The sequence below is a fragment of the Heptranchias perlo genome, unplaced genomic scaffold (genome assembly GCF_035084215.1).
Source record: "Heptranchias perlo isolate sHepPer1 unplaced genomic scaffold, sHepPer1.hap1 HAP1_SCAFFOLD_50, whole genome shotgun sequence".
Taxonomy (NCBI): Eukaryota; Metazoa; Chordata; class Chondrichthyes; order Hexanchiformes; family Hexanchidae; genus Heptranchias; species Heptranchias perlo.
Window position 1 is genome coordinate 4,187,868 of NW_027139516.1, and position 144,179 is coordinate 4,332,046.

Genomic DNA, 144,179 nt, shown 5'->3' on the forward strand with positions numbered 1-144,179 from the left:
TCCGTTGTTTTGTCCAAGCTGCCACCGTGCTGGTCGTGTGTAAATACACATAAATAACAGATATTATGTGTATAAGTATTTGTTGTTGCACGAGTAGTTGTTGTGGTGGCGGTCTAAATATAAAGACTGCAACTCTAGGATCCATCTGGGGTGCCTATTGCCTCCCCTACAGGGGACTGACAGAGTCCTCCCACAGAGGGGGCCAACCGAGACCTCCCCCAGAGGGGATTGATCGAGGCCTCCCGCAGAGGGCACCGACCGATGTCTCCTCAAGAGGGGCCCGACCATGGTTTCCCCCACAGAAGACCGAATGAGGACTCCCCCAGTGGGGACCGATCGGGGCCTCCTCCACAGGCTGCACCCAAACAGGGCCCCCGTGAGTTCGGTTTGTTTATTGCCCCGGGGTTTAATTTCCTCTCTGGGCCCTGGTTTTGGGGCCTCGGTTTAACATGTTCCTGTTCGATTGTGGCCTTTGTCTAGAAGTGAATGATGCCAAAAATTGCTCCCTGAACTGTCTGAAATCTCCCAGTTCAGATTGGATGAGTTCACCTCACCGACCATTAATTAGGATCCCCACAAGATACTGAATGAATGGATTAACACTTTCTTACCAAATCTTCAAAGAAGAAGGAGTCAGACAGCAAATCAAGCACAGCAGTGATTTATTAACTTGGAATTCATAATTATCATTATTTAACCATTGAGTATCCCAATAAGAATTACATATAAACAGTTGTGGACAGGGTCACCGAACAATGATAATAATAATTAATTAATATGCAGATAATTAACACAATGAAAAACCGATTGTAAAAGCAGTTGAGAGTGTCACTGTAATTCAGCATTGGCTGGATCACCGATTATCACATTATAGTTTAGATCAGTGTCTGACACGACGACGGATTGGTGAGATTAATTTCGGATTCACTATTCAGATATCTGACAATTTAACCCCATTCGATCGCCAGATTAGGCAACAGATCAGTGAATAAATTCACCTCGGGCATTAGAGCAAAACGGGCGATAGCAAATTGGCAGCTCTTTTTCCAGTCTGACTGATTTTATTTTCCATTGATTGTTGCTTTCACCGATGAGATGCGAAACCAGAGCTCACTCTGTCTGTTTCAGTGGACGGAACAGATCCTGGAACAATAACACAAGAGATGGGGAGTCCCTGGTGTTCCGATCAACATTGAACCAATGTTGACTCGGTATCCCACTGCAGCCCAGTCTGAGCCCCACCCTGGGCCCTTCCTGTCTGTACATTGACCCAGTGTCCCACTGCAGCCCAGACTGAGCCCCACCCTGGGCACTTCCTGTCTCCACATTGATACAGTGTCCCACTGCAGCCCAGACGGAGCCCGACCCGGGGCAATTCCTGTCTGTACATTGACCCAGTGTCCCACTGCAGCCAAGACTGAGCACCACCGTGGGCCCTTCCTGTCTGTACATTGATCAAGTGTCCCGCTGCAGCCGAGACTGAGCCCCACCCTGGGCCTTCCATTCTGTATATTGACCCAGTGCCCCGCTGGGGACCAGACTGAGCCCCACACTTGGCCCTTCCTGTCTGTACATTGAGCCAGTGTCCCACTGCAGCCCAGACTGAGCCCTACCCTGGGCCCTTCCTGTCTTTACATTGACCAGTGTCCCACTGCAGCCCAGACTGAGCCCCATCCTGGGCCCTTCCTGTCTGTACATTGACCCAGTGTCCCACTGCAGCCCAGACTGAGCCCCACCCTGGGCCCTTCCTGTCTGCACATTGACCCAGTGTCCCACTGCAGCCCAGACTGAGCACCACCCTGGGCCCTTCCTGTCTGTACATTGACCCAGTGTCCCACTGCAGCCCAGACTGAGCCCCACCCTGGGCCCTTCCTGTCTGTACATTGACCCAGTGTCCCACTGCAGCCCAGACTCAGCCCCACCCTGGGCCCTTCCTGTCTGTACATTGACCCAGTGTCCCACTGCAGCCCAGACTCAGCCCCACCCTGGGCCCTTCCTGTCTGTACATTGACCCAGTGTCTCACTGCAGCCCAGACTGAGCCCCACTCTGGGCCCTTCCTGTCTGTACATTGACCCAGTGTCCCACTGCAGCCCAGACTGAGCCCCACCCTGGGCCCTTCCTGTCTGTACATTGACCCAGTGTCCCACTGCAGCCCAGACTGAGCCCCACCCTGGGTCCTTCCTGTCTGTGCATTGACCCAGTATCCCACTGCAGCCCAGACTGAGCCCCACACTGGGCCCTTCCTGTCTGTACATTGACCCAGTGTCCCACTGCAGCCCAGACTGAGCCCCACCCTGGGCCCTTCCTGTCTGTACATTGACCCAGTGTCCCACTGCAGCCCAGACTGAGCCCCACCCTGGGCCCTTCCTGTCTGTACATTTACCCAGTGCCCCATTGGTGACCATCCAGCCCCGGATATCCGGCAGAATCAGCGCTGGGGGACCGGGTGACTGAGTCTCGTGACCCTGTCGCTGGGCCTCTGACGTCACAATGGGAGACGACGCTCGCTCAGCTCGAGCTGGAAACCGTTGAAGGGGCCGTTCGGATTTAAACCTGGAGCGCGGCCGGTTAAAGGGGAGGGACAGAGAATCGGCCAAAAATGTTCATATCATGAGACCAGAAATGGTTATAAATTGGAATGTTCATATAATGAGACCAGGAATGGTAATAAATTGAAATGTTCATATCATGAGACCAGGAATGGTTATAAATTGAAATGTTCATATCATGAGACCAGGAATGGTTACAAATTGAAATGTTCACACTCCCACTCTCAGTCCGCGTCTGGATTCCCGCAGCGACTCCAGGTGTCTCTTTCCGTTTGAACTGAATTGATTCTCCACTAGACTGAAACAGATTAAAGATTAAACAGGAAATAAACAGATTGAACAATAGTGTAAATAACAGGGAGACTGGGGTTAACATTTCAATAAAAATTACAGACAAATATTACCCACAAAAGGGACTGAATCCCATTGATATTTTATTTGTTAGATTGAACATTAGCACAAACACTCACCAGATCCACTCCAGACTCCTGCGGGTCAGTATGAGGGAGCGGAGAGCGGGGACAGATCGGTCTGTGAAGGAGTTTGATCCCAGGGACAGACCCGTCAGTGACCGGTTTGTACTGAGAGCGGAGACGAGATCCTCGGTACAAGAATCTGTGAGACCGACACCATCCAGACTGGGGATCAGAGAGAGAGAAATCACAGGAATCAGGGTAAATCCCCAGTGTTTATTAATAACACTATTACTGTTACTAATAATAATGTACAGTGTTTATTAATAACACTATTACTGATACTAATAATAATGTACAGTGTTTATTAATCACACTATTACTGACACTAATAATAATGTACAGTGTTTATTAAAAACACTATTACTGATGATAATAATAATGTACAGTGTCAGACATCCAGTTATTATAATCACAATCTCACACAGTCTGGTACTTACTCCAGTTCCTGTATTTTACAGTCCGGATTCCTCAGAAGCGCAGACAGTAATTTCACTCCTGAATCTCCCAGTCCATTGAAATTCAGATCCAGGACCGTCAATGACCGGTTTGTCCTGAGAGCGGAGACGAGATGCTCGGTGCAAGAATCTGTGAGGTCGTTATTCCATAACCTGGAGATCAGAGAAAGTCAGAGGAGAGAGACAGAGGCAAGCAGAGATAACAGGAATCAGAGTAAATTCCCAGTATTGATTTGTATTATTATTACTAAAACTTACATTAATATACCGTGTTAGACATCCGGTTATTGAAAGCACAACCTCACACAGTCTGATACTTACCACAGTTCCTGTATTTTACAGTTCGGGTTCCTCAGAGCCGCAGACAGTAGTTTCACTCCTGAATCTCCCAGTTTGTTGCTCCCCAGTCTAAACACAAACAGACAGTGAGAAACACATTGAATTCAATCCCCGATCTGACACAATTTCTCTCTGATATTACAGGAAACACAAAAATCTTCAGGAAATTAATAACCAGATGTCCCTGTCACTGACAATGAATTTCGCTCTGTTCAATGCCACATATATTCAGGGACTATCAGTAAATGCATTTATTCAATAACGTGCTGTCTGTGTGGAGCCTTTAAATGTCCCTCAGTCCGGTCTCATTCCCCGATGATCAGAATTACCCTCCTGGAGATCAGTGACCGGTCCCGTCAGGTTTGTGAAAACTTGTCTCATTTTTGCTGCTTCTTAAATCCCAGATTTTATGGGAATGGGGCGATTTCCCTGAATTAAATGATAAAGCGGCGATTACCTGTACATTATGCAGTATTTTATTAATCTGTATAATATCTCGGAGTGAGTTATATTGTGAAAAGGCGCTAACGGCTGCTGTAAAATGCGTCCCACAGGACTTTATGTATCAAGGAGAGTTTATTCTGTCCTGTTACAAGTTTTAAATGTCCCTGTACTCCTAGTTTATAGGGGAGGGGAGTCTCTCTCTTTATTCCCATTAAACTGGCTCTACATTTATTTCAGGTGGAACGGGCCCGACCGTTTTTGGGGAATTTTCTGAAGTTCCCTCCCCGAGCAGGACATCACGCACAAGGGGACAGATTATGGGAAATTCCCGGGTTCACTGCCCCTGGTTCACCCAGGAGCCTCCGGCTGTGTGTGAAGCCCCACCGCTGCCCAGTGTGTATTTGTTCTGCTGGGCTAATATACCACAACCCGTTCGATTTCAACCTTTTTACCGGCATATTTTAGTTCCCAAATCCACTGAAGTGTCGGCCTGGATTAATGAGCGAGGGGCCTGAATCCACGACCTTCTGACTCAGAGGCACGAGTGCTGCCAGCTGGGTGAAGAGATGGTGGATGTATTGGAGAGTGTGAAGGGCTGTGTCATTGATGAGTTAAGATAACGTACCGCCGTCCTGCGGGGAAAGCTCAGCTCGCCCACTGGCGGTTGACTGCCCGAAAGCTGTGTTTTGCTCTTTGTTACTGAATGTTCGGTGTTTCTGGTTCCCTCTCCTACACACGTTGACAGTCCGGGGACAGTCACTTGTCCCCACACCTCGGTAAGAGGGTGGGATGCTCCGACACACAGACTGCTGCAGTTACTGTCGGTCTACGTGAAAGCAACAGTGAGAAGGAGTCTCTTCAATGGACGTATCTCAGGCAGTGAGAAAAACTACAATAAATTTTATTTATTGCAATTCAATTGTCAGACTCCTCCAGTGACCTGTATTTACTGATCCGATAAAGACTGTAAAATCCCGACTTGTTCACAAGGATCCATTTTAGATTCTCGAGTCCTTAGGAAATTACTAACCGATCCTCTTATCATTTGTCATATTTGTGTTGAATCTGCTTCTCTCTGGTTTATCTGAACTGTTTGTTTCCCTTCATTACGGAGCAACAATATAATTCGTGACTGTTCTACAATTGGTCTAACAGTTAGAGACAAATGAACAGTTACCTCAACACCTGGCATTTGTGCAGTGCGGGTCCCAGCCGCTGGAGTCCTTCATACCGAATGGAGCAGTTCTCCAGATTGAGGTGTTTTATAGTATCGCAGAGTCCAATGACATGAGACAGCACCGCACAGTCAATCGGGGTCAGTCGCAATTCACTCAATGTAAGTGTTTCCACAGATCCCACTGTGACCCGAGCCAGTGTTTGATTCTGAGACTCAAACAGGTAGTGGAATGTGTTCAGGAGGTCCGTTTTACGAGTTTCTCTCCCTATGTTTCCAATCTCTCCTTCAACCTTTTCCTTCACCCAGTCAATCACTCCACAAATTGTGTGATGAAGAAATGGACCCAGAAACTCCTCCAGGGGCCGAGCTGACCGTGAGGAGGAGAGACCAACAAAAAAACGGAGAAATATCTCAAATCTCCCATCTTCCTTGCTGTGGGCTTCACTGAGGAGTTTCCCGATGTCCCCTGGATCTGGAGTCAGGAATTGGGCGAGTGCGGCTACAAACTCTTGGATGGTGAGGTGCGGGAATGTGTAAACCATACTCTGGGCAGAATCATCTCTCTCCAAAAGTTCCACCATGAACCCAGACAGGAACTGGGAAGGTTGCAGATTGTTCTTGATCAAATCTCCATTTCTAAACACAATCTTCTTCTCGGAGACTCCAGTGAAGGCCATCTCACCGATCTTCAGTAACACATCACGGGGGGATTCAATCTCTCGGCCATGGTTTTTCAGAATGTTGTAAATATAGTAGGAATATAGTTGGGTGATGGTCTTGGGAACTCGCTGCTGTTTCCTGTCTCTTTGTGTGAAGAAGGGACCCAGTGACAGACCGAGGATCCAGCAGTAGGAAGGGTTGTAACACATGGTGTACAGGATCTCGTTCTCCTCCACATGTTTGAAAACAGCTGCTGCCACCGCCTGATCTTCAAAAAACTTGTTGAAATATTCCTTCCGTTCTTCACCAACAAATCCCAGGATTTCAGCCCAGACACTGATCTCAGCCTTTTCCAATAAATGTAATGCAGTGGGGCGGCTGGTCACGAGCACTGAACATCCTGGGAGCAGCTGGTGCTGTATTAAACTGTACACAATGTCAGACACTTCACACCAGTCTTCAGGATCTGTGCACATGTACTGAGGTTCTGTATTTCTCCGATTGTCAGCAAAATCGATACTGTCCTTGAATTCATCTAAACCATCGAATATAAACAGTAATCCTACTGGGGTCTTCCAGAGCTCTCCCAGAATATTCCCAAAGTAAGGATACATATCCAGTATCAGATTCCTCAGGTTTATTCTACAGTTAATAGCGTTCAAATCCCGGAATTTAAAACTGAAAACAAATTGAAAGTGTGGGTATATTTTCCCAGTGGCCCAGTCATAAACAATCTTTTGTACCATTGTTGTTTTTCCAATCCCCGCGACTCCGCTCACTGCTGCTGAACTCCCAGAACTGGATCGCTGGAAGAAACTCTTCATTTTCTGGAACAAACTGCCTCTCTGAGAAAAACTGCTCTGGAACAATTGATCTGTTCGGATTTTTTCCAGTTCTCTCCGGAGATGTTTCCCTCTCCACTCTTCATGGTCTCGGCCTCTTGCCAGCAGTTCATGTTCTACAAGTGTCCGATCTCGAACAGTAGAAATGACCGTTAGCTCAGTGTATAGAGTGACCAGCTGGAAAATCTTAACCTTCTCCTTTATTAGGATCGTGTTCACTCTCAGTGTTTCAGTTTGGACCCGGAGTGTTTCCTTGTGTTTCTGTTGAACATCTTCAATGAGAACAGACAGAAAGTGGTTCTCAATGTTATTTATTTTGAAAAAAGTAACAACTTCTCATTATCACTTTACTCGTCAGTGTCATTTCGTCAGTCCTTGGGCAAGTTATCTTGATTATTGTGGGCACTGGGAGAGAGACAGACTGTGAATGGACAGAAGTCCCACTGTTATTGTATCAGGTCTAGGGCAGGTTATCTGGGATACTGTGTGTACTGAACAGACTGAAATGGGCAGAAATCTATTGTTTAACCTCAGTTGTGGGGAAGCTTTTAGAAACGATAATCCGGGACAAAATTAGTATTCAATTTATTAAGTGTGGATTAGTTAAGCAAAGCCAGCACCGATTGTTAAAGGTAAATCGTGTTTAACTATCTTGATTGAGTTTTTAAATGAGGTGACAGATTGCGTTGAGGAGTGCAATACGATTGATGTTGATATGGACTTTCAAAAGGCGTTTTATAAAGTGTCGCAAAATAGGCTTATTAGCAAATTTGAAAGCCATGGAATAAAAGGGGCAGTGGCAGCATGGATACGAAATTGGCTCAGTGACAGGAAACAGAGAGTCGTGGTGAACGGTTGTTTTTTGGACTGGAGGAAGGTTTACATTGGTGTTCCCCAAGAGTCGGTACTCGGACCACTGCTTGTTTTGCTATATATTTATGACTTGGATCTGGGTGACGCAAAACGTGAAAGTGCAGTAAACAGTGAGGAGGATAGTGATAGACTTCAATAGGACATAGACAGGCTGGTGGAATGGGCGGACATATGCAGATACAATTTAACGCAGAGAAGTGCGAAGTGAAACATTTTGGCAGGAAGAATGAGGAGAGGCAATATAAACTAAATGGTATCATTCTAAAGGGGGTGTAGGAACAGAGAGACCTGGGGGTGTATGTTCACAAATTTTTGAAGGTGACAGGACAAGTTGAGAAAGCAGTTTAAAAAGCATACGGGATACTTGGCTTGAAAAATAGATGCATAGACGACAAAAACAAGGAAGTGATGATGAAGCTTTATAATTCCCTGGTTTGGCCACAACTGGAGTACTGCGTCCAATTCTGGGCACCGCACTTTACGAAGGATGTGAAGGCCTTAGAGATGATGCAGAAAAGATTTATTCGAATCGCTCCAGGGATGAGGAACTTCAGTTACGTGGATAGACTGGAGAAGCCGGGGTTGTTCCACTTGGAGCAGAGAAGATTGAGAGGAGATTTGATAGAAGTTTTCAAATCCATGAAGGGTTTAGGTCAAGTAAATAAGGAGAAACTGTTCCCATTGATCGGACGGTCGAGAACCACAGGACACAGATTGAAAGTGATTCGCAAAAGAACCAATGGCGACAGGAGAATAAACTTTTTTTAAGTAGCGAGTAGTTATGGTCTGGACTGCTTTCTCTGAAAGGGTTTGTGGAAGCAGATTCAATCGTGGCTTTCGAAAAGGAATTCGATAAATACTTGAAGGAAAAGTTTTGCAGGGCTACGGGGAAATAGCAGGGGAATGTGGCGAACTCGGTAGCTCTTGCAAAGAGCCGGCAGGGGCTCGATGGGCTGAACGGACTTCTTCTGTGCTGTAAAAATTTTATGATTCTAATGTATCAGACCGTGGGCAGGTTATCTGGGGTATTGTGGGCACTGCGAGAGGGAGAGTCTGTGAATGGACAGAAGTTCCACTGTTATTGGAACGGACCTCGGGCAGGTTATCTGGGATATTGTGGGCACTGGGAGAGGGACAGAATGTAAATGGACAGAAGTCCCACTGTTATTGTATCAGACCTCTGGCAGGTTATCTGTGATATTGTGGGCACTCGGAGAGGGACAGACTGAGAATGGACAGAAGTTCCACTGTTATTGTATCAGATCGCGGGCAGGTTATCTGGGGTGTTGTGGGCACTGGGAGAGGAACAGACTGTGAATGGACAGAAGTTCCACTGTTATTGTATCAGACCTCGGGCAGTTTATCTGGGATATTGTGGGCACTGGGAGAGGGACAGACTGTGAATGAACAGAAGTTTCAATGTTATTGTATCAGACCTATACTTCTTTAGTCACCTGATCACAGGTAAATATTACTGACATTCTGAAGGTACAGGGGGGATTAAGAAAGACAATTTAAGGTATTAGGAGTTTAGGTTGAGGGAATGGTGAGAGGGTTTGATGTATCTTGTTAGTGTAAGAGACTTCGGTATTGAATCATTTCAACGTAATTCACAACTTTAATGCAGGAAAAAGGCTCACACTCACGAAAATAATTAGAGACGGAGAAAATTTAAAGTCGGAAATAAGAAGAGAAATCAGGGTAATTTTCTCACTGAAGGGTCAGAGAGCGGGGAACCAGTTACCAGGGAAACACACTGAAGGGGCAGTGTAAGTGGGGTTAAAAGACAATTGAACGTGTTTCTGTGGATACACTGAGAGGAGGAGTAGGTGGGGCCATCTCTCAAAAAGAGGCAGGCTTATTTGGGCCAAATGGCCTTTTCCTGTCTCTAATCATTCTCCCGTTATATTGTATTTCAGAAATTGTGAACAATTTTTCAGCAGCTTTGCACCTATATTTAATGTGTTTTTATAACAGTCCTTTCATAGAATTAGAATTAGAACTACTGCCCACATCACTCAGTGTAATGTTAGAGCAGAAAACATTCACAGCTCATATCAACTGTTCTCCCAATAATTATACTCTGTTGTTTCATTTTGGTCTGAATTTCCTACAATGCAGGATTGGGAAATTACAAATCTGTTTCCATCAGTCATTCCATTGGGTCTAAAAAGACCCTGAGTTAAATGACTATTCTTTGAGTGGAATAAGTTCTCTCTTTCACTGCCATCAGTCATTCCATTGGGTCTAAAAAGACCCCGAGTTAAAGGACTATTCTTTGAGTAGAATAAGTTCTCTCTTTCACTGCCATTAGTCATTCCATTGGGTCTAAAAAGACCCCGAGTTAAAGGACTATTCTTTGAGTAGAATAAGTTCTCTCTTTCACTGCCATTAGGAAGCCAGCCCAGAACTTCCGAATTACCCTGAATATTGTCTTTCCCTCACATTTCTCCACGGATTAATGATCTATTGTGTGAACATCTGAACATCTTCTCAGATCAGATCGAACACCGAAGTCTCATTCTGTGCTGTGTAATGAAAATGTTTTAATATTTTGCATTTCTCCACCTCTTTCCCTACCGTTGATGGTGGGCCAGATTTCTAGAGTAGTCGGTAAACCTTAAAGTCTGGCTTAAGGCACTGCTCATTAATTCTGAGCCCAGAGCTTCTATGTGCCTCATAGGAGTTGTGTATGGGGATTCACGGTGTATCAGGATCCTACCAGGTGTGTATGGGGATTCACAGTGTATCAGGATCATGCCAGGTTTGTATGGGTATTCACAGTGTATCTGAATCCTGCCAGGTGTGTGGGGATTTAACAAGTGCTGGCGATCATCAGCTGGATTAAGTGAAATAATGCAACCTCCGCATATTCCTAACGAGGTTTCATTTCTGTACCCTCCACCCTTTGAATTTCTGATTCCCAGATTCTGACAATCCCTAAATAAAAGTCTACAGTCAAACATTCTGATTCTCAGAAGTGAAATAAATGGTTTGAAATCTCCATTTCATCACTTACCTTTCAGCTGACTGGGTATTTCAGTTAAACCTCGTCCGATGTTCATATAATCAAATGGATCAGGACCTGTTTAAATCAATGAGCTTTCATGAAATCAGATCTGTGTAATATTAAAGTAAATTCTGGAGTTTTTCAATCCGAAATTGAATTCAGTGTCTGATTTTACCGTACCAAGTTCCTGCATCTCTTTCAGTATTTTGTCCAACTTTGGTACCGCATGGTGCATTTTCACAAAGGATTCCCACATCACCCTTCGGGCCCGCGAGCCTTTCTCCATCACCAGATTTAGGAGAAGTTTGGAACTGTCAGCTCTATTTCCCTTCTCCACGAGATCAACGACTTTCTGTAAAGAATAATAATTAATATATTGGTCTCTCCTTTTCCCAACCCCACTGAAACTGTTTCCTTTTTTTTCAGTCCACAGAAAAGTTATACCCGAAGCGTTCCTCTATCCTTTGTGCAAGCACTCACCGATCCACTGGGTATTTTCCTCTCATCGTATCATTGTTTCAGATTTACTGTATTTTCAGTTTGATCCATTTATTTCCTATTTGGCATGTTTCTGTTCTGTAACATTGTTTGATTCTAAGATCTGATATCCTGTTATTTCCCTGATGTTTAAATAATCCAAACTCATTCTGTTTCCAGCCCACTTACCCGATGTTCCTGTCCACTGAAATGCCTCTCGTATGTTAACAACGAGCTGACTCCGTCCACCCCTTCTTCAATCGCCTGTTCTAGTCTGTCCCGGTAGAATTTCGTCAACTGGAACAGATGATAGTCGTCGCACTTTGTCAGGAACTCAGTGATTGCAGTGTTCGGATCTGTGAGCAAAAATGGAGAAAACTAAACACATTATCGACTTTCTATCCAGGCGGTTACATTTCCTCTTATAACAAACGGCTGAAGCCTCCTGTGAGCCACATTATCAAACACCTTCTGAAAACCCAGAGACACCGCATGTGATACATTCCATCGACCTATATAGTCACCTCTCAACAAAGCTGCATCAGATTTGTCAAATACGGCTTGTCTGCAGCGAATCATTTCCAGCCTCCCCTGATCATCCCTTGTATCTCTAAATGTTCACGAATTCGACCTGGAATTACAGATTCTAGGAGTTTGCCCACTACTGACGGAGACTAATTGGTCTCCAGTTACCCGTTGACCCTCTCTCCCTATTTTAGCAGAGACATTACTTGGGCTCCTTCAGTCCACCTGGATATTTTTGATAACAAGCGAGGATTGAGAAATTGGGGTCAGAATCCCTCCTATCGCCTCTTTGACTTCCTTTAACAGCCTCGGATGTGTTATCTCTGGGGCCAGTGATTTATCCACCTCGGCGATGTTTCTCAGATCCAAATCCTTCTCTTTACCTCTCTGTTCTCCTTTTGGAATATCCTGGAAACCTACCTCTTTGACCAAGCTTTCCGTCACCAGTTCTAATATCTCCTTATTTGACTCTGTGTCAAATTTTGTTTGATAATCGCTCCTGTGAGGCCCCTTGGGTAGATTTACTATATTAAAGGCGCTATATAAATGCAAGTTGTTATTGTTCTAGCTCTGTCATAGAAGCTTTATTAATACTGGCGACCAGAGGTATTTTTCTTTCTCCTCAAAATGTGATAACCAAGAACGTTTTGTTCTGAGTCCTGTGAAAACTCAGGCCCTGTCTTGCAGATACTAGATCACATCTCTCATGATTCTGATTTTCCAAATGTGTTTGGAGTGATTTGTATATTTAGAGATAAAATTCAACCATAACTCCGATTTTTTGGAATGTTGACCCGTTTCCGTTTATTGTGTTTTTTTAATACCAAGTGACTTTATCTCTCAATACTTCAAAACCACCTTCCTTTTTACCTGCCAATAACTTTTCATTATTTCATAAATCTTCTGTTCCTGCTCCAACAGTTTTATGAATTCCGTTCTCTCATCTCAGACCCGGATATTTCCCACCCTCCAGATTATCAGCTGAAACCCTCCCGCTGCTCCATTCACCCAGTCTGTAAAACCATTGTTGTTCGATTCAGACCGTGACCGTCCCTTCCCTTCTCCCTGAACTCACCCTCGTGCCCCGAGACCGTGAACCCTTCCCTCCTGCTCCATTCACCCAGTCTGTAAAACCAATGGTGGTCGGTTCATATCGTGTCCGCCCCTTCCCTTCTCCCTAAACTCACTCTATTCGCCAAGACCGTGAACCCTTCCCTCCTGCTCCATTCACCCAGTCTGTAAAACCATTGTTGGTCAGTTCATATCGTGTCCGTCACTTCCCTTCTCCCTAAACTCACTCTATTCGCCAAGACCGTGAACTCTTCCCTCCTGCTCCATTCACCCAGTCTGTAAAACCATTGTTCTTGATCGGTTCAGATCGGGACCTGCTCAGGGCTGCAGAAGAGCCTTTCTATTCCCTGACTATGGAATATCCCATCACTATCACTCTCCTATTCCTGTGTCCCACCTGCCTCTCACCCCCGCCCCACTCGGGGTGTCCCCCTGCTCCCTGGCCTCACACTGTTACTCAGGAAGACCATCCTCTGAGTCACTGTCTCTGTCCACCTTACAGTCCCCGCCATCAGGTATCAATTGGACAGTTCCAGTACTCAGGAGATCCCTACACCTGTGACTGCACTATGCCTCTAGATGGTCACTCACTTCCCTCTATCTACACGGTATCTGTACTGTTACATCTTCCTGTGTGAACTGCAGGTTCTTGCTCCTGATCTGGACCCTTTGTCAGGACGGAAATTTTATTGTGAAGAATTTTCTGAACCTACCTGTGTACATTCTCATTCTTGTTGAAGATGTTGGAACTTCTCCCCTGTTTGAACCTTCAGCCATGGTGGTGACAGACGTTCCCAGATTCTGATGCCCTGTAATAAATATAATATAAATAGGAGGGTTAGACGGAAATATTAAAATAAGCAGGAGAGCATTGCCTTGTTAAACATGATTCCAAGTCTCTCCTCCCCCATCAGCACAACAGCTGTTCGCTCTGGGATCGAGCATTTCCCGAGTGTTATGATCAACGCTCCACATCAGGTGTGACATGGACAGCTGCCCAGTGAAGTCCAGTGAGTCCCGCTGATCTCCACAACCCAGTTCCAGACGGGAACCCATCGGCAGAGACTCTGAACTGGGAGCGTCCCTTGGTAAGATTTACTCACACAGTACAGGCCAGAACCAGCCTTATTCCTGAGGCAGTGAATATTCTGGAGGGAAATCTGGAGCGGGGTGATCATTGATGGATTAAATGACCCTTCACTCGGTTTAACACAGTCTGAGGCAATTGTGTTATTTTTATTCACAAATTGTGTTGAATATTTTTGATTTGTTGAGTTTCGTCATTAAATTCAGATACTTTATGAATATGATATCTATCCTCATACACAATATATAGCTGGGTGGGATTCCTCTGGTGCCTTTGGGCAGTGAAAGTGTCCGTGTGTTCATGGAGAGGTGTCCTGGTTGGTGTTTCTACTGGAATATATTTACCACATCCCCATGGTGTCAGCACCTGACAATCACTGGAGGAGGTGAGGAGATTTACCACTGTTCTAATATTAACACTAATGAGCACTGTGTGAGGTGAGGAGATTTACCACTGTTCTAATATTAACACTAATGAGCACTGTAGGAGGTGAGGAGATTTACCACTGTTCTAATATTAACACTAATGAGCACTGTAGGAGGTGAGGAGATTTACCACTGTTCTAATATTAACACTAATGAGCACTGTGTGAGGTGAGGAGATTTACCACTGTTCTAATATTAACACTAATGAAAACTGTAGGAAGTCAGGAGATTTACCACTGTTCTAACATTAACACTAATAAGCACTGTTGGAGGTGAGGAGATTTACCACTGTTCTAACATTAACACTAATAAGCACTGTAGGAGGTGAGGAGATTTACCACTGTTCTAACATTAACACTAATGAGCACTGTTGGAGGTGAGGAGATTTACCACTGTTCTAATATTAACACTAATGTATAATGTTATGAATCGTGTAACTTTAAACATTCAGGTGATGCACAATATTTATTTAGAGAATGTCGTTCTGGGTTTTACAGTCTCAATGTTCAAGTGGTGGATTTGATTGTTTTTATATAATCACGTTTGTGACTGGCAGTTGTATGTGTGTCTCACGAATGTGCTCCCAATCAAACTATCAGTCCCAGTGCCATTTCCTTTCCCCACTGTGGAAATGTAAAAATGATTAAATCTCGGATCAGTAATTTCTCCAAACTATATTTGAAGTTATTCTCCGGCATTAATTTATAACCAAGTTTGAGACTTTGTAAAATTCAATTCCTGCTGTTTCACTCACACTGACACTAGTATAATAAACACACAACAGCAACAACTTGCATCACCACAGAGCCTTTAACATCGAAAAAACATCCCAAGGCGCTTCACAGATGCCGAATCAGACAGAAAATGGCCAAAATTTTGGTCAAAGAAGTGAGTTTTAGGATGGTCTTTATTGTGACACCGCACACAAAATAATCAAATGGAAGAAATTTTACAAATCTTTATTAAAATTTAAGATCTACATATCATTTTATCACCAAATTATATCGAAATGGTAATCATTTAATTCAACTGTAATTTTGAAATTCAGAAATAGATTTACTGATGGGAAATAACATTAAGTAAAACCCAGTAAGATGATTGATTTTGATAGTTGGATCTGAAATATATTTGAATTCGGTAACACTGTCTGGTACTACCTTAACACACAGCGTAATATCGATATTATGAGGGCTATCAAGGTGGGTTCATTCCGATTTGATGCTGGGGGCGGGGAGACACTGTTTTTCTGCTGGGCTCTGCCTCGGACTGGAGCCACTTCTTCGATCAAACCCCTTCACTCCAAAACACACACAAGATTCATCAGTGACTGTGTGTTTTGAGATAGAAACTGATCTCACTTCACATTTCATTGCACGGCCTCATGCTGGATAATTGTACTCGGTGATCAGACTCTCCCAGTCTCATTCTCACCATTTCGCCCCTTAACTTGTAACCTTTGTGGACCGTCAACAGGACCAGTGTTTATCTGAGTAAGTGAGACTTTCTCTTACCTTTCTCCCCAGTCCATCTATGGAAGCTCTTTGAATCGGAAGGGTTCTCTCTGGTTGCTGCTCTCACAATCCTGTGCTGATTCACCTGCTGTTGTTCCTCAGTCTACAATCCCTGTTTACTTCCAGCTGTGGGCTTTTCTCAATCACTCCGTCATTCACCGGGAGATCTAATAATGGCAGGGCAGAAAATGAGACAAACATTGACTGTGTGAAGGAGAATGTAATCTGCACTTTCCCTCTAATGTTGAATTAAAATAATAGTAATTGAAACTTAAACAATTGAACAACAAATATTTGATTGAATAAACACACTGTTTGAGGAACTCTGTTCCCACATTCCATGTCTCTTTCCCACCCCGACCACAATATGTGATCGTTTCATTCTCCAGCCCTAGTTAGAGGCAATTCCTTCTCCATGTCCCGCCCCTGGTTTTAGGATCACATTTGCTATGTGTGAATCAGTGACCATTCCTTTATATTTTCTGGCTGAACTCCATCCAGGGGCGAGACCCCCAGTTTCCAAGTGTATTTTAGTAGCATCATCGACAAACAGGGAGAGTTGATGGGACAATATCCTCAGGGATATGGTTCTACCCACAGAAGGCAGCTGTACTGCCCCAACACCGTGACTGGGAAGTGTGACTATTACAGTGAGTTCACTTCACTGAATATTTACAAAACATAACATAACATGGGACTGATTTATCACAGAAAGAAGAGATTTCCCCTGCTGTGAGTGTTACTGTTTGGACACTGCGATGAGTATAAGTCCTATTAACAACTGTGGACCGGGTTTCTAACCGTCTTGAATTGACAGTTCCTGACTCAGAGGCTGGATGTGTCTCCAGTTAGCTGCAAATTCCAAAGTTCTGGCACGTGGGGGTGGGGAAGCAACGTTTGTAACTACAAGTGAGACATTTTAATAACAATATTTAACAGTCAAATAGGTATTAACTGTAATAACAACACCTCAGTGTGGGAATGTGGTGGGAACTTTGACCATATTTAAGAGAACAAGAGAAAATAGAAGCTCTCAGCAATTAACTTGTTTCTATTTTGCTATAAATGGTCATTGATGTACAGAACTGGACGATAGATTACAACTCATTCTCATGCCTGTAATAAAATATCTCTGATTAGATAAAATCACGATCAGTAACGAAATGATTTGAAGTAGAATGTGTGAACAAATATGGCCCATTCTTAGTTTTAGGATAAATCAAATCACTATCCCCAAAAATATCAATAGTTGAATGCGTAATTGGAATTGAAAGATTTATTGGGGCCACTGTCCAAACACAATGGATATGATCGAAGGACTCACACTTCAGGGAGGGCACAGTGTCACCAATGATGACATTGTACCGTGTCTGATACAACGGGGCGGGGAGGGCACTTTGTCACCACAGGATGGCATTGTACCTTGTCTCGAACAAGGGGGCGGGGAGGGCACTTTGTCACCACAGGATGGCAGTGTACCGTGTATGGCACAATGGGGCGGGGAGGGCACCGTGTCACCACAGGATGGCAGTTTACCGTTCCTTACACAATGGGCGGGGCAGGCACTCTCGGGTACCGACCCCAAAAGATGGCAATGTACCATTTGAGATATGGAGGAGGCGTGGGTATATCAGTCAGTGATTCTTTGTGTGTTTGATAGAGAGAGATAGGGGAAGTGAACTCGTGTCTATTTCAGTGAGTGAATCTTAATGTTTGTGTGTACATGAGAGAGAGGGAGAGTGAAACAGATTTTATCAGTGAGCAACTGAGGATTGTATGAGTATGAGAGAGAGACAATGGATGCCTCTGCCTAACTGTGAGACTCTGAATGTGTGTTTATGTGATGGAGCCAGATACATTGTGCATCAGTGAACAACTGAGTGGGTGTGTGTGTGTGTGAGAGAGACAGAGAGAGAGAGAGAGAGAGAGACAGAGGATGTGTCTGTATATCTGAGTGACTCTGAGCAGGTATGTGCATACGTGACGGAGGGAGACACACTGTGTATCAATGTGGGACTGACTGAGTGTTTGTGTATGTGAGAGGCAGAGAGAGAGAGAGAGAGAAAATGGCTCTGTATATCTGAGTGAGTTTGTGTGTGTGAGAGGGAGACAGAGTATGCCTCTGTATATTAGCGAGTGACTGAGTATCTGTGTGTATTTTCTGTTGGGGGAGAAGCGGCAGGATGATGAAATCTAACCTTTAACCATCAACCACTTCTAAAATCGTACACGGACTGGTATTTAACAAGTTAAATTGCCAGAAGACACATGTCCATATCAAACGTTCAATCAGACGCAGCAAGGGCAGACCACATGCAAAGTGCAAAAGCGTCTTGTTCTTATAGATTAAAAGGTTGAGGAAGTGAGTTCACACAAACGGAAACCGTTCGCCTCTGTCTCTGCAAGTTTCAGCATGTTGCTGTTACTTTCTGTCATTCAGAGGCAGACATTTTGAGACCCACTCAGTTCCCCCTTCAGTTTAATGTTTACCAAAAGGTTTATTCAATTCCACTGTGTTTTGATTAAAGTCGCTCTGGGTTTCAATTCGACCCTATCATCCAACTGAGAATAATGGGGTCACCCGTATTTGGTGTTGATTGATTCTCTGCATTAGGTTTTATCTTTAATTCTGATCACCATCTGGTTTCCACCCAGAACCGTGTGTGTGACGAGAGAAAGAGGAGAGATCTGCACTAAATGCAGACATGTGTTTCCTTCGATATAATCCCCCACTCTCATCATTCTCAGTCACTCACCCAATTCGTCCATTGAAAAGACTGAAGCGACATGTGATCTGGTCCACACGGGCCCTGTCGCCAGTCAGGACTTGATACTCGGGGATCAGGCTGATCTCCCCACCTTGCTCTCCCTGTCCCCAGTGAAGACTCTGGTACTCGTAGATTCGGCTGATCTACCCGCCTTGCTCTCCCTGTCCCCAGTGAAGACTCTGGTACTCGTGGATTCGGCTGATCTACCCGCCTTGCTCTCCCTGTCCCCAGTCAGGACTCTGGTACTCGGGGATTCGGCTGATCTCCCCGCCTTGCTCTCCCTGTCCCCAGTGAAGACTCTGGTACTCGTGGATTCGGCTGATCTCCCCGCCTTGCTCTTCCTGTCCCCAGTCAGGACTCTGATACTCGTGGATTCGGCTGATCTCCCCGCCTTGCTCTTCCTGTCCCCAGTCAGGACTCTGGTACTCGGGGATTCGGCTGATCTCCCCGCCTTGCTCTCCCTGTCCCCGGTCAGGACTCTGATACTCGGGGATTCGGCTGATCTCCCAGCCTTGCTCTGCCTGTCCCCAGTCAGGACTCTGGTACTCGGGGATTCGGTTGATCTCTCCGCCTTGCTCTCCCTGTCCCCAGTCAGGACTCTGGTACTCGGCTGATCTCCCCGCCTTGCTCTCCCCGTCCCCAGTCAGGACTCTGGTACTCGGGGATTCGGCTGATCTCCCCGCCTTGCTCTCCCCTGGACACAATCTGAGTGGAGCCCTCCAGGAAGTGTCAGCGCACATCAACCTCGCTGTCACCTCTTCCGCTAAATGTTACTGACATATAAAGATCATGTGGGGCATAACCCGAAACCTCGCGTTGCCTTTACTCTTCCTACCAGCTGATTCAAGTGGGTTTGATGCGAGTTAAGTTTCGTATTAAGTGCTCAAATTATGTAAATGCTTCGATTTCCAATCCCCCCATTGATTTCAAGCAGACAGCTCAGAAGGAGGCCATTCGGCCCCTGCTGTCCGTGCTGGCTCTTTGAAAGAGGTATCCATTTAATCCCACTCCCCTGCACTTTCGCAATGGTCCTGCAACCTTTCTCCTTTACAAGTGATTAACCAATTCCATTTTGAAAGTTACTAAACAAATTTGTTCACCGCGAGCGAATGGACAGTCGGAGCATCAGTTATACACAGAGGCATTGGGGCAGATTTTAAACACGAATCTGCTTCCACAACCCTATCAGGCATTCGGTTCCAGATCAGAACAACTCGGTGCGTAAAGAAAATTCTACTCATCTCCCCCTGGCTTTTTTCCCAATTCTCATCAATCTGCGTCCTCTGGTTACCGACCCTCCTGCCAGTGGAAAGAGTTTCTCCCGATCTACCCTATCAAAACTCCACTATTAAATCTCCCCTTTACCTGCTCTAAGACGAACAAACCGAGCTTTGAAGTCCCTCGGGCCAGACGCAGAAAATTGCAGGATATTCGCTGGAAGTTAATGTCATTTAAGTCAATGCAAGCAGCTCAGGAATGTGGGAAATCTGAACAGTCAGTATTTTACATAGAAACAGGAAACAAGTTGTACTGTTTAAAGTAAGGGGCTCTCTGTCATTCTCCCTCTCCCCCTAACCCCGCCCATCATTGATGAAAGTAAGGGGCTCTCTGTCATTCTCCCTCTCCCCCTCGCCCACCCATCACTGATTAAAGTAAGGGGTTCTCTGTCATTCTCCCTCTCCCACCCATCACTGATTGTAGTAAGGGGCTCTCTGTCATTCTCCCTCTCCCCCCAACCCCACCCATCACTGATTAAAGTAAGGGACTCTCTGTCATTCTCCCTCTCCCACCCATCACTGATTAAAGTATGGGACTCTCTGTCATTCTACCTCTCCCCCCAACCCCACCCATCACTGATTAAAGTAAGGGGCTCTCTCTCATTCTCCAACTCCCCCCATAGATTTTGTACCTATTGGATCAAACCCGATTGACAAGTCCGTCCCCGTCATCCCCAACCGTCTCATCCCCCGGGGACCTTCCGGGCCGGGGTATGCGCACTGCACACTCGGCACAAATGAATGCCTCCCCCACAGACACAGCCCTCTCTCACTTCATTGACCGACCGCAGAAAGTGTCACGTGCCTCCAGATTTTTATACCCTTCCGGCCGTTTCAACGACTCAGCGCCTGCCCGGATGCAGCGCTCTTGCGTGATGTCAGCAATCCGGCGGGGTCGCGACCTGACTGATGGAAGAGTCCAGGGGACTGGAGACGATCAGCTGGTCCCCATCCACCGCCATCATCTCAATCCACCGCCATCCTCCCCCTGGAGAGGATCAACTGGTCCCCATCCACCGCCATCATCTCAATCCACTGCCCTCCTCCCCCTGGAGAGGATCAACCGGTCCCCATCCACCGCCATCATCACAGTCCACCGCCATCCTCCCCCTGGAGAAGATCAACCGGTCGCCATCCACCGCCATCATCTCAATCCACCGCCATCCTCCCCCTGGAGAGGATCAGCCAGTCCCCATCCACCACCATCATCTCAATCCACCGCCATCCTCCCCCTGGAGAAGATCAACAGTTCCCCATCCACCGCCATCATCTCAATCCATCGCCACCTCCCCCTGGAGAGGATCAACCGGTCCCCATCCACCGTCATCATCTCAATCCAACGCCATTGTCTCAATCCACCGCCATCCTCCCCCTGGAGAGGATCAACCAGTCCCCATCCACCGCCATCATCTCAATCCACCGCCATCCTCCCCCTGGAGAGGATCAACCGGTCCCCATCCAACGCCATCATCTCAATCCACCGGCATCCTCCCCCTGGAGTGGATCAACCGGTCCCCATCCACCGCCATCATCTCAATCCACCGCCATCCTCCCCCTGGAGAGGATCAACCGGTCCCCATCCACCGCCATCATCTCAATCCACCGCCATCCTCCCCCTGGAGAGGATCAACCGGTCCCCATTCACCGCCATCATCTCAGTCCACCGCCATCCTCCCCCTGGAGAGGATCAACCGGTCCCCATCCACCGCCATCATCTCAATCCACCGCCATCCTCCCCCTGGAGAAGATCAACCGGTCCCCATCCACCGCCATCATCTAAATCCACCGCCATCCTCCCCCTGGAGAAGATCAACCGGTCCCCATCCACCGCCATCATCTCAATCCACCGCCATCCTCCCCCTGGAGAAGATCAACCGGTCCCCATCCACAGCCATCATCTCAGTCCACCGCCATCCTCCCCCTGGAGAAGATCAACCGGTCGCCATCCACCGCCATCATCTCAATCCACCGCCATCCTCCCCCTGGAGAGGATCAGCCAGTCCCCATCCACCACCATCATCTCAATCCACCGCCATCCTCTCCCTGGAGAGGATCAACCGGTCCCCATCCATCGCCATCATCTCAATCCACTGCCCTCCTCCCCCGGATATGAGTGTGAATCAGACGGTTAATCAGACTCATCCATTCCTTTTTCCACCTCCAGTCTCCACTATTCCAATACTCTCCTGCCCGGCCTCCCATCTTCCACCCTCCATAAACATCTGAAACTCTACTGCCCGTATCTGAACTCACACCAAGTCCCATTCACCCTTCACCCCCTGTGCTCACTGATCTACATTGGCTCAAGTCCGGGAACGCCTCCATTTAAAAATTCTTATCCTGGTTTTCAAATCCCGACATGACCCTCGCCCCTCTCCCTCTCTCTGCAACCTCCTCCAGCCCTCCAACCTTCCGAGATCTCTGCACTCCTCCAATTCTGGCCTCTTGCCGATCCCCAGATTTCCATCACTCCACCATTGGCGGCCGTGCCTTCACCTGCCTGGACTCCAAGCTCTGGAATTCCCTCCCTAAACCTCTCCACCTCTCTCTCTCCCCTCCTTTAAGACGCTCCTTAAAACCTACCTCATTGACCGAGCACTGGATGGGCTCTGACCGGAGCTCTGTACAGCTGTAACATAACTTCCTCCACTTTATATTCCATCCCTTGAGATAAAGGCCAACACTCCATTAGCCTTTTAGATAACTTCTTGTACCTGCCCACTGGGATTTAGAGATGTGTGTACTTGGAGCCGTAAATTTCTGTGCTCATCCACAGTTCCCACACTCTTCCCATTCAGGAAATATTCCGATTTGTCTTTTTCTGATCAAAGTGGATGACGTCACACTTGCCCACATTAAACACCATCTCCCACAGTTTTCCTCACTCACTCACTCTGTCTGTGTCCCTGGTTTCCAGTTTCCCCAATAGGGTCAGATTCTGTTTTCAGTACAAAGTAACAGGTAATCAAATCTACCCTTTTATTCGGTATATCGAGGTGATATGGAGTTGAGGTACAGATCAGCTACGATATAATAGAGTGGCGGAACAGGCTCGAGGGGCTGGATGGACCCTCCTGTTCCCATGTAACGGGCTCGAGGGGCTGGACGGCCCCCTCCTGTTCCTGTGCACTGTTTATTGGGTGGGGTGTGAAACAAACGGGTAATGACACAGTGTCACACACTTTGCGGAAGGCAATGAACCATGTGAGAGAGACAGTGAGAGAGGATGCCTCTGTATATCAGTGTGTGTGTGAGAGAGGATGCCTCTGTATATCAGTGAGTGTGTGAGAGAGAGGATGCCTCTGTATATCAGTGAGTGTGTGTGTGAGAGAGGATGCCTCTGTATATCAGTGAGTGTGTGAGAGAGAGGATGCCTCTGTATATCAGTGAGTGTGTGAGAGAGAGGATGCCTCTGTATATCAGTGAGTGTGTGAGAGAGAGGATGCCTCTGTATATCAGTGAGTGTGAGAGAGAGGATGCCTCTGTATATCAGTGAGTGTGTGAGAGAGAGGATGCCTCTGTATATCAGTGAGTGTGTGAGAGAGAGGCTGCCTCTGTATATCAGTGAGTGTGTGAGAGAGAGGATGCCCCTGTATGTCAGTGAGTGTGTGAGAGAGATGGGATGCCCCTGTATATCAGTGAGTGTGTGAGAGAGATGGGATGCCCCTGTATATCAGTGAGTGTGTGTGAGAGAGAGGATGCCCCTATGTTTCAGTGAGTGAGTGTGAGAGAGAGAGGATGCCCCTGTCTATCAGTGAGTGTGTGTGAGAGAGAGAGGATGCCCCTGCCTATCAGTGAGTGTGTGTGTGAGAGAGAGAGGATGCCCCTGTCTATCAGTGAGTGTGTGTGAGAGAGAGAGGATGCTCCTGTCTATCAGTGAGTGTGTGTGAGAGAGAGATGATGCCCCTGTATATCAGTGAGTTACTCTGAGTGAGTGTGAGAGAGAGACGCTGTCTCTGTGTTTCAGTTAATGACTCTGAGTGAGTGTGTGTGAGAGAGAGGATGCCCCTGTATATCAGTGAGTGATTCTGAGTGAGTGAGAGAGAGAGAGGATGCCCCTGTATATCAGTGAGTGATTCTGAGTGAGTGAATGTGAGAGAGGATTCCTCTGTTTTTCAGTGAATGACTCTGAATGAGTGTGAGAGAGAGAGGATGCCTCTGTATATCAGTGAGTGAGTGTGTGTGAGAGAGGATGCCCCTGTATATCAGTGAGTGATTCTGAGTGTGTGTGAGGGGGAGGATGCCTCTATACATCAGTGAGTGAGTGTGAGAGAGAGAGAGAGGAAGACTCTGTATATCACTGAGTGACTCTGAGTGAGTGTGTGAGAGAGAGGATGCCTCTGCACATCATTGAGTGGCTGTGAGCGAGGATGCCTCTGTTTTTCAGTGAGTGACTCTGAGTAAGTGTGAGTGTGAGAGGATGCCCCTGTATATCAGTGAGTGTGTGTGTGAGCGAGGATGCCCCTGTATATCGCTGAGTGAGTGTGTGAGCGAGGATGCCCCTGTATATCAGTGAGTGACTCTGAGTGAGTGAGTGAGAGAGAGAGAGGATGCCTCTGTATATCAGTGAGTGTGTGTGTGAGAGAGGATGCCTCTGTTTTTCAGTGAGTGACTCTGAGTGAGTGTGTGTGTGAGAGAGAGGATGCTCCTATATATCAGTGAGTGTGTGTGTGAGAGAGAGGATGCCCCTGTATATCAGTGAGTGTGTGTGTGAGAGAGAGGATGCCCCTCTATATCAGTGAGTGTGTGTGAGAGAGAGGATGTCCCTGTATATCAGTGAGTGACTTTGAGTGTGTGTGTGTGTGTGTGTGTGTGTGTGTGTGTGTGTGTGTGTGAGATGATGTCTCTGTACATCAGTGAGTGACTCTGAGTGAGTGTGTGAGAGAGAGGATGCCTCTGTATATCAGTGAGTGACTCTGAGTGTGTGGGAGAGAGGATGCCTCTGTATATCAGTGAGTGAGTGTGTGAGAGAGAGGATGTCTCTGTATATCAGTGAGAGACTCTGAGTATCCGTGTGTATTTTGTGTTGGGGACAAGCGGCAGGATGATGAAACCCGACCTTTAACTATCAACAACTTGGAAAATCCTACACAGACTGGGACTGAACAAGTTAAATTGCCAGAAGACACGTGTCCATATCACAGGTTGGATCAGACTCAGCGAGTGGTGTCTCCGTGCAAAGTGCAGAAAGCTCTTCCTCATATCAGCCCAAAGTTTGAGGAAGTGAGTTCCCACAAACGGAAACCGTTCGCTTCTGTCTCTGCAAGTTTCAGCATTTTGCTGTTACTTTGTGTCACTCAGGGGCAGACATTTTGAGACCCACTCAGTTCCCCCTTCAGTTTGATTTTTTTACCAGAAGGTTTATTCAATCCCTGTGTTTTTTAATTAAAGGAGCACTGGGTTTCAATTCAACCCTAACATCCATCTGAGAATAATGGGGTCACCCGCATTTGGTGTTGATTAATTCTCTGCATTAGGTTTTATCTTTAATTCTCATCACCATCTGGTTTCCACCCAGAATCTCATTTCCGTTCCCTGAGCTTGCTGACAACTTACAGCCGCCAAGTGGAAAAAAGTGCTTTGAACTTTGTGTCTCTGCACTTATACTTGTTTTGCATAGAACATATTATAACCCTGCCATTTCTCAACAACGGTATTACTTATGATGATCACTTTGTAATATGAAAGTTACATGACACGCCAGACATGTTCATTAATCTAAAGGGCCTGCTTCTCACTGATGTTTTGAAATCACACATTAAAACACAGTCCTCTATTTACACTGCTAAGTAAAATTAAATATATTTATTAATCGATAAACGGATGGTTAGAATAATCCTTTTAAGATTAATATGCGTCGATAATCTGTATCTGTCTTCACAGCAGAAGACACTAAAAGCATACCGGAAATAGTGGGGAACAAAGAGGCAAATGAGAGTGAGGAACTGAAAACAATTAATATCAGTGGAGAAAAAGTACTGAGAAACTAATGGGACTGAAGCTGATAAATCCCCTGGACATGATGGTCGACATCCGAGGGTTCTAGAAGAGGTGGCTGCAGAGAGAGTGGATGCATTGGTTATGATCTTCCAAAATTCCCTCGATTCTCGAGCGGTCCCAGCGGATCGGAAGGTAGCAAATGTAACCCCGCTATTAAAGAAAGGAGGGAGAGAAAAAACAGGGAACGACAGGCCAGTTAGCCTGACATCAGTCATCAGGAAAATGCTGAAATCCATTAAGGCAGTGGTAACACGGCACTTAGAAAATCATAATATGATTAGGAAGAGTAAACATGGTTTTATGAAAGTAAATTTGTTCAACACGATTTTCCTAAGAGTTCTTTGAAGATATAACTGGCAGGGTAGATAAAGGGGAACCAGTGGATGTAGTATACTTGGATTTCCAAAAGTCATTCGATAAGGTGTCACATAAAAGGTTGTTACTTAAGTTAAGGGGGTTGGGGTTAATAAATTGGCATGGACAGAGGGTTGGTTAATGGACAGAAAACAGAGAGTCGGGATAAACGGGCCATTTTCAGGTTGGCAGGTTGTAACAAGTGGGGTGCTGCAGGGATCGGTGCTTGGCCCTCAGCTATTAACAATCTATATTAGTGTTACGTGGATCGAATGGAGAAGCTGGGGTTGTTCTCCTTAGAACAGAGACGGTGGAGAGGAGATCTGATTGAGGTATTCAAAATCATGGAGGGACTATACAGATAGAGAGAATCTGTTCCCATTGGCGGAAGGGTCAAGAATCAGAGGACATCGATTTAAAGTGATTGGCAAAAGAACCAAAAGCGACATGAGGAAAAACCTTTTTACGCAGTGAGTGGTTATGATCTGGAATGCACTGCCCGAGGGGGTGGTGGAAGCAGATTCAATCATGGCCTTCAAAAGGGAATTGGATAAACGCTTGAAGGGAAAAAAAAAATTCGGCCGACGGGGATAGGGCGGGGGAGTGGGACTAGCTGGATTGCTCTTGCATGGAGCCGGTGCAGAGTCGACCGGCCGAATGGCCTCCTTCCGTGTTGTAACCATTCTATGATTTTATGAATTGGAGGAAGGGACCGAGTGTAATGTCTCCAAGTTTGATACAAAGGGTAGGTGGGAAAGTAAGCTGTGAAGAGGACACAAAGAGTCTGTAAGGAAATAATGTGGGGAAATGTGAGGTCATTCACTTTAGTAGGAAGAATAGAAAAAGAGAATATTTTTTAAATGATGAGAAACTATTGAATGTTGGTTTTCAGAGAGATTTGGGCGTCCTCGTTCCATGGTCTGAATACATAGAAACGAGTTTACACTGAATGTTTCATGCTCTGAATATATCGATAGGAGTTTTACACTGAATATTTCATGGTCTGAATATATAGATAGGAGTTTACACTGAATGTTTCATGGTCTGAATATATCGATAGGAGTTTACACTGAATGTTTCATGGTCTGAATATATAGATAGGAGTTTACACTGAATGTTTCATGGACTGAATATATAGATAGGAGCTTACACTGAATGTTTCATGGTCTGAATATATCGATAGGAGTTTACACTGAATGTTTCATGGTCTGAATATATCGATAGGAGTTTACACTGAATGTTTCAAGAACTGAATATATAGATAGGAGTTTACACTGAATGTTTCATGGACTGAATATATAGATAGGAGCTTACACTGAATGTTTCATGGTCTGAATATATCGATAGGAGTTTACACTGAATGTTTCATGGACTGAATATATAGATCGGAGTTCACACTGAATGTTTCATGATCTGAATATATAGATAGGAGTTCACACTGAATGTTTCGTGGACTGAATATATAGATAGGAGTTTACACTGAATGTTTCATGGTCTGAATATATCGATAGGAGTTTACATTGATTGTTTCATGATCTGAATATATAGAGAGGAGTTTACACTGAATGTTTCATGGTCTGAATATATAGAGACGAGTTTACACTGAACGTTTCATGGTCTTTCGGATATAAATTGGAACCAACGCCTCTTGTACTGAGATCTGACAGATTGTTACCCTGGCAATAGAGGAAATCACTCAACGAAAATAACTGAAACGGAAATAACAAAAACCACCTTCGTGTTGGGAGTTTAGTTCAGATGAAGATTAACCCTGAACAGTCAGACACTTTTTCTAACCATGAAGCTGCGATTCCAATAACGGATTTTTTACACCACAAGACCTGATACTGGGGATTCAGTGAATTCACCATCAGTTTGAGCTCGACAGAACATTAAGCAGCACCGCATCTACAGAAGGACATCGATAAAACAGTCACATTATTAAAAACAGACCCCGTCTGCTCTGAAAATCTGGTTGTCTTAATCACTGCAAACCTGTAACTGTTAGCAGTGACCATTTAAATTACTGCCACAATACTGAATTCGATGGCGAAACATCTGGTCGTCACATTCTTTATACATCTGGAATGTAACAAAATTTGGATAAACGACATTTCTGCAAACTCCAGTTAGTGTTTAAAGGGCTGAAAGACAGTGTTTATATTTTCTGCTAAAAGCAGATTCCCATGACAAGAATATAAGAAATCGCAGCAGGAGTAGGCCATACGGCCCCTCAAGCCTGCTCCACCATTCAATAAGGTCATGGCTGATCTTCAATCGCATCTCCACTTTCCCGCCCGATTCCCATTTCCGTTGATTCCCCTCGAGTCCAAAAATCTGTCGAACTCAGCCTTGAATATATTCAATGACTCAGCATCCACAGCCCTCTGGGGTAGAGAATTCCAAAGATTCACAACCCTGTGAGTGAAGAAATTCCTCCTCATCTCAGTCCTAAATGGCCGATCCCTTATCCTGAGACTACACTCCTTCGTTCTAGATTCTCCGGCCACGGGAAGCAGCCTCTCGGCATCTACCCTGTCAAGCCCCCTCAGAATCATATGTTTCAATGAGATCACCTTTCATTCTTCTAAACTCCAGAGAGTATAGGCCCATTCTACTCAATCTCGCCTCATAGGACAGCCCTGTCATCCCAGGAGTCAATCTCGTGAAACTTCATTGCACTCCAGCTGAGACAAGTATACCCTTCCTTAGATAAGGAGACCAAAACTGTACACAGTACTCCAGGTGTGGTCTCGCCAAAGCCCTATACAATTGCAGCAAGACTTTCTTATTCTTGTACTCCAACCCCCTTACAATAATCAGCTGATTGTGTTGAAAGAGCAGGGAAATGAATCTGGATTCTATGGGGAAATACATTGCTCTCAGTTTAATAAAAAGAACCCTCGGCCGAGGCCGGGAGCTGGATCAGGTGATCACCCAGAACATTATTCTGATACAAAACACAAAATAATCAATTGGAAGAAATTTTACAAATCACTATTTTAAAAAAAGTAAGATTTACGTCTTATTTTATCACCAGTTTATATTTAAATTATCATTTAATTCAACTGCAATTGTGAAATCCAGGTATAGATTTACTGATGGGAAATAACATTATGTAAAACCCAGTATCCAGTTCAGAATTGTAAGATGATTGATTTTGATAGTTGGATATGAAATATATTTGAATTCAGTAACACTGTCTGGTACTACATTAACACATAATGTAATATCGATATTATGTGGACCACAAAGGTGGGTTCTTTCTGACATGGTGCTGGGGGCGGGGAGACACTGTATATCTGCTGGGCTCTGCCTCAGACTGGAGTCACCTCTTCGATCAAACCCTTTCACTCTAAAACACACACAAGATTAATTTGTGACTGTGTGATGAAGCACAGAATGCATTGTGAACCGAGTGGGAACTTGAGAATTTGGAAAGAGGGGGACTCTGTTCAAGTAGCGGGTGAATTGAAATTAAAAATTTAGTTTAAAATTTAACACAGAACTTTAAAACTTTAGAAGAAACTGCAAGTTCGGTAACAGTTAACAGAAACTGTGATTTAGTGGCAGTTAACGGTCAATCAGCTGTAGGTGATTGTCTGAATAGAGGGTAATTACTGTGAACTGAAAGTTAACTGAGCAGTTGTAAGTGCTGTTCTCAAAAGGTTTATAAAGTAGAAGGTTAACTGCTGAAGCACAGAGTGTATTGTGGACTGAGTGGGAAATTGAGGAGGGGGGAAGGCCAGTGCACAGAGAGGAAGTGCTCTGAGATACCTGAAATAAAAGCATAGGTTAATCGGGATAAGTGAATTAATAATAGAGCATCTATTGGGAGTTTAGATAAAAAAAGATTTCTAAATATAATGGAGGGGCAGCAGAGACCCATTGCCTGTAATTTCTGTGCCATGTGGGAACTTCAGGACTTTTCATGTTTTCTGGAGGGCCACGTGTGCAGGAAATGCCTCTAGTTGCTCGTGCTCAAGCTGAGGGTTTCTCAGCTTGAGGGGCAGCTGGACTCACTGCAGAGCATAAGGAAGGCTGAAGGTTTCCTGGATCGTACGTTCCAGGAGGTGGTCACCACACATCCACAGAGAGTTCGGGATAGCAAGTGGGTGGCCATCCGAAAGGGTAGGAATAGGCAGGCAGTGCAGGAATCTGCTGGGTGTGAGCCACTCTCAAACCAGTATTAATACCAGTGAGGGTAATAATACCTCGAAGGAGTGCAGTCCTGAGCCTGGCGCAATGGGGCAATGGACTGCACGGGAGGGTGGGGGGCACAGTGAAGTGTAGAAATTCAGTAGTCATCGGGAATTTGATAGTCAGGGGGACACACAGGCGTTTCTGTGACCGCTGACATGAGTCCTGCCAGGGTAAAGGACATCACAGAGAGGGTGCAGAACAGTCTGAGGAGGGAAGGGGAACAGCCAGAATTTGTGGTCCATTTGGGAACCAACGACACAGGAAAGGAAAGGGATGAGTCCGGCGGCTCGAGTTTCAGGAGCTCGGGAGGAAGTTAAAAAGCAGGACCTCAACGTTAGTAATCTCTGGATTACTCCCAGTGCCACGTGCTAGTGAGTATAGGAATAGGAAGATAAGGCAGGTTATTGTGTGGCTGGAGACATGGTGCAAGAGGGAGGGCGCCAGATTGTTGGGGCATTGGGACCAGTTTTGGGGCAGGAGGGACCAGTTCAAGATGGACGGGTTGCATCTCAAAAGAGCTGGGACTAATGTCCTCGCAGGGAGATTCCCTAGTACTGTCGGCGGGGTGGGGGGGGGGGGGGTGGTGAAACTAATTTGGCAGGGGGATGGGCATCAGGATGTAGCATTAGAAAGGAGGAACAAGGTGCACATAGGATTGGGAGAGACAGATAGCACTAGAATAAGAAATAGTACAGGATTAGGGGGATCAGACTAAGAGAGAATACGAGAAGGTCTACGATAGGTTTACAGTGCATGTGTGTAAATGCATGAAGCGTGGTAAATAAGGTTGGTGAGCTGCAGGCGCAAATAGCCACATGGAACATGATGTCATGGCGATAAGAGAGACCTGGCTCAAAAAACGGCAGGATTGGGTGCTAAATATTCCTGGATACAATGTGTTCATGAAAGATAGGGAAGGAAAAATGGAGGGGGGTGGTGGAAGTATTGGTTCAGGAGAATATTGCAGTGCTGGAGAGAGAGGATGTCCTGGAGGGGTCAAGGACAGAATCTATTTGGATTGAGTGAAGAGACAATAGAAGCGCCATTACACTACTGGGTGTATTCTATAGGCCACCAACTAGTAGGAAGGATACAGAAGAGCAAATTTGCAGGGAAATTACAGAGTGGTTGAAGAACTATAGAGTAGTGATTATCGGGGACTTCGACTATCCTAATATAGACTGGGTGAGTAATAGTGTAAATGGCAAAGAGGGGGAGGAATTTCTGAAGTGTGTTTGAGAAAACTTTCTTGATCAGTATGCTTCTGGCCCAGAGGAAGGAGGCATACTGGTTCTGGGGAATGAGGTGGAGCAAGTGTCAGTGGGGGAGCATTCAGGAAATAGTGATCATAGTATCATAACATTTAGATTCGTTATAGAAAAAGACAAAGAACAATCTAAAGTAAAAATACTTAATTGGAGGAGGGCCAATTTCAGTGGGTTGAGATCAGATCTGGCCCGGGTAAATTGGAATCAAAGATTGACAGGCAAAACTGTAATCGAACAATGGGTGGCCTTTAAAGAGGAGATGGTTCAAGTACATTCCCACGAGGGCAACAAAAGCCAGCGCTCCCTGGATGACGAAAGAGATAGAGAGTAAGATGAAGCAGAAAAAGCGGGTGTATGACATATGTCAGGTTGATAATACAAGTGAGAATCAGGCTGAATTGCAAATGTTACACCCTTGTTCAAAAAAGCGTAAGGATAAACCTGGCAACTACAGGCCAGTCAACCTCGGTGGTGGGGAAGCTTTTCGAAACGATAATTCGGGAAAAAATTATCGTCACTTTGACAAGTGTAGATTAGTTAAGGAAAGCCAGCACGGATTTGTTAAAGGCAAATTGTCTTTAACTAACATGATTGAGTTTCTTGATGAGGTAACAAAGAGGGTTGATGGAATCATAGAAATTTACAGCACAGAAGGAGGCCATTCAGCCCTTCGTGTCCTTGCCAGCCGAAAAAGAGCCATCCGGCTCTTGGTCCGTAGCCCTGTAGGTTAAGGCACTTCAAGTGCACATCCAAGCACCTTTTTAAATGAGTTGAGGGCTTCTACCTCTGCCACCCTTTCAGGCAGTGAGTTCCAGACCCCCACCACCCTCTGGATGAAAAAAGTTCTCCTCAGCTCCCCTCTAATCCTTCTACCAATTACTTCAAATCTATGCCCCCTGGTTATTGACTCCCCTGTTAAGGGAAATAGGTCCTTCCTATCCACTCATAATTTTTTTACACCTCAATTAAATCTCCTGTCGGTCTCCTCTGTTCCAAAGAAAATAACACCGGCCTATGCAACCTATAGCTTTGATTCTCCAGTCCTGGCAATGCCGTCGTAAATCTCCTCTGTACCCTCTCTAGTGCAATCAACATCTTTCCTGTGATGTAGTGACCAAAACTGTACACAGTACTCAAGCTATGGCCTAACCAATGTTTTATACATTTCTAGCATAACCTCCCTGCTCTTAAATTCTCTGCCTTGGTTAATAAAGGAAAGTATCCTGTTTGCCTTCTTAACCACCTTATCTATCTGACCTGTTACCTTCAGGGATCTATGGGCATGCACTCCAAGTTTCCTCTACACCTCTCAGTATCTTCCCATTTATTGTGTGCTCCCTTGCCTTATTTGATCTCCCCAAATGCATTACCTCACACTTCTCCGGATTGAATTCCATTTGCCACCTTTCTGCCCACCTGAGCAGTCCATTGATATCTTCCTGCAATTTACAGTTCTCCTCCTCACCATCAACTACATGGCCAATTTTTGTATCATCTGCAAACTTCTTAATCATGCTCCCTACATTTAATTCGAAATCCTCGATATATACCACAAAAAGCAAGGGAACTAGTACTGAGCCCTGCGGAACCCCACTGGAAACAGCCTTCTAGTCACAAAAACACCGGTCGACCATTACCCCTTGCTTCCTGCCACCGAGCCAATTTTCGACCCAACTTGCCACTTTCCCTTGGATCCGATGGGCTTTTACTTTCCTGACCAGTCTGCCATGTGGGACCTTGTCAAAAGCCTTGCTAAAATCCATGTAGACTACATCAAATGCGCTACGTTCATCGATCTTTCTTGTTACCGCCTCAAAAAATTCAATCAAGTTAGTCAGACACGACCTTCCCTTAAATCCATGCTGACTCTCCTTGATTAATCCGTGCTTTTCTAAATGATGATTAATGCTGTCCCTCAGAATTGATTCCAATAATTTGCCCACCACCAAGATTAGGCTGACTGGCTTGTAATTACTCGGTCTATCCCTTTCTCCCTTTTTAAACAATGGTACAACATTTCAGTCCGCCATTCCTCCAGCACCACGCATGTAGCCAGAGAGGATTGGAAAATGATTGTCAGAGCCTCCGCTATTTCCTTCCTTCGCCGGGCCTGGCGATCTATCTAATTTCAAAGTTGCGAATCCCTTTAATATTTCCCCCCACACTATGTTTACCCCATCCAATATTTCACACTCCTCCTCCTTAACTACAATCTCTGCATCGTCCCCCTCTTTTGTGAAGACAGATGCAAAGTATTCATTAAGAACCATATCCACATTTTCCATCTCCACACAAAGGTTACCTTTTTGGTCTCTAATAGGCCCTACTCTTTCCTTAGTTACCATTTTGCTCTTTATGTATTTATAAAACACCTTTGGGTTTTCCTTGATTTTACTTGCCAATATTCTTTCATACCCTCTCTTTGTTTCCCTAATTTCCTTTTTTATTTCACCCCTGCACTTTTGATACTCCTCTCGGCTTTCTGCAGTATTGAGCTTTCGGCTTTCTGCAGTATTGAGCTTCCCTTTTTTGCTTTATCCTAACCTGTATGATCCTTGACACCCAGGGGGCTCTAGATTTGTGAGTGCCACCCTTTTTTATGTGGGAACGTATTTGCTCTGAACCCTCACTATCTCCTCCTTGAATGCCTCCCATTGCTCTGACTCTGATTTACCTTGAAGTAACTGTTTCCAGTCCACTTTTGCTAAATCACTTCTCAGCTTAGTAAAATTGGTTTTCCCCCAATTGAAAACTTGTACTCCTATTCTATCTTTGTCCTTTTCCATAACTGCTCTTAATCTAACTGAGTTATGAGGAAGGCAATGCAGTTGATGTTTTGTATCTGGACTTTCAAAAGGTGTTTGATAAAATGCCACATCATAGGCTTATCAGCAAAATTGAAGCCCATGGAATAAAAGGGGCAGTGGCAGCATGGATAGGAAATTGGCGAAGTGACAGGAAACAGAGAGTAGTGGTGAACGGTTGTTTTTCGGACTGGAAGAAGATATACAGTGGTGTTCCCCAGGGTCGGTGCTGGGACAACTGCTTTTCTTGATACATATTAATGACTTGGACTTGGGTGTTCAGGGTACAATTTCAAAATTTGCAGATGACACAAAACTTGGAAGTGTAGTAAACAGTGAGGAGGATAGTGATAGACTTCAAGAGGATATAAACAGGCTGGTGGAATGGGCGGACGCATAACAGATGAAATTTAATGCAGAGAAGTGCGAAGTGATATATTTTGGCAGGAAGAACGAGGAGAGGCAATATAAACTAACTGGTACAATTCTAACACGGGTGCAGGAACACATCAGGGGGTATATGTGCACAAATCTTTGGTGGCAGGACAGGTTGAGAAAGTGGTTAAAAAAGCAAATGGAATCCTGGGCTTTCATCACAAATGACATCCTCTATGACTGTGACCGTGGTAAACTATCTCTCCTCATCCTTCTCGACCTGTCAACAACCTTTGACACGCTGACCCCACCATCCTCCTCCAATGCCCCTCCTCCATCGTCCAGCTGGTTGGGACTGCGCTTATCTGGTTCCATTCTTATCTATCCTGTCGTAGCCAGAGAATCACCTGCAATGGCTGCTCTTCCCGCTCTCGCACCGTTAACTCTGGAGTCCCCCGAGGATCTATCATTGACCCCATCTCTATCCTCATCTACATACTGCCCCTCAGCAACATCATCCGAAAACACGTCAGATTACTCATGTACACTGACGACACCCAGTTCTACCTCACCACCACCTCCCTCAACACCTCCACTGTCTCTCATTTGTCACATTGCTTGTCCACAGTACTAGATGATCAAAAATTTGCTCCAACTAAATATTGGGAAGACTGAAGCCCTTGTCTTTGGTCCCCGCTGCAAACTCCATTCCTTAGCCACCGACTCCATATCTCTCTCTGGCCACTGTCTGAGGATGAACCAGACCGTTCACAACCTTGGCGACCTGAGATGAGTTTCTGACCACATTTCTGCTCCATCACCAAGACCGCCCACTTCCACCTCTGTAACATCGCCCGTCTCTGCCCCGGCTCAGCTCATCTGCTGCTGAAACCCTAGTCCATGCATTTGTTACCTCCAGGCTCCACTATTCCAATACTCTCCTGCCCGGCCTCCCATTTTCCAGCCTCATCAGCTCATCCAAAACTCTGTTGCCCGTATCGGAACTCGCACCAATTCCCGTTCACCCATCACCCCCTGTGCTCACTGACCTACATTGGCTTCCGGTCCGGGAATGCCTCGATTTTAAAATTCTTATCCTTGTTTTCAAATCCCTCCATGACCCTCGCCCCTCCCTATCTCTGTAACTTCCTCCAGCCCTACAACCAATGTTCCCTCTATTTTTTTTGGCCATGTGCGGAATGAATTTGGGTTTGTGCACCGATATAAAGGCCGTGTGCACCACCGTAAAAAAAAATCACAACTTTGAATACAAATCTTTTTAGAAAACATTATTCAGGGTATGTAACAAACAGATCAATTTACAAAATAATGGATAATTCTAACAATTTAATGTTATATTGGCTGATACATTTATATAATTTATGAAAAGGGTTTAAGTTGCATTCGGATTGAGCAGACCAGTCTCATTATATTTTAAAAATCAGATGGGAACGATTCCAATCAGCATTTTTTTTGAATCAGCTTAATGACTCTGATTCAAACAGAAATAAATTGTTTGCCATCAGAATTTTTTAATTGAGTTAGAAATACAAAACAGCTGTCAAATCAGTCAGTGTGAATTTGGAGAGGGGCAACAGTTTAATTAAAGATTTCCGCCCCGCCCCATTGAATCCTCAGCAGGGTTTGAACAAATATTGCATTACAGTTGTACATCTTGCAGGTCTCATTTATTCTGGCTGCCTCTGTGTAAGGCAGGGAGCAGTTTGTTCATGAGGAACCTGAACTGAGGGAGGCAACAGACAAAGATAAAAAGTGACAATCCTTGGGGCAACTGATGACTTTTGGATAGTGATTGTATAAAACAATTTAAATCAACTTCATTGTTTTGTTTACAATGTACCAATGTGATTGGAAACTATATTTTAGCACAATCGTAGAAGGATCTTTAATAACAGATGATCTGTCAGAATAACTTAATTTGTAAATATGAAATATGGAAATCGATAAACAATTATTACAATATGCCGGGTAATTTGGGTTCATTTGTAGTTTACTTCAGAAGCTAACGTTGAATAGGATGGTGACAAAAACTGTTAATTGCACTAATCGGAGACTCCCTCCAATGTTATTTGCTACCAATGCCTTAAATGTCTTTGTCTTGAGACTAAAATAATAGTTCTCCACAATTCGCACTGGAGGTGAAAAGCTTTCATTTAATTGAACACATCTCCTCATTATATCTTTACTGAATCCTCGTGTGCTCAAGTTTTCTGATTGGAAACTCAAGTCAGTTATATAATGAAGGGACGAAAATATGTGTATTTATTTATCCAATATACACATGTTTACACTTTAGTCAAGTTAGTATATAATTTTACAATATCTATAAATTTTTACATTTTTTCTTCTATATCTATAAACTTTAACACTATTTCTTCGATGTATATAAACTTTTACACGATTTCTTCTATATCCATACATTTTTACACTATTTCTTCGACATGCATAAACTTTTACACTATTCCGTCTATATCTCTAAACTTTTAGACTATTTCTGCTTTATCTCTAAACTTTTACACTATTTCTTCTATATCTATAAACTTTTACAAAATTTCTTCAATATCTATAAACTTTTAAGCTATTTCTTCTATATCTAAACTTTTGCACTATTTCTTCTCTATCCATCTAAACTTTTACATATATCTATTGATCTATATCTATCTCTCCATCGGACTGTACACTATTTGTGGAGACCGGTCTCTGAGCAGCTGTACCACTGACCCACACCAGACGCCGACATCTGCAGTCCAACACTCCCGTCCGACCTAACTTGAACTCCCGCCCTTGCGACAAATTGATTGGTAGCTGACGTCACCTCAGCAGCATCCCCACCAGAGAGCACTGGTTTGGTTAGCAGACGGAATGATGATATGCGTGGCAAACAACAAACTGATGCGCAGCCGCGCCCACCGCAGTTAAGGTGGAATCGTGCCTGCAACCCTCCGAGATCTCTGCGCTATTCCAATTCTGGCCTCTTGCCTATCCCCCGATTTCCATCACTCCACCATTGGCGGCCGTGCCTTCAGCTGCCTGGACCCCAAGCTCTGGAATTCCGTCCCTAAACCTCTCCACCTCCCTCTCCTCATTTAAGATGCTCCTTAAAACCTACCTCATCGACCAGGATTTTGGTCATTTGTCCCAATATATCCTTATCACAATATTGTGAAATTTTGTTTGATAATCGCTCCTTGGGACATTTTACTATGTTAGAGGTGATATATTAATGCATGTTCTTGTTCTAAATAGAGGCATAGAGTACAAAAGCATGGAAGATATGTTGAACGTTTAAAAACATTGGTTTGACCACAACTGGAGTACTGTGTCTAGTTCTGGCCATTCGACTTCAGGAAAGATGTGAAGGCCTGAGAGAGGGTGCAGAAAAGATTTACGAGAATGATTCCACGAATGAGGGACTTCAGTTACGTGGATAAGTTGGAGAAGCTGGCGTTACCCCACTTCCCCCCCACGCCCGGCCCCGTTACCCCACTTCCCCCCGACGCCCCCCTCTCCCCCCACCACGCCCGCTTTCACCCACCACGCCCTGTCCCGGTACCCCACTCCCAACCCACGCCCTGTCCCATTAGCCCACTCCCCCACCACGCCCCCCTCCCCCCACCACGCCCCTCTCTCCCCCACAACGTCCTGCCCCGTTACCCATCTCACCCCACCACGCCCCCTCTCCCCCACCACGCCCTGTCCCGTTACCCCTCACACCCACCACGCCCTGTCCCGTTACCTCACTCCCCCCACGCCCAGTCACGTTACACCACTCCCCCCACCACGCCGCCCTTTCCCCCACCACGCCCTGTCCCGTTACACCACACCCCCCCACGCACGGTCCCGTTACCCCACTCCCCCCCACGCCCGGTCCAGTTACCCCTCTCCCCCGCACGCCCTGTCCCGTTACCCCACTCCCCCCACGCCCTGTCCAGTTACCGCACTCCCCCCACGCCCTGTCCCGTAACCCCACTACCCCCCACGCCCAGTCCCGTTACCACACTCCCCACCCACGCCCAGTCCCATTAGCCCACTACCCCACCACGCCCCCTCTCCCCCACCACGCCCTCCTCTCCCCCACCACGCCCTGTCCCGTTAACCATCTCACCCCACCACGCCCTGTCCCGTTACCCCACTCACCCCATGCCCTGTCCCGTTACCCCACTCCCCCCACGCCCAGTCACGTTACACCACTCCCCCCACCACGCCCCCCTCTCCCCCACCACGCCCTGTCCCGTTACACCACCCCCCCCCCATGCACGGTCCCGTTACCCCACTCCCCCCCTACGCCCGGTCCCGTTACACCACTCTCCCCCACGCCCGGTCCAGTTACCCCTCTCCCCCGCACGCCCTGTCCCGTTACCCCACTCCCCCCGCCCTGTCACGTTACCCCACTCCCCCCACGCCCTGTCCCGTTACCCCACTCACCCCCCAAGCCCTGTCCCGTTACCCCACTCCCCCCACGCCCTGTCCCGTTACCGCACTCCACCCCACGCCCTGTCCCGTTACCCCTCCCCTTCACCACGACCCCTTCCCGCACCACGCCCTGTCCCGTTACCCCACTCCCCCACCACGTCCCCCTCTCCCCCCACCACGCCCTGTCCCTTTACCCCTCTCCCCCACCACGCCCCCTCTCCGCCCACCACGCCCCCTCTCCCCCCACCACAGCCCTCGGTCACGTTATTAACGTGTAAGGAATCTTACAACACCAGGTTATAGTCCAACAGTTTTATTTGAAAAGCACAAGCTTTCGGAGGCTTTCTCCTTCGTTAGGTGAGTTTGGGATTCCACGGAAGGTGCCGCATTTATATTCAGAGAACAATGCCAGGTGATTACAGATAATCTTTCCAACTGCCCGTTGTCAAGGCAATCAGACAGACAGACATTACATACAGGACGACTGAATATACAAACGGTCCGAACCCAAAGACAGACAGAGAGAGAGAGCGAAACATCCGAAAGGAAGTGAAAGACAGAGAATGACCCGTTGTACTAAAAACAGAAAACTTTTTTTTCGCTGGTGGGGTTACGTGTAGCGTGACATGAACCCAAGATCCCGATTGAGGCCGTCCTCATGGGTGCGGAACTTGGCTATCAATTTCTGCTCGACGATTTTGCGTTGTCGTGTGTCTCGAAGGCCGCCTTGGAGAACACTTACCCGAAGATCGGAGGCTGAATGTCCCTGACTGCTGAAGTGTTCCTCGACTGGGAGGGAACCCTCCTGTCTGGCGATTGTTGCGCCGTGTCGTTCATCCGTTGTCGCAGTGCCTGCATGGTCTCGCCAATGTACCATGCTCTGGGGCATCCTTTCCTGAAAGCTTGTGATCTGATATAAAACTGTTGGACTATAACCTGGTGTTGTAAGACTCCTGACATTTCACCACCCCAGTCCATCACCAGCATCTCCACGTCATCTTTATTCACGGGACGGGGCTGTGTTGTGCGCAGGCGCACTGCCTCTTACGGGCGGAGTTTGCTCCGTGCGATCACTGGCGGCCATTTTGTGATCGCGGCCGGCCCGGGTGGAGGGTCGGGCGGGGAGCCGTGATGGCGGCGGCAGAGGATCGGATACAAGCCGTGGAACAGCAGTTCCAGGTCTTGGAGCGGCGGTTCCGGACCATGGTGGAGCGGCAGAAGGCGGCGGTGAAGAGGGGCGGCGGTGAGCAGTGGTTCCAGACCGTGGAGGGGTGGTTGCAGGTGGCGGAGGAGCGGTTCCGAGAAGCGGAGCGGGCCCAGGCCGAGGAGGAGCAGCGGTTCCAGGTCATGATCGGCGATGATGAGGATTGGTTCTTGGATGATGAGGTTTGGTTCTTGGACGATGGGGATTGGTTCCAGGTCTTTCCGAATTTGTACTCGTTCGTGAAGGAGAGGCGGTTCCAGCCCAGGATGCCCAAAGTGGCGGTGATGATGGGCGGCGATGAGGAGCGGAGGGTCCGGGCCAGGGGGCTGATCTCCAGATCGCTGAATCGAAGGCCGCGCGGCATGTGGTTGAATAAAGTGGCAGGTTGGTGCTGCAGGACGGGGAGTGGTCAGTACTGAGAGTGAGGGTGATGAAGCGGGTCAGTTCAGAGAGTGAGGGTGATGGAGCGGGTCAGGACTGAGAGTGAGGGTGATGGAGCGGATCAGCACTGAGAGTGAGGGTGATGGAGCGGGTCAGGACTGAGAGTGAGGGTGATGGAGCGGATCAGCACTGAGAGTGAGGGTGATGGAGCGGGTCAGCACTGAGAGTGAGGGTGATGGAGCGGATCAGCACTGAGAGTGAGGGTGATGGAGCGGGTCAGGACTGAGAGTGAGGGTGATGGAGCGGATCAGCACTGAGATTGAGGGTGATGGAGCGGGTCAGCACTGAGAGTGAGGGTGATGGAGCGGGTCAGGACTGAGAGTGAGGATGAACGAGCGGGTCAGGACAGAGAGTGAGGGTGATGGAGCGGGTCAGTACTGAGAGTGAGGGTGATGGATCGGGTCAGCTCAGAGAGTGAGGGTGATGGAGCGGGACAGTACTGAGAGTGGGGGTTATGGAACGGGTCAGTACTGAGAGTGAGGGTGAAGGAGCGGGTCAGTACTGAGAGTGAGGTTGATGGAGCGGGTCAGTCCTGAGAGTGAGGGTCATGGAGCGGGTGAGTACTGAGAGTGAGGTTGATGGAGCAGGTCACTGCTGAGAGTGAGTGTGATGGAGCTGGTCAGTACTGAGAGTGAGGGTGATGGAGCGGGTCAGGACAGAGGGTGAGGATGATGGAGCGGGTCAGCACTGAGAGTGAGGGTGATGGAGCGGGTCAGCACGATGAGTGAGGGTGGTGGAGCGGGTCAGTACTGAGATTGAGGGTGATGGAGCGGGTCAGCACTGTGAGTGAGGGTGACGGAGCGGGTTAGTACTGAGAGTGAGGGTGATGGAGCGGGTCAGTACTGAGAGTGAGGGTGATGGAGCGGGTCAGTGCTGAGAGTGAAGTTGATGGAGCGGGTCAGTACTGAGAGTGAGGGTGATGGAGCGGGTCAGTACTGAGAGTGAGGGTGATAGAGCGGGTCAGTACTGAGAGTGAGTGTGATGGAGCGGGTCAGTACTGAGAGTGAGGGTGATTAAGCGGGTCAGTACTGAGAGTGAGGGTGATGGAGCCGATCAGTACTGAAAGTGTGGGTGATGGAGCGGGTCAGCAGTGAGAGTGAGGTTGATAGAGCGGGTCAGTGCTGAGAGTCAGTGTGATGGAGCGGGTCAGTTCTGAGAGTGAGGTTGATGGAGCGGGTCAGTACTGAGAGTGAGCGTGATGGAGCGGGTCAGTACATAGATTGAGGGTGATGGAGCGGGTCAGTACTGAGAGTGAGGGTGTTGGAGCGGGTCAGTACTGAGAGTGAGGGTGATGGAGCGGGTCAGTGCTGAGAGTGAGTGTGATGGAGCGGGTCAGTGCTGAGAGTGAGGGTGATGGAGCGGGTAAGTACTGAGAGTGAGGTTGATGGAGCGGGTCAGTACAGAGGGTGAGGGTGATGGAGCGGGTCAGCACTGAGAGTGAGGGTGATGGAGCGGGTCAGCACGATGAGTGAGGGTGATGGAGCGGGTCAGTACTGAGATTGAGGATGATGGAGCGGGTCAGCACTGTGAGTGAGGGTGATGGAGCGGGTTTGTACTGAGAGTGTGGGTGATGGAGCGGGTCAGTACTGAGAGAGAGGTTGATGGAGCGGATCAGTACTGAGAGTGAGGGTGCTGGAGCGGGTTAGTACATAGAGTGAGGGTGATGAGGCGGGTCAGTACTGAGAGTGAGCGTGATGGTGAGGGTCAGTACTGAGAGTGAGGGTTATGGAGCCGGTCAGCACTGAGAGTGCGGGTGATGATGAGGGACAGTACTGAGAGTGAGGTTGATGGAGCCGGATAGTACTGAGAGTGTGGGTGATGGAGCGGGTCAGTACTGAGAGTGGGGGTGATGGAGCAGGTCAGTACTGAGAGTGAGGGTGATGGAGCGGGTCAGTACTGAGAGTGAGGGTGGTGGAGCTGGTCAGCACTGAGAATGTGGTTGATGGAGCGGGTCAGCACTGAGAGTGAGGGTGATGGAGCGGGTCAGTACTGAGAGTGAGGGTGATGGAGCGGGTCAGTACAGAGGGTGAGGATGATGGAGCGGGTCAGCACTGAGAGTGAGGTTGATGGAGCGGGTCAGCACGATGAGTGAGGGTGATGGTGCGGGTCAGTACTGAGATTGAGGGTGATGGAGCGGGTCAGCACTGTGAGTGAGGGTGACAGAGCGGGTCAGTGCTGAGAGTGAGGTTGATGGAGCGGGTCAGTGCTGAGAGTGAAGGTGATGGAGCGGGTCAGTACTGAGAGTGAGTGTGATGGAGCGGGTCAGTACTGAGAGTGAGGGTGATAGAGCGGGTCAGTACTGAGAGTGAGGGTGATGGAGCGTGTCAGTACTGAGAGTGAGGGTGATTAAGCGGGTCAGTACTGAGAGTGAGGGTGATGGAGCGGGTCAGTACTGAGAGAGAGGTTGATGGAGCGGATCAGTACTGAGAGTCAGAGTGATGGTGCGGGTCAGTACTGAGAGTGAGGGTGATGGAGCGTTCAGTACAGAGAGTGAGGGTGATGGAGCGTGTCAGTACTGAGAGTGAGGTTGATGGAGCGGGTCAGTACTGAGAGTGAGGTTGATGGAGCGGGTCCGCACTGAGAGTGAGGGTGAAGGAGCGGGTGATTGCTGAGAGTGTGTGTGATGGTGTGGGTCAGTACTGAGAGTGAGGGTGATGGAGCGGGTCAGTACAGAGGGTGAGGATGATGGAGCGGGTCAGCACTGAGAGTGAGGTTGATGGAGCGGGTCAGCACGATGAGTGAGGGTGATGGTGCGGGTCAGTACTGAGATTGAGGGTGATGGAGCGGGTCAGCACTGTGAGTGAGGGTGACAGAGCGGGTCAGTACTGAGAGTGAGGGTGGTGGAGCTGGTCAGTGCTGAGAGTGAGGTTGATGGAGCGGGTCAGTGCTGAGAGTGAAGGTGATGGAGCGGGTCAGTACTGAGAGTGAGTGTGATGGAGCGGGTTAGTACTGAGAGTGAGGGTGATAGAGCGGGTCAGTACTGAGAGTGAGGGTGATGGATCGTGTCAGTACTGAGAGTGAGGGTGATTAAGCGGGTCAGTACTGAGAGTGAGGGTGATGGAGAGGGTCAGTACTGAGAGAGAGGTTGATGGAGCGGATCAGTACTGAGAGTGAGGTTGATGTAGGGGTTCAGTACTGAGAGTGAGGGTGATGGAGTGGGTCAGTACTGAGAGTGAGGGTGATGAAGCGGGTCAGTACTGAGAGTGAGCGTGATGGTGAGGGTCAGTACTGAGAGTGAGGGTGATGGAGCGGTTCACTACTGAGAGTGAGGGTGATGGAGAGGGTCAGTAGTGAGAGTGAGGGTGATGGAGCCGATCAGTACTGAAAGTGAGGGTGATGGAGCGGGTCAGCAGTGAGAGTGAGGGTGATGGAGCGGGTCAGTGCTGAGAGTCAGTATGATGGAGCGGGTCAGTTCTGAGAGTGAGGTTGATGGAGCGGGTCAGTGCTGAGAGTGAGGGTGATGGAGCGGGTCAGTCCTTCGAGTGAGGGTGATGGAGCGGGTCAGTGCTGAGAGTGAGTGTGATGGAGCGGATCAGTGCTGAGAGTGAGGGTGATGGAGCGGGTAAGTGCTGAGAGTGAGGTTGATGGAGCGGGTCAGTACAGAGGGTGAGGGTGATGGAGCGGGTCAGCACTGAGAGTGAGGGTGATGGAGCGGGTCAGCACGATGAGTGAGGATGATGGAGCGGGTCAGTACTGAGATTGAGGATGATGGAGCGGGTCAGTACTGAGAGTGAGGGTGATGGAGCGTTCAGTACAGAGAGTGAGGGTGATGGAGCGTGTCAGTACTGAGAGTGAGGTTGATGGAGCGGGTCAGTACTGAGAGTGAGGTTGATGGAGCGGGTCCGCACTGAGAGTGAGGTTGAAGGAGCGGGTGATTGCTGAGAGTGTGTGTGATGGTGTGGGTCAGTACTGAGAGTGAGGGTGATGGAGCGGGTCAGTACAGAGGGTGAGGGTGATGGAGCGGGTCAGATCTGAGAGTGAGGGTGATGGAGCGGGTCAGTACTGAGAGTGAGGGTGATGTCGCGGGTCAGTACTGAGAGTGAAGGTGCTGGAGCGGGTCAATACTGAGAGAGAGGGTGATGGAGCGGGTCAGTACTGAGAGTGAGGGTGATGGAGTGGGTCAGTACTGAGAGTGAGGTTGTTGGAGCGGGTCAGTACTGAGAGCGAGGGTGATGGAGCGGGTCAGTTCTGAGAGTGAGGGTGATGGAGCGGGTCAGTGCTGAGAGTGAGGGTGATGCAGCGTGTCAGTACTGAGAGTGAGGGTGATGGTGAGGGTCACTACTGAGAGTGAGGGTGATGGAGCCGGTCAGTACTGAGAGTGAGGGTGATGAAGCGGGTCAGGTCTGAGAGTGAGGGTGATGGAGCGGGTCAGTGCTGAGAGTGTGGGTGATGGAGCGGGTCAGTAATGAGAGAGAGGTTGATGGAGCGGATCAGTACTGAGAGTAAGGTTGCTGTAGGGGTTCAGTACTGAGAGTGAGGGTGATGAAGCGGGTCAGTACTGAGAGTGAGCGTGATGGTGAGGGTCAGTACTGAGAGTGAGGGTTATGGAGCCGGTCAGTACTGAGAGTGCGGGTGATGATGAGGGACAGTACTGAGAGTGAGGGTGATGGAGCCGGATAGTACTGAGAGTGTGGGTGATGGAGCGGGTCAGTACTGAGAGTGGGGGTGATGGAGCAGGCCAGTGCTGAGAATGAGGGTGATGGAGCGGGTCAGTACTGAGATTGAGGGTGGTGGAGATGGTCAGCACTGAGAGTGTGGTTGATGGAGCGGGTCAGTACTGAGAGTGATGGTGATGGAGCGGGTCAGTACTGAGAGTGAGGGTGATGGAGCGTGTCAGTACTGAGAGTGAGGGTGATGGTGAGGGACAGTACTGAGTGTGAGGGTGATGGTTCTGGTCAGTACTGTGAGTGAGGGTGATGGAGCGGGTCAGCACTGAGAGTCAGAGTGATGGTGCGGGTCAGTACTGAGAGTGAGGGTGATGGAGCGTTCAGTACAGAGAGTGAGGGTGATGGAGCGTGTCAGTACTGAGAGTGAGGTTGATGGAGCGGGTCAGTACTGAGAGTGAGGTTGATGGAGCGGGTCCGCACTGAGAGTGAGGGTGAAGGAGCGGGTGATTGCTGAGAGTGTGTGTGATGGTGTGGGTCAGTACTGAGAGTGAGGGTGATGGAGCGGGTCAGTACTGAGAGTGAGTGTGATGGAGCGGGTTAGTACTGAGAGTGAGGGTGATAGAGCGGGTCAGTACTGAGAGTGAGGGTGATGGATCGTGTCAGTACTGAGAGTGAGGGTGATTAAGCGGGTCAGTACTGAGAGTGAGGGTGATGGAGAGGGTCAGTACTGAGAGAGAGGTTGATGGAGCGGATCAGTACTGAGAGTGAGGTTGATGTAGGGGTTCAGTACTGAGAGTGAGGGTGATGGAGCGGGTCAGTACTGAGAGTGAGGGTGATGAAGCGGGTCAGTACTGAGAGTGAGCGTGATGGTGAGGGTCAGTACTGAGAGTGAGGGTGATGGAGCGGTTCACTACTGAGAGTGAGGGTGATGGAGAGGGTCAGTAGTGAGAGTGAGGGTGATGGAGCCGATCAGTACTGAAAGTGAGGGTGATGGAGCGGGTCAGCAGTGAGAGTGAGGGTGATGGAGCGGGTCAGTGCTGAGAGTCAGTATGATGGAGCGGGTCAGTTCTGAGAGTGAGGTTGATGGAGCGGGTCAGTGCTGAGAGTGAGGGTGATGGAGCGGGTCAGTCCTTCGAGTGAGGGTGATGGAGCGGGTCAGTGCTGAGAGTGAGTGTGATGGAGCGGATCAGTGCTGAGAGTGAGGGTGATGGAGCGGGTAAGTGCTGAGAGTGAGGTTGATGGAGCGGGTCAGTACAGAGGGTGAGGGTGATGGAGCGGGTCAGCACTGAGAGTGAGGGTGATGGAGCGGGTCAGCACGATGAGTGAGGATGATGGAGCGGGTCAGTACTGAGATTGAGGATGATGGAGCGGGTCAGTACTGAGAGTGAGGGTGATGGAGCGTTCAGTACAGAGAGTGAGGGTGATGGAGCGTGTCAGTACTGAGAGTGAGGTTGATGGAGCGGGTCAGTACTGAGAGTGAGGTTGATGGAGCGGGTCCGCACTGAGAGTGAGGTTGAAGGAGCGGGTGATTGCTGAGAGTGTGTGTGATGGTGTGGGTCAGTACTGAGAGTGAGGGTGATGGAGCGGGTCAGTACAGAGGGTGAGGGTGATGGAGCGGGTCAGATCTGAGAGTGAGGGTGATGGAGCGGGTCAGTACTGAGAGTGAGGGTGATGTCGCGGGTCAGTACTGAGAGTGAAGGTGCTGGAGCGGGTCAATACTGAGAGAGAGGGTGATGGAGCGGGTCAGTACTGAGAGTGAGGGTGATGGAGTGGGTCAGTACTGAGAGTGAGGTTGTTGGAGCGGGTCAGTACTGAGAGCGAGGGTGATGGAGCGGGTCAGTTCTGAGAGTGAGGGTGATGGAGCGGGTCAGTGCTGAGAGTGAGGGTGATGCAGCGTGTCAGTACTGAGAGTGAGGGTGATGGTGAGGGTCACTACTGAGAGTGAGGGTGATGGAGCCGGTCAGTACTGAGAGTGAGGGTGATGAAGCGGGTCAGGTCTGAGAGTGAGGGTGATGGAGCGGGTCAGTGCTGAGAGTGTGGGTGATGGAGCGGGTCAGTAATGAGAGAGAGGTTGATGGAGCGGATCAGTACTGAGAGTAAGGTTGCTGTAGGGGTTCAGTACTGAGAGTGAGGGTGATGAAGCGGGTCAGTACTGAGAGTGAGCGTGATGGTGAGGGTCAGTACTGAGAGTGAGGGTTATGGAGCCGGTCAGTACTGAGAGTGCGGGTGATGATGAGGGACAGTACTGAGAGTGAGGGTGATGGAGCCGGATAGTACTGAGAGTGTGGGTGATGGAGCGGGTCAGTACTGAGAGTGGGGGTGATGGAGCAGGCCAGTGCTGAGAATGAGGGTGATGGAGCGGGTCAGTACTGAGATTGAGGGTGGTGGAGATGGTCAGCACTGAGAGTGTGGTTGATGGAGCGGGTCAGTACTGAGAGTGATGGTGATGGAGCGGGTCAGTACTGAGAGTGAGGGTGATGGAGCGTGTCAGTACTGAGAGTGAGGGTGATGGTGAGGGACAGTACTGAGTGTGAGGGTGATGGTTCTGGTCAGTACTGTGAGTGAGGGTGATGGAGCGGGTCAGCACTGAGAGTCAGAGTGATGGTGCGGGTCAGTACTGAGAGTGAGGGTGATGGAGCGTTCAGTACAGAGAGTGAGGGTGATGGAGCGTGTCAGTACTGAGAGTGAGGTTGATGGAGCGGGTCAGTACTGAGAGTGAGGTTGATGGAGCGGGTCCGCACTGAGAGTGAGGGTGAAGGAGCGGGTGATTGCTGAGAGTGTGTGTGATGGTGTGGGTCAGTACTGAGAGTGAGGGTGATGGAGCGGGTCAGTACTGAGAGTGAGTGTGATGGAGCGGGTTAGTACTGAGAGTGAGGGTGATAGAGCGGGTCAGTACTGAGAGTGAGGGTGATGGATCGTGTCAGTACTGAGAGTGAGGGTGATTAAGCGGGTCAGTACTGAGAGTGAGGGTGATGGAGAGGGTCAGTACTGAGAGAGAGGTTGATGGAGCGGATCAGTACTGAGAGTGAGGTTGATGTAGGGGTTCAGTACTGAGAGTGAGGGTGATGGAGCGGGTCAGTACTGAGAGTGAGGGTGATGAAGCGGGTCAGTACTGAGAGTGAGCGTGATGGTGAGGGTCAGTACTGAGAGTGAGGGTGATGGAGCGGTTCACTACTGAGAGTGAGGGTGATGGAGAGGGTCAGTAGTGAGAGTGAGGGTGATGGAGCCGATCAGTACTGAAAGTGAGGGTGATGGAGCGGGTCAGCAGTGAGAGTGAGGGTGATGGAGCGGGTCAGTGCTGAGAGTCAGTATGATGGAGCGGGTCAGTTCTGAGAGTGAGGTTGATGGAGCGGGTCAGTGCTGAGAGTGAGGGTGATGGAGCGGGTCAGTCCTTCGAGTGAGGGTGATGGAGCGGGTCAGTGCTGAGAGTGAGTGTGATGGAGCGGATCAGTGCTGAGAGTGAGGGTGATGGAGCGGGTAAGTGCTGAGAGTGAGGTTGATGGAGCGGGTCAGTACAGAGGGTGAGGGTGATGGAGCGGGTCAGCACTGAGAGTGAGGGTGATGGAGCGGGTCAGCACGATGAGTGAGGATGATGGAGCGGGTCAGTACTGAGATTGAGGATGATGGAGCGGGTCAGTACTGAGAGTGAGGGTGATGGAGCGTTCAGTACAGAGAGTGAGGGTGATGGAGCGTGTCAGTACTGAGAGTGAGGTTGATGGAGCGGGTCAGTACTGAGAGTGAGGTTGATGGAGCGGGTCCGCACTGAGAGTGAGGTTGAAGGAGCGGGTGATTGCTGAGAGTGTGTGTGATGGTGTGGGTCAGTACTGAGAGTGAGGGTGATGGAGCGGGTCAGTACAGAGGGTGAGGGTGATGGAGCGGGTCAGATCTGAGAGTGAGGGTGATGGAGCGGGTCAGTACTGAGAGTGAGGGTGATGTCGCGGGTCAGTACTGAGAGTGAAGGTGCTGGAGCGGGTCAATACTGAGAGAGAGGGTGATGGAGCGGGTCAGTACTGAGAGTGAGGGTGATGGAGTGGGTCAGTACTGAGAGTGAGGTTGTTGGAGCGGGTCAGTACTGAGAGCGAGGGTGATGGAGCGGGTCAGTTCTGAGAGTGAGGGTGATGGAGCGGGTCAGTGCTGAGAGTGAGGGTGATGCAGCGTGTCAGTACTGAGAGTGAGGGTGATGGTGAGGGTCACTACTGAGAGTGAGGGTGATGGAGCCGGTCAGTACTGAGAGTGAGGGTGATGAAGCGGGTCAGGTCTGAGAGTGAGGGTGATGGAGCGGGTCAGTGCTGAGAGTGTGGGTGATGGAGCGGGTCAGTAATGAGAGAGAGGTTGATGGAGCGGATCAGTACTGAGAGTAAGGTTGCTGTAGGGGTTCAGTACTGAGAGTGAGGGTGATGAAGCGGGTCAGTACTGAGAGTGAGCGTGATGGTGAGGGTCAGTACTGAGAGTGAGGGTTATGGAGCCGGTCAGTACTGAGAGTGCGGGTGATGATGAGGGACAGTACTGAGAGTGAGGGTGATGGAGCCGGATAGTACTGAGAGTGTGGGTGATGGAGCGGGTCAGTACTGAGAGTGGGGGTGATGGAGCAGGCCAGTGCTGAGAATGAGGGTGATGGAGCGGGTCAGTACTGAGATTGAGGGTGGTGGAGATGGTCAGCACTGAGAGTGTGGTTGATGGAGCGGGTCAGTACTGAGAGTGATGGTGATGGAGCGGGTCAGTACTGAGAGTGAGGGTGATGGAGCGTGTCAGTACTGAGAGTGAGGGTGATGGTGAGGGACAGTACTGAGTGTGAGGGTGATGGTTCTGGTCAGTACTGTGAGTGAGGGTGATGGAGCGGGTCAGCACTGAGAGTCAGAGTGATGGTGCGGGTCAGTACTGAGAGTGAGGGTGATGGAGCGTTCAGTACAGAGAGTGAGGGTGATGGAGCGTGTCAGTACTGAGAGTGAGGTTGATGGAGCGGGTCAGTACTGAGAGTGAGGTTGATGGAGCGGGTCCGCACTGAGAGTGAGGGTGAAGGAGCGGGTGATTGCTGAGAGTGTGTGTGATGGTGTGGGTCAGTACTGAGAGTGAGGGTGATGGAGCGGGTCAGTACTGAGAGTGAGTGTGATGGAGCGGGTTAGTACTGAGAGTGAGGGTGATAGAGCGGGTCAGTACTGAGAGTGAGGGTGATGGATCGTGTCAGTACTGAGAGTGAGGGTGATTAAGCGGGTCAGTACTGAGAGTGAGGGTGATGGAGAGGGTCAGTACTGAGAGAGAGGTTGATGGAGCGGATCAGTACTGAGAGTGAGGTTGATGTAGGGGTTCAGTACTGAGAGTGAGGGTGATGGAGCGGGTCAGTACTGAGAGTGAGGGTGATGAAGCGGGTCAGTACTGAGAGTGAGCGTGATGGTGAGGGTCAGTACTGAGAGTGAGGGTGATGGAGCGGTTCACTACTGAGAGTGAGGGTGATGGAGAGGGTCAGTAGTGAGAGTGAGGGTGATGGAGCCGATCAGTACTGAAAGTGAGGGTGATGGAGCGGGTCAGCAGTGAGAGTGAGGGTGATGGAGCGGGTCAGTGCTGAGAGTCAGTATGATGGAGCGGGTCAGTTCTGAGAGTGAGGTTGATGGAGCGGGTCAGTGCTGAGAGTGAGGGTGATGGAGCGGGTCAGTCCTTCGAGTGAGGGTGATGGAGCGGGTCAGTGCTGAGAGTGAGTGTGATGGAGCGGATCAGTGCTGAGAGTGAGGGTGATGGAGCGGGTAAGTGCTGAGAGTGAGGTTGATGGAGCGGGTCAGTACAGAGGGTGAGGGTGATGGAGCGGGTCAGCACTGAGAGTGAGGGTGATGGAGCGGGTCAGCACGATGAGTGAGGATGATGGAGCGGGTCAGTACTGAGATTGAGGATGATGGAGCGGGTCAGTACTGAGAGTGAGGGTGATGGAGCGTTCAGTACAGAGAGTGAGGGTGATGGAGCGTGTCAGTACTGAGAGTGAGGTTGATGGAGCGGGTCAGTACTGAGAGTGAGGTTGATGGAGCGGGTCCGCACTGAGAGTGAGGTTGAAGGAGCGGGTGATTGCTGAGAGTGTGTGTGATGGTGTGGGTCAGTACTGAGAGTGAGGGTGATGGAGCGGGTCAGTACAGAGGGTGAGGGTGATGGAGCGGGTCAGATCTGAGAGTGAGGGTGATGGAGCGGGTCAGTACTGAGAGTGAGGGTGATGTCGCGGGTCAGTACTGAGAGTGAAGGTGCTGGAGCGGGTCAATACTGAGAGAGAGGGTGATGGAGCGGGTCAGTACTGAGAGTGAGGGTGATGGAGTGGGTCAGTACTGAGAGTGAGGTTGTTGGAGCGGGTCAGTACTGAGAGCGAGGGTGATGGAGCGGGTCAGTTCTGAGAGTGAGGGTGATGGAGCGGGTCAGTGCTGAGAGTGAGGGTGATGCAGCGTGTCAGTACTGAGAGTGAGGGTGATGGTGAGGGTCACTACTGAGAGTGAGGGTGATGGAGCCGGTCAGTACTGAGAGTGAGGGTGATGAAGCGGGTCAGGTCTGAGAGTGAGGGTGATGGAGCGGGTCAGTGCTGAGAGTGTGGGTGATGGAGCGGGTCAGTAATGAGAGAGAGGTTGATGGAGCGGATCAGTACTGAGAGTAAGGTTGCTGTAGGGGTTCAGTACTGAGAGTGAGGGTGATGAAGCGGGTCAGTACTGAGAGTGAGCGTGATGGTGAGGGTCAGTACTGAGAGTGAGGGTTATGGAGCCGGTCAGTACTGAGAGTGCGGGTGATGATGAGGGACAGTACTGAGAGTGAGGGTGATGGAGCCGGATAGTACTGAGAGTGTGGGTGATGGAGCGGGTCAGTACTGAGAGTGGGGGTGATGGAGCAGGCCAGTGCTGAGAATGAGGGTGATGGAGCGGGTCAGTACTGAGATTGAGGGTGGTGGAGATGGTCAGCACTGAGAGTGTGGTTGATGGAGCGGGTCAGTACTGAGAGTGATGGTGATGGAGCGGGTCAGTACTGAGAGTGAGGGTGATGGAGCGTGTCAGTACTGAGAGTGAGGGTGATGGTGAGGGACAGTACTGAGTGTGAGGGTGATGGTTCTGGTCAGTACTGTGAGTGAGGGTGATGGAGCGGGTCAGCACTGAGAGTCAGAGTGATGGTGCGGGTCAGTACTGAGAGTGAGGGTGATGGAGCGTTCAGTACAGAGAGTGAGGGTGATGGAGCGTGTCAGTACTGAGAGTGAGGTTGATGGAGCGGGTCAGTACTGAGAGTGAGGTTGATGGAGCGGGTCCGCACTGAGAGTGAGGGTGAAGGAGCGGGTGATTGCTGAGAGTGTGTGTGATGGTGTGGGTCAGTACTGAGAGTGAGGGTGATGGAGCGGGTCAGTACAGAGGGTGAGGGTGATGGAGCGGGTCAGATCTGAGAGTGAGGGTGATGGAGCGGGTCAGTACTGAGAGTGAGGGTGATGTCGCGGGTCAGTACTGAGAGTGAGGGTGCTGGAGCGGGTCAATACTGAGAGAGAGGGTGATGGAGCGGGTCAGTACTGAGAGTGAGGGTGATGGAGTGGGTCAGTACTGAGAGTGAGGTTGTTGGAGCGGGTCAGTACTGATAGCGAGGGTGATGGAGCGGGTCAGTTCTGAGAGTGAGGGTGATGGAGCGGGTCAGTGCTGAGAGTGAGGGTGATGCAGCGTGTCAGTACTGAGAGTGAGGGTGATGGTGATGGTCACTACTGAGAGTGAGGGTGATGGAGCCGGTCAGTACTGAGAGTGAGGGTGATGAAGCGGGTCAGGTCTGAGAGTGAGGGTGTTGGTGCGGGTCACTACTGAGAGTGAGGGTGATGGAGCGGGTCAGTACTGAGGTTGATGGAGCGGGTCAGTAATGAGAGTGAGATTGATGGAGCGTGTCAGTTCTGAGAGTGAGGGTGATGGAGCGGGTCAGTACTGAGAGTGAGGGTGATGGAGCTGGTCAGCACTGAGAGTGAGGGTGATGGAGCGGGTCAGTACTGATAGTGAGGTTCATGGTGCCGCTCAGTTCTGAGAGTGAGGGTGATGGAGCGGTTCAGTACTGAGAGTGAGGGTGATGGAGCGGGTCAGTTCAGAGAGTGTGGGTGATGGAGCGGGACAGTACTGAGAGTGAGGGTGATGGAGCGGGTCAGTACTGAGAGTGAGGGTGGTGGAGCAGGTCAGCACTGAGAGTGTGGTTGATGGAGCGGGTCAGTACTGAGAGTGAGGGTGATGAAGCGTGTCAGTACTGAGAGGGAGGGTGATGGTGAGGGTCAGTACTGAGTGTGAGGGTGATGGAGCGGGTCAGTCCTGAGAGTGAGGGTGGTGGAGCTGGTCAGCACTGAGAGTGACGGTGATGGAGCGGGTCAGTACTGAGAGTGAGGCTGATGGAGCGTGTCAGTACTGAGAGTGAGGGTGATGGTGAGGGTCAGTACTGAGTGTGAGGGTGATGGAGCCGGTCAGTACTGAGAGTGAGGTTGATGGAGCGGGTCAGTACTGAGAGTGAGGTTGATGGAGCGGGTCAGTACTGAGAGTGAGGTTGATGGAGCGGGTCAGTACTGAGAGTGAGGTTGACGGAGCGGGTCCGCACTGAGAGTGAGGGTGAAGGAGCGGGTGATTGCTGAGAGTGTATGTGATGGTGCGGGTCAGTACTGAGAGTGAGGGTGATGGAGCGGGTCAGTACTGAGAGTGAGGTTGATGGAGCGGGTCAGTACTGAGAGTGAGGTTGATGGAGCGGGTCAGTACTGAGAGTGAGGTTGACGGAGCGGGTCCGCACTGAGAGTGAGGGTGAAGGAGCGGGTGATTGCTGAGAGTGTATGTGATGGTGCGGGTCAGTACTGAGAGTGAGGGTGATGGAGCGGGTCAGTACAGAGGGTGAGGTTGATGGAGCGGATCAGTACTGAGAGTAAGGTTGCTGTAGGGGTTCAGTACTGAGAGTGAGGGTGCTGGAGCGGGTTAGTACTGAGAGTGAGGGTGATGAAGCGGGTCAGTACTGAGAGTGAGCGTGATGGTGAGGGTCAGTACTGAGAGTGGGGGTGATGGAGCAGGCCAGTGCTGAGAATGAGGGTGATGGAGCGGGTCAGTACTGAGATTGAGGGTGGTGGAGATGGTCAGCACTGAGAGTGTGGTTGATGGAGCGGGTCAGTACTGAGAGTGATGGTGATGGAGCGGGTCAGTACTGAGAGTGAGGGTGATGGAGAGGGTCAGTACTGAGAGTGTGGTTGATGGAGCGGGTCAGTACTGAGAGTGATGGTGATGGAGCGGGTCAGTACTGAGAGTGAGGGTGATGGAGCGTGTCAGTACTGAGAGTGAGGGTGATGGTGAGGGACAGTACTGAGTGTGAGGGTGATGGTTCTGGTCAGTACTGTGAGTGAGGGTGATGGAGCGGGTCAGCACTGAGAGTCAGAGTGATGGTGCGGGTCAGTACTGAGAGTGAGGGTGATGGAGCGTTCAGTACAGAGAGTGAGGGTGATGGAGCGTGTCAGTACTGAGAGTGAGGTTGATGGAGCGGGTCAGTACTGAGAGTGAGGTTGATGGAGCGGGTCCGCACTGAGAGTGAGGGTGAAGGAGCGGGTGATTGCTGAGAGTGTGTGTGATGGTGTGGGTCAGTACTGAGAGTGAGGGTGATGGAGCGGGTCAGTACAGAGGGTGAGGGTGATGGAGCGGGTCAGATCTGAGAGTGAGGGTGATGGAGCGGGTCAGTACTGAGAGTGAGGGTGATGTCGCGGGTCAGTACTGAGAGTGAGGGTGCTGGAGCGGGTCAATACTGAGAGAGAGGGTGATGGAGCGGGTCAGTACTGAGAGTGAGGGTGATGGAGTGGGTCAGTACTGAGAGTGAGGTTGTTGGAGCGGGTCAGTACTGATAGCGAGGGTGATGGAGCGGGTCAGTTCTGAGAGTGAGGGTGATGGAGCGGGTCAGTGCTGAGAGTGAGGGTGATGCAGCGTGTCAGTACTGAGAGTGAGGGTGATGGTGAGGGTCACTACTGAGAGTGAGGGTGATGGAGCCGGTCAGTACTGAGAGTGAGGGTGATGAAGCGGGTCAGGTCTGAGAGTGAGGGTGTTGGTGCGGGTCACTACTGAGAGTGAGGGTGATGGAGCGGGTCAGTACTGAGGTTGATGGAGCGGGTCAGTAATGAGAGTGAGATTGATGGAGCGTGTCAGTTCTGAGAGTGAGGGTGATGGAGCGGGTCAGTACTGAGAGTGAGGGTGATGGAGCTGGTCAGCACTGAGAGTGAGGGTGATGGAGCGGGTCAGTACTGATAGTGAGGTTCATGGTGCCGCTCAGTTCTGAGAGTGAGGGTGATGGAGCGGTTCAGTACTGAGAGTGAGGGTGATGGAGCGGGTCAGTTCAGAGAGTGTGGGTGATGGAGCGGGACAGTACTGAGAGTGAGGGTGATGGAGCGGGTCAGTACTGAGACTGAGGGTGGTGGAGCAGGTCAGCACTGAGAGTGTGGTTGATGGAGCGGGTCAGTACTGAGAGTGAGGGTGATGAAGCGTGTCAGTACTGAGAGTGAGGGTGATGGTGAGGGTCAGTACTGAGTGTGAGGGTGATGGTTCTGGTCAGTACTGTGAGTGAGGGTGATGGAGCGGGTCAGCACTGAGAGTCAGAGTGATGGTGCGGGTCAGTACTGAGAGTGAGGGTGATGGAGCGTTCAGTACAGAGAGTGAGGGTGATGGAGCGTGTCAGTACTGAGAGTGAGGTTGATGGAGCGGGTCAGTACTGAGAGTGAGGTTGATGGAGCGGGTCCGCACTGAGAGTGAGGGTGAAGGAGCGGGTGATTGCTGAGAGTGTGTGTGATGGTGTGGGTCAGTACTGAGAGTGAGGGTGATGGAGCGGGTCAGTACAGAGGGTGAGGGTGATGGAGCGGGTCAGATCTGAGAGTGAGGGTGATGGAGCGGGTCAGTACTGAGAGTGAGGGTGATGTCGCGGGTCAGTACTGAGAGTGAGGGTGCTGGAGCGGGTCAATACTGAGAGAGAGGGTGATGGAGCGGGTCAGTACTGAGAGTGAGGGTGATGGAGTGGGTCAGTACTGAGAGTGAGGTTGTTGGAGCGGGTCAGTACTGATAGCGAGGGTGATGGAGCGGGTCAGTTCTGAGAGTGAGGGTGATGGAGCGGGTCAGTGCTGAGAGTGAGGGTGATGCAGCGTGTCAGTACTGAGAGTGAGGGTGATGGTGATGGTCACTACTGAGAGTGAGGGTGATGGAGCCGGTCAGTACTGAGAGTGAGGGTGATGAAGCGGGTCAGGTCTGAGAGTGAGGGTGTTGGTGCGGGTCACTACTGAGAGTGAGGGTGATGGAGCGGGTCAGTACTGAGGTTGATGGAGCGGGTCAGTAATGAGAGTGAGATTGATGGAGCGTGTCAGTTCTGAGAGTGAGGGTGATGGAGCGGGTCAGTACTGAGAGTGAGGGTGATGGAGCTGGTCAGCACTGAGAGTGAGGGTGATGGAGCGGGTCAGTACTGATAGTGAGGTTCATGGTGCCGCTCAGTTCTGAGAGTGAGGGTGATGGAGCGGTTCAGTACTGAGAGTGAGGGTGATGGAGCGGGTCAGTTCAGAGAGTGTGGGTGATGGAGCGGGACAGTACTGAGAGTGAGGGTGATGGAGCGGGTCAGTACTGAGAGTGAGGGTGGTGGAGCAGGTCAGCACTGAGAGTGTGGTTGATGGAGCGGGTCAGTACTGAGAGTGAGGGTGATGAAGCGTGTCAGTACTGAGAGGGAGGGTGATGGTGAGGGTCAGTACTGAGTGTGAGGGTGATGGAGCGGGTCAGTCCTGAGAGTGAGGGTGGTGGAGCTGGTCAGCACTGAGAGTGACGGTGATGGAGCGGGTCAGTACTGAGAGTGAGGCTGATGGAGCGTGTCAGTACTGAGAGTGAGGGTGATGGTGAGGGTCAGTACTGAGTGTGAGGGTGATGGAGCCGGTCAGTACTGAGAGTGAGGTTGATGGAGCGGGTCAGTACTGAGAGTGAGGTTGATGGAGCGGGTCAGTACTGAGAGTGAGGTTGATGGAGCGGGTCAGTACTGAGAGTGAGGTTGACGGAGCGGGTCCGCACTGAGAGTGAGGGTGAAGGAGCGGGTGATTGCTGAGAGTGTATGTGATGGTGCGGGTCAGTACTGAGAGTGAGGGTGATGGAGCGGGTCAGTACTGAGAGTGAGGTTGATGGAGCGGGTCAGTACTGAGAGTGAGGTTGATGGAGCGGGTCAGTACTGAGAGTGAGGTTGACGGAGCGGGTCCGCACTGAGAGTGAGGGTGAAGGAGCGGGTGATTGCTGAGAGTGTATGTGATGGTGCGGGTCAGTACTGAGAGTGAGGGTGATGGAGCGGGTCAGTACAGAGGGTGAGGTTGATGGAGCGGATCAGTACTGAGAGTAAGGTTGCTGTAGGGGTTCAGTACTGAGAGTGAGGGTGCTGGAGCGGGTTAGTACTGAGAGTGAGGGTGATGAAGCGGGTCAGTACTGAGAGTGAGCGTGATGGTGAGGGTCAGTACTGAGAGTGGGGGTGATGGAGCAGGCCAGTGCTGAGAATGAGGGTGATGGAGCGGGTCAGTACTGAGATTGAGGGTGGTGGAGATGGTCAGCACTGAGAGTGTGGTTGATGGAGCGGGTCAGTACTGAGAGTGATGGTGATGGAGCGGGTCAGTACTGAGAGTGAGGGTGATGGAGAGGGTCAGTACTGAGAGTGTGGTTGATGGAGCGGGTCAGTACTGAGAGTGATGGTGATGGAGCGGGTCAGTACTGAGAGTGAGGGTGATGGAGCGTGTCAGTACTGAGAGTGAGGGTGATGGTGAGGGACAGTACTGAGTGTGAGGGTGATGGTTCTGGTCAGTACTGTGAGTGAGGGTGATGGAGCGGGTCAGCACTGAGAGTCAGAGTGATGGTGCGGGTCAGTACTGAGAGTGAGGGTGATGGAGCGTTCAGTACAGAGAGTGAGGGTGATGGAGCGTGTCAGTACTGAGAGTGAGGTTGATGGAGCGGGTCAGTACTGAGAGTGAGGTTGATGGAGCGGGTCCGCACTGAGAGTGAGGGTGAAGGAGCGGGTGATTGCTGAGAGTGTGTGTGATGGTGTGGGTCAGTACTGAGAGTGAGGGTGATGGAGCGGGTCAGTACAGAGGGTGAGGGTGATGGAGCTGGTCAGATCTGAGAGTGAGGGTGATGGAGCGGGTCAGTACTGAGAGTGAGGGTGATGTCGCGGGTCAGTACTGAGAGTGAGGGTGCTGGAGCGGGTCAATACTGAGAGAGAGGGTGATGGAGCGGGTCAGTACTGAGAGTGAGGGTGATGGAGTGGGTCAGTACTGAGAGTGAGGTTGTTGGAGCGGGTCAGTACTGATAGCGAGGGTGATGGAGCGGGTCAGTTCTGAGAGTGAGGGTGATGGAGCGGGTCAGTGCTGAGAGTGAGGGTGATGCAGCGTGTCAGTACTGAGAGTGAGGGTGATGGTGAGGGTCACTACTGAGAGTGAGGGTGATGGAGCCGGTCAGTACTGAGAGTGAGGGTGATGAAGCGGGTCAGGTCTGAGAGTGAGGGTGTTGGTGCGGGTCACTACTGAGAGTGAGGGTGATGGAGCGGGTCAGTACTGAGGTTGATGGAGCGGGTCAGTAATGAGAGTGAGATTGATGGAGCGTGTCAGTTCTGAGAGTGAGGGTGATGGAGCGGGTCAGTACTGAGAGTGAGGGTGATGGAGCTGGTCAGCACTGAGAGTGAGGGTGATGGAGCGGGTCAGTACTGATAGTGAGGTTCATGGTGCCGCTCAGTTCTGAGAGTGAGGGTGATGGAGCGGTTCAGTACTGAGAGTGAGGGTGATGGAGCGGGTCAGTTCAGAGAGTGTGGGTGATGGAGCGGGACAGTACTGAGAGTGAGGGTGATGGAGCGGGTCAGTACTGAGACTGAGGGTGGTGGAGCAGGTCAGCACTGAGAGTGTGGTTGATGGAGCGGGTCAGTACTGAGAGTGAGGGTGATGAAGCGTGTCAGTACTGAGAGGGAGGGTGATGGTGAGGGTCAGTACTGAGTGTGAGGGTGATGGAGCGGGTCAGTACAGAGGGTGAGGTTGATGGAGCCGGTCAGATCTGAGAGTGAGGGTGATGGAGCGGGTCAGTACTGAGAGTGAGGTTGATGGAGCGGGTCAGTACTGAGAGTGAGGTTGATGGAGCGGGTCAGTACTGAGAGTGAGGTTGACGGAGCGGGTCCGCACTGAGAGTGAGGGTGAAGGAGCGGGTGATTGCTGAGAGTGTATGTGATGGTGCGGGTCAGTACTGAGAGTGAGGGTGATGGAGCCGGTCAGATCTGAGAGTGAGGGTGATGGTGCGGGTCAGAACTGAGAGTAAGGGTGATGGAGCGGGTCAGGACTGAGAGTGAGGGTGATGGAGCGGGTCAGTACTGAGAGTGAGGGTGATGTAGCGGGTCAGTACTGAGAGTGAGGGTGAAGGAGTGGGTCAACACTGAGAGAGAGGGTGATGGAGCGGGTCAGTACTGAGAGTGAGGGTGATGGAGCGTGTGAATACTGAGAGTGATGGTGATGGAGCGGGTCAGTTCTGAGAGTGAGGGTGATGGAGCGGGTCAGTTCTGATAGTGAGGGTGATGGTGCGGGTCAGTACTGAGAGTGAGGGTGATGGAGCGGGTCAGTACTGAGAGTGAGGGTGATGGAGCGGATCAGTTCTGAGAGTGAGGTTGATGTTGCGGGTCAGTACAGAGATTGAGGGTGATGGAGCGGGTCAGTACTGAGAGTGAGGATGATGGAGCGGGTCAGTACTGAGAGTGAGGGTGTTGCAGCGGGTCAGTACTTAGAGTGAGGATGATGGAGCGGGTCAGTCCTGTGTGTGAGGGTGATGGAGCGGGTCAGTACTGAGAGTGAGGGTGATTTAGCGGGTCAGTCCTGAGAGTGAGGGTGATGGTGCGGGTCACGACTGAGAGTGAGGGTGATGGAGCGGGTCAGTACAGAGAGTGAGGGTGATGGAGCGGGTCAGCACTGAGAGTGAGGGTGATGGAGCGGGTCAGTACTGAGAGTGAGTTTGCTGGAGCAGGTCATTACTGAGAGTGAGGGTGATGGAGCGGGTCAGTACTGAGAGTGAGGGTGGTGGAGCTGGTCAGCACTGAGAGTGAGGGTGATGGAGCGGGTCAGTACTGAGAGTGAGGGTGATGGAGCGTTTCAGTACTGAGAGTGAGGGTGATGGTGAGGGTCAGTACTGAGAGTGAGGGTGATGGAGCGGGTCAGTACAGAGAGTGAGGGTGATGGATCGGGTCAGTACTGAGAGTGAGGTTCATGGAGCGGGTCAGTACTGAGAGTGAGGTTGACGGAGCGGGTCCGCACTGAGAGTGAGGGTGAAGGAGCGGGTGATTGCTGAGAGTGTGTGTGATGGTGCGGGTCAGTACTGAGAGTGAGGGTGATGGAGCGGGTCAGTACAGAGGGTGAGGTTGATGGAGCGGGTCAGATCTGAGAGTGAGGTTGATGGAGCGGGTCAGAACTGAGAGTCAGTGTGATGGAGCGGGTCAGTACTGAGAGTGAGGGTGATGGAGCGGGTCAGTACTGAGAGTGAGGGTGATGTCGCGGGTCAGTACAGAGGGTGAGGTTGATGGAGCGGATCAGTACTGAGAGTAAGGTTGCTGTAGGGGTTCAGTACTGAGAGTGAGGGTGCTGGAGCGGGTTAGTACTGAGAGTGAGGGTGATGAAGCGGGTCAGTACTGAGAGTGAGCGTGATGGTGAGGGTCAGTACTGAGAGTGGGGGTGATGGAGCAGGCCAGTGCTGAGAATGAGGGTGATGGAGCGGGTCAGTACTGAGATTGAGGGTGGTGGAGATGGTCAGCACTGAGAGTGTGGTTGATGGAGCGGGTCAGTACTGAGAGTGATGGTGATGGAGCGGGTCAGTACTGAGAGTGAGGGTGATGGAGAGGGTCAGTACTGAGAGTGTGGTTGATGGAGCGGGTCAGTACTGAGAGTGATGGTGATGGAGCGGGTCAGTACTGAGAGTGAGGGTAATGGAGCGTGTCAGTACTGAGAGTGAGGGTGATGGTGAGGGACAGTACTGAGTGTGAGGGTGATGGTTCTGGTCAGTACTGTGAGTGAGGGTGATGGAGCGGGTCAGCACTGAGAGTCAGAGTGATGGTGCGGGTCAGTACTGAGAGTGAGGGTGATGGAGCGTTCAGTACAGAGAGTGAGGGTGATGGAGCGTGTCAGTACTGAGAGTGAGGTTGATGGAGCGGGTCAGTACTGAGAGTGAGGTTGATGGAGCGGGTCCGCACTGAGAGTGAGGGTGAAGGAGCGGGTGATTGCTGAGAGTGTGTGTGATGGTGTGGGTCAGTACTGAGAGTGAGGGTGATGGAGCGGGTCAGTACAGAGGGTGAGGGTGATGGAGCGGGTCAGATCTGAGAGTGAGGGTGATGGAGCGGGTCAGTACTGAGAGTGAGGGTGATGTCGCGGGTCAGTACTGAGAGTGAGGGTGCTGGAGCGGGTCAATACTGAGAGAGAGGGTGATGGAGCGGGTCAGTACTGAGAGTGAGGGTGATGGAGTGGGTCAGTACTGAGAGTGAGGTTGTTGGAGCGGGTCAGTACTGATAGCGAGGGTGATGGAGCGGGTCAGTTCTGAGAGTGAGGGTGATGGAGCGGGTCAGTGCTGAGAGTGAGGGTGATGCAGCGTGTCAGTACTGAGAGTGAGGGTGATGGTGAGGGTCACTACTGAGAGTGAGGGTGATGGAGCCGGTCAGTACTGAGAGTGAGGGTGATGAAGCGGGTCAGGTCTGAGAGTGAGGGTGTTGGTGCGGGTCACTACTGAGAGTGAGGGTGATGGAGCGGGTCAGTACTGAGGTTGATGGAGCGGGTCAGTAATGAGAGTGAGATTGATGGAGCGTGTCAGTTCTGAGAGTGAGGGTGATGGAGCGGGTCAGTACTGAGAGTGAGGGTGATGGAGCTGGTCAGCACTGAGAGTGAGGGTGATGGAGCGGGTCAGTACTGATAGTGAGGTTCATGGTGCCGCTCAGTTCTGAGAGTGAGGGTGATGGAGCGGTTCAGTACTGAGAGTGAGGGTGATGGAGCGGGTCAGTTCAGAGAGTGTGGGTGATGGAGCGGGACAGTACTGAGAGTGAGGGTGATGGAGCGGGTCAGTACTGAGAGTGAGGGTGGTGGAGCAGGTCAGCACTGAGAGTGTGGTTGATGGAGCGGGTCAGTACTGAGAGTGAGGGTGATGAAGCGTGTCAGTACTGAGAGGGAGGGTGATGGTGAGGGTCAGTACTGAGTGTGAGGGTGATGGAGCGGGTCAGTACAGAGGGTGAGGTTGATGGAGCCGGTCAGATCTGAGAGTGAGGGTGATGGAGCGGGTCAGTACTGAGAGTGAGGTTGATGGAGCGGGTCAGTACTGAGAGTGAGGTTGATGGAGCGGGTCAGTACTGAGAGTGAGGTTGACGGAGCGGGTCCGCACTGAGAGTGAGGGTGAAGGAGCGGGTGATTGCTGAGAGTGTATGTGATGGTGCGGGTCAGTACTGAGAGTGAGGGTGATGGAGCCGGTCAGATCTGAGAGTGAGGGTGATGGAGCGGGTCAGGACTGAGAGTGAGGGTGATGGAGCGGGTCAGTACTGAGAGTGAGGGTGATGTAGCGGGTCAGTACTGAGAGTGAGGGTGAAGGAGTGGGTCAACACTGAGAGAGAGGGTGATGGAGCGGGTCAGTACTGAGAGTGAGGGTGATGGAGCGTGTGAATACTGAGAGTGATGGTGATGGAGCGGGTCAGTTCTGAGAGTGAGGGTGATGGAGCGGGTCAGTTCTGATAGTGAGGGTGATGGTGCGGGTCAGTACTGAGAGTGAGGGTGATGGAGCGGGTCAGGACTGAGAGTGAGGGTGATGGAGCGGGTCAGTACTGAGAGTGAGGGTGATGTAGCGGGTCAGTACTGAGAGTGAGGGTGAAGGAGTGGGTCAACACTGAGAGAGAGGGTGATGGAGCGGGTCAGTACTGAGAGTGAGGGTGATGGAGCGTGTGAATACTGAGAGTGATGGTGATGGAGCGGGTCAGTTCTGAGAGTGAGGGTGATGGAGCGGGTCAGTTCTGATAGTGAGGGTGATGGTGCGGGTCAGTACTGAGAGTGAGGGTGATGGAGCGGGTCAGTACTGAGAGTGAGGGTGATGGAGCGGATCAGTTCTGAGAGTGAGGTTGATGTTGCGGGTCAGTACAGAGATTGAGGGTGATGGAGCGGGTCAGTACTGAGAGTGAGGATGATGGAGCGGGTCAGTACTGAGAGTGAGGGTGTTGCAGCGGGTCAGTACTTAGAGTGAGGATGATGGAGCGGGTCAGTCCTGTGTGTGAGGGTGATGGAGCGGGTCAGTACTGAGAGTGAGGGTGATTTAGCGGGTCAGTCCTGAGAGTGAGGGTGATGGTGCGGGTCACGACTGAGAGTGAGGGTGATGGAGCGGGTCAGTACAGAGAGTGAGGGTGATGGAGCGGGTCAGCACTGAGAGTGAGGGTGATGGAGCGGGTCAGTACTGAGAGTGAGTTTGCTGGAGCAGGTCATTACTGAGAGTGAGGGTGATGGAGCGGGTCAGTACTGAGAGTGAGGGTGGTGGAGCTGGTCAGCACTGAGAGTGAGGGTGATGGAGCGGGTCAGTACTGAGAGTGAGGGTGATGGAGCGTTTCAGTACTGAGAGTGAGGGTGATGGTGAGGGTCAGTACTGAGAGTGAGGGTGATGGAGCGGGTCAGTACAGAGAGTGAGGGTGATGGATCGGGTCAGTACTGAGAGTGAGGTTCATGGAGCGGGTCAGTACTGAGAGTGAGGTTGACGGAGCGGGTCCGCACTGAGAGTGAGGGTGAAGGAGCGGGTGATTGCTGAGAGTGTGTGTGATGGTGCGGGTCAGTACTGAGAGTGAGGGTGATGGAGCGGGTCAGTACAGAGGGTGAGGTTGATGGAGCGGGTCAGATCTGAGAGTGAGGTTGATGGAGCGGGTCAGAACTGAGAGTCAGTGTGATGGAGCGGGTCAGTACTGAGAGTGAGGGTGATGGAGCGGGTCAGTACTGAGAGTGAGGGTGATGTCGCGGGTCAGTACTGAGAGTGAGGGTGATGGAGCGGGTCAGTACTGAGAGTGAGGGTGATGGTGCGGGTCACTACTGAGAGTGAGGGTGATGGAGCGGGTCAGTCCTTAGAGTGAGGTTGATGGAGCGGGTCAGTACTGAGAGTGAGGTTGATGGAGCGGGTCAGTACTGAGAGTGAGGGTGATGGTGCGGGTCACTACTGAGAGTGAGGGTGATGGAGCGGGTCAGTCCTTAGAGTGAGGTTGATGGAGCGGGTCAGTACAGAGATTGAGGGTGATGGAGCGGGTCAGTACTGAGAGTGAGGATGATGGAGCGGGTCAGTACTGAGAGTGAGGGTGTTGCAGCGGGTCAGTACTTAGAGTGAGGATGATGGAGCGGGTCAGTACTGTGTGTGAGGGTGATAGAGCGGGTCAGTACTGAGAGTGAGGGTGATTTAGCGGGTCAGTCCTGAGAGTGAGGGTGATGGTGCGGGTCACGACTGAGAGTGAGGGTGATGGAGCGGGTCAGTACAGAGAGTGAGGGTGATGGAGCGGGTCAGCACTGAGAGTGAGGGTGATGGAGCGGGTCAGCACTGAGAATGAGGGTGATGGAGCGGGTCAGTACTGAGAGTGAGGGTGATGGAGCGTGTCAGTACTGAGAGTGAGGGTGATGGTGAGGGTCAGTACTGAGTGTGAGGGTGATGGAGCCGGTCAGTACTGAGAGTAAGGGTGATGTAGCGGGTCAGCACTGAGAGTCAGAGTGATGGTGCGGGTCAGTACTGAGAGTGAGGGTGATGGAGCGGGTCAGTACAGAGAGTGAGGGTGATGGATCGGGTCAGTACTGAGAGTGAGGTTCATGGAGCGGGTCAGTACTGAGAGTGAGGTTGACGGAGCGGGTCCGCACTGAGAGTAAGGGTGAAGGAGCGGGTGATTGCTGAGAGTGTGTGTGATGGTGCGGGTCAGTACTGAGAGTGAGGGTGATGGAGCGGGTCAGTACAGAGGGTGAGGTTGATGGAGCGGGTCAGATCTGAGAGTGAGGGTGATGGAGCGGGTCAGAACTGAGAGTCAGTGTGATGGACCGGGTCAGTACTGAGAGTGAGGGTGATGGAGCGGGTCAGTACTGAGAGTGAGGGTGATGTCGCGGGTCAGTACTGAGAGTGAGGGTGAAGGAGCGGGTCAACACTGAGAGAGAGGGTGATGGAGCGGGTCAGTACTGAGAGTGAGGGTGATGGTGCGGGTCACTACTGAGAGTGAGGGTGATGGAGCGGGTCAGTCCTTAGAGTGAGGTTGATGGAGCGGGTCAGTACAGAGATTGAGGGTGATGGAGCGGGTCAGTACTGAGAGTGAGGATGATGGAGCGGGTCAGTACTGAGAGTGAGGGTGTTGCAGCGGGTCAGTACTTAGAGTGAGGATGATGGAGCGGGTCAGTACTGTGTGTGAGGGTGATGGAGCGGGTCAGTACTGAGAGTGAGGGTGATTTAGCGGGTCAGTCCTGAGAGTGAGGGTGATGGTGCGGGTCACGACTGAGAGTGAGGGTGATGGAGCGGGTCAGTACAGAGAGTAAGGGTGATGGAGCGGGTCAGCACTGAGAGTGAGGGTGATGGAGCGGGTCAGTACTGAGAGTGAGTTTGCTGGAGCAGGTCATTACTGAGAGTGAGGGTGATGGAGCGGGTCAGTACTGAGAGTGAGGGTGATGGAGCGGGTCAGTACTGAGAGTGAGGGTGATGGAGCGTGTCAGTACTGAGAGTGAGGGTGATGGAGCGGGTCAGTACTGAGAGTGAGGTTCATGGAGCGGGTCAGTACTGAGAGTGAGGTTGACGGAGCGGGTCCGCACTGAGAGTGAGGGTGAAGGAGCGGGTGATTGCTGAGAGTGTGTCTGATGGTGCGGGTCAGTACTGAGAGTGAGGGTTATGGAGCGGGTCAGTACAGAGGGTGAGGTTGATGGAGCGGGTCAGATCTGAGAGTGAGGGTGATGGAGCGGGTCAGAACTGAGAGTCAGTGTGATGGAGCGGGTCAGTACTGAGAGTGAGGGTGATGGAGCGGGTCAGTACTGAGAGTGAGGGTGATGTCGCTGGTCAGTACTGAGAGTGAGGGTGAAGGAGCGGGTCAACACTGAGAGAGAGGGTGATGGAGCGGGTCAGTACTGAGAGTGAGGGTGATGGAGCGGGTCAGTACTGAGAGTGAGGGTGATGGAGCGTGTGAGAACTGAGAGTGAGGGTGATGGAGCGGGTCAGTTCTGAGAGTGAGGGTGATGGAGCGGGTCAGTTCTGAGAGTGAGGGTGATGGAGCGGGTCAGTTCTGAGAGTGAGGGTGATGGTGCGGGTCAGTACTGAGAGTGAGGGTGATGGTGCGGGTCACTACTGAGTGTGAGGGTGATGGAGCGGGTCAGTACTTAGAGTGAGGTTGATGGAGCGGGTCAGTGCAGAGATTGAGGGTGTTGGAGCGCGTCAGTACTGAGAGTGAGGATGATGGAGCGGGTCAGTACTGAGAGTGAGGGTGATGGAGCGGGTCAGTACAGAGAGTGAGGGTGATGGAGCGGGTCAGTACTGAGAGTGAGGGTGTTGCCGCGGGTCAGTACTTAGAGTGAGGATGATGGAGTGGGTCAGTACTGTGAGTGAGGGTGATGGAGCGGGTCAGTACTGAGAGTGAGGGTGATGTCGCGGGTCAGTCCTGAGAGTGAGGGTGATGGTGCGGGTGACGACTGAGAGTGAGGGTGATGGAGCGGGTCAGTAGAGAGAGTGAGGGTGATGGAGCGGGTCAGCACTGAGAGTGAGGGTGATGGAGCGGGTCAGTACTGAGAGTGAGTGTGATGGAGCGGGTCAGCACGATGAGTGAGGTTGATGGAGCGGGTTAGTATTGAGAGTGAGGTTAATGGAGCGGGTCACTACTGAGAGTGAGGGTGATGGAGCGGGTCACTACTGAGAGTGAGGGTGATGGAGCGGGTCAGTACTGAGAGTGAGGGTGATGGAGCGGGTCAGCACGATGAGTGAGGTTGATGGAGCGGGTTAGTATTGAGAGTGAGGTTAATGGAGCGGGTCACTACTGAGAGTGAGGGTGATGGAGCGGGTCACTACTGAGAGTGAGGGTGATGGAGCGTGTCAGTACTGAGATTGAGGGTGATGGAGCGGGTCAGCTCTGTGAGTGAGGGTGATGGAGCGGGTTAGTATTGAGAGTGAGGTTGATGGAGCGGGTCAGTACTGAGAGTGAGGGTGATGGTGCGGGTCACTACTGAGAGTGAGGGTGATGGAGCGGGTCTGCACTGAGAGTGATGGAGCGGGTGAGTACTGAGAGTGAGGTTGATGTAACGGGTCAGTATTGGGAGTGAGGGTGATGGAGCGGGTCAGTGCTGAGAGTGAGTGTGATGGAGCGGGTCAGTACTGAGAGTGAGGGTGATGTTGCGGGTCAGTCCTGAGAGTGGGGTTGATGGAGCGGGTCAGTACAGACAGTGAGGTTGGTGGAGCGGGTCAGCACTGAGAGTGAGGGTGATGGAGCGGGTCGGTGCTGAGAGTGAGGTTGATGGAGCAGGTAAGCACTGAGAGTGAGGGTGATGGAGCGGGTCAGTGCTGAGAGTGAGTGTGATGGAGCGGGTCAGTACAGAGGGTGAGCGTGATGGAGCGGGTCAGTACTGAGAGTGAGGTTGATGGAGCGGGTCAGCACGATGAGTGAGGGTGATGGAGCGGGTCAGTACTGAGATTGAGGGTGATGGAGCGGGTCAGCACTGTGAGTGAGGGTGATGGAGCGTGTTAGTACTGAGAGTGAGGTTGATGGAGCGGGTCAGTGCTGGGAGTGAGGATGATGGAGCGGGTCAGTGCTGAGAGTGAGGGTGATGGAGCGGGTCAGTACTGAGAGTGAGGGTGATGGAGCGTGTGAGAACTGAGAGTGAGGGTGATGGAGCGGGTCAGTTCTGAGAGTGAGGGTGATGGAGCGGGTCAGTTCTGAGAGTGAGGGTGATGGAGCGGGTCAGTTCTGAGAGTGAGGGTGATGGTGCGGGTCAGTACTGAGAGTGAGGGTGATGGTGCGGGTCACTACTGAGTGTGAGGGTGATGGAGCGGGTCAGTACTTAGAGTGAGGTTGATGGAGCGGGTCAGTGCAGAGATTGAGGGTGTTGGAGCGCGTCAGTACTGAGAGTGAGGATGATGGAGCGGGTCAGTACTGAGAGTGAGGGTGATGGAGCGGGTCAGTACAGAGAGTGAGGGTGATGGAGCGGGTCAGTACTGAGAGTGAGGGTGTTGCCGCGGGTCAGTACTTAGAGTGAGGATGATGGAGTGGGTCAGTACTGTGAGTGAGGGTGATGGAGCGGGTCAGTACTGAGAGTGAGGGTGATGTCGCGGGTCAGTCCTGAGAGTGAGGGTGATGGTGCGGGTGACGACTGAGAGTGAGGGTGATGGAGCGGGTCAGTAGAGAGAGTGAGGGTGATGGAGCGGGTCAGCACTGAGAGTGAGGGTGATGGAGCGGGTCAGTACTGAGAGTGAGTGTGATGGAGCGGGTCAGCACGATGAGTGAGGTTGATGGAGCGGGTTAGTATTGAGAGTGAGGTTAATGGAGCGGGTCACTACTGAGAGTGAGGGTGATGGAGCGGGTCACTACTGAGAGTGAGGGTGATGGAGCGGGTCAGTACTGAGAGTGAGGGTGATGGAGCGGGTCAGCACGATGAGTGAGGTTGATGGAGCGGGTTAGTATTGAGAGTGAGGTTAATGGAGCGGGTCACTACTGAGAGTGAGGGTGATGGAGCGGGTCACTACTGAGAGTGAGGGTGATGGAGCGTGTCAGTACTGAGATTGAGGGTGATGGAGCGGGTCAGCTCTGTGAGTGAGGGTGATGGAGCGGGTTAGTATTGAGAGTGAGGTTGATGGAGCGGGTCAGTACTGAGAGTGAGGGTGATGGTGCGGGTCACTACTGAGAGTGAGGGTGATGGAGCGGGTCTGCACTGAGAGTGATGGAGCGGGTGAGTACTGAGAGTGAGGTTGATGTAACGGGTCAGTATTGGGAGTGAGGGTGATGGAGCGGGTCAGTGCTGAGAGTGAGTGTGATGGAGCGGGTCAGTACTGAGAGTGAGGGTGATGTTGCGGGTCAGTCCTGAGAGTGGGGTTGATGGAGCGGGTCAGTACAGACAGTGAGGTTGGTGGAGCGGGTCAGCACTGAGAGTGAGGGTGATGGAGCGGGTCGGTGCTGAGAGTGAGGTTGATGGAGCAGGTAAGCACTGAGAGTGAGGGTGATGGAGCGGGTCAGTGCTGAGAGTGAGTGTGATGGAGCGGGTCAGTACAGAGGGTGAGCGTGATGGAGCGGGTCAGTACTGAGAGTGAGGTTGATGGAGCGGGTCAGCACGATGAGTGAGGGTGATGGAGCGGGTCAGTACTGAGATTGAGGGTGATGGAGCGGGTCAGCACTGTGAGTGAGGGTGATGGAGCGTGTTAGTACTGAGAGTGAGGTTGATGGAGCGGGTCAGTGCTGGGAGTGAGGATGATGGAGCGGGTCAGTGCTGAGAGTGACGGTGATGGAGAGTGAGAGTGATGGAGCGGGTCAGTACTGAGAGTGAGGGTGATAGAGCGGGTCAGTACTGAGAGTGAGGGTGATGGAGCGGGTCAGTCCTGAGAGTGAGCGTGATTAAGCGGGTCAGTACTGAGATTGAGGTTGATGGAGCGGGTCATTACTGATAGTGAGGGTGATGGAGCTGGTCAGTACTGAGAGTGAGCTTGATGGTCTGGGTCAGTGCTGAGAGTGAGGGTGATGGAGCCGGTTAGTACTGAGAGTGAGCGTGATGGAGCGGGTCAGTTCTGAGAGTGAGGGTGATGGAGCGTTTCAGTACTGAAAGTGAGGGTGATGGAGCGGGTCAGTCCTGAGAGTGAGGATGATGGAGCGGGTCAGTGCAGAGAGTGAGGTTGATGGAGCGGGTCAGTACAGAGTGTGAGGGTGATGGAGCGGGTGAGTACTGAGAGTTAGTGTGAAGGAGCGGGTCAGTACTGAGAGTGAGGGTGATGGAGCGGGACAGTACTGAGAGTGAGGGTGATGGAGCGGGTCAGAACTGAGAGTGAGGTTGATGGAGCGGGTCAGTACCGAGAGTGAGGTTGATGGAGCGGGTCAGTGCAGAGTGTGAGCGTGATGGAGCGGGTCAGTGCAGAGTCTGAGGGTGATGGAGTGGGTCAGTGCAGAGTGTGAGGGTAATGGAGCGGGTCAGTGGAGAGGGTGAGGGTGATGGAGTGGGTCAGTGCAGAGGGTGAGGGTGATGGAGCGGGTCAGTGCAGAGGGTGAGGGTGATGGAGCGGGTCAGTGCAGAGTGTGAGGGTAATGGAGCGGGTCAGTGCAGAGGGTGAGGGTGATGGAGCGGGTCAGTGCAGAGTGTGAGGGTGATGGAGCGGGTCAGTGCAGAGTGTGAGGGTAATGGAGCGGGTCAGTGCAGAGTGTGAGGGTAATGGAGCGGGTCAGTGCAGAGGGTGAGGGTGATGGAGCGGGTCAGTGCAGAGTGTGAGGGTAATGGAGCGGGTCAGTGCAGAGGGTGAGGGTGATGGCGCGGGTCAGTGGAGAGGGTGAGGGTGATGGAGCGGGTCAGTGCAGAGGGTGAGGGTGAAGAAGCGAGTCAGTGCAGAGGGTGAGGGTGATGGAGCGGGTCAGTGCAGAGGGTGAGGGTGATGGAGCCCTTCTCCGATGCCCCGCTGACCCGGCCCCTCTCCGGCGGCCCGCTGAATTTAAGGTGAAGTTTGATAAACACATGAGGGAGAAATGAATCGAAGGATATTCTGATGGGGTTCGATGTCGATGTCGGGGAAATGCTCGTGTGGAGCAGTTGGGCCGAATGGCCTATTTCTGTGCTGTCCAACCTGTGTCATTCTGTTTGAAAAGGGGAAGTGATGAGTCTGCTTTTTCTGAACCAGTTTTGTGAAAAGACAACATCGGGAGCTTTGCACTAATTCTGTATCATGGTACTAGAGAACTCCTCTGATGGAACTGGGAGATTCCAGCCAGAGCTTGGAATGTTCTGTAAATGTGAAATGATTTTATCTTCTTCGAGAAGATGAAACTACAAATGAGACCCTTGCATTACAGAGGAGAGGGTTTGAGTGGGTGAATAGTTCAGACACGTGTTTCTCCATCTCCAGCCTCTCTTTCCTTTCAATATTTTGTCACCTCCCAAATTTCTGCCCATCTTTCTGACAACTCCATGTGTGAATCTCTCCAATCAGGTTTCCCCTCCTGTCACAGCACTGAAGTGGCAATAATCAAAGTCACAAATAACACCTACTGTGTCTGTGACTGTGGTAATCTATCCCTCCTCATTCTTCTCCACCTCTGCAGCCTTTGACACGGTCGATCACAATCTCCTCCTCCAACGCCTCGACTCCATTGTCCAGCTCAGTGGGACTGCCCTCATTTGGTTCCACTTTTACCTGTCCAGTCGTAGCCAGAGAATCTTCATCAAAGGTGTCTCTTCCCGCCCCCTCGATATCTAACCTCGCCCCCTCCTCTTTCTACTCCAAATGCTGCCCCTTGGACACATTATCCGAAGACAAGGGGTCAGCTTTCACGTGCACTGACAATACTCTGTTCTACCTCTCCACCCCTCCACTGCCTCTGCTTTGTCACGCTGTTTGCCCGACATCCAGTCTTTGACCAGCTACAACCAGCAAGTAACATTCACGCCAGACTGCCAGGCAATGACCATCTCCAACAAGAGAGAGTCTAACCACCTGCCCTTGACATTCAACAGCATTACCATCGCCGAATCCCCCACCATCAACATCCTGGGGGTCACCATTGACCAGAAACTTAACTGGACCAGCCACATAAATACTGTGGCTACAAGAGCAGGTCAGAGGCTGGGTATTCTGTGGCGAGTGACTCACCTGAGCAACTCGCCAAGGCTTCTTCGACAGCACCTCCAAACCAGCGACTTCTACAACCTTGAATGACAAGGGCAGGAGGCACATGGGAACAGCACCACCTGCAGGTTCCCCTCCAAGTCACACTCCATCCCGACTTGGAAATATATCGCCGTTCCTTCATCGTCGCTGGGTCCAAATCCTGGAACTCCCTTCCTAACAGCACTGTGGGAGAACCGTCACCAGACGGACTGCAGTGGTTCAAAAAGTCGGCTCACCACCACCTTCTCAAGGGCAATTAGGGATGGGCAATAAATGCTGGCCTCGCCAGCGACGCCCACATTCTCATGAACGAATTAAAAAAATATTTCTCCAAGTAAACATTTGGAAGACGAAAGACACCGTCTTCAGCCCCTGCCATGAATACTGTTCCCTCGCCAGTCATTCCATTCCCGTCCCAGCCAATGTCTCCGATTGAACCCGACTGTTCACAACCTCAGCGTTCGATTTGACATCAAGCTGAGCTTCTGATCTGATATTCTCTCCATCACAAGGACCGCCTGATTCCACCTCTGTAACATCGTCCATCTCCATCCCTGCTTCAGCCCATCTGCTGCTGAAACCCTCCTCCGTGCTTTTATCACCTGTCGACTCGATTTTTCCAATACTTTCCGGGCCGGCTTTGCTCCGTTCCCCCACTGTAAAGTTAAGTGAATCCAAAACCCTGCTCACCGATCACTTATGAACCTACATTAGCTCTTGGTCCCCCAGCATCTCCAAATTAAAACTCTCGTCCTTGTGTTTAAATCCCTCCATGGTCCCATCTCTCCCTATCTCTAACCGACTCCAGCCCTACAAGCCCCTACCACCAAGATCTCTCTTTCCTCCGACTCTGGCCTCTTCTATATTTCACTCCCTCCTCACCCCATCTATGGCAGTTCTGCTTTAGAATCTTAGAATCATAGAAAATTTACGGCACAGAAGGAGGCCATTCGACCCATTGTGTCCGCGCTGGCCCAAAATGAGACATGCAGCCTAACCCCACTTTCCAGCACTTGGTCCGTAGCCTTTTAGTTTACGGCACTTCAGGTACACATCCAGGTAGTTCTTAAATGCGATGAGGGTTTCTGCCTCTACCACGCTTTCAGGCAGTGAGTTCCAGACCCCCACCACCCTCTGGGTGAAAAAATTCTCCTCAGCTCCCCTCTAATCCTTCTACCAATTACTTTAAATCTATGCCCCCTGGTTATTGATCTCTCTGCTCAGGGAAATAGGTCCTTCCTATCCACTCTATCTAGGCCCCTCATAACTTTATACACCTCAATTAATTCACCCCTCAGCCTCCTCTGTTCCAAAGAGAACAACCCCAGCCTATCCACTCTTACCACATAGCTAAAATTCTCCAGTCCTGGCAACATCTTCATAAATCTCCTCTGTCCCCTCTCCAGTGCAACTACATCCTTCCTGTAATGTGGCGACCAGAACTGTACCAGTACTCAAGATATGGCCTAACCAGTGTTTTATTCAGTTCCAGCATAACCTCCCTGCTCTTACATTCTATGCCTCGGCTAATAAAGGAAAGTATCCCGTATGCCTTCTTAACCACCTTATCCACCTGTCCTGCTACCTTCAGGGAACTGTGGACATGCATTCCAAGGTCACTTTGTTCCTCTATAGCTCAGTATCCTCCCATTTATTGTGTACTTCCTTGCCTTGTTTTCCCTCCCCAAATGCATTACCTCACATTTCTCTGGGTTGAATTCCATTTGCCACTTTTCTGCCAACCTGACCAGTCCATTGATATCTTCCTGCAGTCTAGTTTTCCTCCTCACTATCAACCACACGGCCAATTTATATATCATCTGCAAACTATCATGCTCCCTATATTTAAGTCTAAATGATTAATATATATCACAAAAGGCAAGGTGCTTAGTACTGAGCCCTGTGGAACCCCACTGGAATCAGCCTTCCAGTCTCAAAAACACCTGTCCACCATGACCCTTTATTCCTGCCACAGACAATTTTGGACCCAACTTGCCACTTTCCCTTGGATCCAATGGGCTTTTACTTTTTTGACCAGTCTGCCTTGTGGGACCTTGTCAAAAGCCTTTGCGAAAATCCATGTAGACTACATCAAATGCACCACCCTTAACAACCCTCCTTGTTACCCCCTCAAAAAATTCAATCAAGTTAGTCAGACATGACCGTCCCTTCAATCCATGCTGGCTGTACTTGATTACTTCGTGCTTTTCCAAGTGACAGTTTATTGTGTCCCTCAGAATTGATTTCAATAATTTGCCCACCACCGAGGTTAGACTGACTGGCCTGTCATTACTCAGTCTGTTGTGCGCTCCCTTTTTAAACAACGGTACAACATTAGCAGTCCTCCAATCCACCGGCACCACGCCTGTATCCAGTGAGGATTGGAAAATGAAGGTCAGAGCCTCCGCTATTTCCTCCCTTGCTTCTCTTAACAGCCTGGGAAACATTTTATCTGGCCCTGGTGATTTATCTACATTCAAAGATGCTAATCCCATTAATACTTCCTCGCACTATGTTGATCCCATCCAATATTTCACACTCCTCCCCCTTAACTACAATCTCTGCATCGTCCCCCTCTTTTATGAAGACAGATGCAAAGTATTCATTAAGAACCATACCAACATCTTCCACCTCCACACATAGTAAAGCCTTCAGTTATCCCGGCTCGATGTTCTGCAATTCTCTCCCCAAACCTCTCCACCTCCCTCTGCTCCTTTAAGACCCTTCTAATATCCACTTCTTGAATCAACCTTTTGACCACCCCTTCTTTATTCAGCATCCATCTTTTCTCTGATTCGGGTTCTGTGAAACGCCTTGGGATATTTTTTGATGTTAAAGGCGCTATGGAGATGCAAGTTTTCGTTGTTTATTTATTGTACTAGTGCCAGTGTGAGAGAAACAGCAGGAACTGAATTTTACAAAGTCTCAAACTTGGTTATAAAGTAATGCCGCCGAATAACTTCGAGAGTTTGGAGAAATTACTGATCTGAGACTTAATCACTTTTACATTTCCACAGTGGGGAAAGGAAAGGACACTGACTGATAGTTTGATGGGAAACGCGTGTGTGGGGTCGTACACAAGTGGAGAATCTTCAGAGTAAAACAGCAGCCATATCGACCAATTATATATTGATGGCGTTTTCTGAGATTGTAAGATGTTTAAAGCTATACAACAAATAAATTCTGTGCATCACCTAAGGGTTTAAAGTTACACGAACCATAACATTTCACATTAGTGTTAATATTCGAACAGTGGTAACTCTCCTCACCTCCTACAGTGCTCATTAGTGTTAATATTGGAACATTGGTAAATCTCCTCACCTACAGTGCTCATTATTGATAATATTAGAACAGTGGTAAATCTCCTCACCTACAGTGCTCATAAGTGTTAATATTAGAACAATGGTAAATCTCCTCACCTCCTACAGTGCTCATTCGTTTTAATATTAGAACAGTGGGAAATCTCCTCACCACCTACAGTGCTCATTAGTGTTAATATTGGAACAGTGGTAAATCTCCTCACCTACAGTGCTCATTAGTGATAATATTAGAACAGTGGTAAATCTCCTCACCTCCTACAGTGCTCATTAGTGTTAATATTAGAACAGTGGTAAATCTCCTCACATCCTACAGTGCTCATTAGTGTTAATATTAGAACAGTGGTAAATCTCCTCAACTCCGACAATGCTCATTAGTGTTAATATTAGATCAGTGGAAAATCTCCTCACCTCCTACAGTGCGCATTAGTGTTAATATTAGAACAGTGATAAATCTCCTCACCTCCTACAGTGCTCATCAGTCATTTGCTGACACATAAGAGATGTGGTAAATATATTCTAATAGAAGCACCAACCAGGAGACATCTCCCTGAACACATGGACAATGTCACTGCCCACAAACACCAGCGGAATCACACCCAGCTATATATTGTATTTGTGGATAGGTATCATATTCATATTCTGAATTTAATAACGTAGCTCAACAAATCAAAAATATTCAATACATCTGTAAATTAAATGATACAATACCCCCAAACTGTGTAAAACCGAGTGAATGTTCATTTAATTCATCAATGATCACCCTCTCCATATTTCCCTCCAGAATATTCACTACCTCAGGAATAACGCTGGTTCTGGCCTGCACTGTTTGAGTAAATCTTACCAATGGGCACTCCCAGTCCAGAGTCTTGTCCGACGGGAACTGGGTTGTGGAGATCAGAGGGACCCACTGGATTTCACTGAGCAGCTGTCTGTATCACACCTGATGTGGGGTGTTGATCATAACACTCGAGAAATTCTCGATCCCAGAACTAACAGCTGTTGTACTGATGGGGGAGAAGAGACTGGATATCATGTTTAACAAGAGAACGTTCTCATCATTTTAATATTTCTGTCTAATCCTCCCAGTAATATATTTATTACAGAGCATCAGAATCTGGGAACGTTTGTCACCACCATGGCTGAAGGACCAAACAGGGGAGAAGATCCAACATCTTCAACAAGAATGAGAATGGAAACAGGTAGGTTCAGAAAATTCATCAAAATATAATTTCTCTCCTGACAAAGGATCCAGATCAGGAGCAAGAACCTGCAGCTCACACAGGAAGAGGTAACAACACAGATACTGTGTAGATAGAGGGAAGTGAGTGACCATCTGGAGGGACATTGCAGTCACAGGTGGAGGGATCTCCTGAGTACTGGAATTGTCCAATAGATACCTGATGTTGGGGACTGTAAGGTGGATAGAGACAGTGACTCAGAGGATGGGGAGCAGGGGGACACCCCGAGTGGGGTGGGGGTGAGAGGTAGGCGGGGCACAGGAATAGGAGAGTGATAGTGGTGGGAGATTCTATAGTCAGGGGAATAGAGAGTCACTTCTGCTGCCCTGAGTAGGTACCGAATAGTAAGTTGCCTCCCTGGTGCTAGAGTGAACAACATCCTGGAACGCGTGGGACCATCTCTGAAAAGGAAGGGGGATCGGCAAATAGCCATAGTCGGAAACAATAATACGAATACGATTATAGAGGGAATATTAAGATTTAGGCTCGAGACTGTAAAAACAAGCCCTCCGGGTGGTGGTCTCCAAATTGTTTTACACTGGGCTGCTTAGGATGGAAATATGAGTCAGGTCAATGTGTGGCTGCAGGGCTGGAGCAGGAGGGAAGGGTCCACGGTCTTGGGGATCGAGTGAGTTCAGGGAGAAGGGACGGGACGGTCACGGTCTGAACCGACCAACAATGGTTTTACAGACTGGGTGAATGGAGCAGGAGGGAAGGGTCCACGGTCTTGGGGATCGAGTGAGTTCAGGGAGAAGGGAAGGGACGGTCACGGTCTGAACCGAACAACAATGGTTTTACAGACTGGGTGAATGGAGCAGGAGGGAAGGGTTCACGGTCTTGGGGATAGAGTGAGTTCAGGGAGAAGGGAAGGGACGGTCACGGTCTGAACCGACCAACAATGGCTTCACAGACTGGGTGAATGGAGCAGGAGGGAAGGGTTCACGGTCTTGGGGACTAGAGTGAGTTCAGGGAGAAGGGAAGGGACGGTCACGGTCTGAACCAACCAACAATGGTTTTACAGACTGGGTGAATGGAGCAGTGGGACGGTCATCAGCTGATATGACTGGAGGGTGGGAAACATCCGGGCCTGAGACTAGAGAGTGGAATTAATAAAACTGTTGGAGCAGGAACAGAAGATTTATGAAATAATGAAAAGTTATTAGCAGGATAAAAGGTAGGAGGTTTTTCATTATTGGGAGATAAATTATGGATGTTGAGGGGGGGAAGAAAAACGAATAATGGATAAAATTCCCCAAAAATTGGAGTTTGGATTACGTTTTATGTCTGTGAATGTACAAATCATTCCAAACACATTTGGAAAGTCAGAAGCATAGGAGATATGGTCCAGGAGCTATGAGACCATATGGTTTAGGTTTACACGGGAATCAGAGCAAAATCTTCCTGGTTATAACATTTTGCGGGGAGTTTAATGAAGATTCTAACACTGATGGTGTTGGTGGGAATGTAGGTGTACTGGAGGAGGATGTGGGACCAGAGTTAGAGATAACTAGAGAAGGATTTGGATCTGAGAAGAATAACCAAAGTAAAGATGCCGCTGGACCTACAACCAATGTGGTTAAATGAAGTCAGGGAGGAGACTTTGGATATAAAATCTGCGCTGATGGATTCGAAAGAGACAAAGTAATGTATCTGTTCAAGAAAGAGAGAAGATAAACTGGGTAACTGGAGATCAATTAGTGTACATCAGCAGTGGGCAAACTACTTGAATCTGTAATTCCAGGTGGAATTAATGAACATTTAGAGATATAGGGGATGATCTGTAGACAAGTCGTGTTTCACATAATTAAACACCGGTTTTTAAGAATTGACTGTACGGATTGATGGAATGTAGCACAGGCGGTGTATATGGGTTTTCAGAAGGTGTTTGATAATGTGGCTCACAGGAGGCTTCAGCCGTTTGGTATAAGAGGAAATGTAGCCGCCCGGATAGAAAGTAAATAATGTGTTTAGTTTTCTCCATTTTTGTTCACAGATCCGAACACTGCAATCACTGAGTTCCTGACAAAGTGCGACGATTACCAGCTGTTCCAGTTGACGAAATTCTACCGGGACAGACTAGAACAGGCGATTGAAGAAGGGGTGGAGGGACTCAGTCTCATGTTAACAGGCGAGGACCATTTCAGTGGACAAGAATATCACGTAAGTGGGATGGACACAGAATGAGTTTGGATTATTTAAACGTAACAGAAGTGACAGAATATCACATCTTAGAATCACAGAATGTTACAGAACAGAAACAGGCCAAAAAGAGGAGAAATGGATAAAACTGAAAATTTTGAATCTGAACCAATGATACGAAGAGATGATAATACCCAATGGATCAGTCAGTATCTGTACAGAGAAAGGACAGGGTAACGACAACAGCAACATGCATTTATATCGCGCCTTTAACATAGTAATTCGTCCCAAGGCGCTTCACAGGCGCGATTATCAAACAAAATTTGACACCGAGCCACACGAAGAGATATTCAGAGAGGTGACCAAAAGCTTGGTCAAAGAGGCAGGTTTTGAGGAGCGTCTTAAAGGAAAGGAGAGCGAGGTAGAGAGGCGGAGACGTTTAGGGAGGGAACTTTCAGAGCTTGTGGACTCGGCAGTTGAAGGCACGGCCACCAATGATGGAGCAACGACAATCGGGGATGCACAAGAGTCCAGAATTGGAGGAGTGCAGAGATCTGAGGGGTTTGTAGGGCTGGAGGAGGTTACAGAGATAAGGAGAGGCAAGGCCATGGTAGGATTTGTGCAAAATGATGAGAATTTTAAAATCGATCAGTTTCCGGATCGGGAGCCAATGTAGGTCAGCGAGCACAGGGGTGTTGGGTGAACGGGACTTGGTGTGAGTTAGGCTATGGGAAGCAGAGTTTTGGATGAGCTTAAGTTTACGGAGGCTGGAATGTGAGAGGCCTGCCTGGAGACCATTGGAATGGTGGAGTGTGGAAGTGACAAAGGGATGGTTTCGGTCTTCCCAATATTTAATTGGAGGAAATTTCCTCCGGACGCAACTATTCCAATGCTCTCCTGGCCGGCTTCCCATCTTCCGCCTTCTGTAAACTTCAACACATCCAAAACGCTGCTGCCTGTAACCTGTCCCTCCCCCGTCCCGCTCACCCCTCACTCCTGTGCTCGTTCACCTATCGCAGTTCTCGAATGACTTCAATTTTCAATTCCCATCCTCCTGTTTAAATCACTTCATGGTCTCGCCCCTCACTAGAATTCTCTATTGCTCTGACTCTGGCATCTTGTGCCTCTCCCCATCGCCCGACCAGCGGTGGCCTAGCATTCCGTAGTTTATGGACCCAGGCTCTGGAATTCACTCCCGAAACCCCTCCACCTCTCTATCTCCCTCTTCTCCTGAAAATTTGATTCTTTATCCAGCTTTTGGTCATCCCTAATAATATGCCCTCCTTTGTCTCAGGCCCATTGTCTGATTCCACTCCTGTGAATCGCCGTGGGATATTTTTCTATATTAAAGGTGCAATGTTGTTGTTGATGAATCAAGATGTTCACAGAATATTTTGCCCATGTTCAGAATGGATCAGAACCCGGCCCAGTGACTACTTTATGTGCTCAATAAACTGGGAGATCCATCACGGAGCAGCTCCTTTCCTTCTCATTCTCAGTCTTTGTCTTTCACTCCACTCCTCAATATAAACTGGGAGATCCATCACGGAGCAGCTCCTTTCCTTCTAATTCTCGGTCTTTGTCTTTCACTCCACTCCACTCAATATAAACTGGGAGATCCCATCACGGAGCAGCTCCTTTCCTTCTCATTCTCAGTCTTTGTCTTTCACTCAACTCAATAAAAACTGGGAGATCCCATCACGGAGCAGCCCCTTTCCTTCTTATTCTCAGTCTTTGTCTTTCACTCCACTCCTCAATATAAACCGAGAGATCCCATCACGGAGCAGCTCCTTTCCTTCTCATTCTCGGTCTTTGTCTTTCACTCCACTCCTCAATATAAACTGGGAGATCCCATCACGGAGCAGCTCCTTTCCTTCTCATTCTCGGTCTTTGTCTTTCACTCCACTCCTCAATATAAACTGGGAGATCCCATCACGGAGCAGCTCCTTTCCTTCTCATTCTCTTTGGGGATAGAATATAAAAACAGGGAGGTATTGCTGCAGTTCTATAAGGTATTGGTGAGACCGCACCTGGAATACTGCATACAGTTTTGGTCTCCATACTTAAGAAAATACATACTTGCTCTCGAGGCAGTACAAAGAAGGTTCACTCGGCTAATCCCGGGGAAGAGGGGGTGGACATATGAGGAGAGGTTGAGTAGTTTGGGACTCTACTCATTGGAGTTCAGAAAAATAAGAGGCGATCTTATTGAAACATGTAAGATTGTGAAGGGGCTTGATCGGGTGGATGCGGTAAGGATGTTCCCAAGGATGGGTGAAAATAGAACTAGGGGGCATAATCTTAGAATAAGGGGCTGCTCTTTCAAAACTGAGATGAGGAGAAACTTCTTCACTCAGAGGGTAGTAGGTCTGTGGAATTTGCTGCCCCAGGAAGCTGTGGAAGCGACATCATTAATTAAATTTAAAACATAAATCGACAGTTTCCTAGAAGTAAAGGGAATTAGGGGTTACGGGGAGCGGGCAGGAAATTGGACATGAATTTAGATTTGAGGTTAGCATCAGATTAGCCATGATCTTATTGAATGGTGGAGCAGGCTCGAGGGGCCGATTGGCCTACTCCTGCTCCTATTTCTTATTCTCAGTCTTTGTCTTTCACTCCACTCCTCAATATAAACTGGGAGATCCCATCACAGAGCAGCTCCTTTCCTTCAGTCTCAGTCTTTGTCTTTCACTCCACTCCTCAATATATTCATCATTATTCTTTACAGAAAGTCACTGAGCTCGCGGAGAAGGCAAACAGGACGGACAGTTCCAAACTTCTCCTAAATCTGGTGATGGAGAAAGGCTCTCAGGCCCGAAGGAAGATGTGGGAATCCTTTGTGAAAATGTACAGATTACCAAAGTTGGACAAAATACTGAAAGAGATTCAGGAACTTGGTACGGTAAAATCACACACTGAATTCAATTTCAGATTGAAACACTGCATAATTTACTATAATATTACACAGATCTGATTTCATGAAAGCTCATTGATTTGAACAGGTCCTGATCCATTTGATTATATGAACATCGGACGAGGTTTATCTGAAATACCCAATCACCTGAAAGGTAAGTGATGAAATGGAGATTTCAAACCGTTTATTTCACTCCTGAGAATCAGAATGTTTGACTGTAGTCTTTTGTTTAGAGATTGTCAGAATCTGGGAATCAGAAATTCAAAGGATGGAGGAAAGAGAATAAACGTTCATTTCAATTTGTCGTTAATTCTGTGAAACCACTTGCATCTGGCAGGATCCTAATACACTGCAGCACTTCATACACTTCTGTGAGATGCCCTGGTATAGCAGGAAAAACATGTTTTGCGCAGCCTGAAGTTAAAAGTCACAACTTGTTTTGAATTATTGGTAAGTTTGTATTACTCCAGCTAATCCAGCTGCCTACATTCCTGGCAGCATTCTGAAACGCTATGAATCCCCAGACACACCTGGCAGGATCCTGACACACTGTGAATCCACATACACACCTGGCAGGATCCTGATACACTGTCAATCCCCATAGACAACTGGCAGGATCCTGATACACTGTGAATCCCCATACACACCTGGCAGGATCCTGATACACTGCCAATCCCCATACACACCTGACAGGATCCTGATACACTGGGAATCCCCATACACACCTGGCAGGATCCTGATACACTGTCAATCCCCATACACACCTGGCAGGATCCTGATACACTGGGAATCCCCATACACACCTGGCAGGATCCTGATACACTGTCAATCCCCATACACACCTGACAGGATCCTGATACACTGGGAATCCCCATACACACCTGGCAGGATCCTGATACACTGCCAATCCCCATACACACCTGACAGGATCCTGATACACTGTGAATCCCCATACACACCTGACAGGATAATGACACACTGTCAATCCCCATACACACCTGACAGGATAATGACACACTGTCAATCCCCATACACACCTGGCAGGACCCTGATACACTGTCAATCCCCATACACATCCGGCAGGATCCTGATACACTGTGAATCCCCATACACACCTGGCAGGATCGTGATACACTGTCAATCCCCATACACACCTGGCAGGATCCTGATACACTGTGAATCCCCATACACACCTGGCAGGATCCTGATACACTGTGAATCCCCATACACAGCTCCTATGTGCCACACAGATGTCCTGGGCTGACAATCCATGAGCAATGCCATGAGCCAGATGTTATGGGTTACCTGCGCCCCGAGAAATCTGCCCACCATCAACTGTAGGGAAAGAGGTGGAGAAATGCGAAATATTAAAATGTTTTCATTTCACAGCAGAGAATGATACATTAAAATGTTCGATCTGATCTGAGAAGATGCACAGATGTTCACTCAATAGTTCATTAATCCGTGGAGGATTGTGAGGGAAAGACAATGTTCAGGGTAATTGGGAAGTTATGGGCGAGCTTCAGAATGGCAGTGAAAGAGAGAACCTTATTCTACTGAAAGAATAGTCCTTTAACTCAGGGGTCTTTTTATACGCAATATAATGACTGATGGAAACAGATTTGTAATTTCCCAAACCTTCATTGCAGGAAATTCAGAACAAAATGAAACAACAGAGTATAATTATTGGGAGAACAGTTGAAATGAACTGTGAATGTTTTCTGCTCTAACATTACACTGAGTGATGTGGGCAGTAGTTCTAATTCTAATTCTAATCGATGATATGAAAGGACTGTTCGAAAAACACATTCAATGTAGGTGTAAAACTGCTGCAAAATTGTTGACAATTTCTGAAACACAATATAACAGGAGAGTGAGTAAGACAGAAATGGCCATTTGGCCCAAATAAGCGTGGCCCTGTTGGAGAGATGACCGCACCTACCCCTCCTCTCAGTGTATCCACAGAAACATGTTCAATTGTCTCTTGACCCCACTTACACTGCTCCTTTAGTGTCCTTCCCAGGCTCTCTGGCCCTTTGGGTGAGAAAATTACCCTGACTTCCCTTCCCCGTTATTAATTATTTTGTTGATTGTGAACTTGCTTCCTGTTTCCGATGTGTATATTCAAGACTGAGATCGATAGATTTTTGGGCACTAAGGGAATCAATGGATTTGGGGATCGGGCGGCCAAGTGGAGTTAAGGTCGATCAGCCACCATCTTCATGAACGGCGGAGCAGGCTCGAGGGACTGTATGGCCTACCCCTGCTCCTGTTTCTTATGTTCTTTCTAATGTTGGGAATTCCACTGAAACCTTTCAAGACCGAAGTCTCTTGCCCAAACAAAATACATCACCATTCCCTCAACCTAAACTCCAAAACCTTAAATTATCTTTGAGTCCCATCTGTCACTTCAGAATGGCAGTAACCTTTACCTCTGATCAGGTGACTATAGAAGTGCAGGCAATGCACCAGATAACCTCCCACGTCCAGTTTCTAAAAGGTTCCCCACCACCGAGGTTAAACAGTGAAACTTCTGCCCATTCACAGACTATCCCTCTCCCAGTGCCCACAATATCCCAGATAAACTGCCCGAGGTCTGATACAATAACAGTGGGACTTCTGTCCATTCACAGTCTGTCCCTCTCCCAGTGCCAAAATATCCCAGATAACCTGCCCGAGGTCTGATACAATAAGAGTGGGACTTCTGTCCATTCACAGTCTATCCCTCTCCCAATGCCCACAATAACCTATTTCCCATTTCCGCAAAAGGTCAGCACCACTGACGGTTTCATAAATTATTCCATTGGAAACTCTAGTTTCGTATAACAGAATCATGTGTGGATTTGTAATGAGATGTCCAAGGTACAGGGCAGGGCTGATTGAATTAATCATCAGAGGGAAAATATCACCTTCATAGAAATCTCCATGTTCAGTAAATATTAGAATCAAGTGAGGATTTGAAACTTCTCTCCGCCATGATTCACTTTCAAGCGAGGTTTTCAGTAACTGAGTTTAATTTCCTGCTCACACCTCTATTGAAGCTGTGAATTAAATCTCGGAAAATTTTACTGAATCGTAAAGTGATATTGAGAATTTGTTTTTATGTCAATGCATCTTACATTGAGAACCACTTTCTGTCTGTTCTAATTGAAGATGTTCAACTGAAACACAAGGAAACACTTCGGGTCCAAACTGAAACACTGAGAGTGAACACGATCCTAATAAAGGAGAAGGTTAAGATTTTCCAGCTGGTCAATCTATACACTGAGCTAACGGTCATTTCTACTGTTCGAGATCGGACACTAGTAGAACATGAACTGCTGGCAAGAGGCAGAGACCATGAAGAGTGGAGAGAGAAACATCTCCGGAGAGAACTGGAAAAAATCCGAACTGATCAATTGTTCCAGAGCAGTTTTTCCCGGAGAAAATCCAAATCTGGGAGTTCAGTAGCAGTGAGCGGAGTCGCGGGGATTGGAAAAACAACAATGGTACAAAAGATTGTTTATGACTGGGCCACTGGGAAAATATACCCACACTTTCAATTTGTTTTCAGTTTTAAATTCCGCGAATTGAACGCGATTAACTGCAGAATAAACCTGAGGAATCTGACACTGGATCTGTATCCTTACTTTGGGAATATTCTGGGAGAGCTCTGGAAGAACCCAGAGAGATTACTGTTTATATTCGATGGTTTAGATGAATTCAAGGACAGTATCGATTTTGCTGACAATCGAAGAAATACAGAACCTCAGTACATGTGCACAGATCCTGAAGACTGGTGTGAAGTGTCTGACATTGTGTACAGTTTAATACAGCACAAGCTGCTCCCAGGATGTTCAGTGCTCGTGACCAGCCGCCCCACTGCATTACATTTATTGGAAAAGGCTGAGATCAGTGTCTGGGCTGAAATCCTGGGATTTGTTGGTGAAGAACGGAAGGAATATTTCAACAAGTTTTTTGAAGATCAGGTGGTGGCAGCAGCTGTTTTCAAACATGTGGAGGAGAACGAGATCCTGTACACCATGTGTTACAACCCTTCCTACTGCTGGATCCTTGGTCTGTCACTCGGTCCCTTCTTCACACAAAGAGACAGGAAACATCAGCGAGTTCCCAAGACCATCACCCAACTATATTCCTACTATATTTACAACATTCTGAAAAACCATGGCCGAGAGATTGAATCCCCCCGTGACGTGTTACTGAAGATCGGTGAGATGGCCTTCACTGGAGTCTCCGAGAAGAAGATTGTGTTTAGAAATGGAGATTTGATCAAGTACAATCTGCAACCTTCCCAGTTCCTGTCTGGGTTCATGATGGAACTTTTGCAGAGAGATGATTCTGCCCAGAGTGTGGTTTACACATTCCCGCACCTCACCATCCAAGAGTTTGTAGCCGCACTCGCACAATTCCTGACTCCAGATCGCGGGGACATCCGGAAACTCCTCAGTGAAGCCCACAGCAAGGAAGATGGGAGATTTGAGATATTTCTCCGTTTTGTTGTTGGTCTCTCCTCCTCACAGTCAGCTCGGCCCCTGGAGGAGTTTCTGGGTCCATTTCTTCATCAAACAATCTGCGGAGTGATTGACTGGGTGAAGGAGAAGGTTGAAGGAGAGATTGGAAAGACAGAGAGTGAAACTGGGAAATGGAACCTCCTGAACACATTCCACTACCTGTTTGAGTCTCAGAATAAAACACTGGCTCGGGTCACAGTCGGATCTGTTGAAACACTTACATTTAATGGATTGCGACTGACCCCGATTGACTGTGCTGTGTTGTCTCATGTCATTGGACTCTGTGATACAATTAAATTCCTCGATCTGGAGAACTGCTACATTCAGTGTGAAGCACTCCAGCGGCTGGGACCCGCACTGCACAAATGCCAGGTTTTGAGGTAACTGTTTATTTGTCTCTAACTGTTAGGCCAATTGCAGAACAGTCACGGATTGTATTGTTGCTCGGTAATGAAGAGAAACAAACAGTTCAGTTAAATCAGAGAGAAGCAGATTCAACACAAATATGACAAATAATAAAAGAATCGGTTCGTAATTCCCTCAGGACTGGAGAATCTTAAATGGATCCTGGTGAACCAGTCAGGATTTCACAGCCCTTATCGGATCAGTAAATACAGGTCACTGAAAGAGTCTGATAATTTAATTGTAATAAATTATATTTATTGCTGTTTTTCTCACTGCCTGCGATACGTCCATTGAAGAGATTCCTTCTCACTGTTACTTACACGTAGACTGACACTAATTGCAGCAGTCTGTGTGTCGGAGCATCCCACCCTCTTACCGAGGTGTGGGGGCAAGTGACGGTCACCGGACTGTCAACGTGTGTAGGAGAGGGAAGCAGAAACACCAAACATTCAATAACAAAGAGCAAAACACAGCTTTCGGGCAGTCAACCGCCAGTGGGCGAGCTGAGCTTTCCCCGCAGGAGGTCGGTAAGTTATCTTAACTCATCAATGACACAGCCCTTCACACTCTCCAATACATCCACCATCTCATCACCCAGCTGGCAGCACTCGTGCCTTTGAGTCAGAAGGTCGTGGATTCAGGCCCCTCGCTCATTAATCCAGGCCGACACTTCAGTGGGATTTTGGAACTAAAATCTGTCGGTAAAAACGTTCCAATCTAACGGGTTGTGGGGTATTAGCCCAGGAGTACAGACACACACAGGCCAGCGGTGTGGCCCCACACAAAGCGGGAGACTCCTGGGTTAACCAGGGGGCAGTGAACCCGGGATATTCCCATAATCTGCCCCCGTGTGTGTGAGGCCCCGCTCGGGGAGGGAACTTCAGAAAAATCCCCATAAACTGTCGGGCCCGTTACACCTGAAATAAATATGGAGACAGTTTAATGGGCATAAAGAGAGAGACTCCCCTCCCCTGTAAACAAGGAGCAAATGGACATTTAAAACTTGTACCAGGACAGAATAAACACTCCTTATCACATGAAATCCTGGGGGACGGATTTTACAGCAGCCGTTAGCGCCGTTTCACAAAATAACTCACCCCGAGATATTATACAGATTAATATAATACTGCATAAAGTACAGGAAATCACCGCTTTATTATTTAATTCGGGGAAAATCGCCACATTCCCATAAAATCTGGGATTTAAGCAGCAGCAGAAGTGAGACAAGTTTCCCCAAACATGATGGGATCGGCCACTGACCTCCAGGAGGGTCATTCTGATCATCAGGGAATGAGACCGGACTGAGGGACATTTAAAGGCATCACACAGACAGCACTTTATTTAATAAATACATTTACTGACAGTCACTGAATCTATGGGGAGTTGGACAGAGTGAGATTCATTGTCCGTGACAGGGAAATCTGGTTATTAATTTCCTGAAGATTTTTCAGTGTTTCCTGTAATATCAGAGAGAAATTGTATTAGATCGAGGATTGGACTCAGTTTGTCTCTCACGCTCTGTCTTTTTGTGTTTAGACTGGCGAGCAATAAATTGGGAGATTCAGGAGTGAAACTATTGTCTGCGGCTCTGAGGAACCCGGACTGTAAAATACAGAAACTGGAGTAAGTATCAGACTGTGTGAGATTGTGTTTATAATAACTGGATATGTAACACGGTACATCAATCTCAGTATAAATAATAATAATGCAAATAAATACTGGAAATATACTTTGATTCCTGTTATCTCTGCTCGTCTCTGTCTCTCTCTCTCTCTGATCTCCAGGTTATGTGATAACGATCTCACAGCTTCTTGTACCGAGGATCTCTCCACCGCTCTCAGTACAAACCGGTCACTGACGGTGCTGAAACTGAGTAATAATAAACTGGGAGATTCAGGAGTGAAACTACTGTCTGCGGCTCTGAGGAACCCGGACTGTAAAATACAGGAACTGGAATAAGTCCCAGACTCTGTGAGATTGTGTTCATAACAACTGGATATCTGACACGGTACATTAATATCAGTATAAATAATAATAATACAAATAAACACTCGGGATTTACCATGATTCCTGTTATTTCTCTCTCTCTGATCCCCAGTCTATGGGATGTCAGTCTCTCAGATTCTTGTACCGATGATCTCGTCTCCGCTCTCAGTACAAACCGGTCACTGACGGTTCTGGACCTGGGATCAAATTCCTTCACAGACCGATCTGTCCCCGCTCTCCGCTCCCTCATACTGACCAGCAGGAATCTGGAGCGGATCTGGTGAGTGTTTGCGTTAATGTTCAATGTAATAAATAAAATATCAATGGGATTCAATCCCTTTTTATGGGTAATATTTGTCTGTAATTATTATTGAAATATTTACCCCAGTCTCCCTGTTATTTACACTGTTGTTCAATCTGTTTATTTCCTGTTGAATCTTTAATCTGTTTCAGGCTGTGGGGGAATCAGTTCAGTTCAAACGGAAATAGACACCTGGAGTCACTGCAGGAATTCAGACCCAGACTGAGAGTGGGAGTGTGAACATTTCAATTTATTACCATTCCCGGTCTCATTATATGAACATTTCAATTTATAACCATTCCTGGTCTCATTATATGAACATTTCAATTTATAACCATTCCTGGTCTCATTATATGAACATTTCAATTTATAACCATTCCTGGTCTCATTATATGAATATTTTTGGCCGATTCTCTGTCCCTCCCCTTTAATCGGCCGCGCTCCAGGTTCAAATCCGAACGGCCCTTTAACGGTTTCCAGCTCGAGCTGAGCGAGCGTCGTCTCCCATTGTGACGTCAGAGGCCCAGCGCCAGGGTCACGAGACTCAGTCACCCGGTCCCCCAGCGCTGATTCTGCCGGATATCCGGGGCTGGATGGTCCCCAATGGGGCACTGGGTCAATGTACAGACAGGAAGGGCCCAGGGTGGGGCTCAGTCTGGGCTGCAGTGAGACACTGGGTCAATGTACAGACAGGAAGGGCCCAGGGTGGGGCTCAGTCTGGGCTGCAGTGAGAGACTGGGTCAATGTACAGACAGGAAGGGCCCAGGGTGGGGCTCAGTCTGGGCTGCAGTGGGACACTGGGTCAATGTACAGACAGGAAGGGCCCAGGGTGGGGCTCAGTCTGGGCTGCAGTGGGACACTGGGTCAATGTACAGACAGGAAGGGCCCAGGGTGGGGCTCAGTCTGGGCTGCAGTGGGACACTGGGTCAATGTACAGACAGGAAGGGCCCAGGGTGGGGCTCAGTCTGGGCTGCAGTGGGACACTGGATCAATGTACAGACAGGAAGGGCCCAGGGTGGGGCTCCGTCTGGGCTGCAGTGGGACACTGGATCAATGTACAGACAGGAAGGGCCCAGGGTGGGGCTCAGTCTGGGCTGCAGTGGGGCACTGGGTCAATGTAGAGACAGGAAGGGCCCACGGTGAGGCTCAGTCTGGGCTGCAGTGGGACACTGGGTCAATGTACAGACAGGAAGGGCCCAGGGTAGGGCTCAGTCTGGGCTGCGGTGGGGCACTGGGTCAATGTAGACAGGAAGGGCCCAGGGTGGGACACAGTCTGGGCTGCAGTGGGACACTGGGTCAATGTACAGACAGGAAAGGCCCAGGGTGGGACTCAGTCTGGGCTGCAGTGGGACACTGATAATTGGATTCGGTACTCCTGGGTGCCTCTCCCAGTGATGAGTCAGAATCTGGAACGTGTCCCTGAGCACCGCGTGGTCAGCTGCCGAGGCCCAAAGCTCTGGAATTCTATCCCTAAACCTTTCCACCTCTCCGCCTCTCTCTCCTAATTTACTATGCTCCTTGAGACCTCCCTCTTTGACCAGCCTTTTGACCACCTGTCCTAATATTTCCTTATGTGGCAAATTATGTCTGATTGCTCATGTGAAGAACCTTGGGATGTTTTGCTAATATAAAGGCGCTATATAAATGTAAGTTGTTGTCCATATGCTGTGTTAATAAAACTCCACCGTTTACTTCAGCTCCGGCCTGCCCCCCTCATTATTTAAAATAAAATTACTGGTTTTCGTATTTTAAAATATTGAATAAAGGTTCCTGGAAACTACGTCACACATCCTCCAACTGGTACCATAGATGTGGCCGGTCGGTCTATTCACCGGGTGGGTCTTACGCGGTGTGGGGGGGTGTCTGGATATGCAATTTACACAAATTGTGTGGAGCTCAGCTGGGGCTCCACAAAATGGCCGCCTGACATGGGACTTAAAATGGCCGCAATGCAACGCAAAATGACTGCATTGCAGCTTTTGCAAAATGGCTGCCAAGAACCAGCCAGCAATATCACAGAATGATATTTCCCTGAAGCAATCCATTCGGACCTTCGAGCCTGTGCAGGCTCTTTGCAGTTGGTTCCACTCCTTTCCTCAAACCGAACAATGTGTTCCTTTTCAAGTATTTATTCAATTTCCTTTTGAAAGTTACTATTGAATCTGCATCCAACACCCTTTCAGGCAGTAAATTCCAGAACATAACATCTCGCTGCGTAAAAATAATCCTTCCTCATGTCACCTCTGGCATTTTTGCCAATTATTTTGAATGTGTGTCCCCTGGTTACCGGCCCCCTGCCACTGGAAACAGTTTGTCCTTATTTGCTCCAACAAAATCCCGCAAATGGCCGCTCTGTCCCCTCAAAGTTGTGCCATCTCCCCGAAACACAAGCATCATTTTGAAATTGTAACAAACCCTCGAAGCCCGTTCAGCAGTTCATGTTCCCGACGTTAATCTCCTCTCGGCCCCTGTTTGTCTCACACTGGGTTAACGTGTTTGTTTAACATTGCAGGCCGGGCTACTTTAACCCCAGGCTTTAACCTGGTGACATCAGAACGGTCACAATCGAATGGGAACATATTAAACCGAGGCCCCAAAACCAGAGCCCAGAGAGGAAATTAAACCCCAGGGCAATAAACAACCCGAACTCACGTGGGCCCTGTTTGGTTGCAGCCTGTGGAGGAGGCCTCGGTCGGTCCCCTCTGGGGGAGGCCTCGGTCTGTTCCCTTTGTGGGAGGAGGCCTCGGCCGGTCCCCTCTCAAGGAGGCAATGGGCACCCCAGAATAATCCAGATTGGCACTCTTTATATTTAGGCCACCACCACAATAACTGCTACTACAACAACAATAACTTCTATTCACAATATATATATATATGTATTTACTCATGGCCAGCACGGCAGCAATCTTGGACAAAATGGCGGCAAGTCCGGTGGTCATCTTGCACAAAATTGCGGCAAGTACGGCGGCCATCTTGGACAAAATGTGGGCAAGTATCACGCAGAGTGTCCCCAGTGATATCACAGTATCTGCGGAGTGAACCCAATCACCCCAGTGTTTTAGAGATTGCACCCAGGGATCCCACAGTGCAGCCAATCACCCCGGAGGGATCGCAGAGTGGCAGTGTTTATATTTAGACCACCACCACAACAACAACTACAACAGCAACAACTTGTGTTTATAATATATATAGATATACATACGGCCAAAATGGCGGCATTTTGGACGAAGTGGCGGTCGGTACGGCGGCCATCTTGTACAAAATGGCGGCAACAATTGCACACAGAGTGCTCAGTGATCACGCAATGACCCCAGAGTGCACCCTTTCACACCAGAGTGATTCCAGAGTGCATCCAGTGATCCCAGAATGCACCCAGCCAACCCAGAGTTACCCTCCAGGATGCCAGCGTGCACCCAGTCGCTCCAGGGAACAGCCAGTCACCCCAGAGTGAACCCAGACTGCACCCAGGGCACTCAGAGTGAAGCCAGTCACCCCAGAGTGATGCTGGAATGCACCCAGGGATCCCGAAGTGCACCCAGTCACTCCAGAGTGATAAAGAGTGCAACTAAGAATCCCAGAGTGGCAGTCTTTATATTTAGACCACCGCCATAACTACTGCTACAACAACAGCAACTTCTATTTATTATAGATATATACTATATATATATATATATATGTATTTACACTAGGCGAGCATGGTGGCATCTTGGACAAAATGGCGGCAAGAACGGCAGCCAACTTGGACAATATGACGGCAAGTATGGCAGCCATCTTGGACCAAATGTCGGCAAGTACCGCGCAGAGTGTCCCCAGTGATCCTACGGTGACCTCAGAATGTCCCAGTGACCCTACAATGACACCGGAGTGCACCCAGTCACCTCAGAGCGATGCCAAATGACAGTCTTTATTTTTAGACCACCACCACAACAACTACTCCTACAACAACAACTTGTATTTACACGACGGCCACAATGGCGGCAAGTACGGCCGCCGTCTTGGATAAATTGGCGGCAAGAACACAGCCATCTCGCACAAAATGGCGGAAATACCGTGCAGATTGTCCCGAGTGATCCCACAGTAACCCCAGAATGTCCTAATGAACACAGTGACCCCAGAGTGCATTCAGTCACTTCTGAGTGATCCGAGATTGCACCCTGAGATCCCAGAATGCACCCAGTCATCCAAAGAGTGATACTCGTGTGCGCCAAGGGATTCCAGAGGGCACCCACTGATCCGAGAGTGCACCCAGTCAACCCAGAGTGACCCGGAGTGCACCCATGGATCACAGAGTTCACCCTGTCACCCCAGAGTATTTACCCACGGCCAGCATGGCGGCAAGTACGGCAGCCATCTTGGACATGAATGCGTCAAACACAGCGACAATCTTGGACAAAATGGCGGCAAGTGCGGCGGCCTTCTGGAAGAAAACGTCCGCAAATACGTCGGCCATCTTAGACAGAAATGCTGTAAATACGGCAGCCATCTTGGACAAAATGGAGGTACGTCAACCATCTTGGTTGAAATGGAGGCAATTATCGCGCAGAGTGACCCCATTGCTCCCACAGTGACCCCACAATGTCCCAGTGACCCCAGAGTTAACCCAGAGTCGCACACTATGATCCCAGAGCGCACCCAGTGAACCCAGAGTGCAACCAGTCACAGCACAGTGACCCCAGAGTGCACCCCGGGGATTAGGGTGCACCCTGTCTCTCCAGAGTGATTCCAGAGTGCACTCAGTGATCCCAGAATGCACCCAGTCTAACTAGAGTGATACCAGTGCGCGCCCGGAGATCCCAGAGTAAAAGCAGTTAACCCAGAGTGATCCCAGAGTGCACCCAGCGATCACAGAGCGCATCCAGTCACCCCATAGTGAACCCAGAGTATTATTCCCGGACAGAATGAAAGCAATTACCGCAGCAATCTTGGACAAGATGGCGTGAAGTACAGCGATCATCTTGGACAAAATGGCAGCAAGTAGTGATGACATCGTGGACAAAATGGCGGCAAGCACGGCAGCCATCTTGGATAAAATGGCGGCAAGCACCGCGGCCATCTTGGACAAAATGGCGGAACGTACCGCGCAGAGTGTCCCAGTGATCCCACAGTGGCCCTACAATATCCAAGTGACCCTAGAGTTAACCCAGAGTCGCACCCAGTGATCCCAGGGGGTACCCAGTGATCCCAAATTAAACACAGTCTCTCCAGGCTGATCGAGAGTGCACCCAGGTATGCCAGAACGCACCCAGTCACCATAGACGGATACCAGTGTGCAGCTGGAGATCGCAAACTAAACCCAGTCACCCCAGTGTGATCCCAGAGTATTACACACGGCCGGCATGGCGGCAAGTACGGCAGCCATCTTAGACAAGATGGCGTCAAGTACAGCGGCAAACATGGACAATATGGCTGCAAGCACGGTGGCCATCATGGCAAAACGGCGGTATGTACGGCAGCCATGTTGGATAAAATGGCAGCAAGTACGGAGTCCTTCTTGGATAATATGGCCGTAAGTATGGCGGCCATCTTGGACAATATTGTCGCATGTGCGGCAAAAATCTTCGACAAAATGGCGGCGAGTACGGCTGCCATCTTGGTCGAAATGGTGCCAAGTACCGCGCAGAGTGACAGCAGTGATCCCACACTGACCCCAGAATATCCCAGTGACCCCAGAGTTAAACAAGAGTCACACCCAGTGATCGCACAGGGCACCCAGTCAACCCAAAGTGATCACAGAGTGCATCCAGAAATTCCAGAATGCACCCAGTCACCCCAGAGTTGCTGCAAGTACGGCGGCCCTCTGGGGTAAAATGGCGGCAAGTTCGGTGGCCTTCTTGGACAAAATTGTCAAAATATGTCGGCCATCTTGTCCCAAATGGCGGCAAGTATTGAGGCCACTTTGGACTAAATGGCGGCAAGGACGACGGCCCTCTTCGACAAAATTGCCGCAACCATGGCGGCCATGTTGGACAAATTGGCCGTATAGTACAGCAACCATCTATGACAAGATGTCGGCAAGTACAGAGGTCATCTTGAACAACATGTTGGCAAGTACGGCAGACGTCCTGGGCAAAATGTCGGCAAATACCATCTTGGAAAAAATGGCGGAAATTACCACGCAGAGAGTCGACAGTAACATGAGAGTGACCCCAGAACGTCTCCGTGAACCCACATTTACTCCACAGTACACCTAGTCATCACGGAGTGATCCCAGAGTGCACCTAGAGAACCCCGAGTGCACCCAGTCATCCAAAAGAGATCCCAGAGTGCTCGCAGTATCCCAGAGTGAACCCATGGACATCAGAATGATCCCAGAATGCACCCAGTCACCCCACAGTGATCCCACAGTGGCGGAAAGTACGGCGGCTCACTGGGACAAAATGGCGGCGAGTCCAGCAGTCTTGGACAAAGCGGCCGAATTTTCGGCTGCCATCTTGGTAAAAATTGCTGCAAGTATGGTGGACATCTTTGACAAAATAGCAGCAAGTACAACCGCCACCTTGGACAAAATGGCGGCAAGTGCGCACGCAGCTTGGACAAAATGGCGGAAATTACACTGCAGATTGTCGACAGTGATACCACAGTGATCCCAGAGTGCACCCAGTGAACCCAGACTGCACCCAGGCTCCGCAGATTGATCCCAGAGTGCGTTAGTGATCCCAGAATGCTCCCAGTGACCCCAGAGTGATACCTGAGTGGCATTCTTTATATCGAGACCACAACAACTACTAATAATACAACAACTAGCATTTATAAGTTATGTATCATATGTTTATATATATATATTAACACACTGAGAGCATGGTGGCACGTACGGCATCCATCTTTGACAAAATGGCGGCAGGTACGAGGGCCATCATGGAGAAAACGGTTGTTAGTACGGCGGCCATCTTGGACAAAATGGCGGCAAGTGTGGCGGCAATCTAAGTCAAAATGGCGGCATGTATGGCGGCATGTATGGCGTCCATCTTCGACAAAATGGCCGCAAGTACGACGGCTATCTTGGACAAAATGGCATCAAGTAAGGCAGCCATCTTGGATGAAATGGCGGCAAGCACCTCAAGTCTGTTTGACAGGAACAGCAGGAGGCCATTGAGCCCCTCAAGCCTATTAGATTGGAACAGCATGAGGCTTTTCAGCCCTTGGAGCATGTTATACAGGAACTGGAGGTCATGTAGCCACTCAAGCCCATGACACTGGAACAGGACGAGGCCATTTAGCCCTTCGAGCCTGTTACACACGAACAGGAGGCCAATCTACACCTCAAGCCTATCGGATAGCAACAAGAGGTGGACATTCAAATTCTCGAGCCTGATACTCAGGAAAAGGAGGCCAATCAGCCCCACAAGCCTGTTAGATAGTATCAGGAGGAGGCCATTCAGCCCCATAAGTCTGTTATACAGGAACTAAAAGCCATTCAGCCACTCGACCCTATTACGCTTGAAAAGGAAGAGGCCATTCAGCCGCTCGAGCCTGATAGGTATGTACTGGAGGCCATTCATCCACTCAATTCTGTTACACAGAAACAGGAGGCGGCCATTCAGCCCTTCGAGGCAGTTACAATGGAACTGGAGGCCAATCAGCCGCTCAAGCCTGTTACATAGAAACAGGAGGAGCCATTCAACCCCTCGAGCCTGTTACACAGGAATTGAGGCCACTCAACTCTTCAAGCTTGTCAGATAGCCAAAGGAGGAGGCCATTCAGCCCCTCGAGCCTGTTATATGGGAACTGAAGTCCATTCAGCTCCTCGAGCCCATGACACAGGAACAGAACGAGGCCATTCGTCCCCTCGAGCCTGTTACATAGCAACAGGTGGAGGCCATTCAGCCCCTCGAGCCTTTTAAATTGGAGCAATAGGAGGTCAATCAGCTCCTTGAGCCTGTTCCGCCACTCATTTAGATCATGGATGATCTGTATCTTAACTCCATCTACCCGCCTTGGTTCCAGAACACTTAATACCCTTGCCGAACAAAAATCTATCAATCTCCGTTTTGTAATTTCGTATTGGCCCCCCGCCTCAACAGACTTTTGTGGGAGAGAGTTCCAGATTTCCACTACCCATTTGTGTGAAGAAGTGTTTCCTGACATCACCCTGAACAGCCAAGCTCTAATTTTAAGGTGATGCCCCTTTGTTCTGGATTCGCCACCAGGCGAAGTAGTTTCACTTTATCGACCCTATCAACTCCTTTAATCATCTCAAACACCTCAATTAGGTCACCCCTTAATCTCCCATATTCAGGGGAATACAAGCCGAGTCGATGCAACCTGTCCTCATAATTTAACACTTTTAGCACCGATATCATTCTGGTGAATCTGCGCTGCAGCCCTTCCAAGGCCAATATATCCTTCCTGAGGTGCAGTGCCCAGAACTGAATGCAGTCCTCCAGATGGGCTCTAACCAGAGCTCTGCACAGCTGGAACATAACTTCCACCCCTTTATATTCCAGCCCTCTTGAAATGAAGGCCGACATTCTATTAGCCTTTTTAATTATTTTTGTAACTGTCCACTAGCTTTTAATGATTTCTGTACTTGGACCCCTAAATCTCTCTGCTCCTCCACAGTTCCGAGCTCCTCACCATTTCGAAAACTCTCTGATTATTCTTTCTTAGATCCGAAGTGGATGACCTCACATTTCCTCACATTGAACTCCATTTACCACAGTTTAACCCACTCACATAATCTCTCAATGTCCTGGGAATGCTTGGTGCTTTATTTTGGTTGGAGAATGCTATATATCAGATTGTTATTTTAAAAAGATTACAATTGAATTTTATTTTGTACAGTTTGAACAAGATCATTATTCGCCGATCAGTAAAATGTCGGTGGTTTTCATATACTGGTGACAGTTCAGAGATAGTTGCTTTTTTGCCAAATTGAATGAAGTCAATTTTTTCTTATTTAAAATCAGCTGAATTTCCAAGCTTGAAAAAGCAGCTGCTCTGTTACGTGAGACTTCACTCCCAATGTCTCAGTGTTTCCGCTTGTCCTGATATCAATGTAACATTTCAAGGGCGACGGGTAATGAACAGGGAAACCCCTTCAGATTATCTCAGCCCACTCGTTCTATCCAGTGCCGAATAGTGCCTGCTCTTCAGGGGGTGACAGATTCACACAACACTAGACCTTGTTTTAGACTTTATCTGCCAAACAAATTGATGAAACAGTAAGAGAATAAACAAATAGGAGCAGTAAGGCAACAGCTTTACTGTAAAGCTCATCCAGATCCTTATTGGAAAATAAAATAATAAATAATTTACAAATACTATACGAAACTGTGACCGAACTTTATAACATCCTGGTTTTTTGTTGTCTTTTTCTCACAGACTATGGAAGCTGTCGACTTGATTAACATTCTCAGAGATTCCAAACAGACTCACCAGTTTGAAAAAGACAGGCTGATAAATGCCTTCAAACCAGTGACTGGGAGCCAGTCATTTTCAGCAATGGTCTGTTTAATTCAGAAGAAGCTGCCAATCAAAACTGCACAAGAACAAATGACCCCGAAGGTTTGTATCTGAATCAAATGTTTGACTTTGCGATGTGCAACCTGCCTTGAAGAGCTGCAACCTGCCTTTAAGAAGTGCTAACGACTCACGCAATATCTGGGCCCCCTCTGTTGGTGAGAAGCTGCTGAACAGCGCAGCCAGGCCTGACCGCTCGCAGGAATCAGGTCAATCACCAGGCAGCACCAATCTCACGGACTGTCTGCATCTCAACCACCGGGTTCAGGTTAATCACGTGGGGGTTAAACGACCCCCGCGCCCGGATTCGGGGGTTTATCGAATTTAATCCAGTACATATCTTTATATATATTGCAGAGAATACAGCACGGCACAGAAACAGGCCATTCAGCCCATCAGGGTAAAGAAGTTTCCCTGAATTTCTTATTTGACAAGAACTTCTGTAGTAGAAAATATAATACAGTGTATAATCTAATAATATATTGACATATATGTAGTATCGACAGCACAGAGTTCATTCGGCCCGACTTCTATTTCTATCTTACAACTACTTCTTGTATGTATAATACAATATCATATATATTTGTATAAATATTACATAGAATGCAGCACGTCACAGAAAAAGGTCATTAGGTCTTTGTGGGTAAAGATTTTCCGCTGAATTCCTTATTTGACAACAACAACAAATTCTTGAATATGTAATACAATATAATATATAATATCATTATGTAGTTATATATATTTTACATTGAATGTACAGTATAGCACAGTATAGATCAGAGGCCATTCGGCCCAACTGCTGTTTCTATTTTACAACAACATCTTCTTGTATATATATATATATATAATGCATACAAGAAGATGTTGTTGTAAAATAGAAATAGCAGTTGGGCCGAATGGCCTCTTTCTGTGCCATGCGAAATTGTATGCTATATAGTATATATATAGCATACAATGCAGCATGGCACAGAAAGAGGCCATTCGGCCCATCTGGGTAAAGAGGTTTCTCCGGGATTCCCTGTTTTACTACAACAACAACATTATATAAATTTGTATACTACATCGAATTACATGGAATGCACAGTGATCCCACCGTGATCAAGTGATCCGACCGTGCAACCAGTTATCCCACATTGATCGCAGTGGCCCAGTGATGCCACAGTGCACCCAGTGATAGTGCCGCAGTGATCCACAGTGTCCCAGTGATCCACAGTGCACCCACTGATCCTACAGTGATCGCAGAGTTACCCAGTTACACTACAGTGCACCCAGTGATTCCACAGAGCACCCAATGATCACAATGTCCCAGTGATCCACAGTGCACCCAATGATCCCACAGTGATCGCAGAGTGACTCAGTGATCCAACAGTGCACCCCGTGATAGTGCACCAATGATCCACAGTGTCCCAGTGATCCACAGTGCACCCAGTGATCCCACAGTGATCGCAAAATGACCTGTGGTCCTACGTGCACCCAATGTTAGTGCCCCAATAATGGGCAGTGCACCCAAAGATCCCACCGTGATCCCAGAGTGACCCAGTGATCCACAGTATCCCAGTGATCCCAGTGCACCCAGTGATCCAACAGTGCACCCAGTGATAGTGCACCAATGATCCACGGTGCCCAGTGATCCACAGTGCACCCACTGATTCCACAGCGCAGCCAGTGATTCCACAGTGCACCCAGTGATCTCAGTGTCCAAACTGCAGCTGTGTAAAAGATTGAGGGACAGTCTTGATATACAACAACTTATGTATATAAAATAACATTTATATTATATAGATTTTATACATATAATTACATAGAATGGGTGAAGAAATTTCTCCTGTAATGCAATGAACCTGAAAAAAATGGCGGCCATTAAGGCGGCCACCTTGAACAAAGTGTCCACCATGTCCCACTTAGCTCACAGCTTCCCAGTGATCCCACAGTGAGGTTAATTTTCATCTGCCACATGACCACCCATGCCACCAGACTTTCTATATCCTTTTGAAGTCTATCACTATACTCTTTACTGTTTACCACCCTTCCAAGTTTTGTGACATCTGCAAATTTTGAATTTGTGCCCTGTGCACCCAAGTCCAAGTCATCAATTTATATAAAGAAAAGCAGTTGTTCCAGCAATGACCCCAGGAGAACACCACAGTACACCTCCCTCCAGTCCGAAAACAACCGTTCCCCACTACTCTCTGTTTCCTGTCCCTTAGCCAATTCTGTATCTATGTTGCGACTGCACCCTTTGTTCCATGGGCCGTAATCTTGATGATAAGCCTACCGTGAGGGAATTTATCAGACGCCTTTTGAAAATCCATATGCACCTTATGTACAACTGCATTGCCCTCATCCACCCTCTCTGTTACCTCATCAAATAACTCTATCAGGTTAGTTAAACACGTTTGGCTTTAACAAACCCGTGCTGGCTTTCCCAAATCAATCCACACTCGTCCAAGTGACTTTTAATTCTGTCCCGGATTAACATTTCTAAAAATTTGCCCACCAATGAGGTTAAACTGACTGGCCTGCAGTTGCTGAGTTTATCCATACACCCTTTTTTGAACAAGGGTGTAACATTTGCAATTCTCTAGTCCTTTGGCACCACCCCCGCATCTCAGGATGTTTGGAAGATTATGGCCAGTACCTCCGCAATTTCCACCCTGACTTCCCTCAGCAACGTAGGACGCACCCCATCCGGACCGGGTGACTTATCTACTTTAAGTACAGCTAGCCTTTCAAGTACCTCTTCTTTATTAATGTTTAGCCTATCCAGTATCACAACTATATCTTTCTTTACTGAGACTCTGGCAGCATCTTCTTCCTGGGTAAAGACACATGCAAAGTACTCCTTTAGTATCTCAGCCATTCCCTCTGCCTCAATGAGTAGATCTCCTTTATTGGCCCTAATCGGCCCCACCCCTCCTCTTACTATCCGTTTACTGTTTACATGCCTGTAGAAGACTTTTGGATTCCCTTTTATGTTGGCTGCCCGTCTATTATCCTATTCTATCTTTGCCCCTCATATTTCCTTTTTCACTTCCCCTCAGAACTTTTTATATTCTGCCTGGTTCTCACTTATGTTATCAACCTGACATTTGTCATACGCCCCTTGTTGCCATTTCATCTTACTCTCTATCTCTTGTGTCATCCATGGAGCTCTGGCATTAGTTGCCCTACCTTTCCACCTCGTGGGAATGTGCCTGGACTATACCCGAACCATCTGCTCCTTAAAGGCCGCCCACTGTTCAATTACTGTTTTGCCTGTCAATCATTGATTCCAATTTACCCGGGCCAGAGCTGATCTGATCCCATTGAAATTGGCCCTCCTCCAATTGAATACTTTTATTTAGAGTGGTCCGTGTCCATTTCCGGAGCTGTTCTAAACCTTATGATACTATGATCGCTGCTCGCTAAATGCTCCCCCACTGAAATTTGCTCCACTTGGCTTATCTCTTTCCCTAGAACCAAGTCCAGCAATGCCTCCTGCCTCGTTGGGCCGCAAACGTACTGGTTACGAAAGTTATCCTGAGCACATTACAAAAATGCCTTCCCCTCTGTGCCCCTTATATTATTATTGTTATCCCAGTCTATATTAGGATAGTTGAAGTCCGCAGTTATCACTTCTCTATAGCTTCAGCACCCCTCTGTAATTTCCCTGCAAATTTGCTCCTCAAAATCATTCCCACCAGTTGGTGGCCAAGAGAATACATCCAGTAGTGTAATGGCACCGCTTTTATTTCTTAACCCTAACCAAATAGATTCTGTCCTTGACTCCTCCAGGACATCCTCTCTCTCAAGCACTGCAATATTCTCCTTAAACTATACTGCCACTCCCCTTCTTTCTTTCCCTCCCTATCTTTCCTGAACGCCTTCCATCCTGGATCACTTCCTCCTCCTCTACCCCTGGGACCCGGATCACGTTCTACTCCTGTCCTCCTTAGACCCGGATGAGGCTTTCCTCACTGAGACATTTAGAAAATCATAATATGATCAGGCAAATCAAAATCGTTTTATGAAAACGAAACCGTGTTTGACAAATCTATCAGAGATTTTTGAGAAAGTAACTAGCAGGGTAGAATAAAGGGGATCCAGTAGATGTAGTATATTTGGGTATTCAAAAAGCATTCGATAACGTGCCACATTAAAGGTTTTTACACAAGATAAGGGCTTACGTGGTTGGGGCTAATAAATTAGCATGGATGGAGGATTTGCTAACGGGGAGAAAGCAGTGAGTAGAGATAAACGGTCATTTTCAGACAGGCTCTAACTCGTGGGGTGCTGCAAGGATTGTTTCTTGGGCCTCAGCTAATTGCAATCTATATCAATGACTTGGATGAAAGAACCGAGTGTAATATAACAAAGTTTGCTGACGATACGAAGCTAGGTGGGAAAGTAAGCTGTGAGGAAGATTCAAAGAGTCTGCAAAGGGATATTAGACAGGTTAAGTTAGTGGGCAAGAAGCTGGCAGATGGAGTATAATGTGGGGAAATATGTGGTTATTCACTTTGGTAGGAAGAATAGCAAAACAGAATATTTTTCAAATGGTGAAAAATTATTACATTTTAGTGCTCAAAAGGATTTGGGTGTCCTTGTGCACGAAACACATAAAGTTAACATGCAGGTACAGCAAGCAATTAGGAAGGCAAATGGTATGTTTGCCTTTATTGCAAGGCTGTAGGAGTACGAGAGTAAGAAACTCTTGCTGTAATTATACAGGGCTTGTGAGACCGCATTTGGAGTAATGTGTGCAGTATTGGACTCCTTACGTATGGAAGTGTGGAAAACTATAAATGTGTAAAACTATAAAGACCACATTAATGTAGAAATACATGAACAGTTACTTGACCAAAAACAAAGAGAAAAGCATGATGGATATTTGACCAAGTTAATGCATTGTGTATAATAGGTAATTAAGTTTTCGACAGAAGGATATACCTGCCTTAGAGCCGGTGCAACAAACATTCTCTGGATTGATTCCTGGGATGAGCGGGTTGTCTTATGAGGAGAGATTGAGTAGAATGTGCCTATACTCTCTGGACTTTTGAAAATGATAGGTGATCTCATTGAAACATATAAGATTCTGAGAAGGCTTAATTGAATAGATGCTGAGAAGATATTACCCATGGCTGGAGAGTCTAGAACTAGGGGCATAGTCTCCAGATAAGGCATCGGCCATTTAGGAGTTTGATGAGGAGGAATTTCTTCAACAAAGGGTTGTGAATCTTTCGAATTCTCTACCCCAGAGGGCTGTGGATGCTGAGTCATTGAATATATTCAAGACTGCGATCGATAGATTTTTGGACTCTAGGGGAATCAAGGGATATGGGGATTGGGCAGGAAAGTTGAGTTGAGGTCGAAGATCAGCCATGATCTGATTGAATGGCGGAGAAGGCTCAAGGGGCCATATGGCCGACTCCTGCTCCTATTTCTTACGTTCTTTTGTTCTTTAGTTTGAAGGGAGTGTTTAGTGACAGTGTGGGTACTTCCGGTTTTTGTTCAACACGTGACGTCGACATGCGCCGGGGCAGCCGATGATATCACTCTTAGCATGTTGACAAGCTACGGCTCCGTTCGTGACGCCGCTTCCAATGACGCCACTCTCACCCGTTCTCGTTGAATGAAATGCGTTCTCTCTGAACCAACCTGACAGCTCAAATTATGTAAAATAGTCAATGCTGTAGATTTATCAAATTCAGCCTCAGAGCTATGGTTATAACTCCCCGCATGATCTTGCAGTGCCCGTTCATTGGGCCCAATATTTGAAGGGGCCCACAAGTCAATTGCTGGGTTGGCCTGACTTGGAGTGTTTTCAGAGTCAATTCGAGGTGGGAGGCTGCTCAATGTGGAGGCCTCACTTCCCCAGCAGACGGGAGTTTGGTGGGAGTTTTTACAGATCATGCTGATAACATTCGACAAGGTTCCACATAAGGGACTGTTAAGCACTGGTTAGGCCACAGCTGGAGTACTGTGTGCAGTTCTGGTCGCCACACTACAGGAAGGATGTGATCGCTTTGGAGAGGGTGCAGAGGAGATTCACCAGGATGTTACCAGGGCTGGAGCGCTTCAGCTATGAAGAGAGACTGGGAAGATTGGGTTTGTTTTCCTTGGAGCAGAGGAGGCTGAGGGGGGACATGATTGAGGTGTACAAAATTATGAGGTGCATAGATAGGATGGATATTAAGGAGCTTTTTCCCTTTGTTGAGGGTTCTATAACAAGGGGGCATAGATTCAAGGTAAAAGGCAGGAGGATAAGAGGGGATTTGAGAAATAACTTTTTCACCCAGAGGGTGGTTGGAGTCTGGAACTCACTGCCTGAGAGGGTTGTGGAGGCAGGAACCCTCACAACATTCAAGAAGCATTTGGATGAGCACTTGAAATGCCATAGCATACAAGGCTACGGACCAAATGCTGGAATGTGGGATTAGATTAGACTGGGCTTGATGGCCGGCGCGGACACGATGGGCCGAAGGGCCTCTATCCGTGCTGTATAACTCTATGACTCTATGACTCTAAATGAGAGCACATGGAATTGGAGGCAACCTATTGGCTTGAATGGGGAATTGATCAGTAGGAATTGACAGAGAATAGGAATAATGGATATGTACTCAAATTGGCAGGATGTTACTAGTGGTGTCCCCCATTGATCTGTACTGGGGCTACGGCTTTTCACTATATTTATAAATGACTTGGATGAAGGATTAGCTGTATATCTAAGTTTGCTGATGAAACTAAGTTCGGAGGCACAGTAAATAGTGTGGATGGGAGCAGAAAGTTGCAACGGGATAGAAATAGATTAATTGAGTGGGCAAAATTGTGGCAGATAGAGTTCAATGTGGGAAAGTGTGAGGTCATCCCCTTTGGACCTAAGAAAAATAGATCAGAGAATGTTCAAAATGGTGAGAAGCTCGGAACTGTGGATGAGCAGGGAGATTCAGGGTCCATGCACAGAAATCACTGAAAGCGAGTGGACAGGTACAAAAAATAATTTAAAAGGCAAATAGAATGTTGGCCTTTATCACGAGAGAGCTGGAATGCAAAAGGGTGGAAGTTATGTTCCAGCTGTACAGAGCTCTGGTTAAACATCTGGAGTATTGTGTTCAGTTCTGGGCACCGCACCTCAGGAAGGAAATATTGGCCTTTGAGGGGGTGCAGCACAGATTCACCAAAATGATCCCGGGACTAAAAGGTTTAAAGTATAAGGACAGGTTGCACAGACTAGTCTTGTATTCCCTTGATTATAGAAGATTAAGGGGTGAGGTAACGGAGGTGTTTAAGATGATTAAAGGATTTGATTAGGGTAGATGGACAGCACAGAACAAGTGCCCATGGCCTTAAAATTAGAATGAATGCAGTCAGGGGTGATGTCAGGAAGCACTTCTTCACACGAAGACTGGTGGGAATCTGGAACTCTCTCCCCCCTAAAAAGTTGTTGATGCTGGGGGTCAATTGACAATTTCAACACTGAGACTGACAGATTTTTGTCAGACAAGAGTATTAAAGGGTCTGGAACCAAAGCAGGTAGATAGAGTTAAGATACAGATCAACCATGATCAATAAAAACAACAACAACTTGCATTTGCATTGCGCCTTTAACGTAGTAAAACGCCCCAAGATGCTTCATAGGAGACATTACCAAACAATATTTGACACCGAACCACATAAGGAGATATGAGGACAGGTGACTTGTTCAAAGAGGTAGATTCTAAGGAGCGTCTTAGAGGAGGAGAGAGAGGTAGAGAGGCGGAGACGTTTAGGGAGGGGATTCCATAGTTTGGTGCCTCGGCAGCTAAAGGCACGTCAGCCAATGGTGGAGTGATTAAAACCAAGGATGCACAAGAGGCCAGAATTGGAGGAGCGCCGAGATCTCGGAGGGTTGTCGGGCTGGAGGAGGTTACAGAGATAGGGAGGGGCGAGGGCATGGAGGGATTTGAAAACAAGGATAGAATTTCAAAATCGAGGCGTTCCCCGACCGGCAGCCAATATAGGTCAGCGAGTACAGGGGGTGCTGGGTGAACGGGAATTTTTGCGAGTTAGGATACGGGCAGCAGGGTTTTGGATGAGTTCAACTATATGGAGGGTGGAAGATGGGAGACCGGCCAGGAGAGCATTGGAATAGTCAGATCTAGAGGTAACAAGGGCATGGATGAGGGTTAAAGGAGCTGATCAGCTGAAGAAGGAGCGGAGACGGGCAGTGTTACGGAGGTGGAAACAGGCGGTCTTGGTGATGGAGCAGATATGTGGTCAGAAACTCATCTCAGTTCGCCAAGATTTTAACGGTCTGGATCATCTTCAGACAGTGGCCAGGGAGAGGGATGGAGTCGGTGGCTAGGGAATGGAGGTTGCAGCGGGAACCAAAGACAATGGCTTCAGTCTTCCCAATATTTAGTTGGAGGAAATTTTTGCTGATTCATTGCTGGTTGTTGGACAAGCAATGTGACAAATGAGAGACAGTGGAGTGGTCGAGGGATGTGTTTGTTAGGTAGAGTTGGGTGTCGTCGGTGTACACGTGGAAACTGACGTTGTGTTTTCGGATGATGTCACCGAGGGGCAGCGTGTAGATCAGAAATAGGAGGAGTCAAGGATAAATCCTTGGGGAACTTCAGAGATAACGGTGCAGAAGTGGGAAGCGAAGCCATTGCAGGTGATTCTCTGGGTATGCCTGGATAGATATGATTGGAACCAGGCGAACGTTGTCCCACCGAGCTGAATGATGGAGGAGAGGTGTGAGTGGAGGATGATGTGGCCAACCGTGTCAAAGGCTGGAGACAGGTCGAGAAGGATGAGGAAGGATATTTTACTATGGTCACCGTCACATAGCATGTTATTTGTGACTTTGATAAGGGCCGTTTCAGTACTGTCGCAGGAGTGGAAACCTGATGAGAGGGATTCACACATGGAGTTGCAGGAAAGATGGGCATGGATTTGAGAGGTGACATCACGTTCAAAGACTTTAGAGAGGAAAGAGAGGTTGGAGATGGGACGTTGTTTCAAGGACAGAGGGTCAAAGTGGTTATTTTGAGGAAGGGGTGATGACGGCGGATTTGAAGGGGAGGGGGCAGAAACTGAGGAGCCGGAACCGTTAATAATATCAGCTGACATGCGGCCCAGGAAGTTAAGTTGGGTGGTCAGCAATTTCGTTGGAATCGAGTCGAGTGAGAAGAAGGTGGTCTCATGGTCAAGTGAGCTCGGAGTGGGTATGACGGGAGACGGGAGAGAAGCAAAAGTAAGATGTGTGTTAAGCGATAGGGCAGGTGGGAGCCGTTTGGGAAGTTTGGCTTGGTGACCCTCCGAAAGCACTGCGCTCCATCAGTAGTGACCCTCCAACAGGCGCACCTAAAAAACTCAGGACTACATGCATGCTAAACAGCGGAAGCAACATGCTATAGACAGAGCTAAGCGATTCCACAACCAACGAATCAGACCAAAGCTGTGCAGTCCTGCCACATCCAGTCGTGAATGGTGGTGGACAATTAAACAACTAACGGGAGGAGGAGGCTCTGCAAACATCCCCATTCTCAATGATGGCGGAGTCCAGCACGTGAGTGCAAAAGACAAGGCTGAAGCGTTTGCAACCATTTTCAGCCAGAAGTGCCGAGTGGATGATCCATCTCAGCCTCCTCCAGATATCCCCACCATCACGGAAGCAAGTCTTCAGCAAATTCGATTCACCCCACGTGATATCAAGAAACGGCTGAGTGCACTGGATACAGCAAAGGCTATGGGCCCCGACAACATCCCAGCTGTAGTGATGAAGACTTGTGCTCCAGAACGAGCTGCGCCTCTAGCCAAGCTGTTCCAGTACAGCTACAACACTGGCATCTGCCCGACAATGTGGAAAATTGCCCAGGTATGTCCTGTCCACAAAAAGCAGGATAAATCCAATCCGGCCAATTACCGCCCCATCAGTCTACTCTCAATCATCAGCAAAGTGATGGAAGGTGTCATCCACAGTGCTATCAAGCGGCACTTACTCACCAATAACCTGCTCACCGATGCTCAGTTTGGGTTCCGCCACGACCACTCGGCTCCAGACCTCATTACAGCCTTGTTCCAAATATGGACAAAAGAGCTGAATTCCAGAGGTGAGGTGAGAGTGACTGCCCTTGACATCAAGGCAGCATTTGACCGAGTGTGGCACCAAGGAGCCCTTGTAAAATTGAAGTCAATGGGAATCAGGGGGAAAACTCTCCAGTGGCTGGAGTCATACCTAGCACAAAGGAAGATGGTAGTGGTTGTTGGAGGCCAATCATCTCAGCCCCAGGGCATTGCTGCAGGAATTCCTCAGGGCAGTGTCCTAGGCCCAACCATCTTCAGCTGCTTCATCAATGACCTTCCCTCCATGATAAGGTCAGAAATGGGGATGTTCGCTGATGACTGCACAGTGTTCAGTTCCATTCGCAACCCCTCAGATAATGAAGCAGTCCGAGCCTGCATGCAGAAAGACCTGGACAACATCCAGGCTTGGGCTCATAAGTGGCAAGTAACATTCGCGCCAGATAAGTGCCAGACAATGACCATCTCCAACAAGAGAGAGTCTAACAACCTCCCCTTGGCATTCAACGGCATTACCATCGCCGAATCCCCCACCATCAACATCCTGGGGGTCACTATTGACCAGAAACTTAACTGGACCAGCCATATTAATACTGTGGCTACGAGAGCAGGTCAGAGGCTGGGTATTCTGCGGCGAGTGACTCACCTCCTGACTCCCCAAAGCCTTTCCACCATCTACAAGTCACAAGTCAGGAGTGTGATGGAATACTCTCCACTTGCCTGGATGAGTGCAGCTCCAACAACACTCAAGAAGCTCGACACCATCCAAGATAAAGCAGCCCGCTTGATTGGCACCCCATCCACCACCCTAAACATTCACTCCCTTCACCACCGGCGCACTGTGGCTGCAGTCTGCACCATCCACAGGATGCACTGCAGCAACTCGCCAAGGCTTCTTCGACAGCACCTCCCAAACCTGCGACCTCTACCACCTTGAAGGACAAGAGCAGCAGGCGCATGGGAACAACAGCACCTGCACGTTCCCCTCCAAGTCACACACCATCCCGACTTGGAAATATATCGCCGTTCCTTCATTGTCGCTGGGTCAAAATCCTGGAACTCCCTTCCTAACAGCACTGTGGGAGAACCGTCACCACACGGACTGCAGCGGTTCAAGAAGGCGGCTCACCACCACCTTCTCGAGGGCAATTAGGGATGGGCAATAAATGCTGGCCTTGCCAGCGACGCCCACATCCCGTGAACGAATAAAAAAAAAGTACTGTGCTCCCTCAGTAGTGACCCTCCGAGAGCACTGCGCTCCCTCAGTATTGACCCTCCGACAGTACTGCGCTCCCTCAGTAGTAACCCTCCGACAGCACTGTGCTCCTTCAGTAGTGACACTCCGACAGCACTGCGCTTCCTCAGTCGTGACCCTACGACAGTACTGCACTCCCTCAGTAGTGACTCTCCGATAGTACTGCAATCCTTCAGTACTGACCAATGCATCCCATTTTGCAGACGATATAAAGCTTGGTGGGAAAGTAAGCTGAGAGGAGGATATAAAGAGTGTGCAAAGGGATATAGACAGGTTAAATGAGTGGACAACAAGTTGGCAGATGGAGTATAATGTGAGGAAATGTGAGGTTATTCACTTTGGTGGGAAGAATAGAAAAACAGAATGTTTTTTTTAAATGATGAGAAACTGTTAAATGTTGGTGTTCAGAGATTTTGGTGTCTTTGTCCACGAAACGCAAAAAGTTAACTGACATGCAGGTACAAAAAGCAATAAGGAAGACAAATGGTATGTTGGAATTTATTGAAAAGGGGTTGGAGTACATGAGCAAGAAGTCTTGTTACAATTGTGCAGAGCTTTGTTGAGATCACAACTAGAGAACTGTGTTCAGTATTGGTCTCCTTATCTAAGGAAGGATACACTTAGAGGCGGTGCAACGAAAGTTCACTAGATTGATTCCTGGGGTGAGAGGGTTGTCCTCTGAGGAGAGATTGAGAAGAATGCGTCCATATTCTCTGTAATTTAGAAGAATGAGAGGCGATCGTATACAATTCTTAGCGGGCTTGGCAGGGTAGATGTGGGGAGGCCGTTTCCCCTGTCGAGAGAGTCGAGAACATAGTCTCAGGATAAGGGGTCGGCCATTTAGGCCTGAGATGAGGAGGAATTTCTTCACTCAGAGGGTGGTGGATTTTTGGAATTCCCTACCCCAGAGAGCTGTGGATGCTGAGTCATTGAATATATTCAAGACTGAAATCGATAGATTTTTGGACTCTAATGGAATCGAGGACCCGGCGGAAAGGTGGAGTTGAGGTCGAAGATCAGCCATGATCTTATTCAATGACAGACAATGCTCGAGGCGCCGTATGGCCCACTCCTGCCCCTATTTCTTATGTTCTTATGACCCTGCGACGGTACTGCGCTCCCTCAGTACTGCACTGCAGTGTCAGCTTGGACTATGTGTTCAAGTCTCTGGAGTGGGACTTGAACGCACAATCTTCTGACTCAGACGCGAGACTGCTAATACTGTGCCACGGCTGACACCTGAAATTAGGAGAGGGAGATGGAGGGGCTTAGGGTGGGCATTCTGGAACGTGGATATGGATGAAGGCACAGCTGTCAAAAATAGGGCAAATGGACTGCGGTTTACAAGCGACCACAGGTGGAGCAGCGGAGTGTTTGGCAGGGGCTGTCGGACTGGAGGAGGTTACAGAGCTAGGGAGGGGTGAGGTTCTGATGAATTTACGTGTAAGAAAGGATGAAATAAACTACAGGATTATGAGACTTGAATCCAATGCAGTTCAGTTAGGGCTTGGGTGATTGGTGAACGACTCACCAATCAAAAAAACCGGGGTGAGGATGGAATCCGTGGCTCGGATGTGGAGATTGTGGAGCCAAAGATCATGACTGACCAATTTTTAACTGCAGGGAACTTTGGCTCAACTCAATCAGAATGTGGGTCTGGCAACACAAAGATATTGGAAGGGTCAAGAGAAGCGGTAGTTTTGTCAGCGTCCATCTGAAAGCTGGTGCATGTGTGAGGACTGTGTCACCAAAGGGCAGCATGTAGATGGGGAAGAGGAGGGAGTCAAGGATTGAATCTTTAGAAACATCAGAGATAACTGTGATAGGGCGGGAAGAGAAGCTTCTTCTGGCTCTGATCAGATAGGTGAGTGGAACCAAGTGAGGGGAGTCCCAGCAAAAGAGGCCAGTGTCCGATGAATGAGGAGGTGATGGGTGGGTTGTCTGTAGGTATGGAGAAGGGGAGGGGTGAGAAATGGAAGGATCTAATCCCAATTATGAGAATTTTAAATTTAAGTGATAAGGAACTGGGAGCCAGTGAGGGTCAGTGAGGCCGAGCAGGACCTGGTGCTGGTTGGACATAGACAACATAGTTTTGGACAAGCTCACGTTTTTGGAAATTGGAGGTTGGATGGCCGGCCAGGAGTGTATTGGATGGATGGAGTCTGGAGGGGACAGAGACATTGATGAGGGTTTCAATGGCAATGGGCTGAGAAAGGAATGGAGGCGGGTGAGGGAATCACGAAGCCTTTGTGATGGAGGTCATATCGAGTCATGAGCTCAGTTCGGTGTTACACGGGACCAATTTTAGTGGAGCCGTAAACCAATGTAGAATAAAAGGGTAAACATCTGCAGTGAAATAGCGGAGAGAGGAATGTCAATGGGACACGTTCAGTGTCTCCTAATATCACCCACAGTCATTTCTGGGCTGCAATCCTCAACCTGCCCTTTAACTGCCCTCGTGTCGGAGACTCAAATTTCATATTTTAACTGGGAAACTGCAGGAACAGAGCGAAACGGGTCTGCTCGTGTCCCTGGATTCAGCCTTCACTGCGGAGAAATCGTTCTAAATTATAAATGAATCACCATGAGTGAACATGGTCAATATAATTATATAAAATCTGTAAATTGTGCCGTGCATTATTGTTGGATCAGTTCTCTGAGAGAACAGATTTAAATTTTATTCCTGAGAGAGATCTGATTAAGATAATGTGCTGGACTTTGAGATGTTTGTGTTTTAATCAGAATATTATTTTGATCGGACTCAAAGCTGCTGATGTAATGTGTTTGTTAAACTGACTGTAACTCATAGCAATGGTCAGGAGTAAAACCGTGTCAGTGGAGACTTGTCCCCTGTATAAATCAGGGCTTGTTGGAATGGATCAGCTCAGAGTGCCTGCTGGAGTTGTGGTTTCCAGGCCAATAGAAGTCAGTGCTTCTCAGAGAAATGGGATATTCAGTAATCTATCAGATAATGCTCATTTATTATCCTGTTCTTGCAGCCATTGGAGTTACAGGTAAGCCGTTATCTCGGCTGTTAATGGCGTAAATAAATTTTAACCCTGCTGCTGTACTTGGCAAATTATTTTTTCTTCCCGGAATATTTTACGTAGTGGCCTGTTCTGTTCTATCCTTTCAATAATAGAATGTGGTCATTCGGTCTTGTCGGAGCTGCATTATATCCGTGATGAACTCTGTATTTCCAAATCTGGCATTGTTACTGGATTATTCTCTGTCCTGGATGTATTCTTGAATAATGGTATGTCCCTAACTTTTAAAAGTATGGTCTTGAACGATTTACGTTATATCTGAAGTGACATTTGTGTACCCAACCCTGGCATTGTTACTGGATTATTCTCTGTACTGAATGTATTGGAATCAGGTGTCTGGACTAAGAGCTGATATCAGAGCATCAGGAGCTGTTAACAGTTTCATGTTGTGGAACTAACCTGTCCTGGAATATGTTTTCATCAATGTGTTTTCAGTGATTGATAATGAGACAGCTCAAGGTCTCAGTGTTACAAGGAGGCAGTGCAGTGTCCTCCCTCCCCAATCAGTTGCTCCAGTGTAACTGGGATTTCAATGTATTTATTGGTAATCACAGTTGTGAAATATTATTTCACTATGTGTGTATCTGACGCCGCTTCAGATGTCTGGTGACTGAACAGAGTTTGCTGCTGATTCTTTCACATCTCCTTCTCTGCTTCACTGTGGATGAATTCACTGACTGTCACTGGACTTCATTGTAAAATGAAATGTTTTGATGTTATCTTGTATCATTTCGCACTCTATCTGTTGGAATCAGGAGCCCTTCTATTTATCTCTAGATTATAGTTACAATGTTGCAGTTTAGCTAATTGATCAATCCCGCCATCTCTCCCTTTACTTTAGATTTACATTTGAAGAAATCTCAATGATTGTCAGATCTGTCTGGAAGAGGAATTTGATTCTGTTTATTCCATGATTTGTAGATGAAGTGAACAGTGTAGGTGAACAGGTGGAGAATTGGATGATCTGTAGAAACATTAAACTATTCCACAAAGGCTTCACAATTTAACAAAGTGACACTGAGAATAGGATCGGTGGGACACGGGGCTGGTGAACAGAATACAGGCTCAGGATGATAGGATTTAATCGGCTATGTAAATGGACCTAAGAAAGAGGTCTGGAGTGAGTGATAGAGAGGGGGAGTGAGAGGGGGAGCGAGAGGCTGTGGTGTGAATGATTCATCAGAATGAACTGCTGAAACTTCCAGTACAAGTAAACATTGAAAATATGATTTGAAGGTGTTATTACGTTGTGGTCAGATTGGGTGAGTTTTTATTGTGGGACTCGCTCCTCATGTTTATATCCCTGTCAGGTCCTCAGTCTGTTTTTGTGAATGTTCCTTGTTTTCCAAGATAACACGAAACATAATGAAAATTCAAGAATAGAATCAGTAATTTATTGATCGTGGTGAATTATTCGGATACTGTATTTTAACGCTCAGCTGAATTCAATTATCAACGAGGTTGACTTAATTAATAATTTTAAATTTAATTTTAATTGAATTACAACGTAAGTTTATTGAACACATTCTGTAACCAACACAGGTTCTCTGACACCAATAACCACAGAAATGAATTGTTGAATGTATTAGTTGGTTTGTGTTAGTGGGACCTATAGATTAGATTTCCTCTCACACTCTGCTGCAGTCACTCCCTGTGAATCCCAGCCTCTCCTCCCATTGCATTGAATCCTCTGTCTCCTCATCCCTTGCTTCAGTTTAGCCGCTTTCCCAAACCATTTGCTCCTGACTCACCTCCAGCTCCTACATGCCCTTTTCCTTGTCTCCCTCTCAATCTCACTCACTCGCTCAGTCTCGACTGCATTTCCCGTTTGGCGCGAGCCATTGTCGGCGCTCTTAACCTGGAGCAATACACAAGCTGCACCTCCCCCTGTCCCCTCACCATCTCCAACCTTCGATCTCTTTCTATCCGTCTGGAGCCCAAATCCGGATTTAATCTGCTGGATTCTCGGTGTGTAAAACCCCTTCTCCCTTCCCCACCGGCACTGCGCCCTCATTCAGCCCATCCAGTGGATCCAGTGCTCACTTTATTCACTTTCTGTATCCATCTCCAAATTCATTATTGATCATTGTGTTTAAAAATAACTCTCTCCCGAAAGTGCTGCCCAGGTCAATGAATCACTTTCCACCCTTCGGCAAACAAAGCTGGAAATTTCACCCCAGATCCTCTCAAACTGCTGCTTTGGCACCAGGTCTGATCAGTAATTTCTGTTTCCTTTTCTCTCTCTTAAAGTTAACTTGGTGGCGATTGTGATCCTGTCCCGAGGAAAGTGCTGTCTCTCCAAATGTATCAGTCGCTACCTACTGGGAATGGCAGTGGCCGATATCCTGGTCGTTATCGCTGAGGTGATACTGGATTGGATTAAGAAGATGTATTTCCCATGGTCATTCCTGGACATTACTCCATTGTGCAGTTTTATTACCTTTTTGAGTGAAGCAGCCACGGGTGTTTCTGTCTGGTTCACAGTCGCCTTCACCTTTGATCGAATTGTGGCCATTTGTTGTGAGAAGCTGAAAGCTAAATATTGCACCGAGAGAACGGCGTCTGTGGTTCTGGGAACAGTGAGTGTGCTGGGCTGTTTGGAGAGTCTCCCCTGGAACTTTGTATATGATCCTGACTTTGTAATTGATAATGTTCACTGGTTTTGTGCGATTAAACTGAGCTTCCGTACATCCCCCGTATGGGCCGCATTTGACATGTTTCACCTAATTTTAACCCCTTGTGTACCGTTCTGTCTGATTTTGCTTTTCAATGCACTGACGGTCAGGCGTATTTTAGTGTCCAGTCGAGTCCGCAGGGGACTCCGGGGCCGCAGCAATGGAGAGAATCAGAGTGATCCAGAGATGGAGAACATAAATAAATCCATCATTTTACTCTTCGGAATATCGGGCAGTTTTATACTGTTGTGGCTGACACAGGTTGTATTTTACATTTATCGACGAATTGCAGACATTTGGTATTTTTACTCCACCACTGACCCTAATTATATCACACAATATGCAGCAGGAATGCTGCAGCTCCTCAGTTCCTGCACAAACACGTGTATTTATGTCCTGACCCAGACTAAGTTCAGAGAGGAGCTGAAGAACGCGGTGAAATACCCACTCAATCTAATTGTTAAATTAATGAAATCATAGAAAGAGCTGAAGGGTTTCAAGCACTAGAACTAAATCCCATTTCATTCTCCATCCTCCATACTCCACAGGGGATGGAAAGTACATTTTATATTAGCAGCACAGAGCACTGAAATGATCTTAAATCGGATTCTGATATATTTTATGGGTAATCTGACCGATTGAGAGGGGATTTACTCCACAGACGACACAAGAATTGTTGCTCGAAATGGCGGCTTTAAAGAGCTCAGCTGGACTTCAACCAAATGGCCACCGGGCAAATTTTGAAAAGTTGGTAATAAAAGTAGCTGCTGTGGGCCTGATCAGAATGGGTGTAGTCCCCAACAATGGAAAGGGAGAGAGCGAGGGAGAGAGAGGGAGGGAGAGGGAGAGAGAGAAAGATAGAATGATAGACAGTTAGTGAAAGACGGAGAAAGAGACGGAGAGAGGGGGAAAGGAAGAGAGGGAGAGGGAGAGGGAGAGCGTGAGAGGGAGGGAGAGAGAGGCAGAAAAACACAGCGGGAGATGGAGACAGAAAGAAGGGGAAAGAGAGCGAGAGAGATGGACAGATGGAGAGAGAAGACAGAGACAAAAGAAATATAATGATCAAAAAAGCGCAGCAAATTTCAGACAGATTCACATCAAAGCGAGAGAGTGTGTGTGGGAGAGAGAGACAGAGAGAATGAGAGAAAGAGAAACAAAGAGGGAGAAAGACAGCTACTCGGAGAAGGAGAGATATAAAGACAGTTTGCAAGAAAGGAGAGAAAAATAAAGAGAGAAAGAAAGAGTGAATGAAAGCAGATATAGAATGAGAGAGAGCAAGCAGACATGGATGGAACGACAGAGAGAGATAGACTGAAAAAGAAATACAAAGTGATGGAAGTAAAAGTGGAAATAACAAGATTGAAAAACACACAGAATATCAACAGAGATAAACGATATTAACGGAGAACACCACAATGAAAGACGGACAAACATATAAAGTGACAGGATGGTAGAGACATTAGTGAGAACAGAAAGCATTAAATAACCAAACAAACTGTGCAATCAGCCTGGAGTGTGTGAGAGTGCTGACCAGCAGAACAGCAGCAGATGAAGCAGGCCAGACAGTTCATGTTTGTTCTGGGGTAACACTCTTGTGGATTTCATTCTGACATTTCTAAAGATGATGCCTAGAGGCTGCACAATAAAGTCACTCAGTCCTGTTTACCTGACCCTGACCATTATTACTGCAGGAGTTTCCCAGCTGCTCTGTGTAATAAACATTCATCCGATAAACGAAAGCCTGAGACTAAATCGGCTTCAGCATGACTGAAGGAAAAGGACTGTTAAAAGGAGGAAGGACTGTTAAATAGATTGTTAATGACAAAATGTAAATGATCACACGGCAGAGGATAGATCAACATAGCAACAAGACCGATTCCAGGAGGGCTAGAGGTGGTTTGAAAATCTGCCGACTTAACTTGGTTACGTTCTGGACACTGAGAGAAAACAAGTGAAGTGTCAATCAATCGTGGGTTGTATTTGTCGGAACCTATTGTTGATAACCCACCGTCCCAGAAAAAGGATTCTGTGTTAAAAATCTCTTTAAAATCTGGGCAGATGTTGCATGGGGAGAGACACAGATCCACCGCGACTGCTCCAAGTTCACCTTTCACTTCTTGGCAGCACCACCTCACCTGGAATCTTCCTGACTGCTCGCAACCTTCCAGCTTGATGCCTCGTTGCTGGTTTACAGATTGCCTGTGAAGCAGATGACCTGGATACAAGAGAAAGTCACGCTGTACTACAACGGTATCCATCAAAATACCTGGAATCTTCCCGGCAAGATTGAGCCAACCATGAGGATATAACTTTCATTATGGGCTTAGTCGAAGATGGACATTTGATTTCCAAACGGTTATGCATTTTAGGAATTCAGAATGTGTTGTTTGAATGTGATTAAAGCAATTCTAAATCGGGCATAAAACCAAGGTGTTGTTTAAATTATAATGTCAGTTTTTCCAGTGTATTAACAATAATAAATGATTGTTTTCTTTATAACGCCATGGTTTGTTCCTAAAGTTTCTTTAGGAAAAAGAGCTCATCAAGTTAAATGTAAAATTAAACCTCGTGGAGATAAAAAGTCATTGCCCCAAATTAAAGTGTAAAATCACATTGCACCTTTTTGCTCCTCCATCTGTATCATGTGTAACTTTCCCAGTGAGCTGCTGGGATTCTGTAATAAATCACAATGTACTCTTACCCCTTCTGCTGTGTTACTAAACTGGACAGGGTCCCGCAGCACTCTCCTGATCTGTTACTGTTACAAATACTGTTATTGTTTCAGATTAAAGAAAAGTATGAAAAATGGAGAAATGAACCAAATCCCAGATCAGAACTACATTCAGATTGAGTCCAATTTTACTCTGATTTATTTAAGAGAAGCTAGAATTACATTATCTACACTAAATGGTTAATTGGACTTTTCCTCTGAATGTCTGGTCTCTCCTTCTCCTTCAACATTCCCTCCAAATAAAGAAATGTTAATCCATTTTTTTTGCAGAAGTTCACATTTTGGTCTTTATTTCCCTCACTGCTCCACTGTCTTTGTGTTAAACATCAGCTAGTACCAGTCTCACTCAGTTTGTATCTTTAACTATTGTGCAACAGTGATTTAACAGGATCAAAAAATGAACCCTCTCCGTCTCTCTCACCATAACAAACTCCACCTTGCCCCTCACCCTTACTGGTGCCTATTTTACTTCCGGTTCAATGCGGCTATTTTGATTAAACTTCATGGTCGGCATGTTGTTTCAAATGCCCACCTTGCCTCTCAGTACAATGGCCGCCCGACCCCTCAGCAAGATGGCTGCCTGACTGGCGGCCATTTCGTTTCAGGACAAGGGCAACCATTTTGTTTAATCTTCAGGGGTGCCATTTTGTTTAACGTGGTCACCTTGACCCCAATAAGATGGCCACCTTGGCCCCCAAGTATGATATCCAGCTTGTCCCTCAATAAGATGGCTGCCGTAAAGGCGTCTATTTTGTTTCCTGTCCCAGACGTTGAAGCTGTTTTCATAGTATTATAGTAGGTACATCACAGGAGGAGGCCATTCGGCCCACCGTGCCTGGGCTGGCTCTTTGAAACGTCGAACCCTTTTCCCTCTCAGCACTTTATGCACAACCATTATCTGGGCCATGTAGTAGTGGTAATGTGTAAATATACAAATATATATGTATGTATATATATATATATATATATATATGCAAGTTGTTGTTGTAGTAGTTGCTGTAATATATAAATACAAGTTGTTATCTCTGTAAAGATTGCCTCTCAATCTTTACATTTATCTCCTTTATAAACTGGGCTTTGTTTCTGTGTAAATGAATGTGGCTGAGAGATTGTCCCTGCAACTGAGTGAGGGATCTTGCTGTCTATTTGTTTTTTTTTTTAAGTTCTTTGCTTTAACTCTTTTAAATGACATGAATTTACTTTATCACTTCGGCTAATTGGAAAAAAGCCACAAACTGAACGTTGACCACAAACTACAGGCTTTTTATCCACTGCTAATTAAAACAAGAGAAAAGAGCAAAGGGAAAGTTCGTTCACCTTTTTGTTCCCTGTTCCAGGAACAGAAGAGAAAACGAACTAGGGGCAGTTTGGACCCTGCAGCAAATATTGACCAGGACGGACAGTCAGACCGGCACATTTTAGGGGGAATGAGTGAGTGGCAAAGCAGGAGATAAAACCCTGAAAACTTGTATTAGAGAAAGATTGAAACAACATGCGCTCTTCAGTCTGTCCCGAGTCTCTCTCTCTCCCAACTTTCCTCTCTTCTCTTCAGATTCTCTGCTTTGTAACTGGTGATTTTATCAGTGGTATTTGCTGAGAGATTGCCAGTGTAATGGAATGATTGTGAGTGTGAGGGAGCTCTGGGCTCTTTCTGTGCTTTTTTCATCTCTTGCTTTGTTTTTAACCAATTCCATATTTATCTCTCTCTCCAGTTGATTATTTTTGTGGAAATGCCGTCACATGAAGATGTGGAATGAGAAATTTTGGGAGGAGGAGGAATCATTCGAAAAGAAGCTTTCTCTCCAGAGGGGATTGACCGAGGCCTTCACCACAGGCTTCACCCAATGGGGCTCACGTGAGTTGTGTCTGGGTCACTGTGGGATCACTGGGAGCACCGTGGGGTCACTGGGTTGCTGTTCGATCTTTGTGGGTCATTGAAGGATCACTTGGTCACTGTGATCACTGGGACACTGTGGGATCATTGGGTCACTGTGGTGTCATTGAGTTCACTGTGGGTTCAAAGTGGGATCACTGGGTCACTGTGGAATCACTGTGGGACACAATGGGATCACTGGGACATTGTGGGATCACTGTGGCACAGTGGGATCACTGGGTCACTGGGGGATACTGGGGGATTACTGGGGCCCTGTTGGATCACTAGGACACAGTGGGACACTGGGTCACTGTGGGATCTCTGTGGGGCATTGAGGGATCACTTGGACACTGGGATCACTGAGTCACTGTGGCCGCCTCTTTATCCTGTGAAAAAGTCTTGTTGGGCTGAACAGCCTCCTCCTGTTCCTATGTAACAGGCTTGAGGGGAAGATTGGCCTCCAGTTCCTGTGTAACAGCCTTGAAGGGCTGAATAGCCTGTTCCAGTTTCTATGTAACAGCCTTGAGCGGCTGAATAGCCTCCTCCTTTTCCCACTTAACTGGCTCGAGGGACTGAATGGCCTCATCCTTTTCCAGTGTAACAGGCTAGTGGGGCTGAATAGCCTTCAGTTCCTGTATAACAGGCTCGAGGGGCTGAATGGCATCCTCCTGTTCCTATCTAATAGGCTTGAGGGGCTGATTGGCCTCATCCTGTTCTTGTGTAACGGGCCCGAAGGGCTGAATGGCCACGTCCTGTTCCACTGTGGCAGGCTGGAGGAGCTAAATGGTCTCCTCCTGTTCCTGTGTAACAGCCTTGGAGGGCTGAATGGCCTCCTCCTGTTCCGACTTAACAGGCTCGAGAGGCTGAACAGCCTCGTTCTTTTCCATTCAATATGCTCATGGCTGATCTCAATCTCAACTCCAATTTCCCGCCCAATCCCCATATCCCATGATTCCCTTCGTGTCCAAAAATCTATTGATCTCAGTCTTGAATATATTCAATGACTCAGCATCCACAGACCTCTGGAGTAGAGAATTCCAAATATTCACGACCCTCTGAGTGAAGAAATTCCTCCTCATCTCAGTCCTAAATTACCGACCCCTTATCCTGAGACGATGCCCCCTAATTCTAGACTCTTCAGCCAAGGGAAATATCCTCTCAGCATCTACCCTGTCAAGCCCCCTCAGAATCTTATATGTTTCAATGAGATTATCTTTCATTCTTCTAAACTCCAGAGAGTATAGGCCCATTCCACTCAATCTCTCCTCATAGGACAAAAGAACATAAGAACATAAGATCAGGAGTAGGCCATCCGGCACGTCGAGCCTGCTCCGCCATTCAACTGAATTCCGCTGATCTTCAAAGCAACGCCATTTTCCTGCATTATCCCCATATCACTTGATGCCTTTAATATCTAGAAATCTAGCGATCTCTGTTTGAATGGACAACCCTCTCATCCCAAGAATTAATCTCGTTAACCTTCTTTTCACTGCCTCCAAGGCAAGTAAATCCTTCCTTAGATAAGGGGACCAAAACTGTACGCAGTACTCCAGGTGAGTTCTCACCAAAGCCCTGTGCAATTGCAGCAAGACTTCCTTAGTCTTGTACTCCAACCCCCTTGTAATAAAGGCCAACATTACATTTGCCTTCCAAATTGAATGTTGTACTTGCATGCTAATGTTCCGTGTTTCTTGTACGAGCTTTAGTCTGTATCTAACCTGTGCTGTAACTGTCCTGGGATTGTTTGACAGCACAGTGTAGAAGGAGCTTTAATCTGTATCTAACCATTGCTGTAACTGCCCTGGGAGTGTTTGACAGGGCAGTGTAGAAGGAGCTTTACTCTGCATCTAACTCATGCTGTGGGAATAGTTTATCGTGCCCCTAACAGTTGTTATAGTGATGGACAGAGTGTAAATCAGAAAATTAGAGGAGCAGGTATTAAGGGTAATGTAATAATCGTGGGGGGACTTCAATCTTCATGTAGACTGGGCAAACCAAATTGGCAAAAGTAGTTTGGAGGACGAGTTCATGGAATGCATTCGCGACAGTTTTCTCGAACAATATGTCGAGGAACAGAACAAGGGAACTGGTTATTTTGGATCTAGTATCGTGTAATGACAGGGTTTATCAGTTAATTGAAATGCTCAGTAGTTGAGCATATTATTGGCTCAGGTTGATAGATTTTTGGCCACTTAGGGAATCAAGGGATATGGGGATTGGGCGGGAAAGTGGAGCGGAGGTAAAAGTTCAGCCCTGATCTTATTGAATGGGTGAGGAGGCTCGAGGGACCGTATGGCCCACTCCTGGCCCGATTACTTATGTTCTTATGCGCCTGACCAGGAAGTGTTTGATTGGACAGTGTAGAGGGAGCTTTACTATGTATCATACCCGTGCAGTGGGAGTAGTTTATACTGCTCCTAACAGTAGTTGTAGTGTTTCACAGAGTATAAATCGCGAAATTAGAGGGGCATGTAACAAAGGCAATGCAGTAATCGTGGGGGGACATTTATCTTCATATAGGTTGGGCAAGCCAAATTGGCAAAAGTAGTTTGGAGGACGAGTTCATGGAATACATTCGAGACAGTTTTGTAGAACAGGTTATTTTAGATCTAATATTGTGTAATGTCAGGGTTAATTAGTAATCTTAGAGTTCATGATCCTCTGGGACATAGTGATCATAATATGATAGGATTTCATATTGAGTTTGAGAGTGATGTAGTTAAATCCGAAACTAGGGTCTTAAAATTAAACAAAGCCAATATTTTTTTTACGCGAGGCGAGTTGGCTAAGGTAGATTGGGAAATTTGATCAAAAGATATGACAGGAGATAAACAATGGCCAACATTTCAGAAATAATTCATAATTCCCAATGAATATACATTCCCTTGAGGAATAACAACTAGATGTGAAAAAGTCACCCAACCGAGGGTAACTAGAGAAGTTAAGGACAGTATTAGTTTAAAGAAGAGACGTACAATGTTGCCAAAAAGAGTAGTAAGCCTGAGGATTGGGTGAGTTTTAGAAATCAGCAAAGGATGACCAAGAAATTGATAAAGAGGGAGAAAATTGAATATGCGAGTAAACTAGCAAGAAATATGAAAACAGATTGTTAGAGCTTCTGCAAGTATGTAAAAAGGAACAGATTAACGAAAGTAAACTTTGGTCCCTTAGAGGCTGAGACGAGAGAAAGTATAATGGGGAACAATTTCAAAATTTGCAGATAACACAAAGCTTGCAAGCATAGTAAACAGTGAGGAGGATGGTAATAGACTTCAAGAGGACATAGACAGGCTGATGAAATGGGCGGACACATGGAATATGAAATTTAACGCAGAGAAGTGATACATTTTGGCAGGAAGAATGAGGAGAGGCAATGTAAACGAAATGGTACAATTCTAAAGGGGATGCAGGAACAGATAGACCTGGGGGTGAATGTACACAAATCTTTGAAGGTTGCAGAACAGGTTGAGAAAAACAATTATACAGGATCCTGGGCTTTACAGGTAGAGGCATAGAGTATAAAAACAAGGAGGTTATTTTCTTAGGAACATGAAGAGGCCGTTCAGCCTCTCGAGCCTGTTAAACAGGAACAGGAGGAGGCCGTTCAGCCTCTCGAGCCTGTTAAACAGGAACAGGAGGAGGCCGTTCAGCCCCTCTAGCCTGTTACACAGGAACAGAAAAAGGCCATTCAGTGCGTCAAGCCTGTTACACTGTAACAGCAGGGGACCATTGGGTCCCTTGAGCCTTTAATTCAAGAAGAGGAGTAGGTCATTCAGCCCCTGGAGTCTGTTACACAAGAACCGGAGGAGGCCATTCATCCCCTGGAGTCTGGTACACTGGAACAAGAGGAGTCCAATCAGCCCTTGGAGTCTGTTACACAGGAACAGGAGGAGGCCATTCAGCCCTTGGAGTCTGTTACACAAGAACAGGAGGAGGCCATTCAGCCCCTGGAGTCTGTTACACAGGAACAGGAGGAGTCCAATCAGCCCTTGGAGTCTGGTACACTGGAACAAGAGGAGTCCAATCAGCCCTTGGAGTCTGTTACACAGGAACAGGAGGAGGCCATTCAGCCCCTGGGGTCTGGAACACTGGAACAGGAGGAGTCCAATCAGCCCTTGGAGTCTGGTACACTGGAACAAGAGCAGGCCATTCAGCCCTTGGAGTCTGTTACACAGGAACAGGAGGAGGCCATTCATCCCCTGGAGTCTGTTACACAGGAACAGGAGGAGGCCATTCAGCCCCTGGAGTCTGGTACACTGGAACAGGAGCAGGCCATTCAGCCCCTGGAGTCTGGTACACTGGAACAGGAGCAGGCCATTCAACCCCTGGAGTCTGTTACATAGGAACAGGAGGAGGCCAATCAGCCGCTGGAGATTGTTATATCGGAACAGGAGGAAGTCATTTAGCCCCACGAGCCTGTTATACATGAACAGGAGGAGGCCAGTCAGCCCCTGGAAAGTTTTACATACGAACAGGAGGAGGCCATTCAGCCCCTCGTGTATGTTCTATACGAACAGGAAGAGACCAGACAGCCTCTGGAAACATTTATATCGGAACAAGTGTAGACTGTTCATTCCCTCTGGCCTGGTACCAGGAGTAGGATGTGGCCATTCAATGCCTAGAGCCAGTTGCATCGAACAGTTGGAGGCCATTCAGCCCCTCAAGCCTGTTGCACAGGAACGGAAGGCAATTCAGACCCTCGAGCCTGTTGCAGAGGAAGAGGAGGAGGCCATTAAGCCTGCGTGAGCCTATTACATAGGGATAGGAGGCCATTCAACGCGTCGAACCTGTTACACAGGAACAGGAGGAGGCCATTAAGCCTGCGTGAGCCTATTACACAGGAACAGGTGGCCATTCAGCCCGTCCAGCCTGTTACATAGGAATAGGAGGCCATTCAACGCGTCGAACCTGTTACACAGGAACTGGAGGTGGCCATTCAGCCTCTCGAACCTTTCACATAGGAACAGGAGGACGTCGTTCAGCCCCTCGAGCCTGTTAGATAGTAACAGGAAGAGGCCAGTCAGGCCTTCGTGCCTTTTACATTGAAACAGGAGTAGGCCATTCAGCCGCTCGAGCTTGTTATACAGGAACAGGAGGAGTCCAGTCAGCCACTGGAGCCTGTTGTACAGAAACCGGAGGCCAGTTTGCTTTTGGAGCCTGTTACATAGGACCAGGTGTCGAACATTCAGTTACTCTGGCTCGGTGCGAGGAATAGGATGTGGCCACTCAACGCCTCGAGCCTGTTACATAGGAACACTTGGAGTCCATTCAGCCCCTCGAGCCTGTTACTTAGGAACAGGAGGAGGCAATTCAGCCCTTCGAGGAAATGATTTTAAATAAGACGAGGTCATTCAACCCCTCGAGCGTGTTACACATCAGAAGCAGACTTCAGGAGGACATAGACAGATTGTTGAAATGGGTACACACGCCAGCTACAATTTCACACGGATAAGTGTGAAGTGATGCACTTTGGGTGGAACAACATGGAGAGACAGTGTAATCCAAATGGTATTTTGAGGGAGGTGGATGAGCAGAGGGACCTGCGGGTGCTTATTCACAAATCTTTGAATGTGACAGAGCAAGTTGGTAATGCGGTTAAGAAAACGCCTGGGATAATTGGCTCAGTAAATAGGGACATTGAATACAAAAAAAAAGAAGCCAAGATAAACCTTTACAAATCACTGGTTAGGCCCCAGCTGGAGTATTGTGTACAATTCTGGGCACCACACTTTAGGAAGTATGTCAAGGCCTTGAAGAGGGTGCAGAGAAGATTTACCAGAAAGATACCAGGGGTGAGGGACTTGAGTTATGCGGAGAGATTGGAGAAGCTGGGATTGTTCTCCTTAGAGCAGAGAAGGTTATGGGGAGATCAAATAGAGGTGTTCAAAATTATGAGGGGTTTTGACAGAGCAAATAGGGAGAAACTGTTTCCTTTGGCAAATTGGTCAGTGACCAGAGGTCATCGATTTAACATAATTTCAAACGAACCAGAGGGGAAATCAGGAGAAATATTTTCATACAGATATTTTTGAAGATCTGGAACGCACTTCCTGAAAGGAAATTTCAAAAGGTAATTGGACATGTATTGAAGAGAATGAGTTTGCAGGGTGATAGGGATAAAAGTGTCAGTAATAGTGTTATTAATAAACATTGCACATTATTAGTAGTAGCACTAATAGTGTTAATAATAAACACTATACATTATTATTAGTATCAGCAATAGTGCAACTAATAATCTACATTATTATTAGCATCAGTAATAGTGTTATTAATAAACACTGTACATTATTATTAGTATCAGTAATAGTGTTATTAATAAACTCTGGGGATTTACCCTGATTCCTGTTATTTCTCTCTCTCTGATCCTCGGTCTGGATGATGTCGAACTCACAGATTCTTGTACGGAGGATCTCGTCTCCGCTCTCAGTACAAACCGGTCACTGACGGGTCTGAATCTGGGATTAAACTCCTTCACAGACCGATCTGTCCCCGCTCTCCGCTCCCACACACTGACCCGCAGGAGTCTGGAGCGGATCTGGTGAGTGTTTGTGTTAATGTTTAATGTAATAAATAAAATATCAATAGGATTCAATCCCTTTTATGGGTAATATTTGTCTGTAATTATTATTGAAATATTAACCCCAGCCTCCCTGTTATTCACACTGTTGTTCAATCTGTTTATTTCCTGTTTAATCTTTAATCTGTTTCAGGCTGTGGGAGAATCAGTTCAGTTCAAACGGAAAGAGACACCTGGAGTCACTGCGGGAATCCAGGCCCGGACTGAGTGTGGGAGTGTGAACATTTCAATTTATAACCATTCCTGGTCTCATTATATGAACATTTCAATTTATAACCATTCCTGGTCTCATTATATGAACATTTCAATTTATAACCATTCCTGGTCTCATTATATGAACATTTCAATTTATAACCATTCCTGGTATCCTGATATGAACATTTTTGGCCGATGCTCTGTCCCTCCCCTTTAATCGGCCGCGCTCCAGGTTGAAATCCGAACGGCCCTTTAACGGTTTCCAGCTCGAGCTGAGCGAGCGTCGTCTCCCATTGTGACGTCAGAGGCCCAGCGACAGGGTCACGAGACTCAGTCACCCGGTCCCACAGCGCTGATTCTGCCGGATATCCGGGGCTGGATGGTCCCCAATGGGGCACTGGGTCAATGTACAGACAGGAAGGGCACAGGGTGGGGCTCAGTCTGGGCTGCAGTGGGACACTGGGTCAATGCACAGACAGGAAGGGCCCAGGGTGGGGCTCAGTCTGGGCTGCAGTGAGACACTGGGTCAATGTGCAGACAGGAAGGGCCCAGGGTGGGGCTGGGTCTTGACTGCAGTGGGACACTGGGTCAATGAAAAACAGGAAGGGCCCAGGGTGGGGATCAGTCTGGGCTGCAGTGGGACACTGGGTCAATGTACAGACAGGAAGGGCCCAGGCTGGGGCTCAGTCTGGGCTGCAGTGGGATACTGGGTCAATGTCCAGACAGGAAGGGTCCAGGGTGGGGCTCAGTCTGGTCTGCAGTGGGACACTGGGTCAGTGTACAGACAGGAAGGGCCCAGGGTGGGGCTCAGTCTGGGCTGCAGTGGAACACTGGGTCAATGTGCAGACAGGAAGGGCCCAGGGTAGGGCTGGGTCTGGGCTGCAGTGGGACACTGGGTCAATGAAAAACAGGAAGGGCCCAGGGTGGGGATCAGTCTGGGCTGCAGTGGGACACTGGGTCAATGTACAGAGAGGAAGGGCCCAGTGTGCGGCTCAGTCTGGGCTGCAGTAGGGCACTGGGTCAATGTACAGACAGGAAGGGCCCAGGGTGGGGCTCAGTCTGGGCTGCAGTGGGACACTGGGTCAATGTACAGACAGGAAGGGCCCAGGATAGGGCTGGGTCTGGGCTGCAGTGGGACACTGGGTCAATGAAAAACAGGGAGGGCCCAGGGTGGGGATCAGTCTGGGCTGCATTGGGACACTGGGTCAATGTACAGACAGGAAGGGCCCAGGGTGGGGCTCAGTCTGGGCTGCAGTGGGGCACTGGATCAATGAAAAACAGGAAGGGCCCAGGGTGGGGCTCAGTCTGGGCTGCAGTGGGACACTGGTTCAATGTACAGACAGGAAGGGCCCAGGATGGGGCTGGGTCTGGGCTGCAGTGGGACACTGGGTCAATGAAAAACAGGAAGGGCCCAGGGTGGGGATCAGTCTGGGCTGCATTGGGACACTGGGTCAATGTACAGACAGGAAGGGCCCAGGGTGGGGCTCAGTCTGGGCTGCAGTGGGACACTGGGTCAATGAACAGACAGGAAGGGCCCAGGGTGGGGCTCAGTCTGGGCTGCAGTGGGACACTGGGTCAATGTACAGACAGGAAGGGCCCAGGGTGGGGCTCAGTCTGGGCTGCAGTGAGACACTGGGTCAATGTGCAGACAGGAAGGGCCCAGGGTGGGGCTGGGTCTTGGCTGCAGTGGGACACTGGGTCAATGAAAAACAGGAAGGGCCCAGGGTCGGGATCAGTCTGGGCTGCAGTGGGACACTGGGTCAATGTACAGACAGGAAGGGCCCAGGCTGGGGCTCAGTCTTGGCTGCAGTGGAATACTGGGTCAATGTACAGACAGGAAGGGCCCAGGGTGGGGCTCAGTCTGGTCTGCAGTGGGACACTGGGTCAATGTACAGACAGGAAGGGCCCAGTGTGCGGCTCAGTCTGGGCTGCAGTGGGGCACTGGGTCAATGTACAGACAGGAAGGGCCCAGGGTGGGGCTCAGTCTGGGCTGCAGTGGGACACTGGGTCAATGTACAGACAGGAAGGGCCCAGGATGGGGCTGGGTCTGGGCTGCAGTGGGACACTGGGTCAATGAAAAACAGGAAGGGCCCAGGGTGGGGATCAGTCTGGGCTGCATTGGGACACTGGGTCAATGTACAGACAGGAAGGGCCCAGGGTGGGGCTCAGTCTGGGCTGCAGTGGGACACTGGGTCAATGAAAAACAGGAAGGGCCCAGGGTGGGGATCAGTCTGGGCTGCAGTGGGACACTAGGTCAATGAACAGACAGGAAGGGCCCAGGGTGGGGCTCAGTCTGGGCTGCAGTGAGACACTGGGTCACTGTACAGACAGGAAGGGCCCAGGGTGGGGCTCAGTCTGGGCTGCAGTGGGACACTAGGTCAATGTACAGACAGGGAGGGCCCAGGGTGGGACTCAGTCTGGGCTGCAGTGGGACACTGGGTCAATGTACAGACAGGAAGGGCCCAGGATGGGGCTGGGTCTCGGCTGCAGTGGGACACTGGGTCAATGAAAAACAGGAAGGGCCCAGGGTGGGGATCAGTCTGGGCTGCATTGGGACACTGGGTCAATGTACAGACAGGAAGGGCCCAGGGTGGGGCTCAGTCTGGGCTGCAGTGGGGCACTGGGTCAATGAAAAACAGGAAGGGCCCAGGGTGGGGATCAGTCTGGGCTGCAGTGGGACACTAGGTCAATGAACAGACAGGAAGGGCCCAGGGTGGGGCTCAGTCTGGGCTGCAGTGAGACACTGGGTCACTGTTCAGACAGGAAGGGCCCAGGGTGGGGCTCAGTCTGGGCTGCAGTGGGACACTGGGTCAATGTACAGACAGGGAGGGCCCAGGGTGGGACTCAGTCTGGGCTGCAGAGGGAAACTGGGTCAATGTACAGACAGGAAGGGCCCAGGGTGGGTCTCAGTCTGGGGTGCAGTGGGACACTGGGTCAATGTACAGACAGGAAGGGCCCAGGGTGGGGCTCAGTCTGGGCTGCAGTGGGACACTGGATCAATGTACAGACAGGAAGGGCCCAGGTTGGGGCTCAGTCTGGGCTGCAGTGGGACACTGGGTCAATGTGCAGACAGGAAGGGCCCAGGGTGGGACTCAGTCTGAGCTGCAGTGGGACACTGGGTCAATGTACAGACAGGAAGGGCCCAGGGTGGGGCTCAGTCTGGGCTGCCGTGGGACGCTGGGTCAATGTACAGACAGGAAGGGCCCAGGGTGAGGCTCAGTCTGGGCTGCCGTGGGACGCTGGGTCAATGTACAGACAGGAAGGATCCAGAATGGGGCTCCACGGTTCCATCCACTGAAACGAAGGGGGCCCTGGCTTAACATCTCATCTGGGGAAGCAGCAGTAAATGGAATATAAAATCAGGCGGAGTGAAAAACGAGCTGCCAATTCGCTGTCGCCCGTTTTGCTCTAACGCCCGATGTGAATTTATTCTCTAATCTCTTCTCTGGACTGGCGATCAAATGAGGTTAAATTGTCAGATAGCTGAATAGTGAATCCTAAATTTAGCTCACCAGTCTGCAGTCGTGCCAGACACTGATCTAAATTATAATGTAATAATCAGTGATCCAGCTCATGCTGAATTATGGTGATACTCTCAGCTGATTTTACAATCGGTTATTCATTGTGTTAAGCATCAGCCTATTAATTATGTTGTTAGGATTGATACATGACCCTGTCTACCACTGTTTATGTGTACTTATTATTGGTGTACTCAATGTTTAAACAACGGTAATTATGATTTCCAAGTCAATAAAACATTATTGTGCATGATTTGCTGTCTGACTTCTTTGAAGGTTTTTTAGAAAGCGTTAATCCATTCACTCAGTGGCTTGTGGGCATCCTAATTAATGATCGGTGAGGTGAACTCATTCAATCTGAACTGGGAGATGTTAGACAGTTCAGCGAGCAATATTCGGCATCATTCACTTCCAGACAAGGGCTGGGAGGTTAAACCCAGACGGTTCCTTCGTGAGGAGGTGAGGTGAAGGGGTCAAAGGTTCATCTGGTCCCTTGCCATATATTTGTTGAGACACTGAATACCAGCGCTCTAACGGGCTTATAACACACAACCCTCTGGTTCAGAAGCTATTGTGCTCCCACTGAACCACAGCTAACACGAGTATGGAATGAAATCTAAATCCACCTGTATGAATGAGCCACGCTCCAGATCTCAATATATGAATAGGATTGAAGGTACAATGTACATGAAGATCTCAGAGTGACAGCATCTGATCTCGGGGAAGGCCCCCAGTTTCAGTACTGAGAACTGAACCAGTGCATCATGACAGTAAGGGACAGGATGGGAAAAGTCGAATCTGTGGAGGTACAAACCCAGGATCAGTCTGCCCAATGAGGAGAGGACACAGCTCCACATCTCCATAACTTATCCAATCCTCCATTGGCATCATTAAATCAACCTCAATATTTCTGGATCAAATTCAAAAAATGATTCCTTTTTGGTTATTTGCTAAAAACGGAGACCAAGTGTCATACCTGTTTGTCAAATAGTGTGTGTCCGACACAATGTTAAGATGCAGCTGCTCCCCCGTTATAGAAAGAGAATCTCTGCCTGATCTAACCGAGCACTTTAAGCCGCAGTTATGCTGCGATAGAAACAGTCTGCACTTTCTCGAGAGCCTTGTGGAGGGAAAGGGGAAGAGCTGTCGGTTTCTCTTTCCCACTCTCTGTCCGTTTCCCTCTCTCCTCTCTCCCTCTTTCTGAATCTCCCGAGGACTCCGTTTCTCTTTGTTATTTTTCATTCTCTGATCTCCAAGCTCTCTATTTTTCGCGGTGACTCCTTTTCTTTTTGTCTGACGCTCTCTTTCTTTCTGCCCCTTTATCATCAGTCTCTCTGAGTCTCCAGCATAGGAACACATGAACAGGATTAGGCCATTCAGTCCGTCGAGTCTGTTCCGCCATTCACTTAGATAATGGCTGATCTTAACTCAATCGATCCGCCTTGGTTCCACAACCCTTAATACCTTTGCCTAACAAAAATCTATCAATGTCCGTTTTGGAATTTCCAATTGACCTCCAGCCTCTACAAACTTTTGAGGGAGAGAGTTCCAGGTTTCCACTCCCCTTTGTGTGAAGAAGTGCTTCCTGACATCACCCCTGAACGGCCTGGTTCTAATTTTAACGTTATGCCCCCTTGTTCTGGACTCCCCCACCAGCGGAGAAATAGTCAAAAACAGCTTTAACTGGGCCACAGCACCTCCTGCAGTCAAGGTTGTGACGGAGAGAGAAAGTAAGTGAATCGACAAAATACAAATCGGGCTATAAATTGGGACACGCGGCGCCCGTTTTTTTGGCACTTACTGGACTCCTTAGGCCCCAAAATGGTGCCCACATTGCCTTTAACCACGACTATCTGAACATGAGTGCCTGGAGGAACCCCAACAGCGCTATTGAAAGGACCTTGCAGGATTTACAGATTAGTTGCTGGATTATTGTTACTGGCTGCTGATGCATTTGTAAATGTTTTTGTGGGAGAAGTTTGGAACGCTCTTCTCCAGACGGCAGTTGATGCTAGCTCAATTGTGAATTTTAAAGCAGAAGTTGATAGATTTCTGTGATCCAAGGGTATTAAGCGATATCGGGCCAAGGCTGGTATATGGAGTTTGGCCACAGATCAACAATTACCTTATTGAATGGCAGAACAGGCTCGAGGGGGTGAATACCACTGCCACTGGGGTACGGTAGCATAGTGGTTATGTTACAGGTCTAGTAATTCAGAGGCCCAGACGAAAATCCAGACTCCATGAATTCAAATCCCATCACAGCAGCTAGCGAATTTAAATTCAATTAATTAAATAGAAATGTGGAATTAAAATGCTAGTATCAGTAATGGTGGCCATGAAACTACCGGATTGTCATAAAACCCCATCTGGTTCACGAATGATTTTCAGGGAAGGAAACCTGCCGTTCTTATCTGGTCTGGCCTATATGTGACTCCAGACCCATAGCAATGTGGTTTATTCTTAATTGCCCTCTGAAATGGTCTAACAAGCCACTCAGTTGTAAAATCTCGCTACGAAAAGTCATATTAAGAATAAAACTGGGCAGACCACTGGGAGCTCCCTTCCTAACAGCACTGTGGGAGAACCGTCACCACAAGGACTGCAGCGATTCAAGAAGGCGGCTCACCACGACCTTCTCAAGGGCAATAAATGCCGGCCTCGCCAGCGACGCCCACATCCTGTAAATAAATTTTAAAAAACTTGCTGCCTCCTCATAAGCGCCACCTTTTCCTGCAATGAAAGCGGGACGTGTGTCTGGGTGATGTGCTTGTCATGGTTGAATAGCTGCCAGAGTGCAGTGACCTGTGTGTTGTGGTTGCGCGGCTTGCAACAGTGATAATGTGTGACGGTGAAATGGAAGCACCTAATTGGAAGTGTTGAGTACTGATTGAAAGAATTTGATGGTGTGTGGGTGATGGGGGGTATAGTTCGTGGAGCACTCGATGCGGCTAGTGGGGCAATTGGTAGGAGCTGACACTTGAGAGTTGATCTCACGCACCTTGACCTACTCGTGTCGAAGTATTGAACTTCTTCCTGCACTGCATTCATGTTACGTGGTGCTATGCGGCTGGCATTGACTTCGCCCCCTACTGCCTTTTGAACATATAACTGGAGGGCCACGTGCCCCTTCTTCTGTCCACCTCTTGCACTAAACCCTTTAGTGCTACATCAGCGAACCTTTGTGCTCTCACTCTCGCAGGCCTGATACCAACTCGGACCGGCAGATTGGTGAGGTCCAGCAAGCAGATTGGAGGGTGTGGGATTTAGTGATACGCAATGTTTATTCAATGTTTTAACATAATTCAACAGTTTGTAAACATAGGGATGGGACCTGCATTTATGTTTTACGTGTGTGATGTCTGATCTCCGTTCAGACTCTGCAGACAGCACACTGTTATTTTTTTAGCAAATAACACGTACCAGCTACCTTTGAGACATTTTGACTGGCTTTCAGATAGACAGCCTGCCTTTAAGAGATTGGGGCTACCCCTGTTGGTGTGAAGTGCGAATGTCCTTGAATTCTCGTGGTAACGCTGATTTGGAACGCTGCATTCAGGTAAGTACTGAGGCTGGACAAATGTCTCGTCCTGCCTGCAAAGGAAACACCGGGCGCGAGTAAATTGCAGATCACGATACCCACGCCCGGTTTCTGGCACTGCTCAATTTAACGCCTAGAGAGTCCAAAAATCTATCGATCGCAGCCATAAATATAATCATCCACTGAGCATCTACAGCCCTCTGGGACAGAGAATTCCAAAGATTCACAGCCCTCTGAATGAAGAAATTCCTCCTCATCTTTTTCCTAAATGTCTGACCCCTTATCCTGATAGTTCTAGACTTTCCAGCCAGGGGAAACAACCTCTCAGCATCGACACTGTCAAGCCCTCTCAGAATCTTTTATGTTTCACTGAGATTACCTCTCATTCTTCTAAACTCCAGAGAGTATAGGCCCATTCTACTCAATTTCTCCTAATAGGACAATCTTTATCCAATAAAGGATGTACTTGCATTAGGAATCAATCTAGTGAACCTTCATTGCACCACCTCTAATGCAAGTACATCCTTTATTGGATAAAGAGACGAAAATTGTACACAGTACTGAAGATGTGGTGTCAACAAAGCCCTGTACAATTGCAGCAAGACTTCCTTACTCGTGTACTCCAACCCCCTTGCAATAAAGGACAGCATACCTTTTGCCATCAGAATTGCTTGCTGTACTTTCATGGTAACTTTTTGTGTTTCGTGTGGAAGGAAACCCAATCCCTCTGAGCACCAACATTTAATATTTCCTCATCATTTAAAAATATTCTATTTTCTATTCTTCCTACCAAAGTGAATAACCTCACATTTCCAAACATTATATTCCATCTGCCACCTTCCTGCACATTCCTTAAAATGATCGCCATTGTTTATCGACCATCATATCTTTTAATCTAATTTCTCAATTAACCTGAGCCAACTCGCCCATCAAACCTATGTAATTGGCTTTGATTAAGTTTAAGACTCTAGTTTCGAACTGAAGTGTGTCACTCTAGAAATCAATGTGAAATTGTATCATATTACGATCACACTTCTCCAGAGGATCCCATCCTGTCAGATTACGAATTAACTCTGTCTCATTACACAAGACATGATCTAAAATAGCCTGTTCCCTGATTGGTTCCACATACGATCGTTCTAGGAAACTGTCCCAAATGCATTCCACGAACTCATCCTCCAAACTAATTTTGCCAATTTGATTTGTCCAGTCTCTCTGAAGATTAAAGTCCCCCACCATTATTGCCGTGACTTTGTTACAAGCTCCTCTTATTACTTGATTAATGCTCTGTCCAACAGTATAACTACTGTTAGGGGGCATGTAAACTACTCCCACCAGTGTTTTCTGCCCGTTGTTATTTCTTATCTCCACACATACTGATTCTACACCCTGATCTTCCGAGCCAAGATCCTTTTTCACCACTGTCTTTATGTCATCTTTTATTATCGGGGTTAACCCCGCTCCTTTTCCATTTTGTCTGCCTTTATTATTTACTAGAGATTTAATACAATGATTCCAGAGATGAGGGACTTCAGTTTGGTGGATAGACTGGAGAAGCTGGGATTGTTCCCCTTGGAACACACACGGTTGCGAGGAGATTTGATAGAGGTATTCAAAATCAGGAAGGGTCGAGACAGAATAGATAGAGATAAACTGTTCTCATTGGTGGAAGGGTCAAGGACCAGAGGACATAGATATAAGATGATTGGCAGAAGAACCATAGGTGACATGAGGAAAAACTTTTTTTTACACAGCGAGTGGTTAGGATCTGGATTGTACTGCCCGAGGCGGGGTGGTGCAGGCAGATTCAATCATGGCCTTCAAAACGGAACTGGACAAGTACTGGAAAGGAAAACAAAATCAGGGCTACGGGGAAAGGGTGGGGGGAGTGGGACTAGCTGGATTGCTGTTGCATAGAGTCAGCGCAGGCGTGATGGGCTGAATGGCCTCCTTCTGTGCTGTAACTTTTCTATGATTCTTTTATCAGAGCTACCGCCGCTCCTTTTCCATTTTGTCTGTCTTTTCCAAAAGTCAAGTCCCCTGGAATATTTAGTTCCCAACCTTGGTCACCTTGCAACCACGTTTCAGTAACGACGACGAGATCAAACCCATTTACCTCTATTTGCGCCATTAATTTGTTTAGCTTGTTACAAAAACTTCATGCGTTCAGAAAAGCGCCTTTAATTTGAACGTTTTACTCTTATTCCCTGATTTGTCCTTATTCACTGAAGCACTATTGCCATTAAACTCTCTGTACCACCCTGACACACTCTACTTATCTTTACCCAAATCAATAAACTACCCCATGGCCTTGACTTTTCCATTTTGATTCATGAGTTCACCCTTACATAAAATCGCTCCCCACCCTGCCTTTTCAGTTTAAAGCCGAATCTACCGCCCTATTTATTCGATTCGCCAGTACACTGGTCCCAACCCGTTTTAAGTGGAGTCCATCCAAACAGAACAGCTCCCACTTTTCCCAGTACTGGTGCCAGTGCCCCATGAATTGAAATCCCTGTCTCCCACACCAGTCTTTGAGCCATGCTTTTAACACTCTGATCTGTTTGACCCTATGCCAATTTCCTCAGATCTCAGGTAGTAATCCAGAGATTAATACCTTTGCCGTTCTGCTTATTAATCTGGAAGCTGGCTCCTCAAATTCCCTCAGCAAAACCTCATTCCTTGTTCTACGTATGTCCTTGGTTCATACGCGGACCACGACAACGGGATCCTTCCCATCATGCTCCAAGAGCTGGTTGTCGTCAGTGTACATGTGGAATCTAACATTGTGCTTCAGGATGATGTCCCCGAGGGGCAGCATGTAGATGAGAAATAGGAGGGGGCCAAGGATAGATCCTTGGGGGACTCCAGAGGTAACGGTGCCGGAGTGGGAAGAGAAGACATTGCAGGTGATTCTCCGGCTATGACTGGATAGATAAGAATGGAAGAGGCGGGCGCAGTCCTACCCAGCTGGACGACGGAGGAGAGGCGCGGTAGGAGGATGGTGTGGTTAACCGTGTCAAGGGCCGCAGAGAGGTCGAGAACGATGAGGAGGGATAGCTTACTACGGTTGGAGTCAAATAGGAAGTCATTTGTGACTTTGATAAGGGCCGTTTCAGTTCTGTTTCAGCACCGTTTCAGAAACAGAAAAATGGACTGGTCCAAACCCAGACCGGCAGATTGGTCGGGTCTGATATGCAGATTGGAGGATCTGGTGTGTAGTTTTGGGAAAACTTTATTCAATAGTTAAAATAAAAGAACACTTTTTAAAGATAACGAAGTGATCGGTACCTGTGCTTTATCTGTACAATTTCTGATCTCCTTTCAGACCTGTATCTGTGTTTCACTTTATATTTCCTGCCCTTTGTACAGTGTGTTTCTTTCCCAGTGAGGAGTGGTAGTCTGTAATAAATGTCCCAGTGCTGTGTTGACACAAAATGGTAGCCCTGAATACACACAAAATTCACATCTGCACATGTGTGACAATCAGTGCATTTACTTTAAAAGAAAATGTCTCTCTCAGTTTGTATCTCCTTCTCTGTACTTTACGGCCCATGTGTGTCACAATGTCAGCTCCTGTACATGTACAGCACACAGTGGGTGAAAAGGAACCAATTACTCCGGCCCTGAACCGGAAACAAAATGCTCGCCAGCAAGGCAGCCATCTTACTGAGGGAGCAAGGCCAAATAAATGCAAACACAGTCCTGGTATTCATTTCCAGAGGAGTAGAATTGAGAAGCAGAGATTTTATGTTAAACGTGTACAGGACCTTGGTTAGACCAGACTTAGAATACTGCAATAAAGTCAGTCAATGCTGCAAACACACAGCATGTCAGGCAGCATCTGTGGAGAGACAAACAGAGTTAATGTTTCAGGTCTGTGAACAGTTCTGGCCTCCATATTATGAAAGCAATACAGATGCACTGGAGAAGGTGCAAAAAAGATTCACTAGAATGAACTGAGAGGTTATAAATATCAGGAAAGACTGAACAGGCTGGGACTTTTTATTCTAGAGAAGAGCAGGTTGAGGGGTGACCTAATAGAGGTCTCTACAATTTGGAAGGGGTTTAATAGGGTAGAGGTCGGGTAGACGTTTCCACTTGTGGGGAGTCCAAAACTTGGGGTCATCAATATATAATAGTCACAAATAAACCCAATAAGGAATTCAGGAGAAACTTTTTAACCAAGAGAGTGGCTAGAGTTATGGAACTTGCTCCTACCTGGAGTAGTTGAGGCGAATAGTAGAGATGTATTTAAGCGGAAGTTGGATAAGTACACGAGGGAGAGAGGAATAGATGGATATCCTGATAGTGTGAGATGAAGTTAGGAGGAGGCTCGTGTGGAGCATAATCACCGGCATGAACCAGTTGGGCCGAATGTCCTGTTTCTGTTTAAAATTTAAGTCTCCTCTTTTCAATTCCCATGAAAATAATCCTGTTTTTTCAAGTCTTTCCAAGTAAGTTTCCTTTTCCTGGTCCTCATTCGAGTGAATCTACATTGTGCTCTCCCTGTGGCTTTAATGTTGTTTCCATAATGGGACACCGAAACTGCTCACTATACTCTGGAACTATGAGGTTTAACCAAAGAGAATAACGAATAAATCTTCATCATAATCATCAGTCCCAGAGAGCAGCAAAACGGGTTATAATCAAAGAGCAAAAAGACAAATAACTAATAAATCTTCATCCCAGTCATCAGTCCCAGAGAGCAGTAAAACTTGTTATAATCAAAGAGTAAAAATACAAATAACGAATAAATCTTCATCCTAGTCGACAGTCCCGGAGAGCTGTAAAACGGGTTATAAACAAAGAGTAAAAATACAAATAACGAATAAATCTTCATCCTAGTCACCAGTCCCACAGAGCAGTGAAACGGAATATAATCAAAGAGTAAAACGACAAATAACTAATAAATCTCCATTCTCGTCAGTGTTGCTGGTCTCCTATTAGATAGAGAATTTCCGAACGGTTCACTCACGATTGTACAAACTGATTGCAATGCGATGTCTGCACATTAACCAAGTTATGTTGGTCTAAAAAAACGGTATCCACGACCATTTTCCAATGTTAATTTATCTCAACATGTCCGTCTATGATATAAATCTCTTTCTGGTACAAGAATATGATCCCAGAAATTACTTTTGCTCAAAGAGTGGACAAATAATGAACACATTCCAATGAAGGTTAATAAAACTTGCATTCCCAGACCGCTTTTAATTTTAGACACATTCCCAAGCGGATTCAAGGAGGAGTGAGGGGAAGACAGGTACAAAAGGAATAAGATACCGGGGATGAGGGGGCGGACACCGGGGTTGAGGGGGTGGACGTATGAGGAGAGGTTGAGTAGATTGGGACTCTACTCATTGGAGTTCAGAAGAATGAGAGGCGATCTTATTGAAACATATAAGATTGTGAAGGGGCTTGATCGGGTGGATGCAGTAAGGATGTTCCCAAGGATGGGTGAAACTAGAACTAGGGGGCATAATCTTAGAATAAGAGGCTGCTCTTTCAAAACTGAGATGAGGAGAAACTTCTTCACTCAGAGGGTGGTGGGTCTGTGGAATTTGCTGCCCCAGGAAGCTGTGGAAGCTACATCATTAAATAAATTTAAAACAGAAATAGACAGTTTCCGAGAAGTAAAGGGAATTAGGGGTTACGGGGAGCGGGCAGGAAATTGGACATGAATTTAGATTTGAGGTTAGGATCAGATCAGCCATGAACTTATTGAATGGCGGAGCAGGCTCGAGGGGCCGATTGGCCTACTCCTGCTCCTATTTCTTATGTTCTTATGTTCTTATGAAAACCTTGGTCAAAGAGTGGGTTTCAGGAGGGTGTAAAAGGAGGAGAGGTAAATGGAGAGTCGGAGGGGATAGGATTGCTTTTAGAGAGAAGAATTTCGATGTCTGAAGAACAAAAATGGACCTACGACCAAAGAAGGAAATAATAGAAGGGTTGACAAAAGCTTGGAGCAAGAAATGGGTTTCATGGAAGGTCTGAAAGAAGGAAAGAACTTGCCTTTATTTCGCGCCTTTCAAGGCCTCAGCACGTCCCAAAACAGGCAATGAAGAACATTGTGAAGTGTATTCACTGTGGTAATGTCGGAAACGTGGCATCCAATTTGCACACAGCAAGATCCCACACAATGCAATGAGATATGTGGCCAGAAAATCGGCTTTAGGATTGTTGTTTGAGGGCTAAATATTGGCCAGGATACCGGAAAGAACTCTCCTGCTCTTTTTCGAATATTGCGGTGGCAACTTTTATATTTACCTGAGAGTGAAGATGAGCCCTCGGTTTAACGTATCCTATTGTTGGCACCTCCGACAGTACAGCACTCCCACAGTACTGTCCCTTCAACAGTACTGCGCTCCCACATCCCTGACCATCGAACAGAGTGCCAGTCCATCAGTACTGACCCTCCGACAGTGCAGAACGTCCTCAGTATTGCGCCTCCGACGGTCCTGCGCTCCCACAGTATTGAAACTCCGTCATTAATGCACTCCCTTAGTACTAACCATAGAATCATAGAATCATCGAAGTTTACAACATGGAATCAGGCCCTTCGGCCCAACATGTCCATGTTGCCCATTTTATACCACTAAGCTAGTCCCAATTGCCTGCACTTGGCCCATATCCCTCCATACCCATCTTACCCATGTAACTGTCCAAATGCTTTTTAAAAGACAAAATTGTACCCGCCTCTACTACTGCCTCTGGCAGCTCGTTCCAGACACTCACCACACTTTGAGTGAAAAATTGCCCCTCTGGACCCTTTTGTATCTCTCCCCTCTCACCTTAAATCTATGCCCCCTCGTGATAGACTCCCCTACCTTTGGGAAAAGATTTTGACTATCTACCTTATCTATGCCCCTCATTATTTTATAGACTTCTATAAGATCACCCCTAAACCTCCTACTCTTCATGGACACTATTGCACTCCATCAGTACTGACCCTCCGACAGTGCACCACTCCCTCAGTACTAAACCTCCGACAGTGCACCACTCCCTCAGTACTAACACTCCGACAGTAGTGCGCTCCCTCAGTACTGACGCACCGACAGTGCAACACTCCCTCAGTACTGACGCCCTGACAGTATTGCGCTCCATCGGTAGCTACCCTTCGACAGTGCAGCCCTCCCTCAGTACTGACCCTCTGACAGTACTATGCTTCCTGAGTACTGACCATGTGACTGTACTGCTCTCCCTCAGTGCTGATTCTCCGAACGTTTTGCATTCCCTCAGGACTGACCCTCCAACAGTGCAGTGCTCCTTCAGGACTGTACTGCAGTGTCAGCCTGGATTATGTGTTCAAGCCTCTGGAATTGGGCTTCAATGCACAGCCTTCTAACTCACAGGTGAGACTGCGAACACTGAGCCACGTCTGAGACTTGAAAGGAGAAGAGGGAGATGGAGGGGCTTAGGAAGGCAATTCAGGAGCGTGGATATGGCTGAGGTCACCGGTGTCAAAAGTAGGCCAAATGGACTGCGGATGCACAAGCGGCCAGCGTTGGAGGAGCAGAGTGTTTGGGAGGGGCTGTCGGACTGGAGGGGGTTACAGAGATAGGGAGGGATGAGACCCTGATGGATTTAAGTGTAAGAAAAAATAAAAAGAATCGACAGGCTTCGGAGACTGGAATCAAATGTCGGTTAGTAAGGGATTCCGTGATTGGTGAGCCGCTCATCAATCAAATGTCAGGGGTGGGGATGGAATCCGTGGCTAGGATGTGGAAATTTTTGGGCCAAAGTTGATGACTTCCCAATTTTTAACTGGAGGAACTGGTGGCTCATCTAAAACAGGATATGGGTCTGACAACACAAAGACATTGGAAGTGTCAAGAGAGGCGGTGGTTTTGTCAGCGTCCATCTGAAAGCTGGTCCGTGTCTGTGGACTATTTCACCAAAGGGCAGCATGTAGATGAGGAAGAGGAGGGAGCCAAGGATTGAACCTTTAGAAACATCAGAGATTACGGTGATAGGGTGGGAAGAGAAGCTTCTCCTGGCTCTGATCAGATAGGTGAGTGGAACCAAGTGAGGGTAGTCCCAGCAAAAGAGGCCAGTTTCCGATGAATGAGATGGTGACGGGTGGGTTGTCTGTCGGTCTGGAAATGGGGAGTGTTTTAAACCCAAGGATGAGAATTTTAAATGTAATGAATATGTAACTGGGAGCCAGTGAGGGTCAGTGAGTCCGAGCAGTGCCTGGTGCTGGTTGGACACGGACAAGAGTTTTGGACGAGCTCACGTTTATAGAAGGTGGGGGTTGGGGGGCCGGTCAGGAGTCCATTGGAGGAATGGAATCTGGAGGGGACAGAGACATTGATGAGGGTTTCAATGGCAATGGGCTGAGGAAGGAATGGAGGCGGGTGAGGGAATTACGGGGCCTTTGTGATGGAGGTGAAAAAGGGTCATGACTTCAGCTCGGTTTTACACCCGGCCAATTTTACTGGAGCCGTTAACCAATGTAGAACAAACGGGAAAACATCTGCAGTAAAATAGCGGAGAGAGGAATGTCAATGGGACACGTTCAGTGTCCGTCCCCTAATATCACCCACAGGCATTTCTAGGCTTCAATCCTCAACCTGCCCTTTAACTGTCCTCGTATCAGAGACTCAAAATTCATATTTTAACTGGGAAACTGCAGGAACAGAGTGAAACGGGTCTGCTCGTGTCCCTGGATTCAGTGCACACTGCGGAGAAATCGGTCTAAATTACAAATGAAACACCAGGAGTGAACATGGTCAATGTAGTTATATAAAAGCTGTAAATGAAGCCGTTTATTATTGTTGGATCAGTCCTGTATGAGATCAGATTTAAACTTTATTCCTGAGAGAGGTCTGATTAAGTAATATCGTGGACTTTGAGATGTTTGTGTTTTATTCACCACATTATTTACATCGGAGTCAAAGCTGCTGATATAATGTGTTTGTTAAACTGACTGTAACTAATAGCAATGGTCAGGAGTATAACCGTGTCATTGGAGACTTATCCCCTGTATAAATCAGGGCTTGTTGGAATGGATCAGCACAGAGTGCCTGCTGGAGCTGTGGTTTCCAGGCCAACAGAAGTCAGTGCTTCTCACAGAAATGGAAGATCCAGTAATCCATCAGATAATACGGATTTATTATCCAGTTCTTGCAGCATTTGGAGTTCCGGGTAAGCCGTTATCTCATCTGTTAAAGGTGTAAATCGGTGTTAACTCTGCTGCTGTACTTGGCAAATTGTTTTTTGTCCCTACATATTTTACACAGTCACTTGTTCTGTTCTATTGGTTGAATGATGGAATGTGTTAAGTCTCTGCTCTTTCGGTATTGAGGCGCTGCATTATATCTGTCATGAATTTGTCTATCCAACCCTGGCATTGTTACTGCATTATTCTCTGTACTGAATGTATTGGGCTAAGAGTTGGTATCAGACCATCAGGAGATGATAACAGTTTCTTGTTGTGGAACTAACCTGTCCTGGAATATGTTTTCATCAATGTGTTTTCAGTGATTGATAATGAGACAGCTCACGGTCTCAGTGTTACAAGGAGGCAGCGGAATATCCTCCCTCTCCAATAACATGCTTCAGTTTAACTGGGATTTCAATGTATTTATTGGTGATCACTGTTATGAAATATTATTTCATTATGTGTGTATCTGACGCCGCTTCAGATGTCTGGTTACTGAACTGAGTTTTCTGCTGAATCTTTCACATCTCCTTCTCTGTTTCACTGTGGATGAATTCACTGACAGTCTATTGCTGGACTTCACTGTAAAATGAAATGTATAATGTTTTGTGGTTTCAATTTGCACTGTCCCTGTTGGAATCAGCAGCCCTTCTATTTACCTGTAGTTTATAAGTATGATGTTGGCGTTTTGTAAATTGAACAGTCCCGCCATCTATCCCTGTACCCTATAATTCTTGGAGAAGGAATCTCAATTATTGTGAGATCTGCCTGGGAGAGGGATTCGTATCTGTTTATTCCATGATTTGTAGATGAAGTGAATAGTGTA

General features: G+C 48.3%; 2 protein-coding genes across 3 annotated transcripts; one reads left to right on the plus strand and one right to left on the minus strand.

The window, feature by feature from the left end:
* Positions 1–645: 645 nt before the first annotated feature.
* LOC137313989 (NACHT, LRR and PYD domains-containing protein 3-like) lies at positions 646–10,918 on the minus strand. The gene is made up of 6 exons (XM_067979674.1): positions 10,836–10,918; positions 5,442–7,215; positions 3,803–3,889; positions 3,464–3,634; positions 3,021–3,188; positions 646–2,848 (listed from the first exon to the last, which is right to left on the minus strand). The coding sequence occupies exons 1-6, from the start codon at positions 10,879–10,881 to the stop codon at positions 2,761–2,763; spliced, it is 2,334 nt and encodes a 777-aa protein (XP_067835775.1). The 5' UTR covers positions 10,882–10,918; the 3' UTR covers positions 646–2,760.
* A 28,754-nt stretch (positions 10,919–39,672) lies between these two features.
* LOC137313988 (NACHT, LRR and PYD domains-containing protein 3-like) lies at positions 39,673–90,965 on the plus strand. 2 transcript variants are annotated; one of them, XM_067979672.1, is made up of 9 exons: positions 39,673–40,993; positions 76,879–76,974; positions 79,007–79,173; positions 81,881–82,049; positions 82,155–82,220; positions 85,220–86,957; positions 88,519–88,605; positions 89,081–89,248; positions 89,422–90,965. In XM_067979672.1, the coding sequence occupies exons 1-9, from the start codon at positions 40,537–40,539 to the stop codon at positions 89,507–89,509; spliced, it is 3,036 nt and encodes a 1,011-aa protein (XP_067835773.1). In that variant the 5' UTR covers positions 39,673–40,536; the 3' UTR covers positions 89,510–90,965. The 2 variants fall into 2 exon arrangements, with proteins under 2 accessions (XP_067835773.1, XP_067835774.1); XM_067979673.1 differs by lacking the exon at positions 39,673–40,993 and adding an exon at positions 75,275–75,605.
* Positions 90,966–144,179: the final 53,214 nt, after the last annotated feature.

Coding starts and splice junctions, on each gene's coding strand:
- LOC137313989 (XM_067979674.1), bottom strand. CDS start 10,881: ATGAACATCGGACGAGGTTTAACTGAAATACCCAGTCAGCTGAAAG. Junction 3,635..3,802: donor TGTAAAATACAGGAACTGTG/GTAAGTATCAGA, acceptor TCTGATCTCCAG/GTTATGGAATAACGACCTCA. Junction 2,849..3,020: donor AGGAGTCTGGAGTGGATCTG/GTGAGTGTTTGT, acceptor AATCTGTTTCAG/TCTAGTGGAGAATCAATTCA.
- LOC137313988 (XM_067979672.1), top strand. CDS start 40,537: ATGGCGGCGGCAGAGGATCGGATACAAGCCGTGGAACAGCAGTTCCAG. Junction 82,221..85,219: donor AATACCCAATCACCTGAAAG/GTAAGTGATGAA, acceptor TTCTAATTGAAG/ATGTTCAACTGAAACACAAG. Junction 88,606..89,080: donor TGTAAAATACAGAAACTGGA/GTAAGTATCAGA, acceptor TCTGATCCCCAG/TCTATGGGATGTCAGTCTCT.